Source organism: Solea solea, chromosome 12 (genome assembly GCF_958295425.1).
Source record: "Solea solea chromosome 12, fSolSol10.1, whole genome shotgun sequence".
Taxonomy (NCBI): Eukaryota; Metazoa; Chordata; class Actinopteri; order Pleuronectiformes; family Soleidae; genus Solea; species Solea solea.
In genome coordinates, this window is record NC_081145.1 from 27,270,403 (window position 1) to 27,390,188 (window position 119,786).

Sequence of the window (119,786 nt, forward strand, 5' to 3'; positions counted from 1 at the left end):
AAGAGGGAAAGTCAGACAACACAATAAAACATGTGTCAACATTGACCCAGATTCAGATGTTCTCCTCCTCCTCTTTCTTCTTCTCAGTCCAGGTCAATTAGATCAACTGGAGGTTTTTGAAGCGTCCTACGTCTGTCCTCAGGCGGTTTAGGGTTGTCCATTGCTTTCAGTTCTGGTGCTGGCTGGAAAAATCTGTGGGTTCTTCAAAGTCGTGGCGGAGCCTTGATGGTTCTGCCATAGATCATCTGACCCAAAATGTTTGTTTTTGCAATCATCAATGCGCAAAACTGAACTCGCAACTATTTTTCAGCAGCTTTAAGAGATTTGAATCCGACGTGATGTTTTTAAGTCGCAGTACTTCGCTATTTTCTACAACTTTATGACCATATCTTTGACAGAATCTAAAAAAAGAAGAACTTCTGTGTTCAACTTTAATGGCATGGGCAATGGAAATATACGGGATATGCACTGCATTGTGTCAGTTAAGGTCTGCCACCACCCAATGGCTTCATTCAGCATTACACCAATACGTCTCCAAGACTACCATCACAACATTTGTTGCATAGATTCAGTCACATTTGATTTATTGTTTTTCTCGGCAAATCACTTGTCAGCACCAGAAGCAAGGCCTTTGTCTAAAGTACGTGAAATGGACTTATTCTAAGGCTCCAAAATACGCTCATTTTTATTGTGTCACTTATACAATCATATTTATTGGCAGTATGTGCACTGCTGCTATTGCAGCAGCTTTGCTAACATAATATTTTATATTTTTCTATATCCTATGTTAAAATGCATGCTTATTATTTATTACCATTTACTGTATATACTGCTGTTACACTGTAGTGATTTAGCACGAACGCAAACCATGAAACAAGGTCCAACGTTCCTGTCAAACAACTCAAAAAAACTGACCTTTAAAAATCCCAACAGACCGGGAAACTTCAATGTTTCTCCTCCAAACACTAACTTGACTAAAACTAGAAAAATAAATGGCACTTGTGCTTCCGTGAGACTTTGGGGGTTTCTCGCCATTTTCTGCAAATGGGAGACATACGTTCGCTCCTCTATGAGCACTTAACCTATACAGCTCAGTACTTTTAATCTATCTAAGTTATATGAGATGAGAGGGAAAAGTGACTAAATGAAGCAAATGACTTGAATGAGCCGAGTAGGAAAGGGTTTGTTAAAATGATAAGGAATTCTATTACACACTTGAGTACAATACCAAGAGCTTTTTCAGGGGCCCTTATATTCCATTAGAGGAAATGACTTTCACTCTCTAAGATCAGGGTAATTTTCATATTTAATGCGCCCTTTTGGCCCATACGTCCTGCATTATAGCCTTAATACCTTCATGAAAGTCTTATGTAAGCGGGCAGGTTGATGAAAGACAAATGCCAGTGTGTGAATAGAATGGCTGCGAGACTTCTTTTAAAAGAAAAAAAAGCAATAACTTTACACAAAGAAACTATTTCACACCCACTGACTTGGATCTTAAAGGGATATTTTGATATTTTAAGCCGGGTTTTATGACTGATGGGCATTTGGAGAACTTATGTTTGGTAAATTGGTAAAATTAAGAGTCAATTACTAATTTGTTTTTTAAACTTTTTAAACTTGCACGTTTTACTATGGAACGTGCACATTCAGCAAAACATATATAGAGCTAAAATATAGACATAAAACAAAGAACTGACACAACAGTTAAGACGCATCAGCTTAAAGAGCATTAGAACCTTAACTTATGGGGTGTATGAGGTAATTTTGCATTTGAAGAAAGGCAGTTCATCCATTTTTCTGTTAAGTTCTGATTTTTATATTTAACAAGCATTTAGAACACCCTAGGAAGTCTTCCATCAACAAATCCTCCGACATCTGTTCCCGAACTGTTAGTGTTGTTTGTTGTTGTTACTTTAGCTACATTAGCACCACCATCATCCATCCTCCTCTTGTGAGAACTTTGTTTCAAATAGGCCACTCGTGTACTATAAATGTTATACTCTTTGTTTCATTTCAAAAACAAAGTCTCTTGCTTTTGCCTGTGCAGCAAAAGCAGAGCAAGAAAAACTCTTTTCCAGCACCTACAGTACCACTTAAATCAGGTGATGCAAACGTCCTAAAACAGGTGCCTCGACCATCAAATACCCATTTATGATTTAAATCTCAAACACTTAGGTTTCCTCAGAAGGGTGGCCGCCATGGTCTCCCCGGGATCACTGCAGAGACGTGACATATTCAGTGGAATCCCGGGTTAGAGATAGGGTGAAATGCTCAACCATGCTTGGAACCAGTTGAGGTGGTTAGAGCAACTGGTAAGGATGCCACCACGGTGCCTCCCAAGGGAGGAGTTCCTTGCACATCCATCTGGGAGAAGACCTCAGGTCAGACCAAGGACTAGTAGGAGATATTATATCTCCTCACTGACCCGGTGATCCAGCAGTCAGAGCTGGCCCCCGATAGATCTGATACCCGCCGCAACCAAATGTAGGATAAGGGGTTGATGATGGATGGACAGAACAGGCAGACGGCTCCTTAATCTGCCTTTGTCATCAAGTGCTAGACAAGCCCAGTGTCAAAAGTTAAAGGTGTTCATGTTAGAGTTCTAGAAGAGAAAGCTGTTGTGACCATTTCACATAAAGTGTATGAGGACGTGTGCAAACTGGTTGTTTTCATTGCAAAAGGTCAGTGGGTTTTGTCTGACTCCCATGTCTCGGTCAAAGAATCTCTCCAGACGTCAGACGCCAATCTGTCAGACAGTTTACTGTGCAGAGTCAGTCCAGGTGGGAGTCATCACACACACACAGAGACATCCAGGGCTGATGCTGTTTACTTTCACCCTCCCCTGCTCTGAGCGCTTCAGCTCAAACACATGTTTGACATGTGGACGCTTCCAAAGCTGCCATGAAGACCAGCTGAGAATCATTACACATGTTAGTTTAAAGGTCAGTGGATCACATTTAGTTTGGGGTTTATTGGCAGAAATTGAATATACGACCCTTGAGTTTGTTTGTATAAGCTGTTTTTTCCAGCCTTAGAATAAGCCTTTTAATATATAAACTTTAGACAAGGGCCTTGTTTTGCCGAGGCAGCCTTCTTGTACCAACATGTCTCAACAGGGCTTATCAATATCGTAGTATATTGTGAGGTACATTTTCCAACTGCTACCATGATTCAGACATTACTGAATCAATGTGAAAGCGAAAGTTGTGATGGTGACAAATACGCCACTTAAGGTGCAGTGCTGAATAAAGCCAGTGGGCGGCAGCAGACTAGGACTAAGTATCGCAATTTGTGGTGTATTGTGGGACACTGTATTGGATTGGGTACATTGGGTACTGTGCTCAGGGATACCCCAGCCCTTGCCCTGGCAGGGACTTGAGTCAGCAACACTTTGGTGGCTCTGGGCTGCTGCCATGGACTCTTAGGGTGCAATCATTCACACTAGCTCCTTCCTAATCAAACCCTAATTTGTTTACTCGGAAAGTCAGAGATCTGATCCGCAACCAAAGAAGCAAACTCTGGTCAGCCCTAAAAACGTAGGTCTCGGTTCGCTTCAATTAACCAAATGCAGGAAGCGCTGGAGTACACCGCAAAGGCATTGTGGGTAAACACAACCAAAACATGCGCACTTGTAGAATGATAGCTGTGGAAAAATGTCTGAGCCCTTGATTTTGCTCTTATGTGGCGGAAACAGAAGTTGTCCTGCATTATTCAACAGATGTTGTTTGTCTCGTCTTCTCCTTCAGTGATTCTTGAAATGCACTATTCAAAAGGTTTGGTTGGTGTGAAAGCAAACTCGGACCGGCTGAATGTTGAAATCCCCAAATGAACCGAGTCCCCAAATCATATCTAGCGAAGACTATTAGGTGTGGAAAACGACCTTAGTCCAGTAAAAATACATGACTCTTAAAAAGAGGGAACTCCTTTGTCTTCACATAGAAGGAAACTAATCTGGGACTTGTGTTATTGCTTCCTGCACAATTTCTTGCTATTCTTTTGATTACCAATCAAGATTCATAACACCAAAAACTTCATAAAACCAAAAAGGCCACATTAGTTCCCTGGCATACATTGGAAAGGAACTCTTGAAAGAGTAATGTTCTGTGTCACCATTAGATGTCACTAATCCTTACACGGCTGACGTTTCTAAATAACCAGCCACAATTAATCAAATGCTGAAATTCAGACAGAGTAGACGAGATGGAAGATAAATGAAGGACAAACAGGGGAAGGAAGAAAAAAAGTAAAGTGTCATCAAACTTCAACTGAGTGATTCAGTCGAGTCTCAGCGGCACATTTAAAAAGGAGACCTTAAACCTCTCTGCATTTCCATAATTCCTCCTCTTCGCTCTAATAAAAGTGGAGGAGATGGAAGAGTAAAGAGGTAAAGAGATGATGAGGTGAGTGACAATTTTACTAAGTAGATGTGGAGGAGGAAAAAAGAACCTGAGGGTGAAAAGATACTCTGGCGACACCTGCTGGACGCACACGCAACGCCCACCTCCTACGGTGGAAGTTGAAGGTCTGTCTGGTTAAAGTGTTTAAAAAGGGGGGGGGGGATATGAAGTGTGTGAGGCAAGATGAGGAGGCTGCACAAACACACACACACACACACACACACACACCAGATGTCCATGTAGAAAACTGTGCCTTCAAGCAACGAGGAAATGATCTCATAAAATAAAAACGACGCTGCAGCTGAGCACAGTTTTTTACTCTGTAAAAATGGAAAATTATTGATCAAAGTCAAGAAGTGAATCAATTAATCATCGTTTGTGGCTGACGGGCGTCCAGATAACAGACAGTGTCGGCGTCTGTATTGATATTTTCCCTTCCTTTTTATGAATTAAATACATATTTCACAAGCGGTATCGGGACAAACCAAGAATATCTTTATATTTACAACTTATTTGTTGGTACATAAAAACAAATTTGAGTTCCCCCTGAACCTGAATGGGGCTGCAATAATTCATCGGTCAATATGAGGACAAGAAATCAAATCAAGAAATGTGAGGACGTCGTCGTTGCTATTGATATTTGACACCAATGTCATGGTCGGAATATTAAAGGCTCGACATAGCAATACACAGTATCTCAAATGTGCTGGTTGTTGGAGGATAAACATAAACAGCTCAAATTCTTTAAGTTTCATGTTCCATTCTCTGATGCTGGAATCTGAGTCTTTTGTTTGAATGTTTCTCAGCCTGTGAGACGGAGGTGGAAGATAACAAGTCTAGACTTCCTCCTACTCCCTCTCAGATATGACATATGATTGATACACAAGACTTAAATCAGTGAAAAAAAGAATCAAAAATGCAAAATGGGCACCATTGAAAGTTGTAAATGACACTTGTGTACAGCAGAAAGTTCAGTGACGGTCTTTGTTCATAGTGAAACAAAGCAATCCTGGTGCAAAGATCAGAAAATTACACAGAGAATATGAAAATGAAAAGAAAACAATTGAGTTCCTTATTTACTCTTGTTAAAATGGGTACTGCAAAATTAAGATTTTAAATATCCGAGACCAGAAAAGATTGACAAAAATGACTTAAATTGCAAACTTAATCTAGTGAGTTATAAGAAATTGTGCGTATGTAACTTATTAACTTTAGTTTGAATTACTGATGGAAGACATTCCTTTAAAGTTTCTCAACTGTTTACTTTTTACAGCGCAGTTTTCTGCTTTTAAACATTCAGTACGTTTACATGCACAGTTTAATCGGTTACCCCTTCTGTTACCATCCTGTCATCGCCTACAACTCCTAAACTGTTTGTGATATCTAGAAAATTCTTTGTGCCCATATACTTTCTCATTACGGTAGAACCTCAGGATGCTCTGCAGAAGACCGTCCAATCACAGTCAAGATATCGAAAGTGAAAGTTATCTTGGAACAACAACTTGCAGAGGCCGAGTATATATACACATTTATTAGTGAGTATACATTATATTTAGTGGCTGTGTATTTCAAAATTTGGTTACAAAACCAAATTACTGTCTTAGTCTGACTAAGACTAGATGTTAGTTGGACTAACTTGTTTACATGACATTAACAAAACCGAAAATTTTGCCTTAGTCTGACTAAAATTGGACTTTCAACATGCACGTAAACACACAGAGTGAGAAACAAAAGAATGTATTGGACATTTGTTTATATTCAAAAGTTACACACTACAGCTTTAATCTCTGACGACATCATGGCTCTTCTATATGAGTAAGTTTAATGTCACTTCATGAGCTCAGCAGTGCAGAGACATTTGAACAGCAGGTTACAACATTTGTATTTTTCCTCCTCCGAGACAGTGTGGGGACCCAAAAACCTGGTCCCAATGAGGCGTCCTTTTCCGTGCAGCTGGTTAAGTTTATAGGGCTATGGTTAGGTTATGCAGTTAGAGTTGGGCACTGGTGATGGTGAAGGTTAGTAATAACACTTTGTTTATACATGTTCCACATGGGTGGAAGAAACCTGTGTGTGTGTGTGTTCTTGTAGGTGTATCTTTGTGAGGACCAAAAAACTAACCATCGGGAGTGAGGACATATTGGCTGGTCCTTGCTCTCTGTCACTCCTTAAAATGGCTTTTTAAGGGTTAAGATTAGGTTTAAGGGGTTAGGCATTTAGTTGTGATGGTGTCTTAAGAACAATCGCTGTACAAACCTGTGTGTGTGTGTGTGTATGTGTGTTCCAGGTATATGTTGTGGGGACCTAAACCTGTTTACACACTCACGTTATGGGGACTTGTCTTCCTTATGGGGACTTAAAGTAAGTCCACATAATGTAAATGATTTCATATGGTTAGGTTGTCCTCTGAAGTGAAGGAAACCAGACTGTGTGTGTGTGCGCGCGTGCGCGCGTGTGTGCACGTGTGTGTGTGTGTGTGTGTGTGTGTGGAGGGCTGGCTCTCTGAGCCATTTAAAGTGCGGAGCTCCAGTCTGGATCTTCCCCTCGCCGCGTCACCAGCTCCCGGTGATTTGGTTAGGTTTGGTTGGGTTCAGCCCTCACTCTTTATGACCAGCACCATAAAGTGATCCGGAAACAGCAGCAGCAGCAGCAGGAGCAGCTTGAACCCCGCGCTCCTCCTTTTCACCGCTGTGCGCCCCAGACGCGCTCTCTCCACTCCAGGATGGACTCGCCTCCGTCTCCTTGTCTTCACCTCAGACGCTGACTGTGACTGCAGTAGTTTTGCTTTGGTTGGAGTTCGTGTTGGGAGAGAACGCGGCTGATCTTTTTCTACATTCTTTGATTTGACTGCCAGTGCACACACACACACACACACACACACACACACACTCACTCCACACTCTCTGTGTGCACTCCTCCGACATGGGAATGTATTTGCATCTGCTGCTTTTGCAGTACTATTTCGTCACGAGTTTTGTGTGCAACGCCGTCGCCTTCGTGGAGGAGCCGTCCGGGGGCAGGTCGGACGGGTACTGCGGGCGGATCCTCCGGCCGCAAACCCAGGGAACCCGCAGGGAAGGGCACCATGAGTTCAGGCTCAGGGTGGAGGGAGACCCGGAGACCTACCAACCTGGCTACACCTACAGAGGTAGAGTCTGTCTTCACGGGCGCCTCCTTTCTTTTGCGCAATCTGTGCGTAAACTTGCGCCAGATTTGACAAGTGGACAGTTTGTTTTGTTTTGGTTGTGGCGCAAACGCACGCAGCAAAAAAAATGTGTTAAACTCTCAGTGTGATTTAATGTCTGATAATAACTTCCTCTGGCTTTTCTGCAAGTGGACACACAGCATTGTCAGTGAGGAAACGCGTGGACATAATGTATTCCCTTATAGCCCCTTACCCAATAACCTTAACCCCCCACAACTAACCCTTAACCTAACACAATCCTTAATTCTCACAGTAAAACAAAGTCTGAGTCCTTAAAGGTTGTGAGGACATGCTCAAAATGTGTCCTCACAGCCTATTAAAGACATGTACACTCACACAGAGAAAGGTCTCCTTGGCTATTTCTCTCAGAACACACAGTGTTATCCCTAAACTTAATCTTAATCCCAATTTTAACCATGTTCCTTTGGGAATGGGTTTCTGCCTCATTGGGACCAGACTTTTGTCCCCTATGAAGAGACAACTGGTCCTAAAAAAAGGCTGTCAGTGTTTGTACCAGAATAAGTCCTGTCGAGATTCTGGACTCAAATAAGCTGACTCTTCCAAATTCTGAAGTCCCCATCGAGTTTCGGTAGATTTTGGCAAAGACAGAATAAAAGAAACAAAAGAGATAAAATATAACTTTGCCCTACACAGATGTTAACTCTCAGCAGTTTTTAAAAATAGAAACATTTTAGTGTTTTTGTCTCTTTTTCTTCTGCTCTAAAAAGGAGAGAAATGTTCAAACAACTAAATTAAACCTTTATTTTTATAGCATTTTATGGATTAATAAGGTAAATCAGCAATAAACTGGTAACATAAACCCAGTATTTATTTATTTCTTAAATCCACAGTGAAGTCGTTCACATCCCCTTAAAAATGATGAGAGACAGAGTGTCCTACAATTTTAATACATGCCTCAAAAATTAGGGTGACAATCAAAAGTCACCTTGTAATAAATTCTTCATGCTGCAGTCGAGTTCCAGATCATGCAACTGTTTGGCAGTGACATCATATTCTCACAGTTTTGTTCAAAGCTGAATGCTAATCAGCCGCCAAGGACCTTTTTTTCCTTTTTTTTGTTAGGGCAAGTTTTTTTTAGACTCAAAGTCAGGAATTTTTATTTTTTTAGTGGTGACGGGAATCATTTAGATGATGGAACCTCCGTTACAATTAAACTTTTTGTTCATCTTTTCCCGTGACGCAAAACACACGATACAAAAAACCCCAAATACATTTAAACACACAAAACAATCACAGCTGAAAGAGTGAAGTCCTTTAAATTAGGGGTGGAATCACAATATATGACAATATATCCATTGTCACAGGATTGTTGTATCGTGATATTATTGGTATCGTGGAATCATGTATTGAATATCGTGTCGTACCTTTGTCACACTGGGACAAGGACCCAATTGTACGACTCAAAAAAACACTCCTAAGAGGGAAAAACTAACAAAAAACACTCTTTCAATGGAAAAACTACTAGAAAAAACAAGGGCTTGACAAAGTAGCAAATAAAAGTACAAAAACCTGGTGAGACATTGGCATGGAACAAATGCTGATAATTCCTGACAAGACAAAGACACACCTCATTTAAAGGATTTCCTTGTCCTTGACCCAGTGTGACAAAGGGACAATACGATATGCAATACATGGTCCACGATACCAATAATATCACGATACAATAATGCTGTGACAATGGATATATATTGCAAGACAATTGTTGCGAAAAGTAAAAAGTGCAGGATTTCGCTTTAATTTGTTCATTAATATACCAATATTTGCCCTGGTGTATCAAAAATTTATATTTTGACCCACCTCTATTTTAAATGTATATTTGACCTCGATTTAAATGTTCAATTGACTTGAAAGATTGCTTCAATCTTTATCATTTGACATCAAGGGTCCCGGAATCTATAATATATGAATCTACATAACAATCTTAAAACACTAATAAAGTACATTATTTACTGTCATTTTTTTACTCCACGATGCTGTAAGAATATTGACGTCGTTCTGTGTACATCGGAAAAAAACAACTGCAGCATCAAATCCAGTCCAAAGAAAAATGTGATTGTAATGCCCTCAACTTCACAAAATGAACTGTAATCCAAGCTGGGTTCAAAACCGAGTGACAGCCTATAACAGTCTCACGACTTCTGAACGATGACAGTGTAGAGCAATAATCCTCACTCCATCCATGGAAATAAAATAGCCACCCTTTTTTCCAATTTCAGTGAGCTTTCCCTCACCTGCACTCCTGCCTACAGGCATCGTTTTATGATCTATTGCTAATTACATTGCGGACCTCCAAGCTGTAGGTCGTGGACACCCAGGTGTCCCTGGATCCCACTTTGAGAACCCCTGCTCGCTCTAAGTGGCAGACAGCTTTTACATCCATAGGGACTTCCTGCTTTATCACTGTAGAACAAAAAATGATGGTAACGCCACTTTTTTCCCCTCAGAGCCGGTGTTTGTGTCATAATAAGCATCTGTGCCCATGAAGAAAAAGATACGACGCAGAATAACTCAACCTCATTACGACACAAATCAATCTGTCTCTCTTTCGCGCGAACGAACCGCGTCCCCGTGGCCGAGAACGTGAAACCAGCGCCTCAACTTTTTCCAAAAAGAACATAAAGAGGAGGGAGTATAATATTGACGTCCTATTCACAAACGCTGGGGGGCAAGTTTTGAGATAAATGAGCTGGTGAGGAGAATGCGAGGTGAGGGCACGGCAGCGGTGAGCTGCATAAAACTCCAGTCACATCTCATTATGTGGCCCCCTGTTCCCCACACTGAAAGATTTACAGCCTCTTTTCTAATTCCAGGGTAAGTCTGTGTGCTCACTCCTCCTCCTCCTCCTCCACATCGCACTGACGTGCAGCTCCTATATGTGGAGGCGACGCATGTGTCACACACACACACACACACACACACACCTTGACCCTGATGTGTTGTTTCATAGCTGCTGTACTGAAAGGTAGAGATGCTGCTTAGAGTTTTATTGATTCCAGAGGGTTAGGCTCAGGGTTAGAGTTGCTTATTGATATTAATACGAATCAAAAAAACTATACAACATACATTATCTAAAGGCACCGAACAGTTCACACAATGAGCAAACACTAGAGGCAACAGTGGAAAGAAGCAGGAAGCAATATCTGACAGAACCAGACTCAAAGATGTGCAGCCATCTACCAAGACAGGTTGGGGTGAAAGGAAAAATTGGGCACAGAGGAGATGTGGGGGACGAGAGGGGAGAGAAAGGACAAGAGGGAGGTGAGGTGGAGACAGAAGAAAGAGACCAGGCGCAGATAAACTACTTTTTAATCATGTAAGACACTCTTTGTGACGCATGTTTATCCATCACAAAAGTGACCTCAAATTTCTGTCACAGTTGGAGCTCGAGGCTGCAGCAAAGACCCCACAGTCCTGTTAGCAGCAGTGTTATTGGTTACTAGTTACTTCTGAGTGAGTAACTGCATCGTGAAAGTAACTACTTACAAGTGACAGTAACTATTGCATGACTTTTTTGGAAACTTTAAATTAAAATTGAATATTAAATATGTTTAACGAAGGAAATGGACACTTGATAGAATAACTGACAAACAGAAAATACTGGTCTACACTATTTTAATGTTGCTGTGGGACAATGTGAGACAAATCACCTACAAATGTAACACTACATAACTGTAATAGTAGAACCTTGAAAAACAACACATGCTTCCAGTTTTGAAGACGATACATTTTAATATGCTGGGCTCGCCATCGCTGTGACTGTCTCTCGTGTGTTTCCCAGCTCTGCGTCTGATTAGCCAACCAGGAAACTATATTCCACCTTAGCCAATCTTCGTTACTTATGCGGTTGTCCTGTCCCCCCCTCAACAAAGAAATAATAAAAATAGCAGCTTCTGTGCGGCTGAGAGAGCCTGGGTGGATGAAGACAGCTTCATTGACCTTGATTATAGTAACGAGTCAGTAACGGTAACTGCATTCTGACAATTGAAACAGTTACTGAAGAAAATAGCGCTTAAAAGTGACGCTAACAGGGGAGCTACACATAATCATGATGACGGTTACCTTTCATTTGAATTTCTGTCAATGCCGGAACTTGGAGGCTGTAAGTCATGGACACTGCAGTTCTCTTCCTGTAGTAGCAACAGAAAGTTTAGCTTTTTACTAAAGCAGTCAAACATGCTCTGCTGCTTCATGTCAATCAAGTGTTGTAGGTTTAAATGTTTCGTTGAGTTGCTAGTTTTTATCCCCGTTCACTCACAACTGCAACTAAAGTGGAGATACTGTACTTTGGGCAGTTTGCTTGTCATGTTCAGGTTGCTTTTGATGAGCTTTCTCGCAGGCTAGGTTGGATTTGAACAGAAAAATGTCAAGCAAGGGTCCAAACAACAGAATATGCCTGATTTGTAACCACATAACTAATGCTATGGATTACACTCGAGTTAGTGGTTTCCGTTGGGAATCAACGATTTCCAACCATTCTAAAGTGAAGTTAGAACAAATGTAACCAAAATATCAAACTTGGGGACTCGTCGTGCATTTTGTTCTTGAAGAACCAACGAAGAACTCTTAAGTTCTCCATCTAGACTTTCCTAAGTATTCCTGGTGTTCTGTGTCTCTGTGGAGTAATCAAACACACACACACTCTCTCTGTCCTTCTCCACAGTGGTTCTCCTGGCAGCCAGCCCGAATTATTTTAGAGGTTTCACCCTCATCGCGCTGAAGGAGGGCAGAGAGGGCACCACGGACGACGACTACGCCGGACAGTTCCAGGTAAGGACGCGCAGGTGTCGAGAGGGAAGAGACAGAGTCGCTGCACACTGCTTTGAGCTACCTGGCAAAGTTTTGGAACAGATGATCTCATTTGCATGCATTAATGCACATGGGAGTCAACTTAGCTGCTTCCCCCACTGTCTTCTGATACGGAGGTTAAAGGGGGCGTCGCTGACAAGTGCACCTCAGCTCCCCTTCAAGATTGAAGGAAGGAAACCGAGCTCTCCCTTTGCGGCGGCTGGGGGGGAAGCAATTCTCGTCACCCTCTTTGGTGCTGCTCTTCGCAGGATGAAGCAGATATGGCATTCATTCCTGCTAAGTAGGAGATATTTCCTCCAGCAGAAGAAAGAGGAGAGGTTAGTCAGAGGGGGAGGCATGTGAGGACACGGAGAGAGAAGAGATGATCAGAGAAAGTTGGAGAGAAAGCAGAAGAGAGATGTGAAATGTTTGGTTCAGTAGTAACGGCTCCCACAGAGCGACGCAGGGCTCCCGAGGAGAGAGGCAGACTCTCTCAATTACCTCCCGCTCACTATAAACAGAAACACACTCCTCATAACCAGACTCTTACCAAACAGAGCAGGAGACAGCAGTCTGAGGAGAACACTGAGAGCTTTTCCTTTTATTCCCGGCTCCAGCAGACCTCCAGTGTTTGCTGAGATTCAACGGTAATGCCGCCGTCTTATATTTAGATTGAGCTAAATCACCCCCCCCCCCCCCCCCCCCCGCATCCCCTTTATCTGAAACTGTGATCCTCCTTTTCATTCTCCGTCTGCACTTCAAACACTAACATTAGGCTTTCAGTTATCCATGATCTTTTCATTGATGAATCCGTGTTTCATGAATAGACTCAAGCAAGATCCTCACAGGCAAGTCTCACCATGCTGCAGCCCCCATTCCCAGCACTCCTTAGCAATTATTTTGGTCTGAAAATGGGGGGAGCGTGAGCTGTGTGCACTTCCAATTATCACCAGGATATGAAAATGCTCAAAATATTCAATTTGTCCTAAAATGTGTTTGAAATCCAGAGACAACAAACCAACCTTAGTCAGCCTTTGTAACATGTTGTGCGTTCGTATCAGTTTTTGAGCTTTTGTAATGAGTCACCTTGTGTCGACTACCCCTCGAAAGTTCCTCTGTATTTGAATAATCATTCATGAGTGGTTTTGAGTAAAGTCCTTGAGGCAAGTCTTGCCATGCCACGGCCAAATTAGCAACACTCCTTAGCAATTATTTTGGTCTGAAAAAGGTGGAGTGAGCTGCAAATGCACTTCCAATCATCACCAGGATATGAAAATGCTCAAAACGTATTCATTTGTCCAAATACAGAGACGTCTTTAGAGTCAGGTGAAGAAAACCTGGTTCAATGACGTCAGTGGTTCTTTCAAACAACCCTGAGCAACCCTTTGTAAAAGTCAGGTTTTTTTAATTGATGATGGGGTAAAAAAACAAAAAACATAGTTCCTTTATATTCTAACAGTCATTCATGAGTCCTTGAGGCAAGTCTTACCATGCCACAGTCAAATTAGCAACACTCCTAAGCAGTTATTTTGGGCAATAAAGGCCAGACTCCAGGAGGAGGGAGATTAATGCAAATGTACTTCCAGTAATCATCAGGAAATACAAAACACACACACACACACACACACTTTCTCCCAAAATATCTTTAGAAGTCAAGAAACACCAAAAAATAGACTGTTTCCAGTACATCACCTGTTCTATTAGTTGACTGGTAGCTACCCAACCAAGTCATAATGTGCCATATCTCGGTTTCTGAGTTGCTTCCATGAGCTGCATCATCTCATGTCTACTATCCCTGTTTTTTTTTTAATATTGAAAAAGTGTGTGAAAGAAACTAGTCCCTTCATATTTGAACAATCGTTCAAAACATGGGCTTGAGCAAAGTCCTTTCAAGGCAAGTCTGTAACTATCTAAGCAACACTCCCGAGTAGTTACTTGGGCTTTAAAGTCCAGACTTCTGAAGGAGAGAGAGAGCTTTGACTGCACTTTCAATCATCACTGCAAAAATTGTTGTTTACGAGCTGCAGAACAGGGTCCTCGTTGTGCTTGAGCTCACAGATCTCCGCCACCGCCGCCATGTGGTAAAGGAGGTGAACTGCACATTCCTGCTGAGATGTTTCAGTCCACCTTCTGCGTCCATGAACAGTTGATGGAGGAAAGCAACCACAGGGTGTTGAGACAGACTTCAGATACCAGAGTAAACTTAATGTCTAGAGGATCAAAGTAGGCTCTTGGATTTGTCTAAACTAAGTTTATGTAGATTTTGTCACAGCTCGTAGAGCCAACTTTTAGCGTACTCTAAAGCAGAACAGCACCAAGACTGAGTTTAGATAACAGCGGATCCAAGGGATTGTCCAGGACTAGAACCCGAGGAATTAAGTAGGAGCTCCAAGGTAGGAAACGCAACGCTACTTAGGAGCTGACAAGGAGTTACCCGATTATCTGGCTAGAGATGTAGAAAATCTGGCAGGGACTGGTTGCTCCTGTAGATCTTTAGGGTCTTCTTAATTGAACCCTAGTCCGTTTGATTTGAGGAGATGTGAATCCACAACTGAACTCTGTTGCGCGTCAAATAAGCTAACTGAAAAACGTAGGCCTCGGTTTGCTTCCAGTGAACCAAACACAGGAAGTGGACTACAACGCAGGGCATTGTGGGTACAACACAACCAAAACATGCAGGCGTGAAGAACGACAGCCGGGAGAAATGACTGAGGCCTTTGTTGCAGAGTATGTGTTGTATGTTCTCATAAAACAAAATAAAAACCCAATACAGCAAAATCAGACCGGCTGAATGTTGAAACCCCCAATTGTACCGAGTCTATCAGGTGTGAGAACTACCTAAGAGCAGCTTCCTTAATGAGGCCCGATGAGATGCAGGTGCGTCAGCATGGAGCAGGAACCAGACTTCAACCAGGAGGAGGAGGGATCGCAAACACCCAACAACCGCGACCAGTGCATAACCATGACAGATTTGTGATTGAGTGGAGGTTAGCTGGGTCAGTTTTGAAGTTTAAATCAGAGACAGTGGTCTTCAGGTTTCGTCAGATGATGACAGTGTGGAAGTAAGATTATAGTGAATAGTGAATCGCGTCACCGGTTCGTAAAAAGTGCTTTCTAATTCTCACTTGATTTCTAGCGTCAGTGAATATTGTTCAGCTCTTCTTCAACTCTTGATGTGTAGATGATGAAGCTCGGCACAGATGAGTGGACACCAGTGTGAACGACCGCAGATATTGTCCAATAAGAGCTTGACTGACAGGTGACATCTGCAAATATGTGGTCGAAAAACCTCAAACATGTCCAAATCGACACAATCTCCAAGCTTCACAACGGTTCAAAGTTGCCCTACTCACGTTGATTTCTGCTTGACACACAATAGACCATAATAAAGGTCTCATTGTCAGTGTCCCAGCAGAGTCTGCGGTGCGAGCAGTGAGCAGGATCTGAAACCGTGTGGGCCGAGCTGGAAAAGAAAAAAATACATTTGACAGTCTGCTTTATACAATCTGTTTAAGACATATTGGCAGATCCATCAGACGCTGTTAGTTCTGTAACTGACACTTTTATCCACGCACGGAAAACGATTAGAGCCTCTCGAGACGTCAAAACACTGTCTAGTTTTGAAACCCCCCCGTCGGGCATAGCGTTGCATTCCTAAGTGTGGATTCAATTATGGGTCATGGAATTAATTTAGCAGTGATTTCCATTGATTAAAGACGCCATTCTTTATTTCCTGGTTATATTAGCGATTAGGAGAAGAGCCGGGCTCGAATGCTTCTAGGTTTAAAAGTTCAAGAGCGCATAGAGAACTTCTTGAGTGCAACAATAATAATAACAAAAAAGATATCAACATGTGGGTCTTTTTCTGAGGAAAGGAGCGCCCACACCTCTGCCAATGCTGGCTATGAAAAAAAAAGTGGAAAAATTGAATTGACCCCAAAATTCAATGGAGTCTTCCGTGGCTCGTGTCCTTTTCCCTCTCAACAAACTTTACAGACAAACAGACAAAGATCCTTGAACAGGTCATGGTTTATTTTATAAAACCGCACATACACACAGTTTGTTCTGCTTGTTGTATCGAGAACGGCCTGCAGATGTTTGCTTTCACTGAAAACAGTCTACAGTGTGTGGTCACAACTTCATCTCACTCTTATGGCTATTTTCCACCTATGGTCCCAGCTCGCCTTGCCTCGCCTCACCTCGGCACGGCACGGCACGGTTTAGGTCAGATTTCCACTACAGAAATAGTACCTACTCAACGTGGGCGGAGTCATCACTGCATGAAACTGCTGTGAATTTTTTTTTTTTTTTTGAAAACTATTTGTTCAGTACGTCCTCCATGACCGGAGCACAGACTCCATCTGACATCTGCAGCTGCATGCATGGGTTTGCGATCTTATAGCGACTCCTCTGTTAAATATTGAGATTTTAGACATTTCCCTGATAATTGTTGGAGATTAACCCACGTTTTTACGACTTTTTAAGTCTTTTTAATTGATTTACACTTTACTACACAGCATTTTTCGGCTTGATTCTTGCGTCGGACGTCTCTTCCTGTGAGGGACCAATCGGTGGGTGGCGATGTCACGCATAGTATTGCCTCAGCTCGCTTGGAACCTCGCCAGAGCAGGTACTAAAACAAATGACCTGGTATCAGATACTAGTGGAGATGCAACTTAACCGTGCCGTGCCGAGGCGAGTCGAGTCAGTGGAAACACGCCATTAGTCAGCCCTGTTGCACCCGGAAAATTAATTCTGTGTCATTCCATTGACCCGTTCCCATCAGCGATTTCACATCACAGCACACAGGATCTGCTAATCCACCACTGCCTCCATCACTAATTTTAAATGTGTTATTTTACGACTTTGGTGTTTGAAAAACGTCCGTTTTGATTCACCTCAGTGACACAGACTTACCAAACGTTTCCTCGCAAGCTTAAAAGAATACTTCACTGATTTAGCTTTGTATTACTAGGATAGGGTTAGTATTTTTGAAAAATTGTGCTTCCCAACCTCAGTTTCCCCTGATTTGATAAATATCTTCATTCTTTATTTTGTCACATTCCCACCAGTGACACTTGGTCCGAGTCTTGAAACTGCAACACACTTCCACACTTTTTAGACGCACTCGTAGGGGGCGGGACCTCATTCCCAGAATGTAAACAGTTTCCGCCATCTTTGCTAACAGGACCAAGTGTCCCTGGTGGGCATGTAAAACAGAAAAGAATGAAGATATTTCTCAATTCAGGGGAAACTGAGGTTGGGAAGCACAATTATTCAAAAATACTACCACTATTCCAGTAATATTCCTTTAAAACGGTGAATTTATGAATGGAGCTGCCTAGTGTTGAGATAAAACTGAAAACTCCCATGTGCTGGTTCTCAGCACAGGGGACGCGCACACAACGCAATTAGTGCTGATTTTGTGTCACTACCTCATAAAACGACACTTTTAAAAAATTCCTAAAATAACACGACATAACCTAACTGAAAGTGCCAAGAAAAAGTCTTTACTGTCTATTTAGATGGGGGGAAATTGGTGTCTGCACAGTATTGCTGTTGTCATCAACGTTTTATGTTGACTAAAAGGAAAAATTGAGCCATTTTGCACTCTGGAATTATTACTTTTAAATACACATTTTTACAGCTCACACACACACACACACACACACTTTACATTCCCCAGTTAATGTCCAGTCAGCTTTTTCTTTATCAGCGACATGTACATTATCATATTTATTTAAAACGAAGTTGCATACATGCTGATTCGTTTTCCTCGACAGTTTCATTTCCACAAGTGCATTTTGCAGCATCATGATTGCTATTGTGTGTGGAGGACGAGAAGAAGAAGGAACCAAAACCAAACAAACATTGTCGTCCTCACACTCTCTGCTGCTTCTTTTTTCCCGGCAGCTGTCCTGGAATGCGCCCGTCTGTTGCCGCCTAAGACTCCACGGCGAAAAAGTCGCCGCTCATTGCGTTTGTTTTTCACCCCCTCGAGCAATAATGTGCTCTTCCTCGTCCTCGTTACCCGTTAAATGACTTGTGTGCTAATGCGTCAGACCTTGGAGAGCGAGCATCTGTGCGAGTGTGTGAGAGGATTCTGCAGTCATGTGTGTCTTTGTGCTTATACACACACACACGTATATGTACCCACATGCCCGCTCGGTGTGTGTTTTTCCCAGCCGCCCGTGCGTTACCGTGGGTAACACAGGTCATATTTATCTAGGCCAACAATGTGTTAATGCTCAGGGAGGCCAAACGGAGCTTGTTTGGATAAGAGGAGAGATGAGCAGGCAGATATGAGATATTTGTCCGTCTTCCCTTTTTCTTTGCACAGATTATCTGGTGTGTGTTCTGAGTTGAGCCACGGATAAACAAACCCAATCAGTCTAAAGAGCCACGGCGAGGTCGTAAGTTTAAGATGGTGGCAATTATGTAAAGCAAAGCAGAGCTTAGAGGGCTCTAAATAAAAGGATGTGATGGTTGTGACCGCCGTGTATGTGCAGCAGCTCACTCCACACAGCCTTATCTACACAGAAACAGAACTTTCCCTCCATGATTTTTTTCTTTTTTGTTCTTAAAAAGTTATTCCATAAATGTCTTCATACACATAAAGTGTGTTATCCACATGGAAACAGCATTTAGTCGACCAATACGCTACTTTGGGACAATGATGATGTCATAGCCCCGCCTCTCTCTTGTGCATCTTCGTCGTTTGTTTGCTCTATGATAACTTTTATATCGTTTCCCGTAGTCGCCCCGACTTTCTTCATTACTCTGTCTCTTGTTTCTCTTCCTCTTCAGTTTAGTTGTAGCCTGTGCTGCAGCGCCACGCACAGGCCTGGCATATGTACTACATCACGTTGTGCGAGTCGCTTGGGGGGTTTTGCGTGGATGAAGTCGTTGCCTTGTCCATGGAAAACTTGTGTTTTTACAAAACGACAAAGAAAAATATTGTTTATCTTTCAGTTTCTTTGTGGATAGAGTCTAAATGCTGTCGTATATATGCTAGGCCTGTATGTGGCGCTGTAGCGCTGCCACAGAGATAGAAGAACGAAAAAAACCTGACATCCTCATGTTTTTCCTGTTCGAACGGCCACAATGAAACAATAATGTGAAAAATAAATAAATTATTTGACCTTTTTGCGATACATCTGTCACATTTCTATCGATATCTTGTGCATTTCTTATACAAACCACGTCAAAGTTGGCACCGCTCACACTGGCACCCTCCGTAAGTCACCTGCCACGTTTGAAGCCTGTTGACACATGAGATTTATAGACAGACAAAGTTATCCAAAAATTCTATTTTAAGGCTCATAAAACGCTGATTCCTTGTGGATAAAAAGCAGATTTTTTTACGACGCATAACTTTTTTCAGATTCTCTGGCCCTCAGATGTGATCCTTAATTATTGTCTCTCCGAGTAAGAATCGAGCCTCGCCGCATCACATCCCGCTTCTCTGGTTTCTCATTAGCAGCAGCTTGTAAGAACAAATGTGAGCTTGTTTGCTTCAGTAAAAAAAAACTTCTCGCGGTGCCAGAAAAGAGTTCACACACATTTGATTTGTTATGCCTGACGAGCCCGTCGCTCAGATGCTTGAGGTTTGAATACATAATGTGTAATTTGTGCTGATTATGGCTTGTTAAATACATAATGCATCAGGACTGTGAGTGCGAGGCCACTGTCTTGTTACGGATTCTTCAGGGCTCCCCAGCATCTCCTCAAGTGTCTCAAGTGAAACAAGTTCCGGCAGAGATGTGACAAATCATTTCAGGCTTTTTCCGTAAATCGATGTAAAAAAAAAAGAAAAAACTTTGAGAGAAATTGAGTTTCAGTGCTTTTGCTGCACAGGAAGTCCAGTGTGCAACATTTGAGAGGGTTTATTGAAATTGAAAAAATTGAAAATACGACCCATATGTTTGTTTTTGTAAGTGTAGAACTGCTTTAATATAAAAAATTGTATGTTGTTTAACCTTATAATATGTCTTTTACTCATACTTGAGTGACGTATTTGGCTTGAGTATCAAAATATACCCTGAAATTGTTTAGTAACTCACAGAGAAGAGGGACAAAATGACCATAACTCAGTTCACCACTATCTGTCTCATATTAGCACATTTATTCTTAGGACTGGGTATAGCTACCAATCTCCTGAATCGATTCAATTCCACTTCATAAGGTCTTCATTTGCTTAAATTCCTGATTAGATATCAATTAATTTGGGGATATTTCTGTTTCCGTACCAGTTTTGCTTAGTTAGCAAAGATTCTTTCACAGAACTAATGTTGCAAATAGTACAAAACCTGGTGTTTAATTAAATAATACAGTTAAAAATTAAAACATTTGTTACATTAATGCGCTGTTTATTCCGTATGGCCATACAGTGCAATGCTACAGTGCGGCCAAAGGTGATAATTCAAACTCCAACATCAAAAACCTGTTCAAGTTCTAACAAAAATCAGCCCAGAAGTGCGTTAGACTATTTGAGGTTATTACCAATTTGTCCAGGAGAGGGTGCTGTGACTGCTTGGCATGTTTCCATGCTGTCTTTGTTCATCAGAAGAAGACAACAGTGAATTAAACTGTCCTCTTGAGTGGACTGTTGTCACCTGATCTGTACCAGAAACCTGATTGTGCTACACGTGTGCTAGTGTGGCTACTTCCTGTCGACAGAAGCTACTTTCTTTTAAAGCAAGTTGCGACAGTTTTAGTGGTTGTAAATAAAACAATGTAAAGGTTTGTTCTTTTGTATGTTTATGGCAGCTGGCAACCACAGGTGTGGTAAACAGGAAGCAGCCACATTTTAGCATGTATTGCGTAGAATAAAAATCGTATTTCTGGCACTGATCGGGCAGTGAGGTGGAAGACACCGACACTAAAGCGTCTGAAAAGCAGTTTGGATTTTTCATAATTAATGCTGTGTCATGTTTGCTAACCTCCATGTTTGTGTGTGTGTGTGTGTGCTTCATACAAATTTCATCCAAATTATTATAAATATTGCCGTTTATAGTGATTTGCGGCACCAAATGACCAAATAGAAAGAAAGTAGACCTTGAAACACAATATGAGTCATAAGAACTTTGTTTTTAGCATGGTGGACATGTAGCTACAGGGTCGTCTCACGCTCTCTGAGTGTCCTCTCAAGTCAAAGTGACAGACTCAACGGTCTGGTGTCGGAGATTTCAGCACCAAACTTCCATTAACACCCAAGCTTTCAGACAAAAGAAAACCAGCGAGGAGACAGATTTCACAGAACCCCCTCACCAAAATCATTTTCTTCCTTTACACAAAGAGATAGAGACGGTCCACTTACGAATCTCGTCTGCATGGACACACAAACACCTTGGTTTGACAGATGCAAGCTTTTCCACTCGCAGAAACTTTAACTCGCTCACGTCGTGACCTTTTACAAAGCATTAAAGCTCTGAAAACTGTGGCAAGAAGTGGATTTTAACGACCCAAACCACAGATACACGTGGACTCACATTTTGTTTGAGTCAACGTTCTGTTGCTTATTTACAAAACTACAGGTGTGATCTTTTTTGAATTATTTTTTGATGAATGTGGTCACAAAAAAGCAACTCGTTCTCCTTCATAGAAACATAACGGATGTATCTGTGGATTGTCTTTCTTGATTATTCACTTGTTGTTTGGTCCATATAACCTTATATTATATTATATTATAATATATTGATCACACCTTCTTTTATTCTCATTCACCAAGTAGAGATAACAGAGAAGCAGAGAAACCAGAACATGTTCACATTTATATATCAGAAAAACAAATAAAAAATTATTCATATTTATATTAAAAATTGATGAATCAGTGCACCACATTCCAACAACCAAATATATTCGGTTCATGATCTTACTGTCTTATTAATGAAGCTGGAATCAGAGAACTTTTTTTTGCTTCATTAAATTACTACTGCAGTGATTTATGTGTATTTTTCTTTCAAAAAAATATGTTTTTTATTACATTGAACATAAATACAGATAGCTGTGGGATAAACGATACGCCAGATACAGATTGCCTGTTTCACTCGCTGGGCGTCATTACTTCATGTCTCCTCACGGCGGCGCTGCTCAAATGAATGAAGTGAAACTTGGGTGGAAGTTACTTGGCCGAAGAAGAAGTCGAGAAATCCTCCACTTTTAACTTAATGTTAATGACAGATATCGTGATGTATCGCTATACAATCGTCGCAATATATTGTTTATCACTGAATCGTTGTATCGCGATATTATTGGTATCATGGACAATGTATCGTATTTTGAGGTACCCTGTGATTCCAAACCCTTACTGATTTCTTCCATTTTTAGCAACTTATTTACTTGGTAATTTGTGAGTTAATCGTTGCAGCCCCATTTCTCTGGACACTGACGCAGTCTGCGACAACTTTGTCATTTGGTCCGTGTCTCGTCTCAGACTGTGGTGTTTTTTTGTGTTTTTTCTGGACGTCTCGTTTTTTTAACACACCACTGCACCAGCCCCCCCGTCCTTCTCCTCCACTTGAAATAAATTCCTTCCAAATACTTAACAGTTTTTTTGATATGACATGTATGTTATGTGATGTTCAACCATCCGTCAGAACATCACATAAAGGAAAAAAAGAAGTATATTTTTGTAAGTAAAGAAGGAAAAAAACGCAATGTTTTCTGGTCGATGAGGCAGATTTTTAAATAACTTTTGGGTTCATTTTGTTAGCAACAAGCTCACTTTAATAGTGTTTGCTGTGATTAAATGTCCATTTGTCAGGGTAATAAATCTACACTGAGACAGATTTATGTACAGACTGCATGTTTGTATATGATACTGTTTCTCCTCGCTTCAGTGGCTGAGACACAAAAATGTAATGTGATGCAATATTGGCGATAGCCCTGAGATCTCAGTGGTATTCTGCAGTCATACTTCTGCTTTGATTGATGGAAAGCCCAAGGCAAAATGTCAGCGCCTCCGAGGTCTTCATCCAGACGAGAGAACTTTGTTACTCTGTGAAATAAGCTCATCTTCAAGAGCTGATGTGACATTTCAATCTTTCTGTCCGTCTGCCACTGGTGTCCCTCCTCTCTGCTCACAAACCCCCCAGCAGCTTTAACTGTAGTCACTCCTTAGTAAGTGCTTTACATTTAATTACAAACCTGCTGTGTGTGGTGTGTGTGTGTGTGTGTGTGTGTACACTGACCAACAAACACACACTAATATTACTCTTATTGTCAGTTTTCCCAAGGGATTCTGGTTGTTTTTAAAGCCTGAGTTTGCTTTGTCTGTCTATTTGATGACTGTGTGTGTGTGTGTGTGGGGGGGGGGGGGGGGGGTTATATGGAATAGGGCTAAGGCTAAATGAATGGTGTCTTAAGAAGAGACCTGTGTGTGTGTTCTTGTATGTGTATCTTTGTGAGGACCAAAAACTTGTAAAATCATAGGGAGTGAGGTCACTTTGGGGACAGTGAGGACATTTTGGCTGGTCCTCGTCTTCTCTCACTTCTTAAAATGGCTTTTTAAGGGTTAAGATTGGGTTTAAGGGTTAGACATTTAGTTGTCATGGTTAAGGTTAGGGTAAGGGGCTTGGGAATGCGTTCTGTCTATGGGTGTCCTCAGTAAGAATGCTGGGCAAACATGTGTGTGTGTGTGTGCACTTGCTTGTGCAGGTCCTCTGAAGCATCTGTGTTTACTGTCTCAACAGAGAGCAAGAGACTGAGATTGAAAGAGAGAGAGCATGAGAGACAGAGAGGGGGGAGATATTGCAAGCTTGAGATAGACAAACCATTGACACACACACACACACACACACACACACAGACACACACACTGACATGCCAGCTTCTGCAATGAAAACAAATACAGCCATCCCTCTCTTTCTCTCTTCTCATCAGTCTTTAATGTGTCTTGCTTGGTCTCATTGTTTAAATAGAAAAGGGAACCCCCAACATTGTTGTTTGTCCTCAGATTTGGACTCGACCGTGTTAACATGTTTGGACTTACCTGTTCTGACTTGACTGATTTTAATCTGCAGCAGACACGAGCACCACAAAAATAGCTCCATGTCTTAAAGGCCCCGCCCACACTGACATGATGCACTGCACTGTGTTCTTTGTCCCACTGTCTTTGAGACCTCTTTGTTCAGCCTGTCTCCAGTGTTCATGTGTCTGCTGTATTTCAACTGTTTGTGCAAATCAATCAAACGTCATCAACATCAAGATCCATTTTTTAACCCCCTGTGGGTGTATATGTGCATCGGAATGTTTCACATAATATATATCGTAATATATCCCATTCATTTTCTATGGTGGACATCTTTGGCCCTTAACACCAAAGGTGTGACTAAAATGAGCAAACCACTCAAAAATCAATGAAAGTTGTGATTCTAATTCTTAGTTTGGTGGATATGGTAATAAGATGAAAAACAGCAAAAGCAGTTGTTTATATATATTGTGCATGTATATACTTCAGGGTGTGTGTGTGGGTGGTATTGATACAGTGAAGTATTGCAATATTTGGTGTGGCAATAATACATCACATTTGAAACACCAAGTATTGATATTTTTTCAGCATATTTTTTTAACTGATGTTTCAAATGAACATTAAACCTTTAGCGAAAAAAAAATCAATGGTTTCAATCCACTAGATGGTGCCAAAGGTTCACTCTCACTGGAGCTGTTGTGTGAGAATATCGCAATATATGATTTCGCAAATACTCTTTGTTTTGCAATATCGTGATATATCGTGTCATGTCTTAAATATCATGATAACATCGTATTCTGTCTTACTGTAAATATCGTGATATCCTATCGTGTCTTAAATACTTTGATAATATTGTGTGGTAGTGTACCTGCTCATTAAAACAGACGATAGGGGGCGCCCTCTCTCTCTCTCACTGAATACCATCACAGGCCAGATTTCCGCAAAGTAGGAAACGTAGTTCTTTCTCAGATCACTTGATTTAGATTACGCTAAATTATTATGGGATAACTGATAACAATGAGACCAAAACCTTTAGTTTCACACTAACCTACTTTGGATTGGGCCATCAACAAGAACATTTTTCAATTTGAATAAAAAAAGGATAAAGTTTTTACAAAAAAATGACAAGTTAATTCAGAAACTCCACAATAGAAGACAATAAAATGAAAATTGAATGAAATCTTGTCCTGGATAATACAGTTTGACATTTAACCTCACTGCCTGTTTACAACTGTCAGGAAAATAAAAGCAGATTGAAACTGTGGACGAACAATATTCTGAGGGGATTCAAGTAAAAGAGAAAACAAGTTCCTGTTTAGTCGGGACGTAATTGCAGCGATGAAAACGCTCCATCAAAGGCCTCAGCTGGAAATCAGCTCGACGCACAACTTAAAAATAGCAAGACTATTGTCGCCTTTTCTTATTTCAGATCCACTGCTGTGATACATACACGTCAGGGTTTCTTTTGCTCAGCTCACCCAGGAAATCATTCCTGGAGGCGACAGAAAGACGGCGTTTGCTGTGATGATTCAAGTCTTTGTCTGCAAAGTGAACGGTGAGGCTGGTGCGCGGCTCAGATGTGTGACGGGGCCACACAGTGGTGAAGAGTATATGAGACAGCTGCGGAAGTGGAAATGAGTGAGTGACGCTTTCTCACCAAACTGCTCATATTTGTGGTCTGAGTTAAACCTCAAGTCTTTGAGCTCGAGTCAAAGTCATGTCTCCAGTCTCTGGCTGAAATGGACCTTCTCTCATTCCATCTGCTCTGTCCCAAACACTGCCCTGTTAAAGGTCCAGTGTGTCAAATTTCCATGAAATGACCTTCATTTGGGCAGAAATTGATGATAAAAACATGTATAATTGTTTGATTACCTCAGAATGAGCCATTTATATTTTTTATTTGAAGCAGGGTCAGCTTCATGGAGGCCCAACTGTAGATTGTTACAGTTCATTCAGTGGTTTTCCACTCACCTGACTCCACCCCACATTACCTGCCAAGGCACACCTCCTCACCTGTGATCACAGCTGCTCCTCATCTCCTGCAATCAGGCCTCCCTATCCTCCAGCTCCTCACTCACTCGTTTGCCAGATTGTGCTTAGTCTTTATGCGAGACCCTGCAGACTTAGTTCCTCTGCCTGAACCACCTCAGCCTTCTGTCCCTGACCACGTTTCTGTCTGGTGAGCTTTTTCTTGGGTTCTACTCTCCGCATCCACCTACCTGCTTGCTGTTCCCCCTCAAAGAAACTACGTGCATCTCTGCCTCTCTGTCAACGAGTGCCTTCACATGGCTGCTGGTTCCTCGTCTCCTGTCTGTTTGACGTTTCCTCTGCTGTGGTTTAAATAAAGACCGCTTGGGTCCGTACTACTCCTGTTTCATAGATCAGTTAAAAAGGCTTAAAATCCCTGAACACATTAATGTTAATCTCCGACATAGCAAAGGAAATGTCTAAAATGTCAATGTCTAATGGAGGAGTCTTGAGTATTTAGCGACAGCACTGCTGAAAGCAGGTGATTGTGAGCCGAATCACGACCACGTTCAGTGGTATTTCAGTTCAGTGACTGTGAACAAATCTGATTCTAATGATTCAATTACACCAAAAACAACTGCTTTACAAGTCACGAGTTTGTGTGCTTGTGTCGCGTTTAAAACCACGTTGCGACATTTTCTCACAACCGTGCTATGATGACCCCGCCCACATTAAGGAGGTACTATGAAGTCATGGAAAACTACATGCCTGATACCAAAGCAGGTAGAGTTTAGTCGGGTAGAGCCGTGTCGTGCTAGAACTGTATAATGGAATGAATGTCTATTAATTCTCTACAGTACGGTTGTGATTGTGTCTTCAGCACTTTTCTCTGCTCCTGTTCTTTTCTCCGGCGGCCTCTGAGAGTTGCCAAAATATTTTCCGAAACTAGTGAAGCTGAGTGACCTTTCCCGTTGTTGATGTTTTTGTCCTTTGAACGGGTCATGAGCACTTTTTCTTCTTCTTTTTATGTCGCTCCTCTGCTGCTACGAGCCTGTTTCCCCACTGTTTCTGTGACAAATGCAATGCACTGGCCCAAAATGTGTGCAATTCACCCCTCTGTTCCTCTGCATGTCATTTCACATTTATGGACCATTTGTTTTATTTCTACGAAGGTAATATACTTTATTGTTTTATTACGCAGCCCTACACGAATCCCGTCTTGATTTAACAAGACTCTATTAATATATCTATAGACAAGTCTTGCCCAAGTGAACACAAGGATAGATAGATAGAGGTATTTCAAAACATAATCTTTTTTTGCATATTGGACTCTTAACAAATCTCAGAGCCTTACTTTCATTTTATGTCTCTGTCCTCTTTTCCTGAAGTCTAATTTATATCGTTAAATATCGATATCGTTAAAACGGTATATATGTGTATGTATGTGTGTATATATACATATGTGTGTATATGTATGTATGTATGTATGTATATATGTGTGTATGTATATATGTGTATGTACATATATATGTACATACACATATATACATATATACACACACACATATATGTGTGTATATGTATGTATGTATGTATGTATGTGTATATATGTATGTATGTATATATGTGTATATATGTATGTATGTATATATGTGTATATATGTATGTATGTATATATATGTATGTGTGTATGTATGTATATATGTGTATATATGTATGTATGTATATATATGTATGTATGTATATATATGTATGTGTGTATGTACATATATATGTACATACATATATATGTACGTACATATATGTATGTACATATATTGTTTTTGTCTTTTAGCCACTTGTTTGTGTCTTCTTTGACTGACAGGACAACACATGACATTTAACTAATGCTGTGTTTTCACTGAGAGGATTGGTTAGAATGGTACCATTCTTTGGCACCCTTCCCTTGAAGGAACCATTTTACTCCCTACCAGAGTAAAATGGCATGGTCAGGGTGGAGCTAGATGGCTCCACCCATGACAGTCAGCTGGTTGGGGCGACAGAGGTGTAAGTATCCTATGGAAGTCAAGACAAACGCTTGACATCTTATGTATCTCCCTGACGTGTCCAAGCGGGTAAACGTACTGTTCTCAGTTGAAATGCAACCCTGATCCAGGAATTGAACCCCTTCCAAACCTTACCATTCTAGACCAAACTCAAGCGTTACACATTGGAAACACACCATAGGAAAATAGGAAAGAGAGAAAGTAACAAAATGAGCTTAATGTCCTGGTAAGTTTGGGACCTGCTGTTGTTGTCGTTGTTAGAGTTGAGCTGAGACAGCTGGTGAACACTAGCAACAAGGTCAAAGGCTGTGGGTCTGCATGTGTGTGTGTGTGTGTGTGTGTTTAGTCCTTAAAACATCAAGGTCAAAGTACAAACAGAGACACAACACTGCTATTATCCAAAACTGCTGTACTTTTCTCAAGGATCACTTTTCTCCTGTTCTCAGCCGATGTCAAGAGAACAAAAACACCACCATCATCAAATCTGACTCAAAGGTCAATCATGTACAATTTTTAGTCAAGTTAATACGATTGTTACCCACATGTGCACTTTACTTACCTTTCTCTGTAAAGACTGATGAAGGTGAGCTTTACTTTGTGCACCGACAACTGAGGAGGTGGATACCTTACCACCTTAGACCATTGAGACCTGATGATCCAGACGAGGGTTTTTCATGATTAAATGTTGGTCGATTAAAAGCTGGATTCTTTAGCTTTTAACAACCAACCAATGTATTTAAATTCAAACCACTATGGTCTGTGTGTTTCTAAGTATGGTAGTATTTTGTTAACTCACCATTGGTAAAGGCACATGTACAAAATGTTATTTATTACCATTCCTAGTTTGGGCAGGACCATCCTGTCGATTTCAGGATTGATTTCAAGACTTAATTGCTTGTTTTTAAGGTTTTAAGTTAGCTGACCCCAACTTCTCCAGACTCATGCCACAAACCAGTTGCTCCTGGATTGGTTCCTAGAACAAGGTGCAAAAACCAGAGGTGATAGAATATTTTCGGTGGCTGACTCCAGTCCATGGAATAGTTGACCTTCTCAAGTGGCACAACTGTAGTTTGGTGGGCATAAATCATGGTCACATGGTACGTTGTGTGCTCATTGTCTCAGGTTAGTTGAAGTCGTAATTTCCACTTGAAGGAATGGCCCCTCAAGTCCGATCCCACTCAAAAAGTTGGAGCAACCTTATAAACCCCTTACGTAAGATTCCAAGAATTAAAATTTTATCCATGGACAAAATGGTCAAAATACACGTATTGTTATTAGCTATTATTTATTAGAGTAAGAATTCTAGCTCAAAGTACATTTGTGTCCAATGTGATCAACTTGGAGGTGATGTCACTCCAAGTTTCGACGTCCGACTCCTGATGGTAAATGGAACGCTCCATAAGTGTGCTGCTATTGGTTGTGTAGACTGAGACACAGCAGTGGTTTCCATGGCGCCTGATGACTTTGTCAATATCCTGACTTTTCATGTCGTTCCAACAGCAGAACATTCCCATCAGCCCCTGCTCCACATTATTTCTGTGGAAAATGATCCAAGGCTCAACTTTAGGATTAATAATAATGATCAGACTCATGGAGATAGTATTGAAACCTTGTTGCAGGTTTACACTGCGAGGTTAGCTGTTTCCTCTAGCAGTGTTTTAAATCCTCTAAATCCCTTTTCTCTTTGTTTATAGATCATCGATGAGGAGGACACTCAGTTCATGACCAACTGTCCGCCTGCAGTGACCGAGAGCACCCCTCGCAGACGCACCAGGATACAGGTGCTCTGGACGGCGCCACCTACAGGGTCTGGCTGTATTATTCTGAAGTGAGTTTTTATTTTTCACTGACGATGCTCCTATAAGCCTGACGTCTTATCGATCTGAAAAGGAAACAAGATGTCAGATAAGATTCTACTTTTGACGTCACGGTGAAGATTTGGTGTTATTTCTTTTAATGATGTAATAAAGTGGTGAGCGGCGGCAGCGGCGCTTTCTGAAAGGTCAAACATCTTCAACAGACTTTAAAGTCACTTATAATAATGAGCTGCACTCACAAAGGGGGGAGGGGAAAAGTCACTGCCTAGAAGAAAGAAAATCCACTTAAAAACCATATGGTGCTCTATGAATAATGCGGTGTCCTCATGGAAAGTGGCTTACAGCTGTTTTTAAAAGCCACAGGTATGATACCGTTTCCATCACCGCAGTAGGAGAGTTGTTTATCACAATTTATTTTTACTTGCTTAAAGCAGAAACGTGAAATCCAGGCCATTGACCCTGGAGTGGTCATTGCTGTTTTTTCACACATGGTCAGTCTTGGCTGGGAAACACAGTAAATCAGATCGTTCCAGGTGTTTCTCCAGGGGCGTCACTCGCGCTGTTAGACAGCGACTCAGCAACAGACACACAAGTGATGATTACAGGGGGTAATTAGTGGTTTGAAGTAGGTTTGACCTTTGTTGTGTGTGTGTGTTGTATTTTTCTGCCATAAACACTGACCTTGTCTGGTCCAGTTGTCCTCGTGGAGACTGAAACCTGGTCTTACTCATTTCTTAGGAACTGGCTAAGTTTAGGGTTAAAGTTTGAATTGTGGTTAGGTTATGGTTAAGGTTTGGCATAATGATTTAAGCTTTCCAGATAAATAGCAGTCACTGGAGAGTCCTTAAAAGGATCTGTGATCAAGGGGGCAACATCTCCAGGGATACTGTCCACACCAATGCAGATATTTTCCAATCTTGTCCTAATTCAAACTGCAAAAAAATGAAAATCTGTATTAATGTAATTGACTTGAATTCAATGTATTTATCTAATCACACCATGTATTGGACTTTTCTATTTATTAAGCCTGAAGATAATTGAGATAATTTGACTTGTTTCAAGAAAACTTAACAAGTGCCATTTTCTTGCCGCACTCGCAGATCATTTTTCTTGAAACAAGTAATTTTCCCCTATTAGTGGTCATATTTACTTGTTTTTTTTCCAGTGAAAATGGAGATTTTTTTAATTGTTAAAGCTGAATTACGTTACTTTTAACTATTAACAAATGACTGGTACATTCAAACCTGCCAAACGAGTTCACACAATTTAGTCCATCAGCTCTCAGTCTCAGGGTTTTATGTCACGACTGAACAGCGGCGTTAGCAAAGCAAGACGGAAAAGATAAAAGATGCCTTCCGATGTTCAGACTAAACAATGTTTCTGTGTATCTGGAAAACAGGACACAAAAAAACATGTGAGAGAATGGTTGTGAATGAGTGAAGTGGTCATCAAGACTAGAAAAGCTAGAAAAAATGAGCCAAAAACACGTTTATCGGACACTAAGCAGAGTTTAAAGTTGATAAACTGGCAACTTTCCCACAAAAAAGTCTGTATGAAACAAATCAGTGTTTTAAGCTCATGGGGACACAAGAGCTGCTGATCTACTGCTGCTTTATTTGCTGAGTTTGTGCCACTGAGATAAATCTGAAGTCACAAAATAGTGTATTCGTTGTGTGCTGTGGTGTAAAGTTGTCGACTTACTTTGTGGAGTTTGGTGCAGGATTGGAAAAGTGACACACATTTCAGTTTCCCATTGGAATAGTCTAAAGTCACACAAGCAACCTCAAAAACACTGAACTATCCCTTTTAGAGACGACTTGTGATGGACTTTAGGAGAAAAGAAAAATGATTATGATTTCCATTTAAAACATGTTATATTGTCTGATAACAAATCGTTCTGATTATTAATACGTAATGAAGTGTGTTTTGTGGGCTCACGCCGCGACAGTGAGTGATGGCGTTATCACTGCTGCCGCGTGACGCCGCTTGACTAATGGAGAGCAGAGATGATAAACAGCTGATAACTAAAGTGAACGTGGCTCTCTCACAGTCCTTCCTCCATCTCTTTACTGACACACATCTCTTCCCGCGCTCAGCGAGGTGCCATAACTTGCCCTTACACCGCGACAGTTTCTTTGCAGCTGCTACTCTTAATTTATCTTCTGCTCTGCGACAGATGGCACGAAGCCATCGCAGTGTTTGCTCGTTCAATAAATCTAGCCTTGCGTAGGGGAACAGCTGCTATGCAAATTCACCTCGTATTACTGTCACCTCCGTCGTTCAGCGGTGAGATGGAGATTTAAGCTTATCTGGAAACCTACGCCTCTCTGTCTCCCCACTTATCTGTCCACTCTTCTGTCCATTTTCTTCCCATGATGCTCTTGGCACTGCCTTCACAAAGCAGATTCATGTCAGTCAGGGTGCAGAATAGATGGACGTATGGATATGTAGGTTGGTACAGAAGGAAGTAGGTAGGTTTTCTCTCTTTTAGCACAGATGGGTCGGCCACTAGACTTCTCTAGTTGAGACTAGGATCATTGGTTTTATGTCATGATAAGTTAAATTCCCTTTTCGATTTTCTACATGGTGTCATGACCGATATGACGTTGCTTTTCGAATGGTTGAGATGGTGACGTTGTTCCGATAGATATTCGATTTACAGTCGAGATTGTGACACCCTGGATGGATGCATGGATGGATAGACTTATTCACAACTTCGACTCAGAATTAGAGATGGAATAAAACTTATATCTAAGAGATTTTGACAAAAATGCTTTCATCTTGATACAATAGAATACAGCATGTTTTGTCCTGCAGCCGACCATAAAGGTTCACTTCAAACATCACTTCAGCAACTGCAGTGAGCGAAACACGTCTGTATGTGTTGACCTGTGTCAAGTTAAAGTTGAAAAAACAAAAAAAAGATGCAACTTTAATGGTGAATCCTGACACTCGGTTCTCACTCAGATCATCCTGCACCGTGGGAGTATTCTCCTCCTCCCTTTATCTGTTTCTCTGTGCCCCTCATCACAGTCTTACAGCGGGTCAACTGTCCAGGACGCCAGGCTCGTATCTCTCAAAAACAAACAATTATTTTTACACTAAGCTCATTTACAGCTTCGACTTGTAGAGTTTGGTTTTTTAATATGATGATTCTCCAACACCTGCTATTTTAAAATCAGACCAATTATATTTTGGGAGGAGCGATGACAAAGCTGCTGCTGACAGCTGTAGTACTCAAAGGCAGGGGCTCATTTTTATTTCAGCTGTTTTATAATTGAATTTTACAATCCGCCGTCATGTGTATGTTCTCGTAGGGTCTGATCAGATTAAAGCAAATGACTTCACATTGTAACAGAACAAAGCATCAACCTTATTTTTAAATGTGGAAGTAACTACGGGTCAAACTTACTATTTTAGCATGCTTCCTAGTACTGAAATATTCTACTCAAGTAAAAGTACCACTATTTTCATAACATTTTACTTCAGTACAAGTAAAAGTACTGCTCTAAAATGTACTCAAGGCAAAGTAAAAAAGTAATTTAACTCAGAGTCACTTAGTTACTTTTCCGTTACTTTTTTAACAAAGTTCTTTCTTGTGTAGTGCAAAAAGGACAAGGGGACACAAATGTCACATGAATTGTTTTTCCTGTCCTTGTAGTTCACCTGTTCTCATCACTCACCTGTCCTCGTAGTTCACCTGTCCTCATCATTCACCTGTCCTTATCATTCACCTGTCCTCGTCTTTCACCTTTTTATTTACTCAGTAAAGGATGTGATTTCAAACGTAGTGAAGGACAGTAAGTAGAATTACACATTTTAAAAATGACTTTAAAAAGTACACACAAAACCTACTCAGTTACAGTAATGCGAGTAAATGTAATTCATTACTTTCCACCTCTGCTAACTACCGACCAGAAATGCCAAATCAGACATCACACAAAAATAACTGCAGACGTCTATAAAGACCTGACCCAAATTTCACGATTCTTTCATAATCCATAAACAAGCGGGCTGTGTGTGAAGGCCTCAGTCAAATAAGCCAGAATCACTCATTTTTATTACATTTCCCCCGCCTCTCCTAATGTCTGGAAGATTAACGTCGGTTGTGTTTGTTCTGAACGCATCATTAGACAAGTACAACATAATAATGACAGGCGATTAAACAGGAAGTTCTTTCTGGACAGCATCACAGTGAACTGTCCCAAACAAAAGCAATTAACGCATCATTTATTTAAATAATTCATGAAAGTAAAAAAATTGGTTTCACTGTCTGATAGGATTAGAGGAATTTCATCATGTTTTCCCTCAAGAGTATGAAACTAAATATTTATTGATGACAGCATCTGAATTGTTTTACCTTAAAGGCGGTGAATGAGGTGTCAAATGGTGGAAAATAATCAAGCAACCATTGTAACAAACTCCTAATTTGAGACTTAATAAAGAAAAAAAGACATTTCTCGAGCAAACCAATACCTTATTTTTCCAGAAATACAGTAGCTTGTTGGACGATATCGCCAAAATTGTAATGATGATAAAAGAGTTTTCAGTCAGTCACTATCAATAATAATTTCAGACACTTAAAGATGATGAAAACTGAAGAATCCAGTTCTGTTGACAGGATTTGGCATGCATACTTCTCATAACCGTAACTACTAGACTAGAAATTAAAAAATTATGGACTGCTTTAATTGTGCCCATATACAGTCATTATGGTAGAACCTCAGGAGTTAAAGAAAAGTGAAAAGTTACGTATCTTGCAAAAAGGAAGCAGAAGCACTCACTCATTGAACATGTTTTGACAATTCTACAGCCATGAAATCAAAATAAGTTATGAACGGATTAAACGGAGAAGCATTTTAAACACCTGATGTAAAACTTGGCTGTGCTTGATCTATGTTGAAATTCTGTTATTTCTCTGTGTGCGTTCCCTATTATAGCCCCATTTAAGACCCAACTCTGTCATTATTACTTTGCCATGAGACACATTTTGCTGTTTGCACAGTGAATTTCATGAGAGAGGAGTTTCTGTTTGAGAGGAGGCGAGCAGAACATGTCAGCAACTTTCAAATAGCACTGAGGAACATCTCAGCTCGTCTCAGCTGTTACTGGCACTGGAACTAACAACCAATTCAACATACAATGTGAAACTTTTCTCCTTGAGGCAGGAAGTGTACTGTCAGGCCTACCCTCCTCCTTCCTCCTCCTCCTTCTTCTCCTTCTTCTCCTCCTCCTCAGTTAGTCGAAGTTTTCACCCCCACTCTTGTCATTCACCCTGTAGAACTGTCTGCCTTGAAACAACACATAGCCTGAGGCTGAGAGAAACGGCAACAGCAACAGCCTCCACAGACGCTGACGCTGACCATGTTTTTACATTTCTGACACATATTTAGCTTTGCTGGATTTATTTTTGATGCTCATGTAACACACAGAGTTTCCGTTTATATAAACAGGAATAAAACCTGGGGGAGTCTTACATATAAAAGGACATGAGTTTTGATCATGGCCACGTCAGAAGAGAACCTGCGTTAAATATATAATAATGTTTTAGGAGTTCTTAATGGTCTGTAACCACCTGTTTTTATCTGAAAAGGCAGAAACACTGAAACTATGGCTACAACTATTCTGTTTTTAATTAATATAATTGCCACCTATTTTGATAATAACTTAAATGTTCATATTTTTATGTTTTCTTTATTGCCTGTAAACCAGAAACTACAGGGGAGATTATATTATAAAACCAACCATTATATGGTTGGTTTGTGGACAAAAAGTAGATTTTTGGATGCCACCATTTTGAGGTTTTGGAAAACCTCAATCAAGATTTTCTTGAAATCATGTTCTGTCATTTTATAGACCTAACATCAGTTAAATCAAGTAAATAATCAACACATTAGTGAGCAGCACAGATATTGTAGATCGATGTGTTGCAGATGGAAAAAATGGAACATTGAAGTTCAATTTAACACATTTTGGTTTTGACTGTGACAAGTGAGCTGTTAATGTAGCACAAACAAATATTGTATGTGAGTAAGCTGTTGAGCAGAGTTTGAGATGCTCTTTTGTACAATATGAACGGAAGACAACAATTTCTTTTAGCTTTGTATGCATGGAGCTATTTATGTTTTCAGCTAATGAGCTAATTGCTTACCAGTTGTATTTCACTGTCAAATTAGCCCTAACTACCTTGTGTTAGCTCATTATAACTTAGTTTAGAGAAAATAAGTGAAAACAAGAGTTAGCTTAAATGTTACCTGTTGTTTTTGCTTATGTTCTTGAACTAACTAGCTCTCACTAGCTCATGCTAACTGGGCCAGCTCTAACCAGGGCATGCTCACGCGCACACTAGCTCTAAATAGCTCAAAAGAAAAGAAGCTTAAAAGACAATGACGTAAAAAAACAAAAACGTTTAATCTTGTTTCTTTTCATGAAGTCAGTGTGCTAACTTACTAGCAAAAGCTTAGCTGCTCCAGTTTACACAGAATAAATGTACTAATTAATTCTTAATTCTGTTTTCCATCCTCAGGTTTGACAAACTCTGTTTACAGCAGTTGAAATCAAAAACATCAGAACATTTTATTGACAGCTTAATTGTTCATGGAAAAACTGTCAAATCTTCGTTTTAATGACTTAAAATCACCCACACACACATTTTCCCTCCTTTTTATTTCTTTACTTTTGTCTTCTGCTCCTGGTCTGAAATGTTGTGCACGTACACGCCAGGTTGTGTGTGTCAGTGTGAAAGATTGTGTGTTTGTGTGTTTCCCACCTCAGGTCACCAAGGTCCATGTGGTTTTTGTGATGAGCTTAGTCCAAATCTTTTTCTTAAATCTCCACAAACTCCTTTCAAGTACTTTGGGTGTCTGGAAACGTTTTTTTAACCTGAAGCTAAAAGTTGGATGTGACTATTTGCCATTTTTATTGGACTGTTTTCCAATCAACGTTTTACCGTCGTGTTGATCACTTCTCATCTTCTTATCATGTTTACATTTTATATTTATTCTCCCACTTCATCAAATCTGAACCTCCTCTGATTTCCTGTTCCATCTACTCATCCGTATTCTGGTGGGGTTTCTGGGAGGAATAAGGCAGAAAAAGAGGCCACAATTTGTGTTTCAGTGGCAACACTGTGAGGACCCCAAACACTTATCTCTTGATACCGTCGCAGACCTTTGTTATTGGTCAAAATAGACTCTCAAGCATGCTCTTCTGTCTGAAAGAACTCCCTGACTGTCAGGATTTATGTGCCTAACTAAGTCTTTGTCAAGATTTGAGGTAAAAAGGCATCAATTTAATTTGTAATGTCTTGTTACTCCAATATGGAAGCCCGTTTCTGCCATAAAAAAAGAGGTATAAAAATGATGAGAAAAAAAATTGAAATTATGAGATAAAAAGGTGGAAATTATGAGATTAAAAATCGAAATTATGAGATAAAAAGTCAGAATTATGAGATAAAAATTCATAATTATGAGATAAAAAAGTCAAAATGATGAGATAAAAAGTCGAAACTATGAGATAAAAAGTCAAAATTATGAGATAAAAAGTCAAAATTATGAGATAAGAAGCTCATCATTTTGACTTTTGTTATCTCAAAATTATGCATTTTTATCTCATAGTTTGACTTTTTATCTCATCATTTTGACTTTTTTATCTCATAATTTGACCTGAACCCAACAGGCAGTCTGGTGTTTGTGTTTGAACTCAACCTAAACCCAACACAATAACTTCATCCTCAGCGAAGCTAAGTTTTCCAGAGTTTGTGCTGCCAGAGGTTTAACAAATAACTAGATCTGAAACATTCCCCTAAAATCCAATGATTGATGTTAGTACTTTAACCAGTCGAGTTGCAAACCATACTCCGACCTTCCTCTGGTGCAGCTGCCGATGCCTTTGTTCCCATAGAAACCTCTGACTGGTGAATACCTGCTGTTTTCATAAAGAACCATGTGTTCTGTCTGAAGGCAAAGTAAATACTCTGCCCACCTGGGGCTATTTTCCCCCGCCATATTACCCCAAAATTACCAAGTGTACAGAGCTTGTGTTCAAGGATGAACTGATTACGTGGTCAAAGGTCACAGTCACAGTGACTTCATATCCATCCTGTTTTTTTGTGATCCATGTGATCAGGAACACCTGGAGGGAACATTGTGTGTCAGCTTGTATGTTAGTATAGCAATAACCCCCAGCAATAAGTGGAATTTCAAAATGACATTTTCCTCCATAAGCACAGTTTTTTTGTACAGATGCAAACAAACAAACAGAGTAAGTGGCCTCAAATGATTTGCTTTCCCTCGTAACTGGAATTGTTTTTCCTGCACTTTTGTTGCAGTCAGGTGCTCTTGTCATGCCGTGAAAATATTATTGTAAGAAACAGACACACACACACACACACACACACAGTCACATGTGTACGAGCCGCTCTCTCTCTGGGGAGCTCAGCCGCATGGATCCAAACAGCATGCTGAAGACTCAGCGCCGTCCAAGTCTGCAGGGTACACAAGAAGACAAGTCAGCAAACATGTCGCTGAGATGTGGAATATTTGCCGGAATGCATGAGGCATGAAATGCTTGTGGAAGTATAATTAATAAGGAAAGTGAGCAGAGGGAGGCAACGGCGAGGAGGGAATAAGGGGAAACATCAGTTGATAGCTTTTTGTTAGGTTAGAAATAGATGGAAAATCTAGCTTTGTCGTCATAAATATGATGTGTTTGGTGCGTCCTTTACAGTTTTCTGCTAAACACGTCCAAATATTGAGACAGCATGGACGATTCCTTTGTGCTTGACAGGTGTTTTTTATATCTCTCTCTGAATTTCTCGTCTGTGTTAAGTATTTCCATGATTTCATCAGCTTTAACTGGAAATTTCACATTTAATTACATGTTATGACGTTTCACAGGCTTCAACTGACACTTCATGATATAATGCAGTATTTTTTGTATTTTATTGTAAAATTATTATGGAGTGCGGAATTTTTTTACCATGACGTACAGTATTTATACCATACCAGTCATAACTATTGAGACATTGCAATTTAATACAGTTTTCCTGCTTTTGATAAGACTTTATTTAAAAAAACAGAAATAGGACTGCTTGGATTGGACAGTTTCAGTAAATATACCGTAAAGGAGCGAATAAGGGCGCACGTCACAGTCAGGAACGGCTAATTTGACCACGGAAAAATGACCAAAGTACCGCAGTGGTCGTCTCGTGAGAAGTGCCAGTACCGAATAAAAGTGTCGGTACTGAAAATAGTAATATTAAGAAGGGCCAATACTGCCGTTACCGGACAGTACCAGTCCACTTCAACCACTGTTTCTTGGACTTCTCAATCTTCCATTCAGCACGTTCCTCTACTTCCCCCACAACTGCTGACGTCTGTTTCGGCTATTGAATTCGTGTTGAGTCATTTGGGCCACCGTAGGGACCCCAAACTAGCATTTTAGGTCTTCCAAAAGACTAAACTCAGCAGTTACACTGGGATGGTGTACCAGCTATAGTACAGGCTTTGGTCATCGCCCACCTCGACTACTGCAACGCCCTGCTAATAGGCGTCCCGACCTGTGCTTAAGTAGGTATGCTCTCCGAAAGGCTCATGTTACCCCTCGACTACTCCATTCATTCAATCTAAGGATTGTCGTCTGGCGGTGCCAACACCCCGCACAAGACAATCCAGACTCTTTTCATGGGTCATTCCATGCTGACCTACCGAGCGCTACAAGAACAGGTGCTTCCCTGTGTATCTGCAAGAAGCTCTTGAAGACCCAGTTCTTCCAAGAGCATCTTCTGTCCTCGCACTTACCTTAACCCCCTCCTCTGCACTCTCACCCTCTGTCAGTCCATTGTTCCCATCTAGTGGAGTTCTTTCCAAGACTTCCTCTTTTGTAAGTCGCTTTGGATAAAGGCGTCTGCTAAATGCTTAAATGTAAATTTTCCCCCCACAGCTGCTGACTTCTGCTGTGGCTTTTGAGTCTTTTGGGCCAAACTAGCATTTTAGGTCTTCCAAAAGCCTGACACTGATGTTGTCTTGGTGAAATGGTAACTTTCATGAAGTGAGTGTGAGAATAACAAGTGCATAATATGAAGGTAAAGTGTGCATCTGATACTTTTTCTTTTTCCGCCTCCACTCGTGAACTACAGGAAGTGTTATATTAAGCGCTTCTCGTGGACCAGAGGGAAATGCAGCAACAGTGTTAGAACTCGTTCCCTCCTACACTCGTCTCGGGTACAATCTGCCTTCTCCGAGGTGCAGCTGCCTGTAATTGACACATTTTCAAAACGGAGGCGAGTCGACTCTTAAAAGTGAACAGATGCCGACAGTGAGGAGAGGATATCTTAACGGGCAGTAAATGTACTGAAAGCTGACAGTGAACGCCTTTTCTCTAAATTACTTGATTAATTGTTGGACTGATTGGAGGATCAATTCCGTCGATATCCACCCAACAAACGGCATCACCAAAACTATTAGAGGATTTAGTTAAGAAAACTATCAAGGACACTTCAGTAAGAGTCTGTATATTTCACTTTTGTTTTTCAATTTCATGCCCAAGCAGTCAATCCATGTTGCAGGGCATATTGCAGCATTCAGTCTGTGCAAGATTTATAGGAGCAATATAAGCACTAACTCCCACCTAATGTCACCGGTCCCTCCTCTGTCTCCCTGCACTCAGCGCCGTTTCACTTGTGTCACTTTCACATCTCGGGTTTATGTGTCTCCACTGTATAACCAGAGGGAGACTCTGCTGCTGCTGCTGCTGCTGCTGCTGCTGCCGCTGCACAAAAAAACTCCCTCACACTTTACACAGAAATACTTAGGGCCTGGTGTCTCCATTCGTGCATTTTAAATTTTTATATAACGTTTCTGTCTGTCTGGAGTCAACCGTTTTGACGTGAACAAACTGAATGTGACGCATCTTTTTCTTTTTGTGTAAAACTACCAGCCATGGCCAAGTGGAAAGGGAACTTGGCTTGTATCTGGAGGGTTGCTGGTTCGGGTCCCCACCAGGTCAAAGGGCTGGGGTACCCCTGAGCAAGGTACCCCACTCCCATTGGGTGCCTGCTCACTGCTTCTAACTCTAGAAAGGTTGGGTTAAATGCAGAGAAATAATTTCCCTAAGGGATTAATAAATAATCTTAAAAAATAATAGTCTTAAAAATGTATACTTTAACCGGATGTAAACCAATTATATATATTTTAACTGAATGAACTGGGATCTACCCAAATTTAAAATACAGTATGTTCATACATTTGTTGAATGTTAAAAAGCATTGGAAAAGTTTATTTGAAATAAAATATGTGTGAATACATATGAACTAGGCCATGCTTTATTTTAGGTATACTGTGTAATTGTGCCAGATTTTCAGTTTACGTTAAACAAGTAAAGAAGCAACATGATCTGTAATGGTCAACTGGTCATCAGTCATGCAGGCCCGGCATGTATACTACAGAGTTTCGAGTCATTTTGGATCGGGAAGGTTCTGCTTCCTAAAGATAAAGTTGTGTTTCCATGTGAGTAAGGCCTCAGACTTGTGGGCCCTGTGGGTTTAAGGACGGTTGAAGCACAGTGGGAGACAAAGACACGTGTGCAGATGCATCACGCTGGAGCTGTAAAACAATGCAAATCAAATTAGTGTTGTTATCACGCTGGTATCACTTCCTTCCCACAGTGCAAAGCTGCTGCATCAGCAGCAGCAGCAGCAGCCAGTGCCGCGATGCGGCTGGTGGAACCAGTTAGTGCACCACTGATTCAATTTGCATCAGGATCTCAGTACTTCAAAATCATAACACGGCCATAACTGAACACGTGAACATGACGCACATGATCATTAGATTTTAGAGTGACTCACACGTTCTCACCGGCTTTGTCACTTCCATCTTTTAAATAAACTTCTGTAGAAGTGTTAGTACAAGGTTCTACAGCTCAGTATCTGCGATATGAAGAAGGTGTTTAATTTTTAGTGGACATAAATGCATGGCAATGTTGGAGCTTCTTATTCTTTATTGGGACACTTCTCATTTCTCAGTTCACCGCTGTCACAAGTTCAATTGTCCACAGTCTTGTGTATCAGATCTGTGTTCTCGCTGACGACAATAATTCCTCACCTCTTCCATTGTCTCTCGGTCCGTGGGCATAATTGCTCTGTTAAGGTTTGCATCGCTGCAGTGTGAGTGCGCTGCGATGTTTGGAGAAGACAAAACTGTTTATGTGAACAGATGTGTGCACTGGGCATCTATTATGGAACCTCAGGGAAGCCATTACCTTCCCCTCTCACTGAGAATTACACAGACCTGGATCTGATACTGACAAAAAAATACAAGAAACACATTACTGTGTGTTATCTATCTAATGCCCCTTTTGCACCCACTGTACCATCCGACGTTCTCTCCCTCTATTTACTTTGCCTCATATTTTTTTTTCTTTCCCTCCTTTTATCACTTTCTTTCTTTTTTGTACCTTCAGGGCCAGTATTGTCCAGAAGAGAATCATCTATTTCCAGGAAGAGGGTTCTCTCACCATTCGGCTTTGTGAGAAAGGTAATTACAACTGCCCATCATTTCCTCCTCTCCCTCGTTGGCTGCTCATCTTTTTGCATCCTTGACCGCTCATCATGGTGCCATTATACCTTGTTTTATCTGTTGTTTTTTCTCTCCCCTCTTGGAGAGAACAGCTCCCACTCTTCGGTAATGTACTCGAACGACTGTGAAACTAACGGAGGGAGCAGGGAAATCGGCAATGGCTGTGATTTATGGAACTTGTGGGAGTCTGCGTGGAATTTAGATATTCATTTTGCCCATCAGAGCAGCAGAGTTTTTGTGTTACCTGTGGTTTCACAGCTGCCAAAAGTGGAGACGGGAAAGCCTCTGACAGACAGTGAGGCCTCAGCAATATCAGAAGATCATTATCAATCACACTGTGTGAGCTTGAACTTGGCTAAGACATCAAGTGTGATGCCAACTGTACGACGCTAATTAATTTAAGCCATCAGCTACGTCATTAGCTGCAACGCAAGTTAGCAACATTATCTGCTAAGTCATCAGCTGCAACGCAAGTTAGCAACATTATTTGCAAAGTCATCAGCTATGTCATTAGCTGCAACGCATGTTAGCAACATTATCTGCTAAGTCATCAGCTGCAACGCAAGTTAGCAACATTATCTGCTACATCATTAGCTACAACACAAGTTAGCAACATTATCAGCTACGTCACTAGCTATGTCATTAGCTGCAACGCAATTTAGCAACATTATCTGCTAAGTCATCAGCTGCAACACAGGTTTGCAACATTATCTGCTAAGTCATTAGCTACGTCATTAGCTGCAACAGTAGTTAGCAACATTATCAACTAAGTCATCAGCTCCACCATTAGCTGCATCGCAGGTTAGCAACATTACCTGCTAAGTTAACAGCTGTAAGGCAAGTTAGCAACTATATCAGCTACGCCATTAGCTGCAATGCTAGTTAGCAACATTTTCACATAAGTCATTAGCTGTAAGGCAAGTTAGCAACATTATCAGCAATTTCATTAGCTGCAATGCTAGTTAGCAACATTATTATTTAAGTCATCAGCTGTAAGGCCAGTAAGCAACATCATCAGCGAGATCATTAGCTGCAATGCCCCACAGTATCACTAGTGTTTACTTTGGGAGCTCTGTATGGATAAGAACCGCGGCTACAGATACTTATCACTTCAGGAAATCCTGTCCTTAGCCTGAATGCAAGCTAAGCAAGAAAGTCGTCAAATTAGCTGTTTGTCAAGCAAAAGTATCCCTGGAAGCAGTTCTCATCCATATGGAGCTCCAGAAGTAAACACTAGTGTTTTGTATGTAAACTCTGGTGTGAATGCAGCTAGTTTTGATCATAAGACTGGGTCAACAGCCAACTTTAAACCTCTCACATAGTTCAAAGTAGAGCAACCATTTATCACATTCACTCATCTTTTGTCTGGAACAGCCCAACATTGTGCAATGTATTGAGTGAGGACTTACAGCGACTGCACTCTCAGCTCTGACGCTCACATTACACATTTGGACAAATGGTTTCTAAAACTTTATCTCCGGGGAATTTCATATTCATAAATTTCCCTCTCCTCATCAAAATCCAATTTTCCAGGCTATTATGCAAGCCAATCAAGCCGCACAGCTTCAATTTGGTGGCATAAGTTTGGCGCCGTCATTGCTTGACACATCCGGGCTGTAACGTAGAGCACGTCGAGTGAGGATTTTATTCCAAATAATTTGGCTACTCATAAATATTCAAGGACTCTCCTTGACCTATCTTTGCAAAACACTGGTCGAGGGCAGTATCTGAATATTTATGAGTCGACATCAATGTTTATGTGTCATTTTAATAGGACTTTGTTTCGTAGTTGCACTTGTGTGACATTCCTCTCGTTCCAAATAGCCTTCAATCAGCCGGTAATTTATGCAGCTGTGTCAAAGCTCCCACACATAAATGTCAGTTAATTCTTAAATGTATATAATTAGTTTTTTCCACACATACATGCTGTGAAAAAAAGTTTAAAAGGGTAGGAGTATATGAAAAACTACACCATAACAATAAAGAGCAACAATATTAGCTAAGTGGTCAGCTGTAAGGCAAGCAAGCAACGTCATCCGCCACGTCATTAGCTGCAATGCTAGTTAACAACATTATCAGCAAAGTCGTCAGCTGTTAGGCAAGTTAGCAACATTATCTGCTATGTTATTAGCTGCTATGTTAGTTAACAAAATTCACAGCTAAGTCATTAGCTGCAATGCTAGTTAGCAACATTATTAGCTAGGTCATTAGCTGCAATGTAAGTTAGCAGCATTATTACAATTGCTAACATGTTTTTTTTCTACACATAAATGCCATGAAAACAAGTTTAAAAGGGTATGAGTACATGAAAAACTACACATTAATTATAAAGAGTATACAAGTTAAAGCAAGTTCCATCTCCTCTCCTCTATTACATATTGTGTGCATGTGTTTGCACGTTGTGTCTCCATCCAGAGCGCGTTTTTGGTGAAGCTACAGAAACTCCTGCCATGGAATGCTGCGCCTGTGGAACAGCCAAGTACAGACTCACCTTCTACGGCAACTGGTCAGAGAAAGTTCATCCAAAAGACTATCCAAGTGAGTTCATGTCATGAATGCACATTAAATGCACGAGGTACAGATCACACTCTCTGCACATCATAATGTATAACAACCACACAAGCATGTGTACCGAGACTGTGGTTATGCTGTCGTTAAAATTAGTCTTGGTAGAAAATGAGACGGTGAAGATGAGTTTAATAGAGAAGCACAGGTCACTTTGCCCCAGCGTAATAAGAGGAAACAGCTCAAATTGATTGCATCTATGACCACAGGAAGGCAATTTGGGGGTTCATTGTCTTGCCAGAGGACAGACTTGTTCTAGAGCAAGTGGTTTCCCAATCTTTCTATGTGGGCGCCCACTTTTTAAAAGATGGCAAACTATCATCAAACATCACAATGAAAACTGTGACGAGCAAATTTGTGCATGGTGTAGCAACTGATTTGCAGTCATATCTGTGACAGAGTCTTTTTGAATTGGTAAATGAATCATTCCTGATAAGTGTTTGGTAAATTAAATATTATATTAAATAAATAAATAAATAAATATTTACATTTGAAAAACCAGCGCCCCTAGTGGTAGTATAAATGACAATGGTCGACACAGGTTTGACTCCCATGTTAGACTAACTTACTAACTTAAATTTTAACTGCCTAACCCTGTGTTATTTTGTCCTAACCATAACTTATATAACACTCATACTACCAGCGAACTGAAGCCGGGGACATACTGTACCGGCCTCAGTGGCTGACCATACAGGACAGAAGCTGTGCCAAAGCACTGGCTTTACGGCCAATTCAGCTTCAGTTTAATCGGTGTTGGCATCGGCTGTTTTAGCTGCACTCAATCAGAAGATAGAAAAGGACATGGAACAACTTTGCAAGCAAATGACTCCAGGTCACAAGGGCACACAGCAAGGAGCTCTTATACTGTTTGTGAGCCATTTTTTTTCGATGTTTCTTTGTTTAATTTGATTAATAAAAGTACAACAGTACAGGTGCAAGTGATGCACCTGTACATAGTTCTTCTAGTTTTCCTATTTTCTCTCCAGACCATTTTTATACTCATTCTATGGATACATAAGTATGCAATCAGATCATTTATACAGTTTAAAACTTTAGATGTTTGGTGCATTGGTAGTAGCAGGTTATTGATTTGTCTAGTTGAATATTTTGTGTACCTGAGAATTTACAAATAAAAAGCATTTTGGTAGATTTAAACATCCTCATGAGAATCTTCTGTCCCTCCCAGGACGAGCCAATCACTGGTCAGCTCTCATCGGCGCATCCCACTCCAGGAGTTACGTGCTGTGGGAGTACGGCGGCTATGCCAGCGAGGGAGTGCGACAGGTCGCCGAGCTCGGCTCGCCCATCAAGATGGAAGAGGAGATTCGACAAAAGGTAGAAACTGACCGACACCAAACACGCTGAGGGACAAAAAACACACGTCAATTACATGTCTTTACTGTTTTCTGACCCCTTATATTATAAACATAAACCCAAGGATTAAATCTGCCCAGGTCCAGGAATAGAACAGTCCAGACGTTCATCAGCGCACATACACCCAAGTGTCAATTCAGGCTGCTCATTAAATGTATTTGTCGAGGGCGGTTACGGCATACTGAGAGGTTAATGACAGGCTGAGCTGATAAAATATACACACACACACACACACACACACACACAAAGCATTTATATAGCAACACAGCTGTTCATCATCTCGGTATGCTGGATTCTGAATTTTGGAATTCAGTCAACACTGCCTAAGGGGATGTATGTGTGTGTGTGTGTGTGCGTGTGCGTGTGTGTGTGTTCACCGCGTTCACTTATTTTTAAACAGTGTTGCGGGGGCTGCAGCCTCAGCAGGCGCAGCCTATGCACTCCATATAATTCTATAATTCTGTATTAATTCAAACACAGATCAATAAAGTTTCTTTATACTTAGCCGCATCGCCACGATTGAGCCTTCAATCGTCATCTCTGTTTGATAGTCTGAATTTCCAGCTTCTTAAATGTGAATGTTCTCTGCTTTCTTTGCTCAAAATAACAAAGAAATCATTAAGACTGAATAATATTTCACATTTGAGAACATCGTCATCATTTCCAGGTTTTTAGAAACACAATTTTCTGGCATTTTATGAACCAATCACATGAATAATCGAGGAAATAATTGACAGATTAATAGGACACTCTTGCATTAGATTAGATTATGAAGGTGGCCCCTGGTTTAATGCCCCATCGTATTTTTAATCTATAAAAAGACAATATTGTTGTGGAGCCTGGCTCAAAAATGATTCTTATTATCGTAATTCACATTGTAACTGTAATTTTCCCACTCCTACTGCGGCTGAACAAGAGCTGCAACTAACGATTGTTTTCACAATTAACCTGTCGATTATTTTCTCAATGAATCGAGTCATCGTCTGGTCCATGAAATGTCAGAAACTGTTGATCAGTGTTTCTCAAACCTGGAAAGGACGATGTTCTCAAATGTCTTGTATTGTTATCTTGTCCAAAAACCAAACATTATTCGGTTTGAATGATTTCTTTGTTTTATGGAGCAAAGAAACCAGAAAATATTCACATTTAAGAAGCTGAAACAATCAGAAAACTTGCTTTAAATCCTTAAAAAACACTCAGACCAATTAATTGATTATCAAAATGGTTGACGATTCATTTAGTAATCGATTCATAATTGAGTCCTAGGCTGAACAATTAAGTGTGTGTGTGTGTGTGTGTGTGTGTGTTTTCTTATTAAATATTGTCCTGACCTATACGCATTATATTCTAGACAAAGAAAATATATTTGTTTCTCACAGATCTGCACAAATATCAAATGAAAATGAGAATAATAAAACAACCAATCCCTCTGATATATCTAATAATATTTCAGTCAAAATTAATTGCAGTTAGATATTTATTCAAAATCCAAACTCCATCCATGTTCAGCCGTACTTGTGGAAAACTAACACGCTAACATTCTGTGATGCACAGAAACCTTGATTATTCTGCTAATGCAGCATGAGCATCCTCTCTCACACACACACACACACACACCCTGGCCATTTGTAAGTGTGGACAATAGTGTGTTGTTAGTGGGCTGTCACTGGTGGTGTGTGTGCCTGTCAGTTCAGGTTTGGGCTGTTGTGCAGAGACATTAGCGGCTGACAGACAGCTCTAACTCCTCTCTTGGCCCGGCTCCGTCTGTCTCTGTGGTTAATAACTACCACGACACAATGGAAACTTTCAGCCCATTTCATAGCCAAATGAGACGGCTCGGTTGTGTGTATACTGTGGACTGGAATGTTAGCTCCTGACGTGTTGAAGAGAAGCAGCTTGATCGTACACAGTGCACTGGAATGTCTGCTGTTATTATTAGGTTTTTTTGGACTGTGGAAGAGGCATTTGGGCGTCTGTGATCTAAAACTGCTCTGTCCCAAAACTAAGATTTTCACATGCAGTCGTAGTTAGCGGTACAGTCGTGTGACACATTATTTCCAAATTTCAAAGCAGCAAAACAAACCAATTACTCAAGAAAGAAATATATCTTAGCAGGGGTGTCATGACAACAGTGACCTCTAGGTGGCACTATTTTTGTGAAGTCTTGAACTAGAGCTTTTCTCATAAAGTTAGTGATTGTGTTTCAGTGCAAGTGCAAGCTTGTCATTGACATAGAGCAGCATATCATCAGCATATTATAACATCCATATTATTATTAAAAAAACTTTCATAATCTAAGAACTTAAATAAAGTGTAAATGTTGTGCTCTGTCCCTTACATTAAGTAAAAATTAAGATTTCCACTTATAGTCGGACTTGGCGGCACAGTAGTTTGGCATATTATTTCCAAATTTGAAAGCAGTATTGACAAGTGTGCAAAACAAAGACAACTTTTAAAACCAGATTATTTTTTTATGGTAAAACATTTGACTTTCAGGATTATTAATTACTCAAGAAAGAGTAGCAGTGGTGTAAGGTGTAATGACATCAGTGACCTCCAGGTGGCATTCCTTTTGTCTTGAACTAGAGCTTAATGAATAAAGTTAGCGCTTGTGTATCACCAACACTGCAAGATTTTCTTTCAATTGTTGCCTTGCACATATTTAATAGTATTTAACAGGATTTTTCTTATTTCTACTTTTCTACATTGTTGTGACACTAACGTAACACTGCACATTTCCCCATGTTGGACAAATTAAGGATGATCTTGTCCTATCTTAACTTATCTTAAAGCAGTATTGACCCATATGTGCAAAACAAAATCACTTTTTTAAAATGTACATTTTATGGTGAAACTTTTGACATTCTGTATTATTAATTAGTCAAGAAAGAAAACATCTTAGAGAAGTAGAGGTTCTTTAATGTCGCTGAATCAAAAGACCGTCAGAGAGGTACATCACAGATGATTGACTTCACACGCGTTACATTTTGATACATATTGATAATTGCTTATTACTTAAAAAAACATGTGCAAGATTTTCTTTTATATAGAGCGGCATATCATCAGGAAATTATCACATTACTATTTAAAAACCTTTAATAACCTATGAAAAACCTAGTCATAGTCTCGTAGTGTGGCATATTATTTCCAAGAGCTTATATATGTTTAAGATAGTTTTATTTTCCTTAAGGTTTCAGACTTAAGACACACACACACACACACACACACACACAGACACGAGCGCACTCTTGAATTCACTGGGGCGTCCAGGTTCAGACTGGGTGAACACCGAAGCGGCTGCTGTAAAGGTGGGAAGCCGACATGGGTCAGTAATCCCTGTCTTAGCAGAGAATCCCAACCATCCGCAGGAGCAATCAGCTGTGGTGATGTGTGGACAAAGCCTTAAGACCGACCTCTCCAAACTCCAGCGCCGACCTCCGCCGCTCCCCAAACTAACACACGAGACAGGCAGACAGGCAGACAGGAAGACAGGAAGACAGGAAGGAGATGTGATGATACGACTACAAGTCAGAACATCTCTGTTTAAAAAAATCTGCTTCTCTAGACCAGGGGCGCTGCAGAAACTCATCACACCGCTCATAAAGTAATGAGGCAACGTTTATTATGCAGATAATTATCAGATATCAAAGACACAATTTACTCTGGGAGCAAATATTTCGATCAGCTGCTGGGTTCTGTTGGTGTGGAACGTGTAAATGAAGACTTTAAACAGACGGACACAAAGACAGCTCGAATAACAAGTGTCCTTTTATTCATCATTTCTTTTTTATCACACGTATCTTCACGAGAGTAGAACGGAGCAGCTTGAGTCTCGGTTTGCGTTGCCGTGAGTGACAACACTCTAGATTACATGCTGGGCTCCACATTTGTCTTGTCTTTATTTTTGGTGAGCTTTCATCGCACGTTACCCACTGAGTTGGCCGTTTACGCGAGTTACATTTTACTCCAAACGTCTCTCTCTGTTGTGTTTGCAAAGACATGGATAAGCCTCACTCTGTGGTGATATTAGAGCACGGCAACGACAAGACATGAATGAGAGAGAGAATTCATGTGTGAATAAATGCCTTTAATGAAATGCATGAATAGTAAGGAAAACACTTTTTACATTACAAAATAATGGAGTGAGAACTCTACTTCTGCCAAGGCCAAACAGTCCTATAAATGATTGTCGAGTTCATGGACACAGGAAAAGAATAGGGCAGAAGTGCCCCCCCACCCCCAGTTCAAATACCTGCATTATCTTTCACCCACATGACCTACAAAAGATAAGACGTATAGATAATGGGCTCATTGAATATAATTAAAGACAATATATAAACTGTATGTATATATACTCTACCCAACCAAAAACATCAAACCTTTTGTCTTGCACTGTCTCTAGATTTGATTAAGACATCCATTTCCTTAACACATTACACCGTCCATTCTGCTGTTACATTAATTTTCCACCAAGGTCTTGTATTTATGAAAGAATTGGACCTCTCAATCTCAGTGGGTTTAAAGTCTGGCCTCTATGGTGGTCAATCCATCATTCTTTCATGGTCTACCGCTGTATCCTTCACATGAGGGTCGTGGGGCGGCTGGAGCCAATCCCAGCTGACAGAGGGCGAAAGGTGGGGAACACCCTGGACAGATCGCCAGTCCATCGCAGGGCCAACATACAAAGACGAACAACCGTCCACACAATCAATGTAGAACACAAACACGGGGAGAGCATGCAAACTCAGCGCAGAAAGGCCCTTGGTCGGACGGGGGTTGTGGACCCGAGGCAACAGTGCTTAGCTGCTATTCTACCATGTGGCCCATTGTGGCCAATCCATGTGATAAAATCATGGCATGTCCCTCCAGGAAGAGACTTCTGGCCTTGGGATCCCCCATGGAGGAGCTGATTGAAGAAGTCTGGGCCTAAATGCTAAAGCTGCTACCCCTGCGACCCGGACAAATGGAACAATTCTTTTTCAGTTTGAGCCTGATGAATCCTGGCACTGTGGTCACTGAACATACCTGAGAAACTGGGTCAGCTTACCTTGTTTTTGTTGGGCACATGACGTTGCTTAAGGCATGTCAGATTCTACGAGTAATATTATATACTAGTATGTGACTTTTTGTCTGGGTAGTTTATTCAAATCTGCATTCACAATAAAATACGAAGGAATCTTCTGAGTTTCAGGCCCCACCCCTCGACCAACGTTGGTGAAAAGCAGTTGTGTAGTTTTTTTTGTAAACTCTCAGACTCTGTGCTGGAGGTAATCATGACCTAAATCTCTTGTGCTTGTTTGCTCCAGTTGAACTTGGCCATCAGGTCGTCCATCAGACACTCGCTGCCGAGCGTGTGAGCACAAAGACTCGGTGGACAGGACCTGACACGCATCTGCCCGGGGGGGGAAATATGTGCGATAAAGCTCATTTTTGAAAAAGCTTCGGGGCAAAAATCAGCAACCGGCGGCACAGACTGCTGCACACCAGTCAGCTCGCAACTGGAAATGAGTCTCTCTAAATGCTGACACTGATGACTTGACAGTATTTCGGCAAACAAGTTAAAACCTGCCATGTTGCTGAGGTGGTTGTGTCACTTTCACTGAAGCTGTCATTTCTTCGCTAACAACAGAGAAACCTTCAAGACGGTGAATGTGTTTTATCCTAAATCTGTCTTTTTATCTGTTCACGTCTCACATCAGAGACACATTAACAATCTCAACAGGACAAATATAGCACTGTTCAAGTATTTCAAGACCCAGGAACCCTGAAGGTTTTTTTTTAAATATAAACCTAGGCCAAAGTATGAAAACAGTTATAAATATTCATTTTCATAGATTTAATTAAATCATGTATTTTCATCGTCTACTAACTGGTTTCTTTAACTTTAGTTGATTTATTAGTCCACATCAGTTAAGTAGCGGCAATTTCTCACCAGGAAATCTTGTCCATGTGTAGTTACTGGCATCTGACGTCTTCATACAACCTAAAGAACGTTTTCATGGTTACCATCCTCTAGGTTTTCTCATTTCACCAAAACAACAGTGCGCCAACTAGTGGACTGGAAAGCGAGTGTGTGCAGTTGGCACGATGTAATTGTTCGATATCGTTGTTCGATTTTGTTGGTAGGTCGTGTTCGATGTCGCTGGTCGATGTCACTGTCGTAATGCCTGACCCAGGCCATTTTCTATTCCAAACTGTACCGTACTGTACCGTGATGGAAACACAGCATTAGTCGAACAGCCAGTAGGAGGCGCCCTCCACAGAAATGGAGTCCAGAGAAAGTGTAGAAGTCTCGTTTTCTCTCACATCCCTTGATTCTTTCATGCTGAAAGGTTATTATGGATTCATTGATCGATAATGACAGAAATATGTTTCCTGGCGCAGCTTTAAAAGACAGCGTTGAAATTTATGAGCTTCACCCCCTCACAGTGTCAGATGGTCAGAATCTCTGGGTTTTGCCCTAAAGCGTTAAAATAAAGAGATCTTTTTAATGTCACCACTGCCTTACTCCAGAAACAAAATCACAGGGCACACATCTCATTATCGATCGCTCGGAAATGTCACGCAGCAGCCGAGAGAGTGCAGCGATCACACACGAGAGGAGGCTGTAGAAGTGTGAAGAGCTGCTGTCCAAAGAGGAAAATCCACGTGAAACACAAGTAAAGTGCACTGACACTGGACCAAAAAGAAGAAAAAGGACCAGTAGTGACATAATTATGACTCTCCGTCAAATGCCACATGCTCTCCACCAGGTGTGATCACGCCGAGATCACACAGCGAAATGTCAAGAGTCTTCCCGTCGACATGAAAGAGGGAAATGCGTAATCGCCAACTCCCGCTCCATCACATTTTAATGAAGTTAGTGCAGTTCTCTGCCTCTGTTGTGATTCCAAACATCCGAAATCTCACGGTCCACCGCAGCGGCCTCGCTCCACGCTGCTTTCCTACTCACTCCTGAAAGGATTTGTCAGTCGGGGTCATCCTTTCCCCCCCGGGGACTGTCACGACTGCAGCTGTTGTGAAACCATTACCATGAGACGCTTAACTTTTACAAAAAAAAAAGTTCTCTCAGCTTTTAGGCAGCAGGAATCTTTCTCCTTTTTTCAAACGGAGACTCAAAGGAGGTGTTTAAAGACACACAGCTGCAGAACATCGCCCTGAGCCACACAGGCCTGGTCGTAGGGTCTCATTGCCCCGGAGCCAGCAGCCGCTCTTAGGGCGTCTGCTGGAGGGAAAAGCTTTGGCTGAGACTTTCTCTGTTTATTTCCATTACAAAGTCTCAGTGTGGTGAGTTAGAAATGTAAAAACGCAGAGTCGCAGTGACCTTGTGTGTGTGTGTGGAGACAGTTTGGACACAGCAGGTGGTCCATTTGCAGGTTTTCCCGCCGTCGGTCTGAGGCAACTTCACTCAAACACCTTTCATCATCGCAGATGCTGTTCTCTACTTTCTCGCATAACTTAATTAATGTTCTTTATCGGTGTCTCTCCTTCAGACTCTCCTCAGTTATTTATTTATATTTGCCCTGCAGTGCTCGGGCTGAGGGATTCAAATATCTCAGAGTGATTTTTCTGTACTGCAATATGATTTGGTGAAGTAAGACTATTTCTATGAGAACATGATGTGAAATTGGAAATTGAAAATCCATCCATCCATTTTCTACCACTTTATCCTCCACATGAGGGTCGCGGGCGGTTGCTGTGCCAATCTCAGCTGACATAGGGCGATAGGCGGGGTCTCACAGGCACACGTTTAGAGACAAACAACCATTCACATGTTTTTGGAGGAAGCCGGAGAACCTGATGAATGCACACTCCATGCAGAAAGGCCCTCGCTCCAATCGGGGCTTGAACCCCGGTCTTCTTGCTGCAAAGGCAAGAGTGCTAACCACTCCCTTTGGATTTGGTTATTTCAAATTTGACATTCAAATTGGATTTCCACTGCCCTCTCTTTATCTGTCTTTCATTGTAGTTGTCCCTATGCTGCGTTCAGAACTGTAGAACTGCATTGTGGGTCTGCTGCTCCTCTTCGCAGAAGAATTGGATCAATTAGAAGTTGAAAAAGTTTGCAGTGCAAGAACCAGTGATGTTAGCCATAATCCGTCGATCATTTTCCGGTCCGTTAAAATGTTGATTGGTGTTTCTCAAACCTGGAAATGATCATGTTTTAATGATTTCTTTGCTACACGGAGCAAACCAACCCGGAAAATATTCACACTTAAGAAGCTGAAAAATCTGAAAACTCTCACAAAATAGTTTACAGACGATTCATTTAGTCATTGATTAATAGCAACGTTGGCAACCTTTGCAATGATGTTACTCATTAGAAACACCGCACCACTCTGATGCACGCTAATCCAGACTAATTAGACCTCTAAATGAATGAGGGGAGAATCGTAACTTCACATTTCATGGTGGACAGGACATAAAAACACTTAGATCAGTGAATTTTAAATCACAGGTTGTTCCATCGGTTGTTAACTGAGCTCTTGGCTCCTCCCACCAAAGCACTCGCACAAACTGACTGACGTAAACCTGTCGAGTCGCTCGTCATCCTCGTCCTCCTCCTCCTCCTCCGTGCTCGTCGTCGGTGGGTTGGCTTCTGTGAAGAAGGGACGGGACACGAGTCACACTCGTCTTCATCAAATGTGACCTAATGGAAACTTCCTGCCGTCACCTTTATGATGAAATATGTACGTTTCTCCACATATTTCAGTTTTCTCTGCATTAGTAGAGAAGACGACGATGAAGAGGAAGGGTTATGAGGAATTTGAGTTATATTGTCAAGTTTGACTTTTAAATCTGGGGTCCATTTTTCATTCTCTTTAATGAGAATCCATAAATCTGGACAAAAAGATTCCGATAAGTAGATCTTTTCCCCCTTTTTTCCCACTTCCTCTCAGTCCAACTGTCTTTCCTCTGTGTCCTGCACATAAATTTCCCTTTGTGCTTTTTTTTCCTTTCTCTTTCATCCGTCCTTGATTCATCTCATTTCCTTCACACAATCGCAGCGACAGCGACAATCGCAGCCCAAAACGTCGGCGCCGGTCGCCGTGTTTTCTCCCGGTCGTCTCATTTCCTGCCGTCCTCTTCTGTCTTCTGTCCTCTGTCTTCCTCGTGGTGTGTTTTTTCTCCTCTTTGTTTTTTAAAGGCCTCATTTCAGACAGATTGTCAGAGAAGGATGAGTGGGGGTGAGAGGAAGGGGACTGAGGGTGGGCGAAGAGGACCAAGAGAGCTATCATTCACTCTTCATCCACTCAAAATACACAGCACAGGAAATTGCTGCAGACGTGCCACAGATAGACGGGCGAAAACACACACCGCACACACCGCACATGCCGCACACACACCGCACACACACACACTCCCCCTCGTCTTTATTGCTTTTTGCAAGAAGCTGAATAGAGAAGGAAAACAGACGGCGCTCGAGTGAAGAGCGCTCCAAAGTTTCCCTTTTCTCACGGCCGACTCCTGTCAGATTAAGAGTGAAGGTGGTAATGCTAAGTGACGCACACACTCTCTTCTGCGTTTGTGTTGGTAAATCTGTCAGCGCCTCCACTCTCTCTCTGCGCTGAGAGGGAATGTTTGTGCCGCTGCTCAGATCGCCTCAGCGGGGACTCTTTCTCTCTGTCACTCTGGTTGTTATCCAAAATGGCTGTTTGACTCTGCTGCTCTTATCTCATCTCCTAAAGTCAAGTCATCTGCTGAGTTATTAGCGAGCACTTATTTTTAAGTGAGTCAGATTTTATTCACATTTACAGAGATTTAAAGAGGCCGAAAACCAGGACTGAGGTGACATCGTGGTGGTTGTGCTCACGTCGGTATCTGCTTATAGGTTTCAGGACAAACTCCCTGCGGCAAGGTGGATTTGTGGTTAGCACTGTTGCCTCACAGCAAGAAGGTACTGGGTTTGATTCCCGATCCAGGACCTGTAATGGGCAGAGTTTAAGGCAGACCTTCAATGTAATCAAGTCTTCCGGCAGCTCACTGCAAGCAGGCCAACCAGAACCAGCACGTCTCCATCCCCAGTGGTGCCGCTGGAGAAGCTGGATGCCCGAAGTGTGTGAGTCTTTCACACGTTTGCACTTCAGTGAAACGACGCAAACCTTCTGAGTAACTTATTCCCCTCCTCGCCTGAGGGCGGCGCTGCATCAAGAATTACTGAAGGAGAAGACGAGACAAACAATGCACAAGAAAACTCGCTCATCTGTTGCTTTAATGCAGGGCAACTTGTGTTTCCTCCACATAAGAGCAAAACGTGGAGCTGCATCAAATCCTATTTAGTTTTATGTGAAAATACGACACACATATATATATATATATATATATGCTGCAACAATGGGCTCAGATATTTCCCCCCGCTATCATTCTACACACACAATGCCCTGCTTTGTATTCCGCTTCCTGCGCTCGGTTCACTTGAAGTGAACCAAGACCTACGTTTGTAGGCGGACCAGAGTTCGGTTGCACACTTTCTGAGCTAATGAACCAGGATTTCGATTAAGAAGGAGCTGGTGTGAACGCACCCTTAGACACATTTGATCTGGTTGGACCGTTGTGTGGCGGCTGTGATCGACCCTCCATCCCATGTCATTTCATTTTGCAATTTCAGTTGTATAATGACAAAAAAACATCCTTTCCTTGAGTGGCATCATGTTTGTTTTTGCAACCAGAAATCATGAAAAAAAAAAAATCATGAAAGAACGTTTCCAAATTTGACACCATAGTCTATCGAAGAAGACGTGAACGGAGAGCATAAACATGAAAATGTTCACAGACATTATAAATCATGTGACCCCAAGACATCCATTCTACCGTTCACTATTCAGTAAACCTCTACTTCTGGGTTTTATATATATATATATATATATATATATATATATATATACATACATATATATATATATATATATATATATGTATATATACATATATATGGTCTCTGGACGTAACCCAGTAGTTTATGAACTGTAAGCCCAGTGTTTTACAGTTTATTGAGCATCATCTTTCTTTTTTCCGACCTTCCTGCAGTGTTACTTGACCTCTCCTTTATTGGAGGGGGGGGGGGGCAGTTGTCCGCGAGTGTACTGTGTGTGTGTGTGTGTGTATGGGAATGATTGTCATCAAAACAACTTATCTCACCCATTCATTTTCCTACTGGGGTCAAGTTAATTAAACCACTTAAAAGTCAATGAAAGTGGTGATCGTGGTGGTCTTGAGTCAGTCACATGGCACCTGTTTGGGACCATCATTTACAAAAAAGCACATTATGCTCCAGTCAAAGACGTAAAAAGTGATTTAGATCATAAACTCCTCAGGAAAATGTTTACTGATGTTGTAAATCAAGTGAGAAAAAGTAAAAGCTCATTTTCTCATGGACTAGTGAAGTCACACCCGATGACCTTTAGAGAGAATCCAGGTTTTGGGCCGTTTTCCTTCATTGGGTTAATTTTTTGACCCAGAAACTACTTCCTTTTTGAGTACTACTGCAGTACACGTGCCCATTCTCTTGCACAGTACACACTGGTGCCCTGACTTAGTTTGAAGCCTGTCAAGTGACCCAATTGAATCCTCAACTGGTCCACAAGTTTGAAGATGATCGGACCAAAGCTCTAGGAGAAGTTTGTTCATTGGTGTGAATTCGCCAAAATCGCCAAAAAATGGCCATTCACTCCAAGATGGCGGCCTTCCTGTAGGACTTACGGCAAAGGCGTCATTGACTTTTTGGACCGTCCTGAAATGATTAAAATGTGTACCAACTTTCGTTGATGTACGTGAAACACGACAAAAAGTCACCTGATAAAAGCTGTATTTATATTCGTAAGCCCCTCCCACCTCCAATTTTCACGCTTTTTCACCAAAGACTTTCACATGTAAATTTCCACCAGGATTGATGCGGTCGCCAAAAAATAGGGGAGTATTGGGGTTTGGAAAAGGCCTCAAAAACACGATTCATTTGAGGGAAGAATAATATTAATAACACCTTGTGCTCGAACCCTAATAATGCGATTAACAGATGGACGTTTCTCACATTTATAGAGACATACAGTCTCAACTGGAGTTTGTAAACCACTCACTCTCCTGCACCAAAGTCCAGACAGAAAATCTGTATTTACACAGTCTACTGCTGTCACAGGTCAATCACAGGTAAAAGGAATTTTAACCCAAAGAAAAACACAATTTACATTTGAATTTACTGATGGAGTGATATGAGTGGACACCAACGTGATTGACAGCCGATATTGTCCAATAGGGGCCTGGTTACAGGTGACTTTGAGTGAATTTCCAGTTCCCAAATGACTCACAAATCTTGAGGTTTGAAAGCAGGAGTTCAGATTCTTTACGGGTGACACTTGGTCCTCTGCCCCTTAAAACTAACACAGTGTATTTCAGTGTCTACCATGTAAACACAGTTGGACGTAATCACTGCATGTGTCAGTACACGGTTTCCTGTCACTGCGGGAAACAGGAGGTGGAACTTGTCAGGTCGTCATAACCAATGACGCGTCGATGCCGGCGGCGTTCTCTTAATGGAAAACACGAGGAATCATTTGATTTTCATCGCATGCTTGATATTCGCCTCAGATTGACTCCTCTCACTCTGTGTGTGTGTGTGTGTGTGTGTGTGTTGTTGGCGGTATCTTGATGAATTCACAGCACTGCCACCCTGCACTTGCCTCCAGGTATCTTCTCTTTAATCAGATACGTGTCGTCCTCCATAAAAACTGAGGAGAATATATTACCTTTTTAACGCCGCTTCTGCTCCTCAGTGTGAAAAAAAAGAAAAAAAATTAACTACTTTGCTTGTTTATTTATATTTACTCACTTTTATTTACTGGCATTTCACCAACTTGTCAGTGCTGTGTGCGTGTGCTTCATCACACCTCGCTGTGGTCTGACAGTATCTGTAGCGCTGGTCATGCGGCGGGTCATATGAAGGGTGTTTTTCGTCACGCTATATTTGGACTTAACTTCACTTGTCTCCATGAGCGAGAGGGGACAATGGGAGACATCTCAGCTCAGTACTGCATGTGTGTGTGTGTGTGTGATCATGTCTTTTTCCTCTTTCTGTGTGATTTGTGCACACGTGGGAGTGTGCGTATAGTTTGAGTTCTCAGTGTGAAAAGAGTGGCAGGTAGTTAAGTCTGGGAGCAGCTGATGACAGAGCGCCCGCACACACACACACACACACACACACAGACGCTCAGAGAGTCCTGGGGGATTTTTTTGGAAAGCTTTCGGCGGCTGACAGGCCGACTGCATCTCACAGCCGACTCTTAATTGGCTGAGGATTTCAGGAGGGAGACAACTGGACGTAGGAAGCAGAGGATAAAGACGGCGACAGCCAAGAAACATCCTCCCTACTTCATAAAGATGATGGCATCCTCACACACACACACACACACACACACCTTCCTCGAGCTAATTAATGACGACGTTTTTCAGCACATTTCTGATTATTTGAGGCAATAAAATACAACAGAATATCACGAGTTACATCATGCCGCAGCGTCAGATGATGCTGAAATGAGATGGCAGCAAATGCTGTGATGGTCGTCTTGAGATCTCGACATCACCATAGGTGCAGTGTAGAATAAAACCAGTAGGTGGCAGCAGAGGTCAGTCAGATTGACTATGGTTAGCTTTCATGAAGGATATTGTCAATATTCTACGATAGAATATTTGGGCCCTGCAGAAGAAAAGGAAACTTTCAAGAATAAAAGTCGTAAAATATTGCGACTTTTGCCCTGTGATTGACTGGCGACTTTAGCACCATGTCAGCTGGAATTGGCACCAACTGCCCAGCGACCTTCATGTGGAGGATATAACGACTTTTGTTTCCCCACTTTTTCAGTGGCGAATGCCTCCATCCAAATGATGAGACTGCAATTAATTGGAATGCCACCCGGCTTCAGTTTATCATAAGAATCAATGTTCCATAAAGCCTTGGGCTCTCTGTTTTTATACTGACTGACGACGACAGAGACGCCGTGTTTCCGCTCCCTGCAGATACAAAAAATGATCAATCTAATTGTTTCGTGAGAGAAACTATAAAAGCTCTTTGAAAGTAAACACAGATGTAAGCAGCAGCAGCCTCACAGTCGACCGTTACCAGCCGTTTCATTTCCTTCTCCACAGATGAGAGGTTTTCCACCAAGTCTGTGTGAGTCTTTCTTTGGAAGTGACTCATTTTCTTCCACAGTCCTGATACTAACGCTCATCAACTATTTCCTTATTTCGTGAAGCCCAAACCAAAGTATACCTTCACAAGAGGATCCACATTCCTCATCTACAGGTGATCTGTGATATTATTCTTGTAATATTATGGATTTAATCTTGAAAGGTTACATTTTTGTCTTCTGTATGGCCCTAATACTTCATTATACCCCTTCCATATTGGCCGTATTGGTTCCACAGTCACCAACAATGGATAAATGACCCCAGAAATCGACCGCAGACGTGGCCTGGTCATGCACTCCCTATGGAAGCGCCACTGCTCAATCTCCAGGAAGACCTCCAGAAGTTTAACATCACCCTGGAGGATGCAGAAGCGCTGGTACAGGGCGCCAGTGATGGAGAGCACTGGTGGACATGATGTTTCAAGCTGCTTCCAAGGAGTTACATCCTATTTATTCTGTTTCTTCCCACTCTGTTTTTCATACTGATGCCTCAACAAAAAGTCCCTTCGCACTCGTACGTCATCTGCACGTGTACAAGCGGCAAAATCAAATCTCAAATCTTTGACGCTCTGCAGATATAAAATGTGGATTTAGTGTGATCATCACATGTTTTCATCTGGGATTTCTGTTGAATGGAAGCTCAGTTAGTCAGAGAGAACAAACACACACAGAGCTGTGGAGGGAAGTCTTCTTCTGTGAGATTTATATAACACTTTTCTAGTCTTGATGACCACTCAAAGCTGCTTTACACTACAGTTTTGCCTTTCACCCATTCACACCCATTCCTCACACCTTCATACATTTCCTATCACTCATCTGTCATGCCCAAGGACACGTCGGCATGTAGACTAGCGGAGCCGGGAACCTTGGCCCCATGAAAGATTCTAAGCGTCTTCTAAGATTCTAATGTTTACGTTAAATCACAACTTTTTGTTTAAGACCTTTCGCAGTTACGACATCTCCTACTGTACGCGCTGATTACACTAATCACCGGCTGACCCTTCATGGGTATAACTCACGAGCGCGGCGAGGGTCTTGTTCTCGTGCACTGCGGTTATTCACGGCCAGTCTTTTATCAACCGAAAGTGTCAGAGCGAGAAGAGACGCGTTTAATTAGCCGCGTTATAAATAACCTGCTATTGTAGTCGGCGTAGCGACGAGAGCGTGTGCGTGTGGTGAAGTGGAAAATGAGATGTCACTGACTGAGAGATGTTATATTAATGTTTTTAATTGTGCATTATTCACTGAACGTCTACGGTGTGATGTGAAGATGCGAGCGAGGTTCAGGAAACGCGACTGCGTTGACACGGAGCTGTAAACGTGAACTCGCTGTTATCTTTCAAAAGAAAACAGAATGTTTTATTACATACAACTCAGAATTATGTTCTAGAGCAAAAATCAACTTTACATGCTTAGGTTCAGCAGAGGGTCCTTGAAATTGTTTTGAAAATCACCCTAAATAGACACGGGTCATTGAAAGTGCTTGAATTTTGTGCAAGAAAGGAGTGAAGTTGACATGTAGGTAAATGTCTCCCTTGTTTGTTACGACGCCACCTGCTGTTTAATGCCCTGCATGGCCTGCGCGAGTCATAATTACTCGAACAATGAGTGAGTAAAGTTAAGCAGACAGAGCAAATGACGACGTGATGCCTGGGAAATGAAAATTCCAAGATCTCTGTCTCACCAAAGGAAAAAGGAAAATTCCTTTCCTAATAAAAAAACATTAAAAGTGGACGAAGTCGCCCTCCCATTTGTCCGCACATTTAGCTCCTTGAATCTGAGGGAATTGGGTCCTGGAAAGTCCTTGAATTTGATGTCAACCAAGGTGTGGAAACTAACTTAATCCCAGATTATTAATACATAACTTGCCCAATGTATTGAAAAACAACAATTCATATAATCAAGGAACTGTACACTTATTTTTTTTAAAAAGTAAATAATTTGATCTACATTTTCTGCCAAATTTCAGCTGAATTTTCGACACTGGGCCTTTAAGAACATGACATTAAAAGTCAATACGACCTGAATGATACAGAAAATGCATATTTTGTGTCGATTGCTTCACCTTCTCAAGTTGAAATATTGAACTTGAGCAAATTATTCACACGATGTGATGTCATGAGAGCATTTAGACTGGACCTGGTGCTGCAAATAATGATGATTGACTCAACTAATGAATAAGCTATTTGGTCACATTGTTGGAGAAAAAGTACAGCTTTACTGTCAAAGAAGAGCAAAGAAACCAATTTATTTTATATTATATAGTATTTTCTGTGCTGGTACTAAAATTGCGTCTCTGTATGTAGAAGAATTCTTCAAAGTACATATATATTTTTGAAGTTCTTTGGGCAGATTATCTGTAAAGAGTGTAAAAATATTCATGCCTAAGAAGAATAAAAGTGATAAAAGAGGTAAAATAAGTTTTAAAAATGTTGCATTTCTTCTTTAGAAGAGTAAACACAAACAAATCATCCTGTGTGAGTGATCATTTGCCGAAAAACCACCATTTTAACACCATTCTCACTCAGATTCTCAGTGTTATCACAATCACATCATCGCGGGGGTGAGCAGGTCATTAATCTGACCTTATGAACAGGTCGAGTGAGAAAGTGAGAATTAGTTTTAAGAGTAGCAGGAATCGACTGAAGCGATTAAAATCTCCGTCATTTCTTTTTTGCCCACAAAGATACGAGGAGGCGATAATTAAACATATACTGTAGCTGCTGAGTACAGGACTCAGACGTGGGAGGTTGTTTAAATGGAGACGCAGTGTTTGTTGTGTCAGCACAACAGGGGGAAACAACAGAAAGTGATGTTTTCCTTTGAAATGCTTCTCTTCATTTTCTTCCCGGTGAATTACAGAACAGCGTGAGAAGATTCATAATGAAGGTAAACGGCATGGGAAGGAGAATAAATGTAATTAACTGTGCATATTTATTGCGATTGTAAAGAAAAACCATCTTATAACACCTATATTTTACATTACATCTCGTTGCTCTCTCTCTCTCTAGTATTTCCATTATATTTTAATCTCATTTATCCTATATTTTGCCTTTTATTTATGTCTGTTCTCATTTAAGTTGTATTACATTTAGCTGCTACTGTTGCACAGTGTCGTGTTTTGATACCTGTTACAGTTTTCAAACAATCGTAGTTTAAGTTTCATACTTTTCAGATTTTATAATGAGTGTGTATTGCACACCGTTCTTGAAATACGACAACTTTAACTTTACTTTTGTTTTTCACTGGGGGGACAGGGAGGGGGAGGGGCTTGTGAGTCAGTCTCTCTCACTCCACAAAAATACTACTTTGTTTAAATGCTTCAAGTTTTAAAGGTTCAATCCAAACAAATCGGCAACAAGAAGCAGGCACGATTAAGTTGTACTAGTTTTTATACTGTATATTTATTAAATGACCTTTTATTGGACTGAATTACACTTTTAGTCACTATTGTATACAAGAAAGTGAGATGTGTTCTAGAAAAGTAGGATTTGTTCCATTGGTTTCATCACTGTCCCCCAGTTTCCCGCCGGTACCTTCCTCTTAAAGGTAATTCCTGTGATGAGTGCTTTCATGAGGGCTCATGAAGTTGTGATCAGTCGTCTCAGAATGAAGATATATTGAGATTTTCTCCCAAAAATTCCATCTCACAACTTTGAAGTTTTCTTCTAAAAAGAGACTCTGTTTGAATCCCGGCACGGACGAACGCTTCCGCCCTGCAAAGAGAAGACAAATTCAACAAACTGTCATAAAGACAGAGATATTTCTTCACTTAAATCCTCCTGCTTTGGTACAAAGCAGCCGATATCCACTAAACTGGCAAACATCCACTTTTTTTTTTTGGCAGCTGGAATTCAAACTTGCTCGTTATCAGTTTCCTTGCCGCTGCAAAACATGAAAAGTTGTCGGTTAAAGCTTTAAACTGCTTTCCGTGCAGAATCTCTGGACGACCTGAGGCAGAGAAAAAAGACAGATCCCCATGGGTTTTCCAAATCAGAATTCACAGCATGTCATTCTGTTTCTTTGGACGCCGACAGTTTACAACTCAATTACACTCTGCTGTTGTTGAGACAGAATGATGATGATGATGATGACATCGCTCGTCGTTGGTCTCGTGTTAAACGGCTTTAACGCTTCACTTTGTAGTGGGACTTAAATTAAGCCCAACGTTCAGCGAGGGGATTTGTGGTTTCACAACTCGTATCATATCCTCTTTAGTGTGGAATGACTGGCAGCTCCTTTTGGCTTGATAGTTTTCTTTCTTCAGTTAAAGTTGTAGCACGTCAATATTCAGTTGCACAGATGCAAACTGTGTGTTGTACAGTAACAAAGTACAAATACTTTGTTACTGTACATTTAAGTACATATCTGTACTTTGTTATTTATTTATTTATTTTATTACTCAACTACATTTCCTCTAACTCTCTTTGTTACTCGTTACTACCAAAGAAAATCAGAAGAAGAAGAAGAAGAGTTGGTATTATGGTCTGTATTTATATAGAGGTTTTCTAGTCTTGACACTACAGTTTTCACCCATTCACACACTGCAACATGGGGTTAAGTGTGAGCCAGGAATTGAACCCACAACCCACTTTCCAGTTGAAAAACAACTCGCCCTACCACTCACTCATTTACGTACTCACTCACTCATTTACATACTCACTCACCTCGTCAGTGAAGGTACTAAAAAAAAAGCACCAGGTACTATCACTAATGGAAAAGCAAAAAAGTATAGAATGAGAAAATCCCCATCATTTCCAAATAGCATGAAAAATATTCATGAATTTTGTTGGAATTGTCTCTCAAAAAGTGTCTCAATATTGACATCACAAACCATGTCTTTAGTGTCCTCCAAGTCGCTCCTTTTTTAAATTCATACCATCCACTCTCCAGTATCATACATCGCAATATTGTCCATGTGTGATCTCATAACTGTGTTTCTCTAAAGGCCACATTGGAATTCTGTCTATAAAGATAACTTGTGTGCGCCGCCGCCGCCGCCGCCGACGCCACCAAACAGATAAAGCGTTTTTCATTGATGAATTTGATAAAGAGAGTTGTGCGCGCGCCCTGTAACTCCCCCAGTCATAAATGTTTAAAAAGGTTATTTTAAAATGCACAGCACTGACAGAAAGCGCCGCGCAGAGTCAATCACTTTTACTCGGGGCTAAAGATCAGCTGTCAGCAAATCGATGGCGGAGACGGAGGCAGTCGTGAGGACAGTTTGTTAGGCTGCTTGACACTGTGGGGACTGTCTCGTCTTGTCTCCATGTCTTGCGTTTGTTTAATTTAGTAATTTTACTTCTCTGTCAGGATTTGCTCCCCCCTTATTTTTGGTGATAAGGAGTCTGGGGTATAAGTTGTAGATCAGAGTTTTAGCAAAATAAGGCATCATTTTTACTCGATAATACTCACTGGACATTATATCGCTCACTTTTCAAAAACACTTATCTTCACTGTCCAAGTACTTTTTGCAGGGATAAAGTTTTGATGTTGATGATTCGTCCATTCGTCAAATGAACCCTGTTTCTATAGGCATTTTCAAAGAAAACAACAAGAACACGTACGACAAGAACACAAAACACAGTCAATCACGGCAAAAACAAAACAGTAGAAGTGAAATCTACTTAGATCAGTGCAGGGATAATCCATCCACACCTCGAGAGCACCGGGAGGAAATGGATTCAAATTTGGTACAAGTAAGAAAAACTTCCTGAGGAGTTAATGATCTCCGTCACAGTGAAGACAACACATGAGGGACTCCTTCATCTCATTCTAACTCCGAGTCAATGACCGGTGACGAGATTTTGAAGGACAAGTCCCACTCCAGTCTGACTAAGCGTATACATGCAGGTGTTAATCGAACTATGAATCGCATTATCCAGGTGTGTTAGTCAGACTACGTCTAACTTGATTTAAGTCAGACTACCGCGTTTACATGACATTAAGAAAACCGATTTATTGCCTTCATCCGACTAAAATAAGACTTTTAACATGGATGTAAACGCAAGTATTGAGGTTGTAATGTCGGATTGGGAGGTTCCACCGGCGATATTTGTCACTTTTTATGGCCCAAGAAACACAAGAATTAATCTCTAAAACAGTCAATTTGTTAACTGAAAATTTAAAATAAATGGCAGCTCAATAATAATAATCCACCCCAGTCTCAGCAATCAAATTCTTTCTTTGTGTCCACTTTTGACCTCATATCTACATCTACCACGGTCCATATCGATCCAGTGGGTACGTGTGGAGGAACAGCTGCCTCGCCGTTAATCCAGCACACCGCTCTGCGCCATCGAGCACGACTGCTGCTCTGCAGCTGCCACCTTGCATGTTTTGCATCTGCGTCTGAAGTGTGTGTTAGTGTGCACCTCCATCCTCTGCTAATTGGGAATTTGTATTCCCCATAAACACCAAGGATGAGCACCGAGATGCGAGTCCACACCTGTTGTTTGTGGTTCTGTCGGAGGCGGGTCAGGATTACCAGCCATCACCACCCTCTTCTCTCATCAATAATCACACTCACGTCACTGAATCCCCAATTACCTCCCGAGCCGCTGCCCTCAGGCCTGATCCGACTTTATCTTCAGGTTTTGAAATAATGAAAGAGATTTGTGTCTTTTTAAGTTATTACTGGTCCTCCTGCCAGAGATGTTCATCCAAATGATTCTCTCCCATTGTATCTCATTATAACAGAGGGAAAAAAAGATGAAGTTTAATCAGAAGGGGCATTTGAACAGAAATGATGGTTTCTCCTTCAGTTCGTCAAAGGTCTTTCACATTACAAATGAGCAGGTATGTTCGAGCTCACGAAAGATGGGATTAAAACCGTGTGTTTTCTTCAGCCCCTGCATCACTTGTGTTTTAGAATGTGCCGGAAACAGCACTGTTCCAAGTGAGGATCATTTTAAGACATCCTCTAACGACCATATTTAGCATATGTAATGTATAGTGATGGTAGATAGGATGCTAAATGTTAGGAAACGTGAATTTTCTCATGGAAGTCCTACTTTATTTAATCACGCACTTGCATTAATGGTGGTGTTAGCAATGAAATACATGTCTTTAGTTTACCGGATAATGCTTTGAATATTTTAGGGTAATTTGTTCTTTGTTTGATATTTTATTTTTATTAACAACTTAGTGGAAATGTGAGCATAAGTTATTCTATATCCCCGGGATCCTAAAATATTGTGATGCAGCACCATAACTGCAATTACGTGTTTTTATTTTGTCAAATCAAATCAGAAAAAACCTTGAAGTGCATCAGACTGTCTGAAGTAGTTACCATGTTGTCCAGGAGAGGGTGCAGTGAGCACAGCTTGGCCTTGGCTTGTTACCTTAGCTGTTGGCGAACAGCTATCTTCTGACTCATTTGTTATCTTAGCTGTTGACGAACAGCTATCTCCTGACTCACTTGTTAGCTTAGCTGTGGGCGAACAGCTATCTCCTGACTCACAATATCTGCTGACTCACTGCTAGCTTAGCTATTGGCGAACAGCTATCTCCTGACTCACAATATATACTGACTCCCGACTAGCTTTGCCGTTAGCTCCACCTAAGTGAGTCAAATTGTCATTTGAACTTGATTTATGGAAACTTACAGCAAAAAATTTACATAGCGTCAGAACGCAGAGATTAGCAGATTAGCAGCATCTTCTCAAACCCTATTGCGACAGGATTAGTTTAACATGAGTAGGTTAAGTAATTATTATCAGAGCTTCTCAGTGATTTTAGTCCCATCCGAATGTGCCATGTCGAGCGCCACTCCGTGTCCTGGATGTCTCGGTGAGATTGTTTTCATGTAGCCGGTGCCGGGTCAGGGATCACCGGGTTTGTTACCCCTCTTGTCCCCCACGAGTTGGGGCCCTTGTCAGCGCCCCGGGTTACTGGGTAGCGTGACAGAATGTGTGCCTTGTTTCCCTGATTAACCTCTCCCAGTTTGGGTAGTTTTACTGAGATTTCTTGTCCCGCACAAATTGGCCATTAATATTTCAGACGTCCTGTGGTTAAATGACATTACTCCACCTCCCCATGTAGAACTAATTCCTCCCGACTAGGACTTTGGTCTTGCATTACCACCAATGCTAATCGGAGCCGAAGCTGCTTAAAACCTGTGTGAGTCATTTAAACCTTAAGTGGATGCCAATTTAACGCATCCCCCACTGGTCAATAAACCAGTTTAAACCCAGGTTAAACCTGGGTTTAAACTGGTTTATTGACCAGTGGGGGATGAGGGTGTTAAAAAAAGTGTTGGAACTCTGGTTGGAGTTTATTTTAAAGGAGGGGTTCTCATTATTCATTTACTCTACAGAATATGTGAAATAATTACCACCAATGCTAATCGGAGCCGAAGCTGCTTAAAACCTGTGTGAGTCATTTAAACCTTAAGTGGATGCCAATTTAACGCATCCCCCACTGGTCAATAAACCAGTTTAAACCCAGGTTAAACCTGGGTTTAAACTGGTTTATTGACCAGTGGGGGATGAGGGTGTTAATAAGAGAAAAACACAGATGACTGACAGCAAACAGGGCCTGAACAGTTGCTTGTTAGCTTCACAGGCCCACCAGGTAGCGGCGAGTTCCGAGCTTTATAATGAGGCTTGTTTCTTTCATGTGGACCAAAGCTTTAATCCCTAACACACTTTAGCAGCGTGACATATGGTAAACAGTGCATTTCTCATCACCTACACATCCCTTTCCATCTCATTTAGTATTCACACCTTTCTTCTCGCTTTTGTTTCCCTCTTCTTCTTCTTCTTCTTCTTCTTTTCTTCTTTTTATTTGCTGTCACTATGTTCCTTCCTTCCCCGGTGTTTTCTCTCTCTCTGCATATTATCTTCCACCTTTCTTCCAAACTGCCATCATCATTAGCTTGACCCTCTCCCCTCATTCTGTTCTTCTTTTGGGGGGAAAAAAAGCAGCAAATGAAGTGTCTGAAAACATGTATTTGACCTTGATGCCACAGTGTGAGTGTTGATTGCTCTGCAGAAAACTTTATTGCCCTTGTGTGCAACCTTACTTGTATTGTGTGGCTGTTTAATGGAGAGTTTGTGAGTGTGGTTGTATGAGGCATTAACACATTCAGCCCGAGGCTCCTGCTAACTGAAAACATGGTTAAGGACACAAGAAAAAACATATTTTAGCCACTTAAAAAAGACTCAAATAGACCGTCCTGAGTCTTTAATATCCTAACATTATCCTTGCAACTTTCTCTTGCTGTTTGACCAGAACCAAAGTCGTTGATAGAGAAAATCAACGATTTTACATCACAGCACACAGGTGCCGTTTATCCACTGCTTCACATCCTCCATTCAGATTTACCTCAGTGACACAGACTCACCACAGGAGGCAGCAGTAGGCCAGCAGCTCATGTGTGTCCTTGAGCCAAAGATGTTTGGTGTGGGAGACAGGAAAATCATTTTGAAGTGGTTTACTTCTTTTAATTTTTAAGAGTGGTGAGCAGTTGGCATTCCTCGATAGACGAGTGCATCACACGAGCTTCCACCAGGGGGAGCCCTCAACCAGTATAGCGGGTGTTTTTGGTTGTTTATTTTATATTTTTTACCTCTTCTCTTCTCCATCCTGGTCCCTGATTGTTTGGATTTTTGCTCAAATCGTTGTGGAAGTTAAAGTTTAATCAGAATTTGCATAGATATAAGTCACAAGTCTGCAAAACCACCACAAAGTAAAGTTTTACATCCGATACAAAGTGCTGTTATAAAACATTACAGGTGGCGTGTTTATCAAAGTGTCCTGATATTGGAATCACAGTTAATGTGTCACTTGTGTGAGTATTTTAGAGGCACTTATCCCGCTTTTTTGTTTGCAATTAAGAGTTGGTTTAATCTGTTTTTACCCAGATTGTTTTTGTTGTTTTAATATTTTTGTGTTTTATTAGTCTTCAGGGTTCAGGTTTATGTCCCGCAGAAAGAAAACAGTTTAATAAATAAGATACGTTGGCATTGTTGTATAGGCAAATAAAAGTGAATTAAACTTGGGTTTGTATGTAACTAAAAATTGACTTTGGAGTAAAACAGGATCATTGAATATTAATTAGCTGTTTAAGACCAGAGGCGACTTCTAAAGTTAAAACAGTGATGTAAGAAACACTGACGTTGACTGAATGTGTTCATTCCTCAGACTCTGAATAAAATAAAACCATTTTATAGCTTTAACCTTTGGATGTCACAGGGAATTTATCGATTTTATTTGTTGTTGATGACAACAATTAGGGCAAAGGCGATGATTTACAACAGAAGTCAAAGGTTTTAAATCCTCAAATGGTTTCGCGTTGTGTTTCTTTTGGCTTCAGAGGCTGAGGAATAAATGTTTTAGTGACCCGGTGGCGTCAGGCCTGACACCAAACACAAGTCAAAGTCTGAGGTCACTGTCGCTGTCACTTTCATCCAGGTAACTGTTGTTCTCTGCCTCCTCCTCCTCGTCCTCCTCCTCGTCCTCCTCCTCCTCCTCGTCTGCTCTGTGACCTTAGAAACCTTGAATGTAAGAAACAAAGACCCTGAGTGGGGAAACAAGAACAATCTTTACATCGAGACTCGTTTAGACAATTTTAAAGATCATTTTCTTCAGCTTCTCAAATGTGAATATGTTCTGGTTTCTTTGCTCTAAGTAACAAATAATGAATTAAAACTTAGTTTGTGGACATAATATGTTTGAGAGCATCATCATTTAGAGGTTTGGGAAACCTGGACCAAACGATTACTCGATTGATTGTAGTGTTAGTTGCAGCTCTACAAGAGAGCGCATATGTATTACTGGTACTGGAGGTTGAGTTTATCAGTGTTTTCTTCAGTCCAAGAGTTTTGAAAAGACATTTTTCTTCCAGTTGAATTTGAAGGCTCACATTTTGTACTGCGTCAGGTCTTCAGAGGCTGTGTTCACATTAGATTAGATTAGATTAGACTTGATTAGATTAAACTCAGTGAACACTAATTAGCCAAAGCTAAACTTTGTTTCATGTTTTCAATTTGTCAGTCAGTCAGTCATCATCTACCGCTTTATCCTCCACCAGAGGGTCGCGGGGGTGCTGTGCCAATCTCAGCTACATCGGGCGATAGGCGGGGTACACCCTGGACAGTTCGCCAGTCCATCGCAGGGCCACACACACACACATAGAGACAAACAACCATTCACTCTCACACTCTCTCTTATGGTCAATTTAGAGTGTCCAATTTACCTAATCCCCACATTGCATGTTTTTGGACTGTGGGAGGAAGCTGGAGAACCCATAGAGAACCCACACACACACGGGGAGAACATGCAAACTCCATGCAGAAAGGCCCTTGTTCCAACCGGGGTGCGAACCCGGGTCTTCTCGCTGCAAGGCGAGAGTGCTAACCACTACACCACCGTGTGGTCCTGTTTTCAATTTGTCTCGATTGTATTTATTTTGTTCTTAGCAGGAGCAGCTAAATGTAGCAGTTAATGTTAACTAAGTTCTAATATCTACAACATACTGTATGACCACATTAGTTTTAGTTTAGACTTTCAAGACCTTTCCAGGAATCTCATGACTGTGTGATGTCTGTAGATCATGATCTAAGTCTTCCAGGCCTGGAAATGGTTTGGAATTTAGTAAACGTTTTGGAAAGTTTTTCCACTTAGGAATGACCCCAATGTTCAGGAAGTTATTTAAAAAAGCCTTTTTGAATAATATGGAGACGGTGTTGTGACGGGCGCTGGAAGCGGCTCTCATCCATACCACACCGAGCTCCAGAAGTTGGGTCCGGCTCCGTATGTCGGTGTTGTGAAACCACACAAGACGACGGTTTCTTCTTCTTAGATGTTTCCACAAGAGAAAAAGTGTGGAAAAATGTGTTGGAACTCTGGTTGGAGTTTATTTTAAAGGAGGGGGTTCTCATTATTCATTTACTCTACAGAATATGTGAAATAACAGTGTTGTTGCGCTTGGAGCATCTTCTCTTTTATTTATTTATGTTGGTATTAATATTAGTAACTCCGTCTCCTCCTGGATCCTGTCTCACTTCTCCATCCTGGTACCTCTCTTTCTCTCTCTCTTTCTCTCTCTCTTTCTCCTCTTCTGCCTCTCGGGCAGCAACTTTTGTATCATGTGCATCTGTAATGAAGTGTGTTTTATTTATTTATTTATTTGTTTGTTTGTTTGTTTGTTTGTTTATTGTTTGTTTATTTTATCACACTCACTGTTTTCTGTGTATATATGTATATATATATATATATATATATATATATATATATATATATATATATATATAGGTTCTCGGGCTTCTCCTCCAGCCTTCATCACACCCTCAGTTTTGTATGTTCTTGTACATGTGATTCCAGCAGTGCTTCATTCCATCGTTATTTACACTTAAAATTACTCTGTTTTTCTTTTCTCTTCTCTTCTCTTCTCTTTCACTACATTCCACATTCTGGTCACATGACCTTAATGGTGCAACTCAATGAACCATTTATTTTCTATTTAGGTCAATATTGGGATTGATAAAATCCTAATAATCCCCATCTTTAGATTCATTGAAATGAACACACATACAAAATGTAATATTGTGTACTTGTCTTTCCGCCCTTTACACACAAACACACACACACATTCTTGTACAGCGTAGACACTTCCTAACCTTAACCATCACAATTAAATGTCAAATCCTAACCCTGAACCTAAATCTAATTAACCCCAACACTAAAACCAGGTCTTAACCCTGAAAAGAAAAAACCTTTAAAGTTTTGAGGACCATGCAGAGATAAGTTTGAATAACAATGTGTCATCACAGTCTAATACACTGTGTGTGTGTGAGAGTGAGATAAATATAAATAAAGTAAAGTACAGATTCATGAATTTTGTACTTAAGTACAGTAACAAAGTATTTGTAATTTGTTACATTACAACACTGGATATACACAGAGGTACACACACACACACACACACACACACAGAGTCACAGTCATTTGTCCCCTGTCCTCCTGTCGTCTCTGTCTCCCTTCAGTTCCTCCCCGGGTTCCTCTGCTCCGTGTCAGTGTTGTCACCGCGCCGCAGTTTAACGCTCACACACGCTGGGATATTGGATGATAAGGTGTAATCAGGGCCCTCATCTCAACCTCCAGTGGCTGTGTCAGCGCTGACACGTGGGGGGCGGGGGGGGGGGGCGGCGTTTACGGCTCGACAGCGGCTCACATCCCTCTTCATTAGAGACGCTGCAGCCAGTTATACCCTCCGCCAATCAGCCCGCGTGTAATCAGTAGTGTTCAACACACCAATCTAGCCCCGTGACAAGATAATTACCATGGGTTCCTGGGGGGGTTTGTGTGTGTGTGGGGGGGGGGGAGACTCGTAGTGGAGAGGACCGGAGAACTTCGGGAGGAAGTTGCTGTACTCGCCCCGTTAGGACCCAGACGCTCTTGTTTCCAGCAGTTTAATCAGGTTTTCTCAAAGTGGGGGAGCTTATTTACCCGCTATCAGTCTTAGACAAGGTCCAGAACGTCCTGCTCTGTGTTGCCAACTGCTGGGGAGTAAATGATGGATACATCCATTAAGAATATTAGAAAAAAGAAAATCTGCATTTTTATCCTCTTAATCTTGGGAGATCCAAACTTTTCTCCGCTGTATTTAAGCGTACACTGACAGTAAAGGTTCCTATTCTGATATATTCTATTCTTTTTTCTTTTTTCCCCTCATTTGTCATTTTTAAAGCTTTCCCTGTCTTCTTTCCTACATTAGCTGTTTTGCTTTTATGCGATATGGAATGTTTTTTTAATTAAATCCCCGCAGCAGAAGGAACGCATATGTTAATTAATCTGCAAAAAGCTGTTTTGATGAATCCCATATGAAGTTTCATCACATGGAACCATCTGTGATATAAGATAAAAGGGAAACAAATGTATCTATGACAAATTTATTCCAAAGAAAATATGCAATAATGATAATATTTTATTTCAAAATAAAAGTCTTTCATTTGATTTGGATCTATAATGCAAAATATTGTTTTTGTCACGATATAACAGTTGTCCATCAGCTGATGAGGTGGATGTTGAGCTCTGGGATGTTCTGATGTCTCACAATCCCATCATGCAACACTAACACAAACAAAACAACACCAGTGTGGCAGGAAGTCACGCTGTTAAAACCCATAGACACATTTATACAACCAGACGCATATAAACCAGGATATTCTGTCAGGGAAGTTCTCTCTTCACTGGCTGTTTCCACCTCTCTCCTCTGACCCCCATTTTTTCCTTTCACCCCAACCGGTCTAGACACATGCTGCACATCGAACTGTTGGGTTTCTTTTCTCTCTATATGATATTATAAGGTTTCTGCCTTAAAGTGTAAAGTACCCTGATAATGTATGTTGTGATTTGGCACGATAATAATATGTAATGTACCTGGAATAACTGATGCTGCTTTTATTCGATTATTTGTAGAGCTGCAACTAACGATTATTTTCATAATCGATGAATCTGACGATTATTTTCTCGATTAATCGATGAATCGTTTGGTCAATGAAATATCAGAAAACCTTAAAAAAATATTGATCGGTGTTCGTCACACCTGTAAATGATGATGTTCTTAAATGTCTCGTCTCCTTGTTTTAACCTTAAACATAACCATGGGTCGTTCTGATCAACCCCTGAATATGACCAATACTTAAGTTTTTAAGCGCACCTGTATTTTTCAATTAAACCAGGCACAAGTGTTATTGAGGTTAGGGCTAAAAAAAGACAGGGCTAGGCAGTAAATTACAGAAAAGTACATAAAAAGAAAGAACAATGTGGATCAAATCAGAGTACAATACTTTAACCACAAATCATACTGCTGGTGAAAACCTAATCGATGCTACTTGATGACGACTATCCCAAGGTACCAGACATGTTTATTTAGGAGATGCCTTTTGTAAAAACAGACCCATATTTTTGTTGGAAGTACTGTCTCTTTTTGGTGCATCTATTTAGTTATAGTGCACTTCATGTGTGTTTGCAGAAGTGATGACATTTACCAGGGTCTTTGAATGCATCTTGTTAGCTGCTCCCGTTTGCTCAACACACAGTGAACCCTGCATTATCTTGTTCTAGCATTTTCACTCGGCAAATTCCCCTCCCTGATATTTTCTTCTCTTAGCTCACTCTGTCACAAAACATTTGCACATTACGGTGAATTACAGTTTTTACAAATTGACCTCAAATTGTTGGAATAGTTGTGTCAGGGTTAGACACAGCCACGCTTTTGTTGTTAGAAATTAAAGTAAGTGCGGTTCAGCTTTTTCATTTAAGAATGTGATTGCTAGAAAATATGTGACTCATTTTACAAAACGCCATGAGAGATGGGCCGGGGGGGGGGGAGGAAGAAAAAGCGTCAATGCTCATAAAAGATCATTTTTCAGACAGTGGGTTATTTGGCGAATGCCATTTGAGAATGTGACATATATTTCCTGTAGCGGCTACAAGCTTCATGAAAGTTTAATGAGCGGGAAAAAGCCGTTAATGTATTCTTCGCTGGAAAACCGAGGAGCCGCTGCGATCTAATAGAGAGGAGGACAAAGGGAGGCAGTGTGACTGCGTCGCTGTCCGACTTCCTTCTGCAGGGTACGAGTGGTCGTAAACATCATCCGGCTGATGGGTCACACACACACACACACGGCACACTCCGTCTGTCTCAGCTGTCATGGTTACCGCTCCTGCAGTCTCTCCTGTTTCTCAGTCCATTTCCTCGGTGAAACCCCCACTGTCACAGACTCTTCTGTCCACTCTCCATGTTTTTATTTTCCACACGGTCATAAACAAAGTTCCCTGCGAGTGCTGAGCCGAGTTGATTCCCGCAACGCGGCCGTGGGCAGGGAATTCATCACGGGCTTTGACTGAGCTACACCTCGACTCAGCACAAGGTCAAAGCAATTACTGGACTTTCACACTCTGACCTCCCTCCTCTCCATTTCCACTGCTCTTTTCTTCCCAGAACTCCACTTCTCTTTCTCCACTCCCTGACCCCTCACCACGTTGCACTTACACCCATGTTTTCTTGTTTTTTTTTCCATTTCCAAAAACTCATTGAACTCACTTCATTCTCATCCCCACTCCATCCTCTGTATCGAGGTAGTCTACAAAAACCAGATCCAGAAAGAGAAAGTCTTTTTTTAATTGTGTATAGTTGGTTAAATGTAGGGTTGGAGATCCTGGGAAAACAGTTGAAGCTACATTTTGAATTCAAAAGTCCAAGCCCCTTTCTTCAGGCTTCCCGCCAAAGCTACACCTCTACTTTTCGGTGACGCTACGTTCTTGGATACTTGTTGAAATGACGATGTGTTGCCAAAAAACAACTTATACTCTCAAAAGTTCCCAAAGACATAAAGCGAACCTACCTGTCCAGTAGAAGCAGGTGGTGCCACCTTGGCTTCACTTACTTTGCAGCCCTTTCTGGGTTTTTCGTTTACTCGTTTACTCTGGTCTTACATCAGCCTTTTTCTTGGCAGTAGCTTTCACCAAAAACCGTCTTTCGTTTGCGACCAACACCTGTTGTTGGCACCTTTCCTTTTCTGCCATAATAACGTTGCTGCAACTGTCTCGTTGGATTTAGCAAGTGAGCATAAGCTCTGGCGCTGTCTTCTGAGCATGCCGTGAGTTTCGGCCCCTGCCATTCGTGGCTCAGGCCTTAATAAAATGTAAAATAAAAAGTGTATGAGCTCAGATTACATTTATGTGGGGACCAAACAATCTTCTCAGAGGCATAAATTCATGGCAAACTATCAAGAGAAATAAATGATATGAAGCAGAAACATCAGCAGTCAAATCAGATTGTGTAAATCCATCGGATCAGGACTGAGCTGAATCGCAGCTAACCAAGTGTTTTCTCCTCCTCCTCCTCCTCCATAAAAAGTCATTTTAACATCATATCATTAGAGCAGTGCCTTTGTTTTTTTTAGGTTTTCTCAGGTCAGACCATCGACTACGATATAACACAAAATGAAAGTGCCTGAGGCAATTTTCAAAATCATCACCTCGACTGCCAGAGGCAAAGAAGCACTTCTCAGCTGAGCACATAATGACCTTTGCCCCCCCCCCAAATTACAGCCGAGGAAAGGTTCAAGGCTGCAGTTTGAGCGACTGTCTTTAGTAAACGGCTGCATTCATAACCTTCAAGGAAATTTTTCTTTTTCCTAACACCTAAATAACAGATGCCGTTAGGGTTCACTTGACCTCTGTGGATAAGTTGCCCCCTACTGGCACAATACAGTCATTACACAAAACGATTGGCGTTAAATTGCACAGAACAGGCTAATAACAGGAAATTAGCCTTTTCTTCTCGTCTGTCAAGTCCTTCTGAAGATCTCTGGAATACGATTATACCTAATGGTTACCTTCGTAACCTTTTCACTCCTGCAAAGTCTCCCAACTGTTTTGGAGCTTGTTGCTGCTGTAGCTGCCATAGCTGCTACTTTAGCTGCTGCTGTAGCTGCCATAGCTACTGAAGTTGCTGCTGTAGCTGCCGTAGCCACCGTAGCTGCTACTGTAGCTGCTGTAGCCACCGTAGCTGCTACTGTAGCTGCTGTAGCCACCGTAGCTGCTGTTGTAGCTGCCATAGCTACCGTAATGCTACAAATCAAATGTGAAAACAAATCGCATTAAGTTTAAATGTAACATATTACTCACTGAATCAGAACATAATACAGGTGTGAAAGCATCCTTAGTTTTATCGCATTTATAGAAAGTGTCCCAACTTTTCTGGAAATGCTGTTCGTCAGACTGAACTCTAATTGTGTTTGCTGTACTGTATGTAATATGGTCGTAATGGTAGGATGTTTTTCCACAGCTGTTATTGAACTCGTACTTGACCTGTTCGTGCTGCACACCAGAGAACAGAACTCCCCTGAACGCCTTTGTATAATTTAAAGTTTAAATAACATCATAAACCTGAGTGTCTGGTTGACTTTAGTCCTTAAAGCATCACTTGCATTTTGATATCCACTTCAAAATGCACTAAAGGCTTTCTGCTGAAGCTTCACTTTAACACTTTAACAGCTGATCTATTTTCATTGTAATGACAACAACTCATCTCTCCTCTCGTCCCCTGTGAGTGTTTTTCCCCCTGTTTTTTTCCCCTCGTCTGTCATAACATGTGAACGATGTAACAGATGAACATGAATTCTCTGCTCATTCAGCTGGAGTCAGTCCATTTCCCCGTAACTACCCTCAAAGTGAAAATGAGTCGGTAAACAGATCAACAAATCAGCAACGTCGCACCCGGCAATGTGTAAATATAAACATGTCAACAAAAGTGCAAAGTATCAACGTGAAAGTTATCAACTTTCAGAAAATGAGGGTGATGATAGTCAGTTTTTGGAAGAAAAAGCACCAGGGTTACGATCACGGTTTTCTCTTTTAGCATCAACGTGCTCGTCAGTGGTTCCTAAACACCGCACATTCGCAGTAACACATTATTTAGTACCGCCTTACTGTAGTTTACTGTACTGCTATCATTTCAAAACAGTAATAACATTTAGTTACTTATCCAAGTAACGTAACATTACCGATGTGCCACACCGCTAACACTTGGACTCTAAAAATAGAGGCTTTTTTTATATAATCTTGGCGATCTCATGTAGATGACATCACAAAGACAAGAATAATATAATAGTCAGCTGTCAACTATGTGGGGGAAGTAAAGTGCAAAAAACTTTGTTAAAGCTCACACAGTACAGATCTGTGCCGCGGTTATTCAGAAGCTGGCTGTTGTTGTTTTTGTGGCGTGTACATGTGTGGAGAGTTGTGCAAGCAAAAGTAAATAATAAAGTTTTTACGTAAATTTTATTTAAATGTAAATAAATGTAAAAAAAAAAAAAAAGATTACTTTTACAAGGATTATTCAGTAATCAGTAATTAGATTACACTTCCAGAGTAACTTCCACAACCATTTTATAGGTCAGATTTCTGTGTATACATTTAGGTCGTATCACGCCGAATCACAACATACAGTACATCATCTCAAGGCTCTGTACATAGACAACATCATGGACAACAGCTCACACAATGAGCAAACACTAGAGGCAACAGTGGAGAGAAAAAACTCCCTTTTTACAGAAGAAGAAATCTCTGACAGAACCAGACTCAAAGATGCCAAGACAGGTTGGGGTGAATGGAAAAATGGGGAACAGTTGTAATAAAAATACCAATTCAAAATGATATGTAAATGATGTGTAAATGTGTCGCTCCATTAAGCATACATTTGGTCTTTGGTCTGTTTAGCATGGCACTGTGTTTCGCTGCTTGTTGCTTTCCTCTTACTGCCCAAATTTCCCTGAAATAAAGTTGGCGATACGTCACAATTAAACGTAATATGGTCGACAATATATTCTTTTATTAAAGTGAATTAAAAATGCAATTTTGTGGGAAGTAAAATCTTAATGCGACCATTTTGTGTGACTTCACTTTCTCCACCTCTTGACCCACAACGACGACTTTAATGTACCAAATAAATATTTAAGGACAAAGAGGACTGTGTTCAACCGCAGTAAGTGCAATTTTAGCTGTTTTCAGAGAGTAAAGAGTTAACATCTATAAATCCCAAACCATCGGGGAATCGTTCTCTTCCACACAAACGCCGGGACGTAAATTGGTTTTAGTTCAATAAAAACAGCGGGTTTTGAATGCCCTAAATGTTACTACTTTTTGCTGAAAGCATCATAAGCTGCTGTTATTATTATGAAAGGAAAATGATAGTCGGCGCCTCATAAAACCTTTTGTTTTCTAATTGTTGTTTTGAACACAACAGCTCTAAGTGTGTTTAATGCGAGGCATTAACATTGTAACTCGTATTGTTGGAATATGAGCTGTAATAATGGACCATACTGAGACAGCAGCGAACACACAGCTCATATCTCCAGAGGCCACGGTGTCGACTCGCCGAGTTATTACAACAACATTCACAACAACAACATTCTGCTTCAAGAAAAGGTATTAAATGTTAAATTATTGAAAAGTGCATTGTTATTTAAAAGTAGGAAAAGAGAAGACTAATCTCTAATCAGATGGCGTTGTGAGGTAAGACAGGTTGTTGTTTTGTACGCGGGTGCAATTACAGCCGCGAGCTTGAGGGACGACGAGTAAATCACGGCGTAATTGGACAGATGATACGCCGTCACTCTCGGGCTTCGCGTTCCGTGTCACAGGTGGTTGATGAATAACCTGCTGGAGTGAAAATGTTGTGTGGAAAATGACAATTGACATATGATTGCGGCTGACGCGTTCGCCAGATGTCACTTTGTGTTGTGTGTTTATCCAAAAATCCACAAACTTCCCACACGACTTGGATGCTGGCGTCTGGAATTATGACATATTTTTCTCCCTGATTACTTTTTGTTTTAGACACATGACAAGAGCGTATTTTAGGGTCAGGGTTAGTTTGCTAATCAGTCGACCACAGTTTGATACCAGTGTGTTTAAACGCCTCTGTTAGGACCTCCCACCTCGACTCTACACCAATGACATTCCTCCATTGGACTCGTCTCTGGGCCGTCTTTCTTAGGTCGTGCCAGTTGTTGCTTATACTCCTCATCTCCTCCTCCTTGTCCCGTGTCCAGCTGTTTTTAGGCCTTCCTCTCTTTAGTCTGCCCTGTGGATTCCAGGTTATAGGGCCTGGTGTGTCAATGCTGGATGGCGGCTCCCTCAGTGTGTGTGCTCTATCCAGGACCATTTCCTCTTTGTCCTGCTCTGTCCCACAGCTCAAGGTTTGCTGATCTTGTCTGACCACTTGATTTTAAAGACTCTACTCAGACAGGTGTTTATGAGGGTTTGTGTCCTGGTACCATCGACACCAGGTACCAGGTGTCGATGGTACCTGGTAGCTGGTGGGTTTTTTTTAGTACCTGCTCTGACGAGGTTCCAAGCGAGCTGACGTGGACATAGTGCCGGCCACTGATTGGTCATAGAGTGCTATCACTGGAAGAGTCATGAGCGCGACGTCCGACACAAGAATCAGAGCGAACAATGCCGAACTGTAGATCAGTTGAAGACTTAAGACTTAGGATTTGGCATGCACACTTCTCATCACTGTAAGTCCTAGACGGTTTGTGATATCTAGAAATTTAAGAAGCTATGGACTGGCGATCTGTCCTGGGTGTGACCCCGTCTTTGGGATAAAGCGGTAGAAGATGGATTGATGGATGGATGGATAACCATAGAAATAGAGCTTTACTTGTGCCCATATACTTGTCATTACGGTAGAACCTCAGTGACTTCCACGGGAACGACCTTCCAATCACAGACGAGATTCACCGACGAGTCGCACGTTTGTGACGTCACCTTCTCAGTACCATAAAATTCCTAAACGGTTGAATAACTGCCAGATATGGAAAGTGCCATAAAATCAAAATAAATTAAATTAATCTCCAACATTTAGCAAAAGGAAATGTCTAAAATGTCAATATTCAACAGAGGAGGCAACGAGACATGGTGCCTCACTCTCAATGAAAACATGGCTGCCAAGATAAACAGGTTTCAACCACATAACAGAATACAGGTGGGTAGTTTAATAAATAAGAAAAATATAATAAAAAAAAAGTCATATCCCCATATTCCCATTTGCAATTTTGGTTTGAGGAAGGAAGTGAAATTAAAAGCATAAATTACACAAGATACCAACATAGTGTCCAATACCACTGGTTGTTAAAATGATGTCATGGGAGGTTCACTTAATAATATTTATGTTGACTTACATTAAGTCTGCAGTAATTGCTTCTTTTTTTTACTTAGTGTTGCTTTATAAAGTGTAAACTCTCCCACACCAAAGTCCAGAGAGAAAATCGAGGATTTTAACATCACGGCACACAGGAGTTTTCTTTCATGTTCAAATGTGTTCTTTTTTTATTTATTTTGTTGGCATTAAAAAAATCACGCATTAGAATTGACTTCAGTGACGACGGTCGACCAGCAGCTCCTGTGCCCCTCGTGAGCTCAGAAAAGTCTGAGATAAAGAAGTAAAGACGTTGTAAAGACATTGTAAAGACGTGATAGACTTGAGTGAGTGCAGATTTTATTATGTGAGCCTTGTTTCTAAGTGGCCTAATTGGTTAAAAATGGCTAGCATCCATATTTTCAGTGCGGGTAAGTGACTCATTACGAACACTTTCATAGCCAGGAAATTGTTGTCATTATGTCTGTGGATATAATATCACATCAAACTTTGATTCGGATAATTACGTTCGTTGCAAAATGTAATTAAAGATTCTGTTTAGTTGTGTGGGAATGCTAATTTTTATGAGACCGTTGCGTTATCCATGTGTGTGTGTGTGTGTGTGTGTGTGTGTTCCTGCAGTTAGTTACCTAAGCTGCAAATGTTATCCGACTGAGTTACAACATATCGGTCCCCTCACCCGTCTGTTTCCTGCCCCCCTGTGCAATTGTAATTGCATTAGTGCACTGTTGATTTATTATTAGACACCTCTTCCCCAAAGTCCCCAGGCTCATTTTCCTTTATTAGACCAAGTGTAGAAAAGACAAACACGGAGCCTCACACAGCGCGCCACATGCACGGAGAGAGTCCCTCCAGGAACGACTCCATTCCAACAAGAGCACAGGATAAGTGGGTATAGAAGAGAGGGACCGTCAAAGGGGGGTTTGGGATTGAATGATGAGGGCTGTGTCTCTGTCCTGTTAAAACAAGAACGCTTCCATTCCAGCTGTTCAAAAAATGTGCTCTGTATTCTAAAAGCGGCACAAACCAAAACACAACACGGCGATAAATCATCTTTTATGAATTGGCTGCTTGATGCTGGACTTGACCCAAAAATTCTTTTACCGAGTCCAAGATAAGTGAAATATGGTATTTCTGCGAGGCAGCGTCTGCACAAGTGTCGCAAAAAATGAGTGAAAGTGGAGAAAATTGCGTGTTTTGCATAAAACTTTAGTTTAGATGATGAAATCAATGGAAGGCGGAGCCTCATTTTTAAATGGCGCCAAGTGTTTAAAAAGTACATATTTTTACGACACCACCGTAAACATCCATCCGTCCGTTGTCACACCGTTGATGCTCCCTCTGCCGCGATGAACATCTACAATAAGGTTGAGACTCCAAGACTTTGCGAGACCTCCTGATTGTGAGGTTTTGAAAGGCTGGTTTTCCACTAACGGACAGTAGGGGGCAGTGGATACAGCTGTCCAACCTTCCCACAACAAGACGTCTAACCATCTTTGCTCATTCTGAGCTACTGCTCTGTGACTGAATGCAGTCACTCATTTCAGTTTCAAAAACACATGAATTCTATGCCCTATTTTCCCGTCATCCACAGTACGTCAGCGTTATGGAGGCATGACGAGGTAGAGTTCATAAACCGAGCTTGTTTTCGACCTTTAGTTTTTCACGTTCAGACAGACAGACGACTTTATTCGTCTCTACTCGTTCACTACCCGAAGGGCTCCGATTGCCCATGACTCCTGTCTCCATCGCTGATTTGTCAAACTCTAGTCACATGACGCCCAACATGGAAGACTGAGCAAAACTGAGCAACTGCAGACGGGTCAGAGTTTGACTGGAAACACAGAAGCGTCCACTAGAAGTTTCAGAAGTGAATTCTTCTGCTCAGAATTACAGTTGTTCAGCTCTTTGACGGTATACATGCGCCTTGGCCATCCCTGCTCTGCTGCTGTATACACACAAACACTCCCTACAGTTGGGTCTGATAGCTTTGCTGGATGGAGCCTGTTTTCAAATGAAGGAAATAATGTTTCAGGGAATGTTCGTGAAGAAGAAGAAACAAAGGCAGAACTATAACAAAAGAACAAAACTCACACACTACAGCTTTAAGGTGTTTCCAAAAGATGAGTGCAAATCTACCTCCTTTTTTCATATGCAGAAAATGATCCGAGGAAATCTCTGGAACAAATGTGCGTCTTCAAGACTCTTTCTTTGGTTTCTTTGCATGTTTTCACACCTCATCGTCTGCTAGACTCGATTGGGGGCGTCGTCACTCAGCCGGTCCGAGTTTGCTTTCACACTTTAGTGAAATGAACCAAACCGTTTGAATGAAGAAGAAAACTCGCTCATCTGTTGTTTTAACGCACGGCAACTTCTGTTTCTCGACCAGGACCAGCGTTCGCTTCTTTGGTGCACGTCAGAGTCCGACTCTCCAAGCAAACGAACTCGGGTTCGATTGAGAAGGAGCTGGTGTGAACGCAGCCTTAATCTATCTGGAGAAAAGACATTAATGCACTCTCTCGCAGTACTGCCTCGTGATTGGTCAAAGCCTCCTGCGTGTGATCAGCCGTAGCCGAAGCTGTAAACGGAAATCAGAGTTCGGAGACGGTGCAGAAGTGTCCTCCTTCGCTTCCCCGCGTCACTCCATTTACATTACACTGAAAGGTTATTATGAACTTATTGGTAAACAGCGTCGTAAAAGTGTCCTTTAAGCTGTGAACTAATAACGCCGTCGTCGTCGAGAGTGTTTTGTAATTTGTGTCACTCAGCCGATCAATCTGTGCGATTGGGCCGGTGTTTTATGTGGAAACGCTGGGGGAAATAAAACATGACATGACGGTGAAAACAATGTGAGGAGGAGGAGGTGGTGATGATGATGATGATGATGGAGTGGAAGTGGACAGAAGACGAGAAGGACTCGACAACCTTTCCTTTACTTCCCTCCACTCGTTTTTATGAATCACTTCCCTGCGCTCACTCTGCATGTTAATGACTGTTGTTTCTCTCCTTCTTTCTTTTTCTTACCTGTCCATCCTCTCCTCCCTCTCTCTCCTCCTCCTCCTCCTCCATCATTCCTCTCCAAAAACATCCGTGAAATGGAACGAGCCTTTAAACATTGTTAAATTGCAGTTATTTGGTGCCATTTACGATAATTACTGTAAACAAACAAGACTGTTACAGCGAAGATTTGCATCTCAGAGTCACGTCCAGCAACTGCAGCCTGAATTACCTGCCTGTGGCCGAGGGCTTCTTTTCTCTGACTAAATTGAAGCAAAGCATTTAGAGTTTAGTGGCGACGGGCCGACAGTGAATGGAGAGAAAATGCATTCAGTATTTTCACTCAGAGAGTGCAGTAATCACTGTAAGATTGTAAACATGTGAGTAAAAATGTATTGTCATTGTACAATATGTGCTAATAACATAAATTAACTGAGACAAAGTTGAATAAACAACTCAGATTTAAATTTAAAAGAGAATAGAATAGAGCAGGGGGAAATTAAATGACAAAAAAAAGTCAAACTTTTTGAGAAAAAGACATTGAAATAATTATTTATCCAGATTAACATAGAAGTGTTTGTTTTGATATGGAACAATAAATTAGTTGACAATATTAATGTATTTATGATTAAATAAAATCTTTACAAAAATAACTTAATAATAAATCAAAATTCTGAGAATCTGACTTCAATATCAGAAATCTGAGAAAAAAAATTGAATGCTGAGATTAAAGTCACAATTCAATTTTGAGATTCTATCATTTCATCAGATTGCCTAAAAAGGATATTCAGCACTATACTGTACATTTTTACAGATTAATGGAAAAAAGCAGCCTAATTGCTCTGTGTTTAAAGGGTTTAAAATAATTAATTATAATTTGGCCAGATTATCTGTTTAACCAACATTAAATCGGAAAACACCCACGATTGTCAAAAAAGGCCTGACCGGGACTAAAATCTGACCATTGATCCTCTTGTGTGCGACAGTTTTAAGTGAAATAAATCACTCTCACTGCCATTAAAGTGAGTCAGTCATTGTATTTGTTGTTAAGAAGTTTTAAAATCGCTCAGAGTAGAGTGAAAAACTAAAGAAAGGTTAAACCAGGCACGACTGTCACAGATTAACCGGTGTGCGTGCGACGGCCTATATCGAACATCTGCAGAGCAAGCGTGTCGTGGCTCTGCAGACTGAGTTACATGAGCATTTCCTGAGCTCATTCACACTTAATTTATTGCGTGCTTCTCCGGGCAGATCGCATAAATATTTCATCTCAATAAAGCCACATTTTAAACGCAGCCGCCAGCGCCCGCGACGCTTCCAGTGATCTCTGCAAAACGCCTGTGGAGGAAAGATTTGGAGCTGCCAGATGTTCAGAACGCCTCAGTGTATCACAAATAATCTCAGATATCCTGATGTTTTGTGTGAGAACAGAAGCTAACGTGACATCGTAATAATCCGCTGTTTTCTCAGACAGCATTTAAAACCAAGTCAAAACTTGTTTTGTCATGTGATTTGTTCCCTTTTTTCGTCTCATTGAAGGAAACTTTGTGTCACAGTTTTTTTACCCCTAATCCTAACCTAAACCAGGTCTTAATCCTGAAAAGGCCCTTAAAGTTGTGAGGACCAGACTTCACAAATAGATACAAGAACACAAACTTGTTTTTATATCTTAATGGGGACACATCATTGACATAATGCATCCCCTTACCTTAACCATCACAACTAACTGCCTTACTCTCACCCTTAACCTCACCCTTAACATAAACCTAAGTCTAACCCTAAAACCAAGTCTTAACCCTGGAAAAACCCATTAAAGTTGTGAAAACAAGACAAAATGTCCACACAGAGATAGAGTTGGACATTTTTTGGACCTCACAAAGATAGGAATACAAGTACAGACCACACACTTGTTTTCTCCACTCTAACCCCGGGGGGGGGGGGGGGGGGCGGGGGCACGGAGGCTTTCATGGCGACTCTGGAGCTTTCACTCATCCAGAAAGAAAGGATTTTCTTTTTTGGCATGTCCCAAAGTGGGCCTGTTATTCGTCCACACATGCGTGTGTGTGTGTGTGTGTCTTTAAAATGCTAATAAAGTCTCTCGTCAAAGCAGAGAGGACACACTGACTTTTCCAGTTCACCTCTAATCACCGGCTGCACCAAAGCTGAATCCATCTTCTTCTTCTTCTTCCTCCTGCTTTTGGGCTGAATAATCCATGAAGTGACCGTGATGGTGGTGAGCAGAGAACTGCTGCTGAGTGAAGCCCAGGATGATGTCCCTCACCACAATGACAGACAGATGTTATAAAGCAGTGCAGAGGCCATTTTTGTCCTGATAAGAGACACATTTGTCCAAGTTCTTAAGCCTTTTGGAAAGTGGAAACGACTTTTCTGTCCTTGGATGAAAGTACTCACTGTCACTCATGTCACTGCTGTTCTTTTCTCTGCCAGTGTTTTCTTTTTTATTGTCATCAGTTTAATGATAAATGACTGTCTCTCTCTCTCTCTCTCTGTGTCTCTGTCTGTCTCTCTCTGTCCTCAGGGAGATGAAGTCCTGACTGTCATTAAAACCAAGGCTCAGTGGCCGGCGTGGCAGCCGCTCAACATGTGAGTATAATGTCACTTTCACTGAAGAGAAAAGGCACTTTGACTCAAAGTTGTTTTTTTTTTACCACTTCTTTGTTTCAATGTCTTTGATCCGTCGCCAACTGCTTATCTAGGATCAGGTTGCGGGGGCAGCAGGTCTAGCAGAGAGCCACAGAATCCCTTTCCCGAGCCACATTGTCCTACTCTGACTGTGGGATCCCCAGGTGTTCCCAGGCCAGCGAGGATATATAATCTCTCCACCTAGTCCTTGGTCTGCTTGTAGGTTCCCTCCCAGTTGGATGTGGCAGGAACTCCTCCCTACAAAGGCGCCCTGGCGGCATCCTTACCAGGTCCTTGAACAACCTCAACTAGCTTCTTTACATGCAAAGAAGCAGCCGCTCTTCCCTGAGTCTTTCCCGGATGACTGAGCTTCTCATCTTCTATCTCTAATGGCGTGTCATGGAACAGTTAGGTTGTTCAACGACATCGAATGCAACACAGCAACACAAATCCTTTTGAGGCTGTTTGTCTCAACAAGACGATATGAGGAGAATAGACTGCAAACAGCTGACTGTCGTGGGTCAGGGAAAAAGAAAGAAAAAAAAAGTCAGGCATAAAAATAAATGAATTTAGAAAATTACAAAGTACTATAGTCGATGGCCATGGCTGCCTCTACAGACGCGTTGATTAAGCGGTACTTCAGAATCGGCTATAATAATATAGAATTGGCTCATAGACACGGTGTGGTGATAAGTATTAGTACGCTGAAGAGACTGTGTTGGTTCTTCAGGAGGATAAACCATACAAACTTGGAGGAGGTGGCCGCATTCATACAAAATGAAATAGCTGGAACGGGGCAGATGCAGGGGTACCTGCAGGAGCACCTGCAGGGGCACCTGCGTGCGATCCAGAGAGGGTATGTTGTATCACAAGATACAATAAGGCAATTGATCAACTAGCTTGATCCTGTTGGTGTGTGACGGCTGGCTGCTGTCATGGAGCCCTTAGTCGCTTTGTTGTGATACGTGGTCAAGCCTCTGTCTGGCTGGTTTTTTTTTATTTTATTTTTCCTGACTTTTTTAGTTTTTCTGGTGCCGGATTTATTTTTTTTTTCTGACTTTTTTAGTTTTTCTCGTGGCAGATTTTTTTTTTTTTTTTTCCTGACTTTTTTAGTTTTTCTCGTGCCAGATTTTTTTTTTTTTTTTTCCTGACTTTTTTAGTTTTTTTCTTGTGCCCTAATGGCTGGCCCTAATACTCATTCGTATTCACTAAGTCTGTTGTCCTGTACTTTAATACATTGAAGAGACCGTTGCTATTTGTTGTTGTCATTGTGGCCGAGCTGACAGCAAGAGTGCTTTTCTCCACTCATGAATAGTTAATCCTTGTCATCTTTTCATTTTATTAAAATTTTTTTGAAGCCATGGTTAGAAAAGGAAAGAAATAGACTGATCTGATTACCAAACACTAATAGAGTGTGATCTATTGATATTAGTATTATTTATAATGCTTTGTCCTTAAAGCCAGAGTGACTCATGTAAAAAGTCACACATTTATATTTCAAGAGCAATTAGAAACATATCACAATTCTCGCCCTCAGCATGAAGACGCACACACACACACGCACACACACGCACACACACACACACACTAATGCATTGTATCCTCTACCAAACATCTGTGTAATTGCCCCTCCTAGCGTCGCCTGTCATTGTCAATATATTGTGCCACTATTATTTTTTTACTAATGAGAATATTCACACATACATGTACATGAACACACACACACACACACACACACACACACACACACGGTGGGGGGTAATATAAAAAATTACCATTTTATAATACATCGGCTCTTTTCTTCACATCTTTGCATGCATCGTAGATTCTTTGTTCGAAAAGAATATAAAATAATATATAATAATACATATATATATATTTCCACTGTATGACATTATAATTAAGAGACCGTGACAAGTTTCTTACAAAAAACTTATACTGCTAATTATACTGAGTAGATTTACAACATGCAAAGAAAATATCTCATTATGAGCTACTTCTTGCCTTTGCGGCGCCTCAATTATCTGACAATTAGCAGAGAATGTCACTCAGGTCAGAGGTCGTGACATCAGAACTGGCCATTTGTCAAGTAATTATCATTAAAAAAATAGTATGTTCGACGATACCTGAGGCTGAATATTTATGACGCGTCCTCATCTTTTGCTCTTTTGTCTGCATTCACCAGGCGAGCAGCTCCGTCAGCAGAGTTTTCTGTGGACCGGACCCGTCACCTGATGTCCTTCCTCACCATGCTGGGGCCCAGTCCGGACTGGAACGTGGGGCTGTCGGGAGAAGACCTGTGCACCAAGGACTGCGGCTGGGTGCAGCGGCTGGTGACCGACCTCATCCCCTGGGACGCCGGCACCGACAACGGCGTCACGTACGAGGTAACGATTCTGATGAAGGTGTCGGATAGCTGGATAGGTTTGTGGTTTTACAGGCCGAGTTTGAGGAAGGGTTGGTTGAAACGGAGACAAGATGAAGAACATCATACGTGGGCAACATATGACCAATGATCTGGCCTCTGAACTGGTTTTATCCTGCAGAAATCAATAAAGAGGCAGCATCATTTAGGCAATTCAGGACTGGCCCAAGCCCTACAGACTTTCTCCATCCCCTCCTACCGCTTATCCTAGGTTGGGTCATGGGGGTAACAGCTTGAGCAGAGAAGCCAAGAGATGTAGTCTCTCCAGTGAGTCCTGGGTCTTCCCCAGGGGCCTCATCTCCGGTGGGATGTGCCCGGAACATCTCACCAGAGAGGCGTCCAGGAGGCCTCCTGAGGCGTCCAGGAGGCCTCCTGATCAGGCACCCGAGCCACCCAATCTGGCTCCTCTCGATGCGGATGAGCAGTGGCTACTCTGATCCTTCTCCTTATTCTGTACGTCGTAGATGAACACTGAAGACATCCAAATTGTGAAGGAACACACATGGAATTGTGTAGTAAACAAAAAAAGTGTTTAAAAAAAACAGAATATGTTTTATATTTTAGATTCTTCAGACCTTTTTCCAGTAGTCTTGAAGGAGTTCCCACAGGTTCCCATTGTGTTTGAGACCAGGAGTTATGTTGCACAGGTGTACATCTATAGAGTGTTCTAATCCATATTTTGACAAGAACCACTTAACTAAGTAAAGAGAAACGACGCTCCATCATTCCTTTAAGACATGAAGGTCAGTCGATCTGGAAAATTTACCTATTGTGTGCTTCTAAACCTCTTATTCTGGAAAGTTTCCCCTTTTAAAATCTAGGGTTTTATTTAAGTTTACATCTTCTCATGTGGTCATTACGTGTAAATGACTGCCACCTACAGATGGAGAAGTGGCATTACACATCTTCCAGGCACACACTACACCCGTGTATCTCACAGTTTATTGTTCATAAAGTTCCATTTTATTTGCAGAAAATGCTGTAGCATCTCATTTTCTTCCAACATGTGTAGGAAATCTTTTTGGTTTGTTCTCACATGATATTTTTTTTCAAAGACTCATTTGGAGGAAGAGAAGAGTTTGACTCGACTTTAAAGAGAATGGTTGATTTTGTTGCGAGGGTATTTTAGACGAGGACGCAGACGTCCTACTTTCTGACTGCTACACACACACACACACACACATTGAATAAAAAGTTAGTTGAGGATAAAAAGAGAACAACATTGATTTAACCTGAAAGAACAAAGACAATGATTCATTTTTGTCATGCTCGCCCTGTATCACACACACACACACACACACACCTGTAAACAAAGCCATGGCTCTCATAGAGTTCAGTTTGATTTAAATATTGCACAATGAGATCAAACAGGAAAGAGGCCACAGCCCAGGTGGCTGATGGGAAAAACAGCCACTGTTGGCACCTCTCTCTCTCATCCTGTCATTGGCTTTAAGAATTTCATTAAAATGTATGGCAATTTTTGAGCAAATTTTTCAAAGGTACACACATTGGGTGTTTGTTCCCAGAGATGAGCAGTGGGTGGCGCCAAAGTCTGGGACTCCACAGACGGATAAGAGCATGGTGACGTTAATAAACATCTGTTATTTTTGTAATATTTGCTTCTTGCACTAACGCTGCGTTCCATTTTACGTCGGAACTCAGAACTGGGGAATTAGGTCACACTTGAGTTCTTTGAGTTCCAGTTGAGAAAAAAACGCAGAAATACTGAGTTCCGACGTAAAACGGAACGCACCATAACTCGGGGAACATTGCGGTTTTGTTATCAGTTTATTTTTGCTAATTTTCAAGTGTGGTAGTTGTTTTTCAGTTCTTTTATTTACTTGATCTGTGTCCATTGTACATGTTTGTATTTATTGATACAACTTAAACACCAAGTGTGTAGGACTTTGTGAATCTGGGTTTCCACTGAAGTTTTCTTAATTTGCAAAAACTCCCTTAAAAACAGGCTAATGGAAAGCAAGGAAGAATAAGTATCTCCGCCATCCTCCCCAATAATGATACCTACCGACACCAGTTTCAGTCCGATAATGTCTTCAACGTCTTTTACACAACTTAGCTGTTAGTAAGACATTTGCAACTCTCTAGGGCTACAACTAACCAATATTAACGCCATTGATTCATCCGTCAATTGTTTTCATAAGCAAACAATTGGTTGTTTGCTCCATGAAATGTCAGAAAATGTTAAGAGGGGTTGATCGGTGTTTCCCAAACCTCGATATCATGATGCACACAAACGAAAATGATTCAGTTTGAATGATTTCTTTGTCATATGGAGCAAAGAAACAAAGAAAATCTGAAAACTTGCTCATGTCTTGGTCAAAGGACATGAGTAAGATATCAGATCTTGTGGTTCTGGCCGGTATCAGACCAATACTGATATTGTATCATCTCATCCCTGATGGAAACCTACCTTATTAGGTCATAAAGGAGTATAAAACCAATGTAGCTGTTCTACTCTAACATCTTTAATAATTCTGCTTTTAATTACTGCTGCTCTGTAGTTGTCTCCCTCCAGAGAAATTTCGTTTGTTCCCATTTTAGAAGTCCCTTTTTTCACAGACATGCACAGGCTATGTGCTGCTTTTGGATTTGTATTCTGAGTCACACAAAGTTATTCCCATGCCCGCAGTATTGGCTGTTTAGCTTTGATTTTTCTCACCATTCCTTGGTGGACGCTCTCCGACTCTCATGCCCTGCAGCGTATTGGATTGTTAGTATACCAGAGCAGATGTTCTCCTCCGGGACATTCCAGCAATTTACGTTTCGCGGGAGTGCGTGATTTTGCACAATGTTAATGTGGGACGGTGGGAATAGTTCCCCTTCACGACGCGACCTGAGCTTCACCTGTAGCATCTCGTCTCTCGCTTGTCAGAGCTAATTCACCTTTAGACTCACATTGAGAACTTAGAGAGAGAACTACCCGGGGAGATGACTGTGGAAGCTGAAAAAAGGCCCTTGTGACGCTAAAAAAAAAGGGAAATGATATAATGTTGGTAGCAGCAGTGGTGCCTTCTGCTGGGGGTTAAATTCATGTCTGCCTCATGACCCATTGTGCTCAGAAAATGTATTTATTTCCACAAAACATTACCAGCCAGGGGCTCAGAGTTTTTCAGCCGCATCAGCTGTTTTACATGTAAGATACTTAAATCTGCATTAACTGACTTGGCCACCTGAGGGGAAAGAAAGCAGCAACTACACAGCTCAACATTATTATCTCACAATTTAAAACTGTGATAGCAAACATTAGAGCGTGCATACAAGAATGGGGACCAGACTGGTGTTGCCATATTGTCTTGGTGGTGGTAATTTCCCTCCAATCTGCTCGGTGTTGATCGTTGAATGGAGCTACTTCAGCGTGTTTCCCACTCAAACAGGTCAATCGGGATGTTTCAATCTCATTTTAAGAACATCAAACAACAAATGGAATCCTCAATTATTGTAAAATTGAACATTTACATTTACAACAGAGGGCATTTAATGACCACTACTGTAGCTACCTTGTCATCATCTAGGTTTTCCAATCAGTCGATAATCCATAATTATCACAATAAATGTAAGATAATTGAAGACAGATCACTTAGTTTAAACTCATTTATTGACAGAAAGCAACAAACGTGTGAAACACGGGTATATTTCAGAAATATTCGACAAAACTTTCAAAGCAATTGTAGGTATTGTGTCTTTAAGTGTGCGTATGTACTTTGTTGTACTGTGTTTGAGTTGAAGTAGTGTGTTCCAACCTCGAAGTGTTCCGTACTCATTGATTTTTTTTCCTTTTCCTCAGTCACCAAATAAGCCCACCATCCCCCAGGAGAAGATCCGACCCCTCACCAGTCTGGATCACCCCCAGAGTCCGTTCTATGACCCTGAGGGCGGAGCTATCACTCCTGTGGCGAAGCTGGTGGTGGAGCGCATCGCCAGGAAGGTAAACTGTCGCATATAAGAATGCAAAAATGTACAGTAAAAAATGTGAATACTAGTTAAAGAATGTAGGCTACTTAAGTTTTACGTACAAATGCTTCGCCCTACGGTAAATGGTAGCTATTCTAACTTGTTTTATAAAAGTACTTTTATCACCGTTCATGTATGAAATTCACATGTACATGTATGTAACATCTGCTGAATTTTGGATTCATTATTGTCCAACAAAAAAAATACCAGCAAAGGGGACGATGTCTTCTCCAAGAGCTTAGATTTTGGCTAGCTCCTTTAGAACAGGCTAGCACCTGTGTTGTGTTGGAATTATTTGCATAACAGGATTTGATTTGGGAATGCTCGCACTTCTGCTTTGGAAAATAACCAAATCTGACCATCTGCAGTGCAGTAGGAGCACAGCAAAGGACCCATAAGGCACTTTGGCAACACGTAACACCGCCCCCTTCAACGTGAAGGACAAGGGAAACAAGTTTTAGCCTCTTTCACACAAATTAAAATAAAAAATAGCCTAAAATTAGCCAGTATACCTGGGATTTGTTTTTGCGTTTGTAACTATAAGCTTTGTCCCAAGTTGTAAAAAGTATTGTCCACAACAAACATTGCTAAAGGCTATGCTAACGTGCTAGCATGTTCACAGAGACTTGTTTATTGCAGAATCATTTGACCTGGGAGTAAATGTTAATTAAACACATTCTCATTTGTCTAAACCAGGACGGTAGTCAACAAAATGTGGGGTTAGCATTGAATTTTTCTCTTTTATTCCAAGGTTCTTGTCTAATTTCACATATTTCTAAGGTTAAAAAATAAACTTTCTGAAAGCTGAAATATGTTTTCATAGCTGTGTGTGTTAATGTGTTCTATAAATGTTAGCGTTTGATCCCACTTCTCCTCGTGTGCACAGGGCGAACAATGTAACGTGGTTCCAGACACCATCGACGACATTGTCGCTGATATTGGACAGGAGGAGAAGGAGAGAGGTACAGTTCACCGGCAACCTCACCGTTTCTTCTTAATTACAGACCTTCAGGGAGAGAGTTCAACCAACGCTAGACACAACGCTAGACTGACAGAGAGCCTGATGCAGTGTTTTTAATCATTCAGTCCCTGTCATTACCTGATATTACATTCTTCTGTGTTCTTTGAACTCGGGGCAGTTCTTGGGTTCACCGGTGTTTGCTAAACATTGGCTTCAGCCTCGGAGGCATGTGTTTCAAAGACTGAGCAAACAGTGTGTGCTGTGATGTTCAAGGACACACGCTCACTCTTGCTTGTTTGAGACACAGCTCGTTTAAAATGAGACTCGGACAGAAAGGTCAAGGCTGTTGGAGAACACATCTGCATGGCGGACCTTGTCAGGATCCCGCTGTGAGACAGAGGGTGCCTCACGGCTGCGTCTGGACCACATTCTATCCTTATCAAACATACTCGATATTCTGTGATGCATCACAGATCCTGTCTCTCTGGACTGTAGTGGTCACATGATACGATGCAAAGACTGCGTGCTCTTTCAGGCAGGATTTGGCATTACCGTAACTCCAAGACTCCCAAGTTTGTGATGTCTAGAAAATTCTAAATACTATGGACTGGCGATCTGTCCAGGGTGTGACCCCGCCTTTTGCCCTATGTCAGCTGAGATTGGAGGATAAAGCTGTCGAGGATGGATACTGAGAAATAGAGCTTTGCGTCCATATACTTGTCATTACGGTAGAACCTCAGGACCCAATCACAGACAAAGATTCACTGGCGTGTCTCACGTTTGTGACGTGAGATTCTCAGTGTTGTAATTCCTAAACGATGAAAGTTATCTTGGAAAAGGGGAAGCAGAAGCAGTCAGTCATTGAACATTTTTTGACAATTCTACAGCCATGAAATGTATAAAATAAATCCAGGCAGGCCTGATTATCATAACGGTCATGAGAGAGATACAGTAAGTTGCAAAGGTGTTCCCTCTCTCCCTCTGTCTGTCAGTGCCACTGCTGCCCTCTGCTGGTGTTTCCATCCATCAGCATCCATCTGCAGGCTTCAACTGGGGATTTGAGATGTTTGCCCATCACTCGCCAACATGTCTATGTAAACACATGTGTGAGGAGTGATCATTGGGAGCTTAGACGCCAGAGAACTTTATGTTTTTAATGGTTATTGGGATAAAAAAACCATAGTTTACTGCAGAATCCACTGGCAGCTTAATCCAAACAAGGCTTATACGTATCTTAATGAATGCGAGAGAACTTAAGAAGTTAATGGTTACAGCAACATGCAAACTATATTGATTGAGTCAAACCTTTCAAAAATGCTTTAGAAAATTGGGGCTTTGCATCTGATTTGATAAAATGTAATCTGATTAAAAAAATAAATCTAGATACAACTATGGAAATAAAAAAAAAGACCTTCTTTCTGGTAATCTGGATAAGTAACACCATATAGACCTGGTTTTAAAGTGATCCGATCATGGGCAGATCGGACTAAGAACAGATCTGAATGCTACTAATCCATCCTTAAAGCCCCCTCAGATCCAAACCACATTTGAGCTATAACTGCCCTACAAGTGACTCATTTGGTTGAGCTTGGGCCTCCTAATATCAGGGTTGTGGGTCCTAGACCCTGTTAAGGATCTGATTTAATGTGGTCACAGAAGAAGCATCCAGGATGCATTTTAATGCCACCGTCACGTCACATGTTGCACAATGTGCTTCTTCTCTGGCTCTCACTGCAGCTAAAGAGACGACCGGTGCATGACGGTGTGTGTGTCGCACATGTGGGACTCTGGGCCTCTCTTTACAGGCGGCAGTTCTGGCTCGGCTCGCAGGATTTTCACCCACGCAGCAGAATTCTTAACAAGGATCTCATGCCGCTTAATAAATGTCCTCCTCAACCAGTCATGAACCATTTGTTTCTTTCCCTCTCTCCCCCCTCTCTCTCTCTCTCTTCTCTCCCTCTGTGAGATGACACACGCGGTCATGGGTATCCGTTGAAGCCGGTCCCTGTGGTCCACGCGCAACTTCACTTACACGTCAGCCCGACTCTCCTTTCACGTCCCGCGCCGCTCTCCTCCTCTGTCATTACACTTTATCCCAGAGAATTGGACCCGCTCAGGTTCCTCCCTGAGGCCTGATGGTGTATTCTCTCTCTCTTCTCCTCTCATGTTCTCTGCCTCTCAAGCCCCCAGAGAGCATTTTTAATTGAAGCGGGAAGCCCTGCTACTTCTTCTACTTGTGCTGCCACTGATAATTGGACAAGACGTTCACACATCACACTCCTCCCGCTCTTTTTACCGCCTCTCCCTCCACAGATGTCACTGTGTGGCCTCTTGGGTTTCTACTACCTGTGGCAATCACCTTTGGATGTGATGTTGAATAATCAGTGTTAGCTTAGTCGTGCCGTCCACCTGTGTTTGAGGAAAGACAGTTTCAGATAGTTTGTCCCTCTTGTCTTCCGTCTCCTAAAGACGACACGCCGGAGACGTGCATCTACTCGGCCTGGTCCCCGTGGTCGGCGTGCAGCAGCGCCACGTGTGAGAAAGGACGGAGGATGAGGCAGAGGATGCTGAAGGCACAGCTGGACCTCAGCGTGCCGTGTCCACACACTCAGGATTTCCAGCCCTGCATGGGCCCGGGATGCAGCATGGAAGGTAAACACACACACACACACACACAAATACACACATATTCATGTCCACATGACTTCTGCAGGTCATCACACTGATGTAAAGTATGTAGTTGTATTTGATCTCCCCCTGTGATCCACATGTGGAGGATAGAGCGGTAGAACATGGATGGATGTGGTGGATTTGGTAGTGGATAAGTATTTAGACATGATAATATTTGGGTGAAATATACCTTTAAAACTTAGGAAAAATTCTATTTACCCTTAAAAACTTAGTATTTAGAAAAAAAAGTTGACAAAAGTAGTATTTTTGTGCAATCAACATTGAAAAAATCTGTGAAACACACAAACATGTTTGTGCTTCATTCAAAGTGAGGACCCTCATAGACCCTCGTGCATTTTCCCCTTAGCCCCTTACCTTAACCTTAACTATCCTATAACCCCCCAAAAGTCCAAGCCAAATAGTCCTCACTTTCCCAAATGGTCCTCACTCCATATGGTTTATACAAGTTCTGGTCCTCACAAAGCCACAAATACAAGAAAACACACACACACACAGGTTTGTAATCTCTGCAGCTGCCTGAAAAAACAAAAGATGATATATTAGATCATGTCAGTGTAGATTTACAGATGTCATCTGCAACCAGGTCAACCACACAGGTGTCCACTCAAATCATCTGTTTTCTTCTAACTGGGAACAAAATGTACTAAATTGAATCATGTCAGATTGAAGACGAGCTGGAATTACTGTAGTGACTGAGACGATTAACTCTTCAGGAAAATGTTTCCTGATCTTATAAATAAATTAGAAGCTACTTTTTCCATAGACTTCCATTTAAACGGAGTACTTTTGCAACCAGTTATGTCACCCCCTGGTGGCTATTCTGTATATTCTTACTCCCTGTTAGAAAATGGAAATTTGTTAAAATGCATGCATGGACGTGAGAAGTGAGAAACTCATTGCCTGGACTCTAGAATTTAACTATTTCAACCAACGCCAACCGTCGCCCCCTGGTGGTTAATCTGTGACTACATTTTCAGTGACCGATGGATGAGTCTTTTAAATGCAAAGTTGAGGGTTCGATTCCTGCCTCCGTTAGTCTACACTCGTCTATACTTCACGTCTCCTCACGGTGTTTACGGCGGGATCAGAGATGCTCCATCCACGTTTGATACATAGACTTTATGACCTTTGTTCTCTATGTTGTGAATGAATAGAGAAATCCTGCTCTTCTTCAGTTAGACAGATATCGTGGCCTCGCAATATGTTGATTATCGCAGAATCGCTGTATCGAGATATTACTGGCGTCGTGGACCATGTATCGTAGGGACCCTGTGATTCCCACCCTTCGTCTACATGCTGATGAGTGAATGGTTTAATGGTTAAAAACTGTAAAGTGTAAAGCAGCGTTGCTAAATAAAGGTGCATCTAAAATGAAGAGACTTATGTGAACTCCAGGAGAAAGTGATAAAGTTGTGTCAACACCAGCGTTTTTATCTGATAGAAAAGAAAAGGAATGTCCTTCCAGTGTCTGTTTATCGCTCACGTTGATATTTTAACATCACATTTTGCTGCGGGCAGCTTTTTTCGGTGTGTGTGTGTGTGTGTGTGTGTGTAGATTAGAGGCATTATCCCCCAGATTCTGCCAACCTCATCACACACAGTTGTGCAAATTGCCTCATTAACGTTATCAGACTCGGCTGTGGCGTTGAGATTAAATCTGGAATATTGCAAAGTGAGCACTTTTGCTCTCACTCTGACACCGAATCCTCCAGCTCAACTGGTTGAACTTCCCTCCTCTCGAACATTAGAGGCTGGTTTTTAATCGAGAAACATTATTCTAAAGATATCACAGGCTTAATCTGGCATTGATTTCATGAAGGTGAGGCTTTAACTTAAGTGGCTAAAATCACTTCTATTTTTTTTTTTATGTCTACGCTACGTTAAACACCAATCGATTGGCAACCAAGGCTGTCTCTTGTGGTCCATTTTAACTGGAAATGTCTCCATCATGCAACAAAACTTCAACTTGAACCTTTAACAGTTGACGAGGGTCAGGAGAAAACGACCAAATCCCTTTAAAGGGATGGATTAAAAGTCACTGACGATCAGTGAAGTGAATGTTACCTTTAAATATGAAAATGACTTTCAAGTTTAATTCCTCATGTCCTCACCCTCTTAGAGTTTTATAATCTGGTGCGTTCGCTTCCCATTAACAAAGATTTAGGGTGGGGGGGGTTTAGTGAGCCCCTTGAATAATAAGCGGATTAACTAAGACTCAGTGAGCGTGGGTGGTTCCCTGTGACTTAAACTGATGTTTGCTGCTGCTCATTTGCATCTCGCAGCGTGGTGGCGTCGCTTTCTGCACTCATTTAATGGTTCAGCTGTTTACAGGAGAGATGGGGGGTGATTGTTATGAAGGATTATCACACGTGTTCAGAGAAACAGGTGAAACGGGAACAACGGCTGAAGAAGAAGCTTTGTGTTGTGGCTTACGTGAGCACAACGTGTCACAGAATGCAGTAAATCCATGGTTTTTTTCTCATGATGGAGGAAAAGGTGCCGTAGCATAAAAGATTATTATAGGATTAGCTGCGTAGACTTTAGGGACGTTTAAAACCAGGATTATCTTTGACGGAAAGTGTTTTTATTGTGGTAACTTCAAATCCTCTGAGGTCCGCACTCAAAACCTCTGGTCAGCGCACATGACCAGTGTCAATAACAATAATCAGTTTGGATTAATAATCTGTCCACACCTGTCGTACATGTACATGAAGTGCTTCATTATCTGTCAACATAAATAACACAATACACACATTTTACACATGTGTATGTACGTATATACATATAAATTTATGTATGTGTATATATATATATATACATATATTCATATATATGTATATATATATATAAACATATTCATATATATGTTTTTATTTTATTTGTGTTAATTAAAATGATCCATGTGAACTTTGAATTGTGACACTGTATTTCCAAATTTCACAAATTCAATCAGATTTATAAAATAATTCAGTTTTTGCTCAGGTGTTTTTTTTATGGAAGAATATTAGGACCACATGTAAGAAAAATAAATAAAACAGCATGAATACTAATAAATACTGACTTTTCTCAGAATTCTGAGAGAAAAGTCCGAATTGTGAGATTAAAGAAAAAGTCAGAATTGTGAGATTAAAGTCTGATTAAAGTCAGAATTCTGAGAAAAAAGTTAGAATACTTCGATTAAAGTCAGAATTCTAAGAATACTTTTCTTACCGCCTCTGTTTATATGTTTTAACATAGTAATGGGAAAGAAAGCAGCCTAAATTCTCTGTTTTCTAAGGCAGGGGTGTCAAACATACGGCCCACAGGTCAGAACTGGTCTGCCATAGGGTCCAATCCGGCCCATGGGAGGATCACTTCACACGATCAAATCATACTGCTAAATCCTCTATTTCTCAGATCCAGATACCTGCACACACACACACACACACTTTTCTTCTTTTTACTTTAAATGGTAAATGTTGTTGTTGTTCATCATATGGTTCCAATCTTTCTGGTTTCTGTCCGAGTTTAAGGCTATTTTTTGTTTGTTTGTGCTTTTGTCTAAATTCACGCTTGAGTTTGTCAGTGTCTCTTTTTCTCCTTTCTCGTTCCCAAGGACGTCAACCAGTCGTTAGAGAAGAGGAAGCTTCAAGGCTGAAGCTTCTCACACACACACACACACACACACACACTGTTCACTGCTGCTGTTATTGATTAGCACACAGCTACACACGTAGCATTCCACTGCTAAGCACCTCTCCTTTGTTTCCATTTAGCGCTCCGTTAGCGCGCGGCGGGAGATTGATAATTACGTAGTTCACACCGGGGCCGGATGTGGATCCGAGGCCAGCGGTGATGAATATTCCCGGGGAGGCGTTTGGTTCTCTGGGGGACGCTCGTCCACAGCCAGAGTTACCTGGGTGTCTTTTATTAATGACTCACTTAGTTCTGCTTTATTTGGCCGCGGTCGGTGAACAACGCTGAGAAAACGCTCTGTTCCCACTTCTTTTTAAAGATGACTTCAATATTTCTTTAAACCCTTTTCTTTTTTTCTTTTTCTACAGTTTGTTCTCATTTGGTTTGGTTCTTCTTCACAGACTCTGCTAATCAAAGAGGAAGTGGAAGTTTAAAATGATAGTTCAGACTGACTCTGGTGGTATTTTAGCATTGTTAGCTCACAGTGTGACACATTTACAAAGTGTCTTTCAACACTTTGTAAATGTTCAGTTTTCCTCAGTGTTTACATTCTAGTTAAAGTTGTTTCTTTGCAGAGGTGGGAGGAGTAACTGAAATATTCTACTCAAGTAAAAGTACCACACTTATTTTGATCAAATTTACCAGTAAAAGTACTCTTCTAAACATGTACCTTTTTAATTAAAGACAAAACTTTACAAATTAAAGTGCTGACAAAATAAAATATGTAAACTCATGTATCAATCAAAATGGGTCAAAGGTCACAAATGCTCAAACTTTCTCACTCACTTAGGGACCTTAATTAATTCACCTGTCATCATTCATTCACCCGTCCTCATCATTCACTCACCTGTCCTCATCATTCACCTGTCATCATCCTGTCCTCATCACTCACCTGTCCTCATCATTCACCTGTCCTCATTATTCACCTGCCTCATTATTCACCTGTCCTCATCATTCATTCACCTGTCCTCATCCTGTCCTCATCATTCACCCGTCCTCATCCTGTCCTCATCATTCACCTGTCCTCATCCTGTCCTCATCATTCACCTGTCCTCATCCTGTCCTCGTCATTCACCTGTCCTCTTTATTCACCTGTCCTCGTCATTCACCTGTGCTCATCATTCACCTGTCCTCATCATTCATTCACCTGTCCTCATCATTTGATCGTCCTCATCCTGTCCTCATCATTCACCCGTCTTCATCCTGTCCTCGCCATTCACCTGTCCTCATCCTGTCCTCATCATTCACCTGTCCTCATCATTCACCTGTCCTCATCCTGTCCTCGTCATTCACCTGTGCTCATCATTCACCTGTCCTCATCATTCACCTGTCCTCATTATTCACTGCCAAAGTTTCTGGTGCGTGAATTATTATTATTATTTTAATTTTAATTAACTTAACTAACTGAATGAAAATACGATCTTAAAAATAAGATACTTTTACTTGAGAAGAATATTTCAGTTACTCTTTTCACCTCTGACAAAAACCAAGAGTTTTTGTCTAAGTTTTCTCTTTTCCTGGTGAACAGAACCTTCCACGTGTATGATGTCAGAGTGGATCAGCTGGTCGGCGTGCAGCGTGTCCTGTGGGATGGGCATGAGGTCCAGGGAGCGATACGTCAAACAGTATCCAGAGGACGGATCACTCTGCCAGCTGCAGACCGAGGAGACGGAGAAGTGTGTCGTCAACGATGAATGCTGTGAGTTCCAGTTTCTGCTCCGAACGTGCGATTCTGTGTCTCTTTTCACGCGTAAACTGAACCCCTGACGTCGCCCACAGCTCCCAGCAGCTGTGTGGTGACGGAGTGGGCCGAGTGGGATCCCTGCAGCGTCACCTGTGGACTCGGCATGAGGAGACGCGAGCGCATGGTGAAGATGCCTCCCATCGATGGATCCATGTGTAAAACAGAGGTGGCGGAGGTGGAGAAGTGCATGATGCCGGAATGCCGTGAGTCGACAAGTCGCTGTGTGTGTGTGTGTGTGTGTTCACTGATAATTAAATCGTCCACACATTGACAGATCTGTACGTGTGTGTGTGTGTGTGTGTGCAGACACCATCCCGTGCATGCTGTCTCCGTGGTCAGACTGGAGCGCGTGCAGTGTGACGTGCGGTCGCGGCATTCGAACACGTCAGAGGATGTTGAAGTCCGATCCGGCGGAGTGCACCGAGGAGCTGGAGCAGACGGAGAAGTGCATGCTGCCCGAGTGTCGTGAGTACAAAAAAATCACTGCTGTTCACCTCAATTTCTACAATTTCATCATCAAAGATGTCTAAATAATGAACAAATACTGGTAAAATACAATTAGAACAGCTACATGTTCACAGTCTTTACTGTTACTCATCTAAAGAAATCAAAATATACATTATTATCAAGTCAGAAACCTTGGCGATATTATCGAGAGAAAAGAAGAAGAGAAACTCGAACAGTTCACGCAACGAGACAAACATTCGGCTTCAGTGGTGAGACAGAAAAAAGGACAGGTGCAGCATATCTGCCTAGACAGGTTGTGGTGAAAGGAAAAAATGGGGGAAAGAGGTAGAGACAGAAGAGAGAGACCAGGAGCAGAAATACAACAATTGTGTTCAGTTCTAGGTTCAGTTATGATATTTTTATAGTACTACAATGTCATTTATATAAATAACAACATCTAGTACTACTACTAATAATAATAATGATAATAGACTCACAACTGGATCAAGGAATTGAAAGTGATGTCCTTATCGTCACATAAATTATTTACAATCAATTTATCATGTATAGTGGATGTTTAAGATATTTAACCCTTAGAACACAGAGATTACAACAAAAAATAAAAGAGAAAATGGTCTAACTTTGTGACTCCTGCACAATTATTGCTACTTTATAGCAATATGTCCATATGTCCAGGATGTCCATATAAGGAGTTGTGTTATTCCCACGGCAAATGACCTTGGGTGCACCTGCGGCACTAAGGGTTAACTTCATCTCACACTGTACTTCTTAAAATCATATTATATTAATGCATGCTTTTCATATCACTGCTATCTCTGTTATTAATGTACTTTGTCTCTTTATCTATCAATTCTTCAAAAGGCAACATTTTACTCTCTCACACACACACGAGGTGTTTATCTTTGGTTGAAGTTCACGTTTATTGTGAGGTGATGTTAATGACTTCATGAGTTTGTTCCTGCATCACATTCACGTGCGATAATAAAACAAAACTCATGATTGACACCGGCTTTTAATCCAGCACAATTTAAAGGTAAACGGCACCATCTAGTGGTCAAAGCTTGTCGGTCAATAATATTATGAAAACAACTCACAGTGACTCTCTGAATAAAATATATGCCTCTGAAAAACATTCAGAGGCATATAGGGGGATTGGACCACTTGTGGATGAATTAGTTTGATAAAACAGATTTTCATAATCCTAATCCCAACAAATTAACCAAAAAATGGAAACATATAAAACAATAAAACAACTTTCCAGAAATGTATCTGCTTGAATCACATTTATGACAAGATTGGGATAGAATATTTACAGATTAGCATATATTACAGATTATTCCTCTCTCTCTCTGTGCAGCCGTGGACTGCATGGTCTCGGACTGGTCCGACTGGTCCGAGTGCAACAAGTCCTGCGGTAAGGGACACATCATCCGGACCCGCATGGTCAAGCTGGAGCCGCAGTTCGGAGGCGGCGTGTGTCCCGAGACCATCCAGAGGAAGAAGTGCAAGATCAGGAAGTGCCGGACGAAAGCCAAGGAGGAGAGAGGAGGACGGGGAGGAGACGGAGGAAGGGGAGGAGATGGAGGAGGAATGAGGAGACGGCGAGGAAAGCAGGGCAAAGAAGCAGCGCTGGAGGAACAAAAAGGTTTTTGACATTATTATTGTTCAAGAAGAAGAAGTTTTAAATCAATTTAGACAAAAAAAACCCCACATAATTTCATTGGAGATTAAAATTCAGAATTCTGACTTTTTTAAAGAATAAAGTCAGAATTTCTGACCTGAACAAATTGCATAAAATTGGTTTCAGGTAAAGGTTTTCCTGACTGGCTCCAATCAGTTTGTCCTTGTGTCTCCACTGGCAGCCATGTTAGTGTGTTATTCAGATTAGAATAGATTTGATTAGATTAGATTTGATTCAATTCCATGAGACTAGATAAAATGGATCAGATTAGACCAGACTACACTAGTAGATTAAATTTGTAGATTAAATTGCATGTGATTGGATCAGATTAGATTTGACTCAGTTTGTTCAGGTTTGATTTAGCTAGACTAGATTTCACTAGTTTAGACTATATTAGCTAGGATCGGAGTAGATTAATTTAGATTATATTATATTATATTATATTATATTAGATTAGATTAGATTCAATAAAACAACATTAGATTTGATTACATGAGACTCGATTAGGTGATCAGATTAGATTAGATCAGATTTTATTTTATTTGGTTCCATGAAACGAGATTAGATTAGATTAGCTCAGATCTGATTCCATGAGACTAGATTAGATCAAAATAGATTAGAATAAACTAGATTTGATTTTATTATGTGAGACCAGATTAGATTAGATTATATTAAATCAGATTTTTTCACTTTTTTATGAAACATTCCATTCCAGGCTGCAGGATGCATCCATGGAGCAGCTGGTCGGACTGTTCCAAACCATGCGGCGGGGGGGTCCAAGAGCATTTCATGATGGTGAGGAAGCGGTCGAAGGGCCCAGCGTCCAGCTGTAAGGAGCGGAGGGAGATCCGTGCCTGTAACGTTCATCCCTGCTAGGGGGCACTACTGAGCCACAGAGGAGCGGAGGCTTGAATACATTTAAAATATGAAAGTATGCGTTTATTCGATCGTGTTGGAAGGTGAAGACGATGATGATGATGATGATGGGTTTGGAAAGTTTGGTCAATTCGCTGTTTAGTGAAGCCATTGTAGACGTTTAGTGAACAGGGCTGAATTTACTTTAGGCCGCAGTGGAAAACTTTACATTTAGAGAGTCGTGATTGTGTCCTGCAAAAAAACAACAGTAGTTTTTCTTTTTTGTTAATTTCCATTAGCAAAAAGTTTCATCGTCAACCTGGAAACATGGAATATTTTTAATTTCCTGGGAATTCTCGTCAAAATCAGCTCATGTTTTCTGAGGAAATTACTTAATTTAAGTCTTACGTGCTGCCATAAAAACGTGCCATATCTGTTACTGCACACATCTACAAAAGAGTATTAGTGCCACATGTAAAAAACAAACAAAAACAGCATGAATTCTGTGATTAAAGTCTAAAGAATTCTGACTTTATTCTCAGAATTTGGTCTTTAATGTCATAATTCAGACTTTAATCTCATAATTATGACTTTAATCTCATGCTGTTATATTGTTTTACTTGTGGCACTAATTCTCTTCTGTACATAATCATAGTCGAATTCATGACGTAGATCCCGACTGATGCGTCATACAAATATATATTTTTCATCAATATGTCTAATTTAAAAAAATAAATGTATCTGAGGCTTTTTATTTTTTACAGTTTAATCACAAACTTTATCATTTATTAAATTTAAATGAAAGAAAACACAAAAACAACCAAATAAAAGTAGAATGTTGTACTTTAAAGATCATAAAAAACATCTAACATAATTTAATCACCTGCAGTTATTAATCAATGCATCGTTGTTGTTCTTTGTTGTTATTATTATAATAATAACAAATATATATTTTTAGCTTCTCAAATATGAATAATGTTCTGCTTTCTTTGCTCTAAATAATTAAGCAATATATTTATTCTAATCTGATCTATCTAATCTGGTCTCTAGCTAATCAAACCTTGTAAAGCAGTTGTTTTGAGTGTAACTGAATCGTTAGAATGATCTAATATTTACAGCAATTTCTAAAACTTATTGAACCAAACAAGTCTTTTTTAATCTGTTATGAAAATAATCATAAATTCTTAAAAACGACTCAGTTTTAAATTTTGCTTTGTTATTTTTGTTAAAAAAAGAGAAATTGTTCATATTTGCAAACATTAACACACAAACAGCTTTCTATAATATTATATCAATACATTTTTTATCTGTTTTTAATCAGTCGGGCTTTAAAATGTCACATTTCCATGTTAGAATTCAAACTTTCAGCCAAAATGTTCAATCCTTCAGATTATAATTGTATACATGGCTTTGCGGTCATTTTTGAGGGTATTAACGTGCATAAAAACTCTTGAATCTTTGCATGGAGGTCAGGTCTGGCAAAAATGCCATATTGGTGAAAGGTGAAAACGGAGGCAAAATTTTGTTCCACCGAATTTCCTGAAACTTGGTGGGAAGATGTTATAGACCAAGGTGAACAAAAAAGTCAACCATAACCATGGCCTCAACTCAACAGGAAGTCAGCCATTTTGAATTTTGGTATCCACTTTGGCGAGTTGCACCCTACGTAAATGAGCAAACTCGTCCAAGCGCATTTGTCGTACTGACAAAGTTGTAAAAGGTTGTCGAAAGGTTTTGTGGATTCAAAAGGGCGTGGCCGCAGAAACTCTCTGCATTTCGGTGAATTTTGAGCATTTGCCACAAAACAGGAAGTGCCCTTCAGCCCACGTTGAGTTCCACCAAATTTCCCGAAACTTGGTGGGAAGATGTTAAAGATCAAGGCGAACAAAAAAGTTGACTGGCCTCAAATCAACAGCAAGTTGGCCATTTGGTTAAAGGCGGACACATTAAAGGCGGAAAGTTGTCTAAAGGTTTTGCGGATTCAAAAGTGAGGCCAGGGAACTGCTGCACTCCCCGAGGGTTCTTTCATGACTGTGTGCAGTCCTCGTTCTTTCTTTGCAAGACTCACTCACTCACTCGCTCACTCAGTCATGTCTCTGCAGTCGTGTGGATGAACTGTATCTTATCTCCTATCTAACCAACACGTATAAAATGACACTTGTATGTAAGAACTAAACGAAGAAAAACAGTCCTGTTTTCTACTGTAATCTAATCTTGTCTTTTTACTGTGCTGCTGTTTCTCTGTGGTTGCAGCTCATGTAGCATTTTAAAACCTGCGACGGCTGTTTTCCCGCAGGATTCTACGTTAGCATGTGTGCGGAGCGTGATTTTATCGCGTTTTATCGGCTGTAGATGTTTCAAAACGACTGTATCTGCCTCCACTGGCTCCTGAACACACCACCAGGTGGCGCCGACAGCTCATCGTAAACTAGACTGTTATCGAGGCCTTTGTTGAAAACACATGCATTTTCCTTTTATTATGATTATTATTGTTATTGTTATGCTTTACATCCTGACTGTAATCTGTAATTTTTTAATCCCTGGCAGTTTATATTGTAGTTTATTTCTGTTGTAATTATAGTTGTTGATGTTTGTTTATTTTCCTCTTCTTCACTTTTATTTTTCTGCGACTCTGTGTCATGTGACTATTTTGTAAGAAACCACCTTTACAATAAAAACCATGTAAATGTGAATATTTGTCACATATTTTATTTGATTCCAATGAGACTAGATTAAACAGATCAGATTAGAACAGATTAGATTAGATTAGATTAGATATCTAATCTAATCTAATCTAGAAAAATATCTGCATGAAAACAATATCCACCTTTGTTTAATTATTATTTTGATTATTATTATTATTATTATTATTATTATTATTTACTTAAAGAAGAAGAAAACAACAATCATTAATTTGATTATATCTGATGTTCCAGCTGATTCTGGTGATGTACTGACAATGTTGCTCCACTAGGTGGCGATGAAAGAATGTGAAATCACACAACTGAAGACTTCCCTGTTCAATGTGACTTCAGAGAATATTCAGTGAACTGAGATTAAAGACTGTTGTATTTCTAATATTCTTTAATCTTGGGAAATTATAATAATATAAAATTCTTTAGTTTAGTTTAAGATGAACATTTTCAGTAAAGAACAAAAAAATACACACAAAAAAGTTTATTACATCCACTTTTAATGTGATCAGTCTGACCTTTGACCTAAGCAGGAAATAAATCCAGATGACAAATGCTGTAAAACCCAGAAGAAGAAGAAGCTTCTGTTGAGAAATTCAGGAAACCTTTTCTGTTGTAAAAAGAAAAGAAAAAAAAGAACGTATCCACCATAATCTCATATTTGTAATCTCATTATGTGGCCACGCCCTCACACAGATAAAAAAAATCAGCTCAATATTTCAGTAAAAAAATGTCATTTCAATTTTATTTTGAAACTCACGCTCTCCTCTTGGCACAGGTCACTTCCTGTCCCACCTCTGTGAGTGTGATTACAGGCCCTGCCATGATTACTGTCACCTGAGCTCATTCAGCCAATCAGCTGCAGTATTCACTCATTCATCTCCTCTCCCCTCAGAGTGTTCCAGTGTTTCACCTCAGGTGAGTGTTTTTTTATTTTCTCTTTTCGCTTTTTTTGTTTGTTTGTTTGACAGACGACGTTTAATCTGTGCGTCAACGTTGATCGTGATGAGGTCATGTGACAGATTTTTAACTGCATTTAATCCAGACATGTCAAACTTCCACTCGGCCATTTAAATGTGATATTTTCAGATTAATTTTGTGTCATTAATGTTTTTTTGGTGTATTTAGCGACAGCTCCAACATTCAGTGGTGTTTCAGTGTCAGTGGTTCAGTGTCAGACGGAGTCTGGACTGAACCATTCTGTCAACAGCTCATTCTAACGATTCAGTTACACTCAAAACAACTGCTTTACAAGGTTTGATTAGCTAGATTTGATTCCATGAGACCAGATTAGATAGATCAGATTAGAATAAACTAGATTACATCAGAATATATTTGATTCTATGAGACCAGATAATATTATATTAGATTAAATCAGATTAGATTAGATTAGATCAAATCAGATCAGATTTGATTCCATGAGACAAGATTAGATAGATCAGATTAAATTTGATTCTATGAAACCAGATTAAATAGATCAGATTACAATAAAATAGATTAGATTAGATCAGATTTGAGCCCATTAGACTAGATTAGATAGAGCAGAGCAGAGCAGAGCAGAGCAGAGCAGAGCAGATTAGATTAGATTAGATCATATATGATTCCATGAGACTAGATTAGATAAATCAGATTAGAATAAACCAGATCAGATTTGATAAAATAGAATAGATAAGACTCTGTAAGTGTCCCTGTGATAACAGCCACTAGTGCTTGTGCACAGAGACGAGGACAGTCGTGGTGAAAGTGGACTGACTGCACCTGTTTAAGTGAACTGTTCCACACACTGAGACTTGCCAGGTGTGACAGAGTCCCAGCTAAACGAGGCTCATGAATAATAAAGGTGCAGTCGTTCTTTCTTTTTATCAATATTGAATGATGTTTTGCTGCAGTTACTCAGAGAGCAACGATAAAGCTTTCAGCTTCAAACGCGGCGTCACAGCGACTCCGTGACTGTCCCTGTGATGATAATGGCCACGTTCCATTTCATTTAAAAACACAAACTGCACTCCCCCCACTGAGAGTGACAGGTTTATGCGAGGACACGCGGCAGTGGAGGACATTCTGATTCTCAATAACTTCACCCTGGAGACTCGCGCTGCTCCACAACACTCTTCTGTAATGTTTAGTATAAAAACTGCTCATTCAATAGTTTCAATTTCTATGGAAACTGACGTTTTGTGTTTTTCTAATGACGCAACACACTGATGCATGTCGGACATCATTACAGCGCCATCTGCTGGCGATATGAAGTAAAAACAGCGGCATATGCTGCTACTTTAATCTCAGAATTCTGATTTTTTTCTGAGATTAAAGTAAAGAAAGGTCAGAATTCTGACTTCTGAGAAAATAATAAAGAATTATTTACTTTTTCGGAGATTAAAGTCAGAATTTAATCTCAGAATTCGGACTATTTCGGAGATTAGAGTCAAGAAAAAAGTCTGAATTAAATTCAGAATAAAGAATTCTGACTAATCTCAGAATTCTGAGGAAAAAAGTTAAAGATATTGTCAGAGTTCTAAGAAAAAAGTGACTTTTCTCACAAAAAAGACGAGTGGGTGAAGTCATGCAGGAGTCGTCACTCGCAGACCACTCATTTTAACGTGAGTCTGACAGATTAACTGCTGATTATAAATCCACTCTAGATAAGAAGGGGGCGTCGCTGTGGTTTTAAAGTGGCTTCTCAGAGAGAGAGTGAGTGTGTGTTGAATCGGCTGCACGAAGCTCACGTCACCTCGACTGTTTACACGTTATTCTTCTCCTGCTGTATCATCTCACCACCGAGGTTGTGATGCCCCAGTTTTTCTCAGAGGAGACCAAACTGGTTCCTGCAGCAGCAGCAGCAGCAGCAGCAGCAGCAGCAGCAGCACAGACACCAAGAAATCCTGACTCTTGGATTTTGCGTCTAAGAATAAACACAGGACAGGAAACTGCGACACCTGCAGGAACAGCAACAAGTCACACATAGTTACAATTGCTTGTTTATTTATTCATGTGTGATATAATCTGACACAATCACAACTGAACTAACTTTATATATCAGAAAATATACTTTTATTGACTTTAATTTACCCAAATGGCTTTGTGGGGTCTCCTGTGCGCATGTTGACGAGTAAACAATCTGAAGAAGCGGCATCGTCATGATTTGAAGGGTATTCTTTATTTGACCAAGTGTGAGAAGATTTAGAATCTTTTCTAAATTTCTTTAATGCCGTTTTACTTCTAACTTCATAAATAAAACTAGATTAGAAATAACCTGGTCAATGTAATTGATTTTAAGTCCGACACACACACACACACACACACACACACACAGAGGAAATTTCAATGAGATGAGATGGTGAGAATGGAGCAGCATTTCCCTACAGAGAGGAACAGACTTGGAGGCAGAAAACAGAGACCAGGAGCAGACGCTGTGCAGTCTGACTTTAGAGTTAAGATCAGGAAACTACAACAACGTCCCAAAAAAAAGAGATCTTTTGACATCACACACACACACACACACACACACACACAGCAGAACACATCACATGACATCACTTACTTCAGACGTGTGAGGTGACTTCCATGTTTGGCCTTTTTTAAACTACATCTCAAATCAGATTTTTAACCATATCCAGGTTTTATCTAGCTTGATTTGGTTAGATTTTATTTAGTCTGGCAGTGGCAATTGCTCTGTCGCCGTGGTTACGGTGCATATATTGTTTTGTATTTATATGAGTTTATCTTGCCCTTTTTTCAGTTGCACGCATAATTACGCGTTTGTTGAGTCACAGTTATGATTCATTTTATATTAGTCGTGATTTAAAGTAGCAATACTTGTGCAGAAGTCACAAAATAGACGTGTTTTTCGATAAAAACATGAATAAATATAGAACTTTGGATGTCAGTGTGTATGAACTGTAACCCACAGCCCTGAGAACACATGGTTACAGCTCTAAGACAGCAAGTGAAGATCAGCTTCCTCTAAAATGAATATTGTCAAATAATAATATTTACATTTTAATACCAAACGTGTCACCAGTTGGTTCAGAATCAGCCGTTTGTCACGGATGACGGATCGCAGAGACTCTACTTAGGAAATGGATATAGTTTAAAAAAAGTGAAGCTTGAAAGTAGGACGGAAGTCACAGTTTGCCACAAGACGTCGACTCCACTGGTTGTGATAACGGCTCTATTTGAATGGAAGTCTACGGGAAAATTTAGCCTCGACTTCTCACTTGATTCTTAATGTGAACTGAAGAGCTTCTTCCACAGAACATGAGGTCAAATTTAGAAGAAAACAGACGGTAAAGTACAGCACATACGGGAGTGATTGACGGCTAGTGGCATCGGACCATCTGTGAACCAAAATACTCTAATATAATCTAATAATCTATTTCTCAGGTACAATCTGTGTACTGTACATGTACTGTCCCTTTAACCCTGAGCCTTAACTGAAACTTAGTCCCAAACCGCAACTAAAATCTCCTCAGAAAATCCAATTTTTTTCTCATGCAAAATTACATTTTGAGACAGAATTTGCCTGAAGAACATTAAAAATAAAATCAAAAATATTCATTTCAGAGTAGTTTTCCTCTATGGGGTAAACACTGAGTTGGAGCTTCTACTCTAGATGTCTTCAGTCTGTCCCCCGTTGACTGTGCTATCCTTAGCGATGTGTGAAATTGGGAGTGAGCGAGATAAACAGCTGAGAGCGAAGCGTGTGTGGGAGTGTATTCAAATGAAGCGGCAGCGCTGACACCTACACGTCTGCTTAGAGCACAGAGAACAAACCTGTGAACTGTATGTGACGTCGGCGGTGAAGAGTCAAACGTGGATCTGCAGCCTTTCCCAGCGAGCTTCGTGTGGACTGAGATGGTGGCTGGCGCGCGGTTTGATCGCGAATATCGTGCTGGGACTTTTTAAGCGTTTTGTGTAACCATGGAGACAAAAATCGCAAAAAACGGTCAAATGGGAAACGTCGAAAAAAAGATCACAACCCAGCCCAATTTGGGGCCTCACAGTGTCGTCATACCTTTAAGTAGAGACGTGGTTGAAACTTTAAACAGGTCACAAGACTTAGGACTTTACTCACCTAAGTCAACGTTTTGATACAAATTACGGTTTTTAAACAATCACAGTTTAAGTTTTGTACTTTTTTGTGACGTTTTTGTTCTCTGTCAATTCACACCCGTTTGTCACAAATGTAAACGTGGGAACTCCTAAAAGCCTCCTCAACACTCACAACCCAAAAATGTTAAATGTGTCATCAACTGTTTTTGACATAGGACAACTTTAAAACACGTAATATACTACTCAAGTTTTAAAGGTTCAATCCGCCCAAATCGGCAGCAAGAAGCAGGCACGATCAAAATTTGATCAGACTAGAAGTTCCCTGGACCCCAGGTCATTTTGCGTTTGAGGCCCCTGGTTTTGAGACGTCTGCAGCACACATGGAAACTATGATGGATTGTGTGTCGACGTGTCCTCAAACAACCTGTGCATGTGTTTTTTTTTGGTGACTGGGTATGAGGACACATTCAGGATGGACTGTGAACTCTTACAGACCTGAAATCTGGACAATCCAGTCACTCAGAGCGCATCGTACCACCAGGTCTTAGCGGGGGTTTTAGAGTCTCCCGTCGACAACATCACTCCAAGCTGCTTATGTTAGGATTGTATGAAGAAGGCGGAGCATCCAGAGAAAACACAACCACGCAGATAAACGCCCCGATGGAACCCAGAGTCAAACAAAATCCCAGCCTGTGGCAAAGCAGCGCCGTCTGTCTGCAAACATTGTTTGTATGTTTACATGTTCTCAGGAGGCGTGTGCGTGTTGCTCTGAGCAGTTACCACAGAAGGAGAAACATCACACACCTCTGCAGAGGAGCTTTACAGCAGCTTTCTGGAAATTGCCTCTGAGCTCTGCAGGGATAAATTACTTGGACAGATTGGCACCGTATGCAGCCTGAAGGTGCTTTGCTGTGTACATGTGCTTTGTCTTTACTAATGCTCTGTCATTTTCATTTATTTAAAAAAAAAAAACACACACAGCCCAGATTCTTTAATGATCCGTGGTTTGCAGTGAAAATGACTGATACAGACGTGACTGTGAGCCAAAGTCCTGCCAGCACCATTAAAGTCTCTCCTGCTGCCTCGGTACTCTCTGTAAAACTGAAATGTCCTGCCGTCGTGAAGAAAACCTCTGACACAATATTATCCCCAAACATCACTGCAACGCAACATCACTGCTGCTTAATAGTCTCACTGATGGCTCGGCTCTCTCTCGCGCCTAGAGAGCCGTGTTCCTGTTCTCCAGGCTGAGTGAAAGTTTTAACCACCAGACAACAAGGGAAATCTTGTCATATATATATATATATATATATATATATATATATATATATATACATACATACATACATACATACATACATACATACATACATACATACATACATAATACACTAAGATCCTGGAAGAAAAAGGGCCGTGTGGATAGTGTTGGCAATCCCGGGCGACAGCATCATCAAGAAGAAGGAAGACAAAAGGTTTTGAGAAGAAGAGCTAGAGTAGATGTGGGGAGGAAAGACAAAGACGACTGTGGTCCCATACGAGCATTAGGAGCTGTAACCTTCATACTGATTCCAGGAACAACATCTGAGAGCTCTGTCCAGAAGCTAATATACTGTGCAGAACGCTCAGTCTCCCAGGACCTCTGGTGGAGGAACCCGGGGAGAATTTTTATTAATCTATTCATGTTTTTCATGCTTCACTGACTCCACTGGCTAGAATATTCTGTGGGGGGACAAAGAAGAGACATCGAAAGTGTCTTTGTTATCACAGCTTTTCCAGGCTGTTAAAGCTGCACTAGGCAGGATGGCTAGTGCAGAAACAGCTGATTGCAGAGTCCCACCTCCAGGTGTCCACATGTCATTTCATCCGTAGCAGCCAAGAAGCTCTGTCTCTTCAGAGAGTTAATGCTGACACCCAGAAATCTGTACATTAGAGACCATTAGCATTTAAAGGTTGCCAGATTTTCCCCCCCAAAAAATAGACATAAGAAGCTGCACATACCCGTATCCCGCTCTTATTTTTTTTTTTTATATAAGCACTAAATCTATGTGGTCAGAAACAGGAGCAGATTGAAAGTGTTTTCTTCTCGTCTGGTCGAGACATTTTTGAGAGGAGTTTTTAGCAGCTGCTCTTTGCTTGCATTGCAGACCTCAGTCGTTAAATTGTTTTCATCGACGCTGATTTTTTTCTTTATGTCCAGAAATCATTTGACACCGAACACTCTCAGCTAATTGTTGTGGTTTTATGACCCGTGGCGTCACTGTTTACACCCGTCATTATCCTCGTTCCGGCCGATCCTCTGAAAAACACACTTTGGTTCAGTCTGCACTTCCACAATAATCCATAAATCAACAATACAGTGTTGTTGTTGTTGTTGTTGTTGTTGGTCGTCACCATCATTGATCTGCCACTATTTTAAAGCCAAACGTAAACATTTAGTAGGTTTTATTTCTCCCACTTTTACATGTATGTTTTCTGATTTTATATAAAGCACTTTCAGAGTATTCATTGATTGATTCATTAAATGAAATGGACAGAGAGATTAACCTCATTTTTGCTACCAAAATATAAATAGCAGTTTTTTGCAGGTCTTGAGCAGATTTACAGGAGTGAGGTGACAAGTCTGACAAGTTTGAGGATGTTTATGTTGATCTGACGTCATCTGACTTCACTCTTTTTGTTTTAAACTCAATTTTAGAACGGGAGCGTCAGTGCCGCAAAAGATGAGATGAAGTTCAACATAAGCAGCAAGAGCATTAAGACTGAGATACATCTCTAATGTTCTGAATCACAGTCAAATAAACTTTGAATATATTAGTTAAATCAATTGATGTAATGCATTTTTGTGGCACTCCCTACTTCAGAAACCAATCTGAATTCATAAAAAATGAACTTTAACTGAACAAGGCTTTCGTTTATGATCATTTGGACTCAAGTTTCTATTTAAAGTCTGTTTTGTTGTCATTCTGTTGTCATTTGGTTTCTCACTTCACTAATTACACATCACCTGTTGCCGCACTTGATCTCATCATCGACTCGTGAAGCATTCCAGGCTTTAGTGTCTGCTTTGTCAGTGTGAGACCTTATTCTCGTCTTCCTTTTCTGTGCTTTTGTCATTACTCAGAACGTCTGACTGTTGTCGGTGCTTATCAACGTCAAAGGCCGATTCTCAAGGATGTGATGTCAGAGAACTCCACACAGGGACTGTTCCAGTGAGTACAATCCTTCCAATTCTACAGAGAATCCAGAATATTCCCCACTGCAAATGTTCAAGAATGCAGGTTAGTGTATCAATATCACAGTAGCAACAACAACAACAGATCAATGTGCATTAAAAACGTGAGAATCTTGCATGGAGTGGCACTTACAACCGCCGCGGAAACATAAGCCTGACCATGACCTACTTCTTTTGTCCGAGTATTGAATAGACACGTTGGGATATTGGGATATTTTCATCTCGGTGTGACGCAGATGTGCCCAGAAAAAACACACATGCGTGGCAACAGATGCGTGTCGTGACCACTCGTCTGTGAGCTCATCTGACAAACTGTCTCCACTGGATTTAAAAAAACAGGACAGAGAGGGAAAAACAAAGCTGTGTTAACTCTATGACTATGACTATGTTTTAGAAAATACACGTCAGGAATGAATAATTGTACATTTCCATTGCCTTCATTTACTTTAACAAAACAGCGGTATAAGGTAACTTTGTTTTACTCATCTTAAGGATGCACAGATGGTGTGTGTATATATGTATGTATGTATGTATGTATGTATGTGTATGTATGTATATATATATATATATATATATATATATATATCAGGTATTCATTTTTAAACATGTAACATGACGTCACACTGATGTTACGACAATTGGAATGCGACACGGCTCGGTGGGTTGGCGGGTGTTCCAGGTTGCATGGAGGTATGATGGGGCCTGTCCATCTGGCTGGTCTCTGGTCTGTTGTGGTCCTGGACTGGATGGTGGGTCTGGATGTGGGATACCGGGTCTGTGGGCTCTCAGGTGGTTGTTAGTGGTTCTGTAGTGTCCAGAATTGTCGGTTGATTGTTCTGGATGTGTTCTGAAAGGGTTTTGTGGGTGCCAAGGTAGAGGGACAGTCTCTGGGGTGGTGGTAGAATAGGAAAATGGCTGTCTTCTTCCAGGGTGTTAGGGAGTGTATTATCCATTTTGTTCCTGTGTCTGGGCTGGGGTGGGGGATTCAGTGTGGGACATGATTGTTGTCCGGTCTGGCTCAATCTGTAGGAGGTGGTCGACTGACTGCAGTGTTTGCTGCGTCAGCCTGGGGCTGTGACGTTTTCTGGCCCAACCAGTGGAAATTTGGAGGGCCAGGCACAGCTTATTAGAAATAGCCAGGCTGAATTATTAGTCAACGGGCTTTTTGTCATTAACACTTGCTAGAAAGTGACAAATAGTAACTGCTAGCTTGAGCTGTGATGGATATGTTTGTTAGCTGATGTCACTAGCTAGCATAAAATAACAGCTACTATGCTAAAGGTAGCATGTCCAAGACAGTCAATCAGTGAAGCACTGACACTACCTGCTAACCTTTCACACATTCCTGTCGTTGAAAAGCAAGCTAACACACGTATCTCATCTCATCCCACAAACCAATCCATGCAACACAGTATACTGTATATATATAGAAATATTTATTAATAACATCTGAATGGACAATTAACACACTCTGCCTTAAATGGTCATAATACATCTCGTGTTTAGAGAATGATTAGTATCACAACAAAAAGAGAGATTTAAAAGAAATGACGCATGCACCGAAGAAGCTACAAACACACAAGTTTGTCCTCATCAGTCGTGACGTGTGTCCAATACAAAGACATAAAATATACTGGTATTCATCTTAATTAAAAAAATAACAAAAAAAACACTGTCTCATTAAAACAAGCACAGGGGTGTGGTCCTTATTTACTTATTAAAATCAAGATCTGCAAGTTATTCCCATTAAAAGATGATGAAAATGTAAGAAAATGGCTTACTGAATGTTCCAATGTTGATCCTGGATCGGCAACTTAATCCACATTTGTACCCTGGTTCTTCGTGAACCAGGTCCAATCACTCCACCAATCAATCAAACAGAACGTCTTTGGCAGACGTTGTCACGGCCAAAAAAATTTGGAAACCAGATTATCGTACTTTGAAATAAGCAATGTTGCTGCTAATTCATTCCCTTGTATTTTGACCACACCCCGAAAAACAAAGTTAGACAATTAAACATGCAGTAATTAAAACATGGTATGTTCCATTCGTCTACTGCTTTACATTCTTGGTGAAAACCACTGTCAGTTTAAACCTTAACATCTGAGG

At 40.9% G+C, this 119,786-nt stretch overlaps 1 protein-coding gene across 1 annotated transcript; it reads left to right on the forward strand.

Moving 5' to 3' along the window:
- The first annotated feature begins 6,916 nt into the window (after positions 1-6,916).
- Positions 6,917-109,390, forward strand: spon1b (spondin 1b). The gene is made up of 16 exons (XM_058645803.1): positions 6,917-7,548; positions 12,287-12,393; positions 30,090-30,223; positions 42,672-42,745; positions 45,203-45,325; positions 46,539-46,687; positions 88,122-88,186; positions 90,411-90,612; positions 94,456-94,596; positions 95,509-95,584; positions 98,053-98,235; positions 103,478-103,648; positions 103,729-103,896; positions 104,000-104,158; positions 105,519-105,806; positions 106,558-109,390. Exons 1-16 carry the CDS (start codon positions 7,323-7,325, stop codon positions 106,716-106,718), a joined length of 2,427 nt encoding a protein of 808 aa, XP_058501786.1. The 5' UTR covers positions 6,917-7,322; the 3' UTR covers positions 106,719-109,390.
- The last annotated feature ends 10,396 nt before the right edge of the window (positions 109,391-119,786 follow it).

Coding starts and splice junctions, on each gene's coding strand:
- spon1b (XM_058645803.1), top strand. CDS start 7,323: ATGGGAATGTATTTGCATCTGCTGCTTTTGCAGTACTATTTCGTCACG. Junction 7,549..12,286: donor ACCTGGCTACACCTACAGAG/GTAGAGTCTGTC, acceptor CCTTCTCCACAG/TGGTTCTCCTGGCAGCCAGC. Junction 95,585..98,052: donor ACAGGAGGAGAAGGAGAGAG/GTACAGTTCACC, acceptor CGTCTCCTAAAG/ACGACACGCCGGAGACGTGC.